This window comes from Styela clava, chromosome 7 (genome assembly GCF_964204865.1).
Source record: "Styela clava chromosome 7, kaStyClav1.hap1.2, whole genome shotgun sequence".
Classification (NCBI taxonomy): domain Eukaryota; kingdom Metazoa; phylum Chordata; class Ascidiacea; order Stolidobranchia; family Styelidae; genus Styela; species Styela clava.
Window position 1 is genome coordinate 12407559 of NC_135256.1, and position 119355 is coordinate 12526913.

The 119355-nt window shown below is 34.8% G+C and overlaps 11 protein-coding genes and 2 pseudogenes across 14 annotated transcripts; 3 read left to right on the plus strand and 10 right to left on the minus strand.

Annotated features, from left to right (window-relative positions):
- Positions 1 to 1243: 1243 nt before the first annotated feature.
- Positions 1244 to 13647, minus strand: LOC120327505 (gap junction beta-2 protein-like). 2 transcript variants are annotated; one of them, XM_039393812.2, is made up of 10 exons: positions 13472 to 13647; positions 13158 to 13248; positions 12481 to 12593; positions 10955 to 11080; positions 9978 to 10082; positions 9591 to 9698; positions 6276 to 6437; positions 5623 to 5747; positions 5246 to 5373; positions 1244 to 3391 (listed from the first exon to the last, which is right to left on the minus strand). In XM_039393812.2, the coding sequence occupies exons 1-10, from the start codon at positions 13502 to 13504 to the stop codon at positions 3267 to 3269; spliced, it is 1116 nt and encodes a 371-aa protein (XP_039249746.1). In that variant the 5' UTR covers positions 13505 to 13647; the 3' UTR covers positions 1244 to 3266. The 2 variants fall into 2 exon arrangements, with proteins under 2 accessions (XP_039249746.1, XP_039249747.1); XM_039393813.2 differs by having other exon boundaries at positions 5242 to 5373; positions 13472 to 13646.
- A 6742-nt stretch (positions 13648 to 20389) lies between these two features.
- Positions 20390 to 31659, minus strand: LOC120328220 (glutamate receptor 1-like). Its single transcript, XM_039394651.2, has 20 exons — positions 31427 to 31659; positions 29992 to 30110; positions 29785 to 29914; positions 29423 to 29529; positions 29152 to 29280; positions 27837 to 27981; positions 27416 to 27555; positions 26988 to 27104; positions 25998 to 26096; positions 25715 to 25921; positions 24940 to 25243; positions 24522 to 24730; positions 23870 to 24110; positions 23388 to 23520; positions 22935 to 23058; positions 22441 to 22610; positions 21870 to 21979; positions 21675 to 21770; positions 21520 to 21606; positions 20390 to 21429 (listed from the first exon to the last, which is right to left on the minus strand). Exons 1-20 carry the CDS (start codon positions 31629 to 31631, stop codon positions 21209 to 21211), a joined length of 3093 nt encoding a protein of 1030 aa, XP_039250585.2. The 5' UTR covers positions 31632 to 31659; the 3' UTR covers positions 20390 to 21208.
- A 5124-nt stretch (positions 31660 to 36783) lies between these two features.
- On the plus strand, positions 36784 to 49368 carry LOC120328762 (gap junction beta-2 protein-like). Its single transcript, XM_039395296.2, has 10 exons — positions 36784 to 36917; positions 37199 to 37289; positions 37365 to 37477; positions 37753 to 37908; positions 38175 to 38273; positions 38508 to 38615; positions 47203 to 47364; positions 47724 to 47851; positions 48122 to 48231; positions 48308 to 49368. Exons 1-10 carry the CDS (start codon positions 36885 to 36887, stop codon positions 48367 to 48369), a joined length of 1062 nt encoding a protein of 353 aa, XP_039251230.2. The 5' UTR covers positions 36784 to 36884; the 3' UTR covers positions 48370 to 49368.
- LOC120335473 (uncharacterized) lies at positions 39027 to 41895 on the minus strand. The gene is made up of 2 exons (XM_078114409.1): positions 39485 to 41895; positions 39027 to 39272 (listed from the first exon to the last, which is right to left on the minus strand). Exon 1 carries the CDS (start codon positions 41701 to 41703, stop codon positions 40573 to 40575), a length of 1131 nt encoding a protein of 376 aa, XP_077970535.1. The 5' UTR covers positions 41704 to 41895; the 3' UTR covers positions 39027 to 39272; positions 39485 to 40572.
- Positions 45392 to 46934, minus strand: LOC120335791 (uncharacterized). The gene is made up of 2 exons (XM_078114411.1): positions 46641 to 46934; positions 45392 to 46428 (listed from the first exon to the last, which is right to left on the minus strand). The coding sequence occupies exon 2, from the start codon at positions 45894 to 45896 to the stop codon at positions 45414 to 45416; it is 483 nt and encodes a 160-aa protein (XP_077970537.1). The 5' UTR covers positions 45897 to 46428; positions 46641 to 46934; the 3' UTR covers positions 45392 to 45413.
- LOC120328761 (NXPE family member 3-like) lies at positions 49220 to 51277 on the minus strand. Its single transcript, XM_039395295.2, has 2 exons — positions 50522 to 51277; positions 49220 to 50309 (listed from the first exon to the last, which is right to left on the minus strand). The coding sequence occupies exons 1-2, from the start codon at positions 51220 to 51222 to the stop codon at positions 49343 to 49345; spliced, it is 1668 nt and encodes a 555-aa protein (XP_039251229.2). The 5' UTR covers positions 51223 to 51277; the 3' UTR covers positions 49220 to 49342.
- A 1834-nt stretch (positions 51278 to 53111) lies between these two features.
- On the plus strand, positions 53112 to 61885 carry LOC120328218 (cilia- and flagella-associated protein 100-like). The gene is made up of 12 exons (XM_039394649.2): positions 53112 to 53355; positions 54341 to 54519; positions 54669 to 54852; positions 55858 to 56089; positions 56507 to 56618; positions 57216 to 57320; positions 57625 to 57694; positions 58091 to 58275; positions 58622 to 58773; positions 58876 to 59058; positions 60085 to 60334; positions 61194 to 61885. Exons 1-12 carry the CDS (start codon positions 53310 to 53312, stop codon positions 61305 to 61307), a joined length of 1812 nt encoding a protein of 603 aa, XP_039250583.1. The 5' UTR covers positions 53112 to 53309; the 3' UTR covers positions 61308 to 61885.
- Positions 61886 to 63499: 1614 nt separating this feature from the next.
- LOC120328752 (uncharacterized) lies at positions 63500 to 68132 on the minus strand. Its single transcript, XM_039395283.2, has 5 exons — positions 67738 to 68132; positions 67125 to 67252; positions 65114 to 65231; positions 64855 to 64982; positions 63500 to 64342 (listed from the first exon to the last, which is right to left on the minus strand). The coding sequence occupies exons 1-5, from the start codon at positions 67764 to 67766 to the stop codon at positions 64278 to 64280; spliced, it is 468 nt and encodes a 155-aa protein (XP_039251217.1). The 5' UTR covers positions 67767 to 68132; the 3' UTR covers positions 63500 to 64277.
- Positions 68133 to 69725: 1593 nt separating this feature from the next.
- On the minus strand, positions 69726 to 75130 carry LOC120328004 (transmembrane protein 26-like). Its single transcript, XM_039394376.2, has 9 exons — positions 74965 to 75130; positions 74632 to 74797; positions 74295 to 74418; positions 74026 to 74163; positions 73734 to 73844; positions 73464 to 73658; positions 73252 to 73350; positions 72988 to 73075; positions 69726 to 72746 (listed from the first exon to the last, which is right to left on the minus strand). The coding sequence occupies exons 1-9, from the start codon at positions 74981 to 74983 to the stop codon at positions 72238 to 72240; spliced, it is 1449 nt and encodes a 482-aa protein (XP_039250310.1). The 5' UTR covers positions 74984 to 75130; the 3' UTR covers positions 69726 to 72237.
- A 13495-nt stretch (positions 75131 to 88625) lies between these two features.
- On the plus strand, positions 88626 to 94115 carry LOC120328557 (uncharacterized). 3 transcript variants are annotated; one of them, XM_078114676.1, is made up of 8 exons: positions 88626 to 89511; positions 90598 to 90854; positions 91034 to 91148; positions 91248 to 91715; positions 92036 to 92180; positions 92538 to 92660; positions 93010 to 93168; positions 93646 to 94115. In XM_078114676.1, the coding sequence occupies exons 1-8, from the start codon at positions 88659 to 88661 to the stop codon at positions 93944 to 93946; spliced, it is 2421 nt and encodes an 806-aa protein (XP_077970802.1). In that variant the 5' UTR covers positions 88626 to 88658; the 3' UTR covers positions 93947 to 94115. The 3 variants fall into 3 exon arrangements, with proteins under 3 accessions (XP_077970802.1, XP_077970800.1, XP_077970801.1); XM_078114674.1 differs by having other exon boundaries at positions 88626 to 89510; positions 90594 to 90854; XM_078114675.1 differs by having other exon boundaries at positions 88627 to 89510; positions 90594 to 90854; positions 91251 to 91715; positions 93646 to 94114.
- A 59-nt stretch (positions 94116 to 94174) lies between these two features.
- LOC120328558 (uncharacterized) lies at positions 94175 to 98482 on the minus strand. The gene is made up of 4 exons (XM_039395079.2): positions 98314 to 98482; positions 96597 to 96710; positions 95647 to 95772; positions 94175 to 95456 (listed from the first exon to the last, which is right to left on the minus strand). Exons 1-4 carry the CDS (start codon positions 98351 to 98353, stop codon positions 94576 to 94578), a joined length of 1161 nt encoding a protein of 386 aa, XP_039251013.2. The 5' UTR covers positions 98354 to 98482; the 3' UTR covers positions 94175 to 94575.
- A 1930-nt stretch (positions 98483 to 100412) lies between these two features.
- LOC120327476 (copine-3 pseudogene) lies at positions 100413 to 104264 on the minus strand (annotated as a pseudogene).
- Positions 103003 to 107639, minus strand: LOC120327477 (copine-3 pseudogene; annotated as a pseudogene).
- Between the last annotated feature and the right edge of the window lie 11716 nt (positions 107640 to 119355).

Sequence of the window (119355 nt, forward strand, 5' to 3'; positions counted from 1 at the left end):
TAAATCTGGACTGTAAAGTAGAAGTTTCATCGGGTCCATCATATCAATTCCTCTGCAGTTGATCGACCCACCGACAAAAGAATTTATATTACAATAATAAAGTCGTTGCTAACTTGGCATCAGGTTCAAAATCCTGCTTTGCATTACGCGGAATATATCTCAGCGGCCCCCGTTTTTGTTGCGCGTCTCGTGACCACCTGCGGGGTCGCAACAAGTTCATATCTCGCTGGTTGTCATGGTGAAGCTTTGTAATATTATACTGTTCTTGACAGTTTTCTGGTTTAAACAAAAAAATATTCATAACTTTTCATTTGGATGGTAATAAAAGCATGCAGAACGGAAAACGCATGCCGATTTTCAGGTTTCTGAATCTTGCGACATTTGACGGAGCGCTTTCGGGGTGAATCGGAACCGAAAAGTGTGATTACTCGGCGCCAAGGAGTCGCTAGGCCAACCGCACTTACTAAACACCAATATGACAACGGAAGAGAAATTGCGTAATAAACCAACGTAACTTCGCCTTCGGTAAAGCGATTGAGACCTATTAAACAAGAAAGCATGCGGAACGGAAAAAGCATGCATGCTGATTTGCAGGTTTTTGAATCTTGCGAGATTTCACGGAGCGCCTTGGCGATGAATCGGAACCAAAAAAGCGAAAAATGTGATTACCTGCTGCCAAGACGTCGCCAGGCCATACCACACCCATCAAACAGCAATATGACGGCGGAAGAGAAATTGCGTAATAAGCCTACGACCTACGACAGAAAAATAACAAAATGTAATTACCCGCATCTTTTGGAAACGCGGCCCTTGGAACCTGGGCTGTGAAATAGGAGAATATTTTCAACCGACTCCAAATAAAGAACCATTTTGAGACGGACTTCGAGTTCTACAAAAACTTCCAACTCGAGACTCCCCAACTCCGAGAAAATACAATTTTGACAAAACGTTGGCGTGTGCAACCTTTCTTTTAACGTTATAGGAAAGATAATATACTTTATGCTTTTAAGCTGTAGAAAATGTAGATTCTTTTTTTCGCCATCGAATGTTTGCAATTCAGACTCTGGCTAGATCCACGGGAATTCAGAAGTTCGACTCTCTCCACCAGACTCCGGAAAGTTTGAAAACGTGCTTAACTCCACATTCCAGACTAATCAGCTCTGCTTAGGATACGTTCGTTTAACGACATCTTTAATGAAACAAACCCCCACAGAAGATAAGCATAAATAAGCAACCATAGTCATAAGCGGTATTGATTAGTTTATTATGTATACAAGGTAGGCAAATTGGCATCATTGGGAATGTGATAAAACTGCATGCAATAAGGCTTATATACATTCAAGAAATCAACTAATAGCAGCAACTTAAAAATTCATCATATTTAGAAGGCTGGACCGCAACTGCGATAGAAACACTGCAAATAGGTCCATATGTATGCCGAAACAAATCTATTCACAAAAGGTAAATTTTCATCAGAAACTGATTTTACCAATCAGCAGAAAGATAAAATTATCTCGCATTTCCAAGCAACTAATTTAGCATTGCGAAGACAGTGAAAGGACCACATAAATGGTCTATATGCAAACGTAGCAAATGAAAGAAAGTCTTATTTAGCATAATATTTGATACTTTAAAAACAACTTGCACTTGATCTGAATGGTTAGCAAATCTGTGGACGCCGTAACACAATGTACACATTAATAACGGAAATGATATGAAAATGAAATAAATATAAAATTTACAAAACAAGGTTCTGTGAAAAAAATACAACTTCTTGAAGTCCGAAATATGCCGGCTTGGAGATCTAAAATGTCCAAACAGGCGTGACAAAAAAGTAGTTTGAATGTCACCAATTCGATAAAGTACCTCACATTCGGCAAGATATAGCCAATATAATGTTATATGGCAGTGTTTGCTACTATTCAGCAGCGCATACACAACTATCAACAGCAAACGATACATTTTAGTTTAGCTATATTAATTTTGCTAAACCGAATGTTTTCATTTAGACATTTTAAACACATTACTTCTATGCGTTTATGTATTTAACGAGATAGTATAAGAAAACTGTATGGGGAAACTCCCAAGTTAAAACATTATTAAAAAACAAGTTGCCACGTAAACGTTGAATACGCTACAAACGCGGCAGTCGTAGGCAACATTGTCATATTTTACCAATTGTACGTTTTCTCCGCAATATTGTTAAGGCGTCCCATATCTAGAGTATGGTGTCGTAGTCTCGTAAACAACTATTAGATTTAATTGAAACATTAACACAAGGTATGATTGTTGCAATTATCATAGTAAATAAAAATTGCTGGAATGAATTCCACAATTGCGATACCCCGTTTAAATTCAACATTACGTTAAAATTGAGATGTAAAAAAGGGGCGCTACCGAAGAATGTGCACCAAGATGGCGCACAACCTGAACCCTAACCGGGTACACATACTATGTTCAGGTTGTGCGCCATCTTAGTGCACACACTTCTGGGAGGTCCAAAAAAAGGTATATTTACAGTTCTTGATCAAGGTGTTTATTAACAATGCAAACTTACGGTACTGAAAAAATAATCGAGTATTAAGCTTGGCCAAGTGTAAACTCAAATATATACAAATCATTCCAGACCAAGCTTAAGATACTAAGTCATATTCATTGACAAATTTTTTTTATGAATTTTATATAAAAAAGGCAAAAATGTGAGTGTGGTGAAGTTTGGCACTCGAAAATGCCCAAAATAATAATGAAAAATAAATTTGAGCTCCATTTGGTCACCTTATGCGCACTTACATTCATTAAAAAAATTTGGTTTGCATTTTGATTTTTGAAAAAACTTCAATATTTTCAAAACTTGTGGAATGTGTTGTAATCTTAAATTTTGAATAAAACTTACAGAAGTATTTTTTGTAACAATAATTAGTGATTACACTTTGGTTAACGAGTATAAAAAAAATTTTGATCTTGGTAACATTTGAAGAATTATTTTTTATACATATTACGTACTAATTTAATTAGAAATAAATTATTTTATTCACTGTGATATGATATACCTACAGAACAATAAACTCGTTCAAAACAGCCAATCTTTCAATATTTCATTCATTTAAAAACTACCAACAAAATGCCATAATTTACGTCTTCGAAATTTATGCACACAGATTATCGTAAATATAATCATACTGAACTACATGTCAGTTAATGCTAATGCAAAAAAGTAGAATAAATTCACAGAAAATATCAAAAAAACTGTAAAAAATATTAAAAATCTAGCCGTTCTTCGAGCTTTTAACACTAGCAGTCGATCCCAAATCGGTGTCTTCAATGATGCCATCTTCGTCACTTATTCTCACTTTCTTTTCCGTGATGGGCTTGGTGGTATTTTCTAGGTATTCTGAAAATAAAACATATAAGTAAAAAAGTGCCTGTAACGTTTTTCGAGTGATGCGTTAATTAATGAACGTTCATACAAATCATGAAATCAAGAGTGTAAAAACGGTGCTAAAAAAATAAAAATAAAGTCTGACGAAAACATTCACGACAATGAAAGATTGTGCATTCTGGCTTGATTGAATATAAGCATTGATATTACAGACAATACTTAGTTGAAAGGTCGTAGTGAAAGGTTCAAGTCGATATCATGTTAGCGAATTACACACAATACTTTTGACTATTGTTTTTGCGTCGCATCGGAGCAAGTCTATTGCGTCTAGGCGTGACTTCTTCGTGCACATGAGCGTTGTAGTTCTGACTCGGCACGAACCAACCCAATTTATTGCATCGTAAAAGCAGTATTCAGAGCTTACTAAATAAACTAAGATGGCGGAATAAAGAACACACCGACATGCCCGGTCTCTACAAATACAGGATGTAAACCATTTTTCTTCCAAATTACATTTACATACAGCCATACAGGGGAGCCTGGCGTTTGTGGCCCAAGGTAGAGGCTGCCAATTTTCTTATAGACTTATGTCAAATTGAGGACGAGTGGGTTATAATAATTCTCATAATCTGCCTCCACTCATTGCCACGGTCACGATGATCACGCAAAACGTATCATGAAATAATTTCGACAACTCCGCAAATTTTAATCGCGATGATAATCCGTGGGAGCTAATTATATTATTGATCTGCCAAATATGACCCACAAGTACAAAAAACGATGTTTATGTGAGGTCGTTGCTTGATATAATGTGAAATAATATTGCAATGGATGAGGGAGTTAATTCGCTCCTCAAAGCGGTCAAACAAAACCGCATTCGCACCGATATGGACTATTTAACAAACCGTCTTTGATATCTCAACACGATATTGGCACCTCGACCTTGATAATCATGTAAAAACAATTGTTTTAATCAGAATTACGAAATCGAGCGATTGAATTTTTAATTTTAATTCACTCAATGCAATGCGTTCGACATAATAGCGTTAAATACTCCCATGACCAACCATACAAAATGCAGCCAATCGACGCCAAATTTATACTAAATTTCAAGATGCCCAAACAGGATGGAGTCGTAAGCACTGTTTTCAACCACCGGGAATTGCATTGCGATTTGCTAAGTACTTCAATTCTCATGAATGCACATCAAGTACACTATTCTTAATGAGCGGAAAGGGGAACTCAATTTTGTGATATAGAAAAAATAAGCTATTAAATTTATACGTATATAATTTAATAGCAATGAAAAAGCCATGCAGTGAATTTCACACATCATTGAATCAAGCAACTTGCTAAAGATATCGCCGCAACGAATAAAATCACGATTTTAACAAGTTAGCTTGAATATAAAACAGAACTTTCTTTGCAACTACGATTTTGATGTACTTGTGCGAGATAAAATATTTTGCAACACATCACAAGAATATAATTTTACTAGATTTTTGCTACTACATCTTTGAGTCAATTAGTAGTGTTTTTTACCAGGTTATTCTTAGTAAGCGGGTAATGAGGAAACAAACTTTTCTTAAGATTCGAATTAGGCTTATTCTTTAAGCCCATATGTTACACATTCGAGACGATGGCATCGTTTGCGTCTCTTAACCGCCGGGAATTTAATCGCTAAGTTTTGCTTTTTCGTGTGAAGTGAAACGTTCCAAGTTTAAAATTTTTGGGCAAAATTAAGCAACTAATGCGAAACATGGAGTGAAATTTACATCCCGTATTCAAACCTAAATATTATATTAAATACAACTTGATTCAATGATAAGTTAAAACAAAAGAATGAAAAGTATTGCACATACTCACTGCTGCTGAGCCTAACTGGCACTGCAAGTGTTGGGTAAAAATTTTCGTGTTCTCTCATATGATGGCCGTTAGGTGCGGTAGCGTAGAATACAGAATCTTGACGTGGGTGTGGTCTTTGGCTGAAAAATCTGTGAGAAAAATGCAGGGTTATTTAACAGGCCTTTTCTGTTATTTCTGAATAAGCAATATTGTCTTTTGAAAGAGCAAAGCAAAACTTGTATCGGGTAAACTATTTGTTTCTTCACATATTCGACTTCTTCGCTAAATTGGCTATACAGAGGTATGTCCTGTTAGACATATAGTTGACTGTGATCTGACGCTCCAGCATAGCGCTGCTATTGGGCTACAGTGTATGGACTAAATTGCGTAACACAAACCTTGGTCTGTGGTGTCGTCGTTTTCCAAGAATTCCTTTCAATGTCAGATAAACCAATTCAACTGCACTTAATAAGAAGCAGATTGCACTCAAGACATTCATATATCTAATGAAGATTGTCTTTTCCTGAAATTTGAAAAATGTTCAAATTCCTTCTAATTGCATTAAAGACAAAGGCAAATATAATCTGAGCATTTTTCATCCTCGAAACATAATTGGGCACGATGGTAACTTGAAGGGTACCAATCATATCGACTCGCCAACTTTTAACAAAGAAATATCGCGAACGATAAGTAATATATTATTAGCGACCATTTACATCCATTTTAAATCAGTATTATACTGTCCCCTCCCGAAGGAATAAAATAAAAGCTGTCCCAATAAACCTATCTGACCCGCGCTTTGTTCATAATAGAATTCCGAGGGGTTTATTCGATACATATTAGCATAAATGGCGAATAAAGTACCAATTTGTAGGAAATGAAAAGCAGACTGAGCACGCCGGGTAGCGAGTAAGAAGCGCGCGAGATCTAAAGCAAAAAATATTCGCCGATAAGAGCATCACAGACACGTTCCCCGAAAACAGAGTAAAATTTTTTTTAGGTGATTTTATTATTTCATAAATATTAAATATATGGAATTAATATTACTCACCCATGGCCTGGAAACCCAGCAAGGTACATGTCCCACTCCATGACCCAAATGTTGGTTGCATGCCGCCATGACTTCTGGATGTGGCCCAACACATTTGAACATAGCAGGTACTTTAAACCATAGGAAATCCAAAACTGCCATATCTTCGGCATATGTTGGGTCCTGAAAAATAATTTTCATATTAGAAACGATAAAATTTATATTGAACAAAATTGGAAGATGTCGGGTCAAACGTGGTGTCGGCTAGTAGGGTACACAAAACAACATGAGCCAGCATGTGGCGTCCTGCTCATTTCATTTGCCATCAAAACGATAAGACAGTGAAAACGTTTGAGTCACAACTTCAGTAAGGAAATGCGAAAGTGTAAAACTATTTAAAGTGACCTCAGGGAATGTACAAAACAACGAAATGCGTTAATTATCCATTTGGCCGTAGATAAAACGTCCACAGCACAAAGTTAATTCCTTATGAGTCAATGGAAACGCAATACTAATCCACCCAAGCAGCGACAACTGGTATCATAGATTCATAGAATATAGACGAGATATTCAGTACCGGTACATAAAATGTTTTTTCAGAAGTGTTTTGGAACATTTCTGAATATGTTTTCTGAATTTTGTTTCATTATTTGCCTTATTGTTGTACTTCGTCCAGAGAGATATTTCTCCATTACATTAATCACTTTGTCGCGGTCTAGCATCATTTGATTTTATCCTTGGTATTGCATTATGAATAAAAATGAACCATCTGAAATGTGATTCGAAAATAATTGAGCCTTTATTGACAAGGTCATTTGTAATAAAGCTATCTGGCAAGTACACATACTATTGTGTATCTTATATATATTACAATGCGGTCAATACAAATTCTATTATAATTATAACCGCAAAAATGTGCAGATCGATATAGGAAGATACGAGTGATATGCGAAGGTATTTTCACGTCAGGATTTGTATTTCATCAAAAAATTTCTGATTTAGTCTCAACTTTGACTATTATTTTCGACTGTAATAAATGATTTCACGGTGTTAAAGACAAACAAAATTGGCCGTATGAAACGGTTATATCTGAAGCAGAATGTGAAGTCGCCCTGACATCCACCACAAATTGAACTTTCATAGCGATAAAAATTTGCGAATTATTCATCTGTTTAATTAACTGTATCAGAAAACTACCAATGATGCAGATATAAAACATTGTAATAATATTGCCTCAGAATTTTTTTTCAAAACCTATGTATGCTCCCATATGATACCGAATCGTTATTGATCGCTTTTAATCTTTCGTTAAGGTTACAATATGAAATTAACTTATTGAATGTGTTTGCTGCTTATCCCATACTGTAATAATTATTTCGCCAGAACCAGTCATGCGAGACCGCCATGATGACATCGTTTCCTTCATAATACACGTCGTCTTGTCGTCGTCTAACCATTACGTGGTAATTATGACGTGGTATCGAATTACGAGAAGGTTGGCGATTAGAAAAACAAAAGAATTAGTTAGTACAATACACCGCAATACGCAATCTCGAGTCTAATTTTTTTCGTCGGCAAATAGCAAACAACTATATGATAATTAACGACGACAACTTAATGATGGAATTACAAAAATGATTCGGCACTGGGATTACGAAGCAAACCATTCATGACGATGTGTCTATGTCACGTGACTACGCCAGTGATGACTCATAAGATTACTTGACCCACTTTTTATTGACGAACAAAGAATACTAAATACTCGTGTGGATGTGAAATCCAGGGCCGTTGAAGGATTCTTTGGTAATCTAAATATTGTAAAGCAGTAGCGCGAAAAAGGCGTTTTCCTATTATTTTTGAAATCTTACGATTGTCCAACTTAAAATTTTGATTGTTGACCATCCACTACTCAGCGGGATATCCCCTATGAGAACTCGAAACGACTCGGCTCTTATAAGCAACATTTGCTATCAACATTAATTTCACCTCCGACATGATTTTGAATTACTGTATCATTGAGTCAATTATCAAGTCAAAGTAATTTTAAATCAATTGATTAGTTATCTTAGTGATTGACAGTCTTGCAGACTAGAAGAGATTCAGAAAGTTGAACATTACAATTCGTGCGAATAATTCGTGATTTACCAAGCCTTGTTTAACACGTGATCTTTATACGAAACGAATCACCTCTACTACGCTTTTACGCTACTTTTACGCTACTACTACTTTTGAGGTCCAATATTGAACAATAGTTAATTTGAGTTGACCAAATATGCTTCATGTTTGTTAGGTAATCGAAAGATATTACGAAATTATTTTTAGATTTTTTTAGAATAACAGTCTGAATAAGCACCAGTAATTGGCACTGACATTCCCAGTAAACCGGAAGCAGACGTGAATAGGTGTTTACTAATCTAAATCCAATGATTTCGAACGTAATAAACATTGAAATGGAACGTAATAAACATTGAAATGCAATTTAAATTAGTTGTATTAAACCATGTATATTCTCCAATTTAAGAATTGATAATATCTGTTCAAAAATTATCATTTACATCATGTAAAATCGAAGTGAAATCGCAGGTTTTCATTTTCGAAATAGTAACACCAACCATAGATTATTAAACAATTTCGCAATACTAAATTCAAAATTTTCGAAGATACATTGAATTACGCGTTTCTCCAAAGAACATGACGTATTCCATATTCAAATTTGTTTCAAAGATCATTGGTAATAGAAATTATTCATGGTCGGCCATCTCTGTCTTAACTCAAGATATCATAAGGTTGTAGCTTCGGCTACATAATAATAATTAAAATTACCGGTGATAATATTGCAACGTTGACGTTAATTTTTAAAAGACAGTTAATCACAATAATAATTTAACGTTCTTGTGTAAGACATCGCAAACTGAATAAGTTCGTAGTTTTCAATATTTTGGCAAGTAAAACAAGGAAATGCGATCTTTTGCGTAGACAAAAATTGTGGTCGTTTACCACGGAATACCATTACTACATTCCAAAAAAGGCAATGATCTCACATTTGTGGAGAATAGTCAGATACATACAATGAGAAGTTTCAAATATTACGCAATATCGTCAAATATCGCGCAATATAAATAGAGCGATAATAGCGAGTGATTGCTACTAGGATTATTTATAGTAATACATAAACTGGTAATAAGCAAAACGATGTAGTTTATGAGGTCTATACAGATATTTCATTCATTGCCCCGATTATGATTGTATTCTGTATAGACTGGCTGAATCGCTTGCTTTTTACCTACCAGTTGTGTTGATCTGGCATTGTTGATTAACAACAAAAATTGAACTTACCATGAAATGGAAGAGACCGTAAGCCAAGTAAATAAAAACTGCCTCCAGCGCTAATCGAACGATCACACTCAAATAATATGCGTAGTGGATTTTCATGGTGTATGGAATCTAGAATAAAATTAACGAAGGATTAATTCATTTCAACAACTGAGCTTGGGGATAAACTCCAACAAACGCTAACTCGCTTAACTCTTTTCGACATTTGATTGCGCAACAGGCATATTAGCACCTTAATGTCAAATCAATGCTAACAAAGAAATATGTGTACAAAGTATAGGATATAGACGTGCACGTGAGACAAAGCTCTGGTATGTCTGAACCAATGGCCAAATTGACATACAAAATGCACGACCCATGTCAATCGAAAATGAGGTTCGATTTTTTCACCTCTTTTAAATCTCCACCGGAATAGACTTTCTTGAGTTTGACATTTCCAATACTCTTCTTCCGCCTGGACATCTTTTTAAAATCTTTTTCCATTTTTGGATTGTCCTAAAAGAGAGTTGTGAAAATATGAAGTCAAGTTCAGGTCCTTAACTAGAACGGAACGCATTGCATTTTACTTTTAATGGTTATCATCAATCCATGAAGTTAAACTTTTTATAATCGGCTGAATAGATGTATCTTCTAATCTACATGGATATGGAATTTTTAAATTGAACACAAGCTTAATATTCGCCGTGTGGGTAACGACTAACGAGCCGTAGTTATCGGCAAAGTGATGAACGTTTGAACTACTGTAACGGAAAAAGGTGTCTGGTGTTACATGTCATCTATAAATTTGTTTTTTTTTCAAAAAAAATAGAAATTAGTATCGAAAATTTGTCGAATACGTGGGAAATTATATAAGGCCAAATAAACTATGTCTGGTCTAATGAAGTAAATTGGAACTAAAAAATCACGAATAAGTCATTTATTATACTGTTGTCAACAGCTTTTATCCAAATTAACCGGAAGCACTAATCGATGAATAAGTTCAGGGTAATAGCTTTGAGGTTACATTGCAATCATATAATAACTTGGGAAATAAGTTATGACCATGTAGAACGATCGAATCAAGAACCTGCTGAAATCCCGGTTATTTTATTGTAAGCAATCAGGATTGACAGCGGGCTGCGTTAATCGCAGGATGCTGGTCTGACATATTATAAGATCAAATTTATCAACCTTCGGTACACATGATAGACGAAGATTGATAGTCTGTGGCATTTTACATGACATTATTGAAACAGAATTATAGTGGCTTACTAACAAAGGCAACACACCAGGTTTGGATCAGAAAGGCAACATTTTCATTTTCGATACTTTTCGCGGAGTCTGTGATATACAAAAAAAAAAGAGAATATTCCATATATTTGACTTACAATTGGTTCAAGGTCACCTTCCTCCAATTTTAATGCTTCTTCCGCCTTTTTTAATTTTTCGATCTGCCCCGTGACACTCATAGAATAAAAATGGAAAAACACTGTGGGCGTCGCTACTGCCAACAACTGTAAATATATATGTGAAAATAAAGATTTGAATATGGTTTGTATATAATACTTAGCGATGAATTAGACGGTTAACAAAATCCAATCCAAAATCCAGAACTTGGTCACACAAAAAACCCAGCCAATATATTCTTGATACTGATTAATTCGGTGATTTCATAATCGGTCATGTGAAATACCAAAATCCGTGCCTAACGACACATTTTATAATTGTGATATAGAGGAGGGAATTAATTCGGGTGAATTCTGTAGCATTGCTAATCGTGCAACATAGATAAAACACGCTATATTTGGACGTTCTCCCGTTTCCCGTGCTTGGCGATAATATGAATCCTTGCGTATGCGACTTCGTAATCCAGCTGATGTAAAAAGTAGGTCATCTCGAACAATAGTCTCAGTCGGCACTTCCGCAGAGTCGCAATAGCACCCCGAACAGATTTCATAATTTTGTCGTTTCTTTATTGTAATTGGAGACTTGATACAGGGAACAGGATGAAATATTCCCGGCTCAGTATACAACTGGATCTTATGTATACTGGTTAAAGCTAAGCGCTATTTCGTCGATACGTCATTAATGACATCATCAAAAGTTGCGTGTGTCAAACAAGTTAGGAAACGTTGAAAACAGCCCGCGACTTAATTTGAATACGATGGCAATATTGCGTCATGATTTGCAATTTGTAGTAATTTGACTCATTTCGATGTAATCAAGGACAAGGCGGTCACTGCATGAATTATTCCAAAATAACATGCTATAACTGGCATTGACATGAAATGAATGTCTGATAAGACGCACCATGCTGAAGGCGTATTGTTTGCTTGTTTACAAAGAGAAAATGCGTAACGTTCAGCAACAATCATTAATTAGGGTCAATCAGCGAGTTTTGAGCACAGCAAACATCCGAAATTAATCAGATAGGAAAATTAATCACATACAATATAAAATGGGTTGATAACAGGATAATCCGGGAAATGTGTCAACGTGAAGAGGAGTAAACCAGTTTTACATCTGGTAACAGACAACCGACTGATGACACCCAAAGTGGCTCACTTTTGTCTCATGAAATATAAATCATTCAACAACGAAACGGGTCTTGACTATATACTACGAAGCGAAGTTTAAAACGAGCGCAACGTGAATGTTTTGCATATACTTTCAAACACACGCGCATTGGAAGCGGTGCGAATATTCGCGACAGTCGTGCATAGCATTATTAAAAAATCACCATCCGAAAATTCGTGATCGACCACTGTTCCAGAAGATGCATTGGACGGTGACAGCGCAAAAATAGTTATTGACTGGACAATAGCATAGCGAAATTCCATTATTTCATCATGTGGAGCATTTGTCACATTGCTGCAAATGAGGCTTTTGGACAATACATACTCAATATGCTCACCTGAAACGCCCAAAAACGTATGTGAGAAATTTTTGAAAATACATTGAAGCACATATTCGTGCAACCAATTTCTTGTGTACTGCATTTGAAGGCCGACTGTTCATCACCGTATACTGAAATTTAAAATAAGTATTATTATTATTTAAAAATCTTATTTACTACGAATCCTGCAAACTTCAGGCCCATTGAAACTTTCTTTTCCTATCCTTCAAAAACCCTCTTAATCGGATGAAGTAGCTGAAGACCAATTGTACAACTTCGGTTTTGTATCACCGAGTACTTTTTCGCAAATTAAAATATTTCTTCTAACTCACAAAGCACTTGTCATGTATAGCGAATACATAAAATAGACATGGTTGATGTATGGGAAACATCCTCAAATGGCCATTTCGATCCAAAAGTCAATACCTATTCAAAAAGCGACGATTGCTTTGTTTACCCCACGTGTCGAATTTAAATGGAGATTTGTAACCTAGCGGGCTGCCGGAAACTTCCTAATTTCAGAAAACGCCTTTTGACTAGCGCCCTTCGAAGACGGCGGCCTCTGCTGCTCGTAAACACCCAGAGGAGTCTATAGCTCATATACAATTACACACCCAAATGTAGCCAGGTTTTTTGTACTATCTTGTAGATACCCAACCATGCCAGCTTTCTGCAAATAATTGAAAAATAATTACCTGCTCCGCCTATCGTCACAACGACGATTAATCTGAATACAAAGACGCAAATATACCAAAGTTGACCCAGCCATGTACTATATTTCGTCACCTGAAATTCAAACATAAAATAATCAGTCCATGAGCCAACGACACACATCCGTCCAATGTATAATGGACGTATTCGGATTTTTAAATTAATCAACTGAGACTAATGTACAGCGTTTTACTCGATGATTAACTTTGACTGGTGATTCGACTTACTTCCGCACTTACAGCCAAAATAGTCGATGTAATATAGGCTGATTATCGTATTTAAATATTCATTCACTGACCTGTTCGGATATCTTTTCCAATAAATGCCACATTGTACGGCCGTACCTTTACTCCTGTGATTTATTCCCAGTTTGTTCAGTTTCCTCGTGCTATCGGTCGTAATGCTAGGCAAAGATTCAGCAATAACCAAATTAACTACAAACAACGCAGTATAGGATATCAAATTCTAAAACAAAGTGGATACAGTTAGGCTTATATAGTGCTCGTCTCTTATTTTCGCTGCGGTATAATCGTATAATACTGACATCACAATGATGACAATACAAAGATAGATACAATGGTAGAAAGCAGTTACACACGCGATCATTCATAAAAAGAGCTTGGCGCGCACGAAGAACGGAGTGTGAAAACGTAGACTACTGAGTCGTGTTCTCCCAACAGCGAACGCGTCTCTCTCCCTTTCAGAGATTGTTGATCCGCCGCCTGATTACCTCCTAATAAATACGTAATTTATTGCACATTGTTATCGTAAACAAATTTACATGACGACAACCAAACAAATCTGCGCTTTGTGCAGTAATAATTTTTAGCAATTAACATTCAGAATGTTTTATGATACCCATCTGTAATTTGCAGCGACGCCGCTTCTCGAATGTGACTTCAATTGAAAATGACCATAGCAATTTCTCTATAGCTGATTAAACTCAACTAAAATATAATCGCTGATAAGCAGGCTTCCAGTCGAAAGTACTCCCGTCTGCTCGGGAGTCTTCGTATATGTAAATGATCTGCCTTCTTCTCTCGCTCTTTTTTCGCTCGACGGGATCTCAACTATCGCGGATTTCACTCGCAAGGCTCGAGCATATTGTCTGATAACAATAATCGGTGCTAGAATCGCCGACATCGCACGTCGCATAACGAAAGGCTGAAACGCAAATAACGACGCACAATAGGTGAAAGTCTTTGTACGAAATTTTAACTTCCCTTCCTGATGACAAAATTTTGATACATTCACAATCAAAGTTACTGAAAGGTAATCAACCCCCATCAAATTTTTTGAAACTTGCGCCCAAATAAACCAGGGGAACACTATATTCCAGAGGCAACAAGCACAACTACCCCATTTCTGCAGAGTGCTTTTAAAAATTATCCAAAGTCGAACTGTTTTGCCCAATATCCGCGGATCCTAAAAATTATTCTGAAATATTCCACTGCGATTTTATAAAAAATCCAAACTTAAAAAATATAACCGTTTCAACAAATTATATATACAATATAAACTTATAATAACTTTACTAGGTAACTTATGCCTAGATAAATTAAACGGTATTTTATAATCAACATTCACATGTATATTGTCGATCAATGAAGCGCGAAATATAAATGTTTTGAGAAGTTACCAAATCTAGGAAATCACCTGATCACATGAGGTAAGAATGCGGTCGGTGTTTACCAGACCCAAAGAATCCGATAAATTATTGTCCTAGGTAATTACCCTTGTAAAGTTTGAAAATGTTACTATACAAAACGGTTCTTTCCAACATAATATAATTTTATGGCTACTGGACCATATATAACACCCAAGGGTTACTGCCAATGTCAACGAAACCATATACTTCTTAACCTCACTAGTCTGGATTTCCCCGACTTTTCCGCACTGAAGTATCGGTCTTGCTTGTTTCGAATAGAACCATAATTTCTGAAATGTACCGTATTTCTTTATTGAATTCTCGAAAAATTGCCTTTGAGCAAATGGAAGCTGAAAGTTACAATTTCAGTTGCGCGGCGATATTCCACCATAGACGGAAAGGAATCCAATATTCAAATAGGACCTTATTTCTATCAAATATAAAAAGTAATCTGGATAAATAACGTACGCCAGTTATTGAATAAAAAAGCTTATTTTTCAACTTGTTAATATTCCAACAAAAAATTAAATTTTCCGTAAACATGGTTCCATTCGAAATCCTCTGTTTCGTTACTAATAAATCGTATGTATCTGACACAAGGCCATATTAACTGAAGCATCTATAAATATATATGATCATAATTGCATTATGCTTCGTTTACACTTACAGCATGTACTTCCGGTTCATGAATGACAGTTACTTAGACTTAGAACATGAACTAATGGAAAAAATAAGCCAATTTACCACAGTTTTATTATGTTAGTCAATGTAATATTTTCGCCAATACTTTTATATCTTTAAAGGTAAGTACAAACAGAATGAATACCAGGTTTAGACATCGATAGATTTGGTCTAATAAGACATGGCCAACGAGCATTCATCTAGATTAGGAAACTTTTGAAAAAATCGGGTACGATTGCTCTCCAAATATTATATTCTGTCTCCTAAATATTTTGTAAAAGTGCTTTTTGAACAATCACCTTTGATTTTTTATGTGTTGGTTTCGAGATACACAATACCGCGTATGTACACATTTGCGTGTGTCAATATCACGATTGTTATTTTAAGTACTGATAGTATATTCGTATTTCAATCCCATATGTATTAATAAGTTCTATTCGGGAAATTTTGGGTGTTCCCTTTCGTCCACTCGAAAAAGGGACAACACTATCCGAAAAATAATTTTTGGGGGAACCTATTCATATCATCTTTAAACTTTTATATATTATTTTCTCTGTGATTACTAGAAGCAATAAATGTTTATCAACTGTTACGTTACTACTGAGCTAAATCTGGTACTTTTATAATGTGAGTACTATTAATAGACTACAGTAAACTATATCTCTGACGCATGATGACTGAGAAATTAAAACTGTCTAATGAACATACATACCCTGGTTTATTATTCATAATATTCAATTAGGCTTAAGTACAATATACCTAAAAGAAAGACCAACATATCACAACAGTTTTGCGTAGGTTTCATCTTCTATAAAAACCTTTTGAATTTAGATGTTAATTTTTAATGTTACAAAATAAATCAACTATTAGCTTGCTGTATGCAAATTTGTTTTGAAATTTAAGATTCTTTTACTAAATTTCTTTTTTATTCAAGTTTTCCTGGTGAAATTTATTTCCCATTTCTCTCTGAAGTTATATCTTATATCTTTATACCTCAAACCCGTTCAAAAAAGTCTAATTTCACGAATAACCATAATAATATATCTCTTTTTTTACTTTTAATAAATTACTATCACCGAACAAATTGTTTTTAATAAAAACAACATGAGTATTACGCAATTCAGCTACATTATTACACTATTGCGTTCAACTAAAGACTGAAACCGCTCATTCATTCTGACGCAACTCAGTGGACAAGCAATGGACTTTAGAGCATATTGTAGCCAAAAATGGACGGATCAATCTAATTTTAAACAAGCATGAGTCGTTTAGAAATCTAGCATATTCACTCAACTTTTCTCTGGGCCATACAGAACAGCAAATCAATTCTCATTAGCTGCGAAAGGGTAGTTTAGAAATAGTTGCACGTATGTGTCATTCATTTCTGATTGATCCGCAGTTCTTCTATATATTGTATAAATTCATATATTCATTCAAACGCTGACTTTGGGAAAATGTCGTGAGCTCCAGATATGACATTTGCATTTGTTCACATTTACACGTCACGTCTACATTCGTAACGAATAGAATTCATAAAGTGAAGTTATCGACCAGTTTAATGTATTATATATAATAAGTGAATGACCGAGAAATAAAGAATCAATCAACGCTGTTTTTTTTATCCTTTTTCTTGGAATAATAGCACAAAAATGCATACTCCATTTTTTGGCTTGATGATCATTTTTCATCCTGATCAAGGTAAGAATAGCCAATGCAAAAAACACTAATCCAATTCTATAAAATAATCTAAATTCAAAAAAATCAGTATGGTCAATTGTTGGTTTGGCTGATTCAAAATCTTCCGAGAAGAATTTAACCAAATTCATATTTTAAAAGCGAGGCAGCCAACTTTATTGGTACTCCTTGTCTGTAAAGAGCACTTTTTTGAAAATTTCTTCAATTCAATTTAAATTGTGTTCACATTCTTTGTGAGAATACGGAAGATGTGAAAATGTCTCAGCGATTGAAACTTGAATGTACGAAAATCCGTCTTGATAATAAACTTGATTGCATAGCCTTATTAAAATGGGATTTATTCCGGAGATGACGAGATTTAGGAGCATTAGTTTAATGATCTTAACTAATTAATCTGCTGTGAATATTCGATTTTAGAACCATTCACAGAGGCGATATGAGAGGTTTGATAACAACACCCTAAAAAACATGGTACAAGTGACGACATAAATGTGGGTATTGGGTACTCCCGTTAGTATGTGTACCAGGTTGGGTTAGGCCATAAGCTTATTCCGATTTTCCTCATTTTAGTCATATTACGAGTTCGGGGACTGTCTGTGTAAGCCAATTGAATACCCCTTGCCCATAGTATTCAGGCACTGTACACAACTTGATGTAAAGCGAACAAAATTAGTTATCTCCGTATTGGTACACAACACACTACACACACTTCTGGGGCGTCGGGTATTGGACATATAAAGACCGACTTGACATATCTCTCCCCCTTTTACAAACAAATTCTGGATGAACGAATCATGAACAATATTAAACGAGGTAAGTTACATCAAACATAAAGATTTTTTTCAGATGTAAATGCTCAACTTGATCTATTATTTGTTTTTACAAATTAATTTGTCTGATACACAAATCAAATAAGGCTTATAACAAAATGGTCTCTGGATTAGAATAGCACGTAACATTTGCAGCAAAATCCTCCAACAGACTTATTTAATCATATGACCAGACTTACAAAAAATCACGTGGGAATAATAATACTGATTAACTTTATGTATTTATTATTCTTTAACGTTTATTGAATATCATTGATCGTATAATTGGGTGCATTTTTATTTGTTAATCGATTCTGTATTGTCGAGCTATAACATAATAATTGTTATATCTGAGGATAAAAATTATCAATATATGGAGTAATCTCATTTTTTAATTTTACCAAATATGGAGTTATCCACGTTAAATTTATTCTCTTTGTAACAACTTTATTTAGGGCATGATCGATTTTAATAAATTATGCGATTATCCAAGGAAAATGTTATTAAAAGTAAAGTCGATTAATTTTATTTCCTGCGCTAATGTCTTTATGAGCGACGCCATTTTAATAAACCATTCTCATCTCAAATCTGGTAACGCTATTTTATTAAGCCTACTTTCATACTAAATCTGGCGTGACGTATAATGATAATAGCAAAATGTGATTGAACAAGAACAAATTTACAAATGTAACAAATGTAATATTCTCCCGTTGTATGTTTCCACTTTATTGGTATTTGTAAGATCTTTTTAATGTTAATTATGTTTTATTCATTTTTTAAAATCGCGAGATAAATCGACTGGCATTAAATTGCAGAAAAAACACTGAAAATGTAGCATTTCAATGAGCTTAATATACTGTCAAGGAGGGCCGAATATGTCTCTAACAAAAGGAGACGACATTATTACCAAAATTAACGTCATTTGAGCAATAATGTACAGTGTACATCAAAATAGCACATGATGTAGTTCAAATATTCGATTCTTCTTACAAAGCAATGCTTTTAACAACAGATTTGCACCATTAGATTGAACCCTGAACGGAGATCCAATTAATTCTCACGAAAATAGTTAACCACGATAAATAGTTATAAAACTCGTAATAAATTTACTTCCCGTGTCTAATTATTGAATCAATTGTTCAAGTCAGTGGGAGATCGTTACCCGTCAACATACATAATTTCCTTGTCTTACATTGAGATTAGTAATTAAATTTGTCATAAGTCACGCATAGGCCAACTGTATGTATCAACATTCACTGTCGGCCCAAGCTAGAAGAGGATACATAATTCAAAATAAGCAAATTTAAAGAATGACCGTATGACCGCATATTTTTCGGCATGAATGAGCGATAATAACTTGTTTATTGTAAACAAGTTTTGTACATCATTCGCATCGTAAACAAGGAATTTATGTTTGTGGGACATTGGTAATTGTAAATTATGTTATTTATTGGAGCGTTGTATATGGTAGTAAGGATATTTTGTGAACAACGCTTTTATTGCCGTATAAATATTGCATAATTCGATCGTATCTGTAAACAATTGAACATATCCACTTCAGAAAGCGATAGTTAATTTCAATATCGTAATAACATCTACATCTTCTATTGGTACAATTTTTAATTTAGCGTGAGAATAATCCGAACGGACTGTCATTTTGCATTTGTCACGTGATGTAAACTCTATTGTGTAAAAACCAAAACATAAAAGCTTGAATTTTAAATTGTATCCCCATGAAACCATTAAAAGTATGTCCCTTGATTAATTTGCCCCAGAGTGTGCAAGATCCATGCCCACTCATTGATTTAACAGTAATCACTAAGCGTTTTAAGATTATAGCCGGTTTGTCAAATAAAATTTAAGAACATTAAACAGAGTCAGTCATAAATACAGTCGAAAACTTCCCTCGGAAAAGGTTATGATAAATATGATCAAGTAACCATTGTACCATGATGATTGATGACACATTTCCTAGTACTGTGACCTAAAAATTAGCAAACAATCTGCTCAACAACCAAACTGAAGACACCAGATATAGATTAGGCATCGATGTGAAATAAAATTCTGTTTAGCAAAAAAATATAACCCAAATAATTTGACAAAAATGTATGGTGTGTATTGAGACTAAGTCTAGCGCTTCCCAGCGAATTTTGTCCAACACCAATGTCTTCTAATCTCATATAGACAATATGAAAATACGTGCATATTTAAGAAAAGAATGTGGCTTCACGGTTCCAATCTTCATTATAGTGACCTTTTTAAGAGAGAGTTTTGGGGCGGCCTATTACATTATCCTGATGGAATTAGAGTTCCCTTTTCGTTGAACTGTGACAATGATCAGCGTGAAACATTTTTTTTGTTTGTATTCTTCCGGATATTTACTCTCCGTAGAAAATAGTACATTGTAACTATATTGTAAAGAGATACGAAACCGTTACACTAATTGTAAATATGGTTCAACAGAGTAGCCTCAATCTATAAACTGGTTTATGCATATTTATTGTGATTCATTATGAGGTAGGTGTGCCACTTCATTTTGGACCTTACTCTAGCGTAAATCTCAGACGCAGTTATAAAATGTTGATTTAGCCATTGAGCTTTCATTGATTCTATTCACTTGAAGTGATATACACATAGCCATTAACCTACTTTCTGATTCGCTGGATTTTGGGCTGTTTACTCTATGTTTAAAACTGGCCGGAAAAAGGTCGAACAGTCACCAGACATTTTTACTAGGAACTGTCTCGCCGAGAAAAAAGTCGCCAATGCTTCACATAGAATTGATTAACAAACTTTTGATTCAACATGAATGTGTTCATTGCTTTATATAACCAAATAAAATTGAAACTTTGAGCTATTCACTATATTGTGTATTCGTACACATGTGGAATGAAAATGGACGATTTTTAAGTTATGGTTCAAAAATAGATCAAGTTTTGCACAATAAATGATTATTATGGATTAACATTTGTGACCGTGAAACTAGGCGAGGGCATCATTCTAGTGTATATTGAAAATATAAGAAGATATATGTAGAAAGTGAAGCAAACTAAATATCCGTCAAGTGTAGGTATATTGACGAAACGCGAATAAAAAATCATAATGATGCATACCAGCACTCATATTCAAAATAGCACGAAAGAATACACGATATCTTTAATTTTACAAATTGTATTGCTACACAATATACTACGGAAACTTATTAATATCTTTGATATTTTTTGGCCTTTTTACGTTGAGAAAAACTCAACATTTTCTTGATTTTCTTCGCTTTAACTTCACTAGGAGTAGGTGTGTCTGTGAACGCACTGGGAGGCGGAGTCTGTAACGTTGAACTCTCTTCATCAAAAAACTGTTCGGGTACAGGGATGGGAAGGTCGTTTTCTGCGAATTCTTGTTGCAGTCTGTTCTCATCTTTTATTCCTTCGAAAGAATAATATTTAATAAAGAGAAATGCAACACCCGGTACAATGTATATTGGTATTAAAAAGTACTTTGTGTGCTCAGATATACCTGTTCCAATATCGCTGTAAGTGTTCCGTTTGTTAACAGATTCAGGTGTCTCTTCATCGTCGTTAGCAACTTTTTCCGGTGGATACCCTGAGAAAAAAGTCAAAATTACATTTATTTTTCTGCGCACCTCGCAAATACAGGACAAACCGATTTACCTGCATTTTCTTGCTCTGAGGCGCCATCTGTTGACTGGTCCGCTGGCGCTATCCCAAATGCCGTTTGGAACGCTTTCGTCCACCAAGAAAAGTTTTCTGAAAATCATGTATGTTTTGAGGTCTTGAAAATTTACACAAACAAAAAACATTATAAAATGATTTTCCAATTCTGACTCGTAAATTTTCGAAAATCACCTGCTACATTTTCCTCGTCCGAATCAAACACATGTTCTCCACGAATTTGCCTCACGTGTCGTTTATTTTGATCGTCAATGCTTTTGAGAGTTTTGTTTATGTGGTCCATTCTAAAAATAGTATGAAGTACGAGTGAAATAACAAGAGAGCAGGGTTCAAATATATATATAGACACCAAGGTCGCGCATTAATCAGTCTTTGGATGAGCGCATTTTTGCTTTGAAAAAACGATAGGCGGACGAGCGAGAGGTAATAAAGTGTTCCAGCAGGTGATAAAAACGACAACACGAACTAAAATAAAACAGCAAAATTTATGGTCTTATATACCTCAGTGGAAGTTTGAGAAAAAAAGTAATAGTCTGCTAGCGATTTCTTTCATCTTTGGGTGGTGAAAATTTAGAATTAATTGGTATATTAGATGCATATACCCAACATCAAATAAAATAATCCTAACAACAATCGGGCAAAACAATCGTAAGTTCATTTGTGTCCAACAATATTATTCCAACACTTATTAATACACAAATTTAAGTTATATATAAAACGAATACCAACGAAATTTTCGGATTACCTGTTCATCCAGTAATCAAAACCTCCTTCCCATTCTTCTATTTTATCATCAAGTTCTTTTCTATCTCTCTCTCGTTGTCTCTTCATTTCACTGACAGGATCTTCTTTCTTTTCCTTCTTTTCACTTCTGTCTCGGAAATGACGTATCCTATATCGTTTTGACCACAAAATCTGAATATATAGAAATAGACAGAATTTTAGGAAATTCTATGAGCTATCAGAATGTTTATAAATATAATATTAATCCCATCAATTATATATCAAAGATTTATAATTTACTGATAAATATAGCAAAACCGTAACTCATTGAAAGCAATGAGAATTTAATGTCTGCAAGGTTTTGATTCAAATGGTCTGATGTCTGTTTATCAAGTAGATTGTTTTGAAAGCAATGAGAATTTAATATCTGCAAGGTTTTGATTCAAATGGTCTGATGTCTGTTTATCAAGTAGATTGTTTTAAGAAGTTTCGAGCATTGAAAATAATGATTCTCGCCTCTCCGATGTGCACCAGTATCGAGATAAGGGATCCCATAACAAGAAATATAAACATTCCTCCTAGATTTCCAATTCCAAGTCGATTTGCTTCAATATCAAATGTCGCTTCTTTGCATTCTCCCCTGCAAAGTGAAAATAATAAAGAGAAACATTTCAAATACTCATTTTTGTTGTTCTCAATTGTCAGTATAGAATTACCACCTGACCAGTTCATGTTATGTTATTTCTGGTAAAATTTCTATGAACGCTTCAGTAAACCACGAGCTTATCAGTGATAAGCTCGTGGTTTACTGAAGCGTTCATAGAAATTTTACCAGAAATAACATAACATGAACTGGTAACCTAACGAGAGGTCGTGGTTCAATACATGATAAAAACGCATTATCGGTTTCCTCTCGTTGAATATGAAATCCAATTCTGTTTTATTTCCTGTGGTAATTAATTCACTAACCTGAAATTGAACCACTTTGATTCCAGTTCTTGTAGAGTTCCATCGTCTCTGAGCGAAGCAATAGCGTCATTGAAAACTGGGGTATATTTTGATAGCAATTGAAATGGAAGACCATACTGATATTCCCAGAAACCTTACAGAATGAAAAATATCTGGACATAGTATGAAAAATAACAGGAAAGGCGAATCATTCAAACGCGGGTAATAAAGTAACCAACACGTTGACCCAGCACTCTCGCAAAATTACACAGCATTTTAAATTAAAACTTGCGAAAAGATGCAACAACAAGCTTCTCATTGACTAAATATTTATGGCTCACATTCTTCTTTTCCGTAATAAAAATATACTTCTTGATCCAACTGTTGAAATGTATAACTTAAAGCTCACTGACGAACGCAAACGAAAACCACTCTAGTAGACTACCATAGATAGCTCGCATCATAAACACAAATTATCGACGCAATTTTTAGTTACTAGTTACCTTCTCCGACTCTAGCGTAATCGCAACCGCTTTGTTCCACGTTCGCCACTTCGCCAAAAGGAGCAAGGAAATAAAATCCTTTTTCAGATACTCGCTTTAGTATTTCTTCTGTGGAATTGAAAACATTTTCAGGATTTTCTTGCAAGTAATTCCATACCGTTGTATACGGTTCTGACGTGGCATGGGGCAGGAAGTATTGGTTTATGTCAGAATCTGCTAAAACTCCGTACGAGTAATGCACCTGTTAAATGTGATATTTACAAATTTTAGTTAATATATTACGACGTGTACAAAAGAAAATTACGATGATTTCTATATCTATATATATTATGGGGCAATTGGTTAAGGTTAACATATGAAGTGGGATTTATGTCGTGGGTTAGGATATACCTTTGACCTAGGATAATCACTTTGACAAAATGTTAGACTTTTCATAGCAAGTGAGAATACAAGTGTGAGGCACGAGGAACAGGCGGGGAATGTGACGCCAAGTGTGGGGCACGACATGTGAGGCACCGATTAAAATCAGCAGGCTCTACGATTCTAGCAGCGAATGCGTGTCATATTTCGTGCGATACAACATTTAGCAGAGATTAGTTTTGCATACAGTACACTGATAATTGAAATGCCCTTTGGAGCAACTGGTGATTACCTGTTCAAGAAGGTTCTCAAGGTTACTGATATCTCCTGCAAATTCCTGTGTTAGAAAAGCCGTTAGATTCGCAGTGTAAGCAGCAATTACCAACATTGTGAAATACCACCACGTTCCAGTGATTATTCTACCGGCATACGATAATGGCTCAACGTCCACTCCTTGGCCAACAATACCTGCGTATGCCATCCAAATGCTATTCCCAATGCCTGCGAATGATATACAGTAAAACTAAAAATAATTCAAACTATCAGTATAGTTTACAACACTAATCTTGTGGTCATAAGGATCACATGTGACAGATGCATAAAAAGAAAGTGTTCGATATGAATGGTTAGCCTGCTCTTTGTTAATCTCATGCATAAGCGCAAAGTAAAAACAATTCATCTCATTGCATTTAAAAAAGAAATGCGACAACCTAATTTGTTGAAGTTCTCCACATCAACATCTTCGTTGGTTTCATCAAGTGCTTGCTTTCTCCATTCAAACGGATTAAACTGGTTTACGAGGGCCAATACCACACTAACGAAAACAAGTGATGCCCACAACACAATCCACGAGTCCAGTGTAAACGGCGCAAGAAACTGCCAGATGTTAACTGGTGCTTCGTTCCCTGACGATAGAGTCACCATGAAATGGTATACTTGCTGAAACGATACGGATAGTTCTTCTGTTTCTAGTTTTCCTCCATGAATTGGCCTCTTCTGAAGAAAAAAGTCAACCTGAAAAGAAATACAAAACTTGTTTTATGTGTTGACGACGTCTTCATGCCCGAGTACATTTGCAACGACCCATCCGCATATAAGTAAATTAGGAGTATTAGTATTTTGAAACCCGCGTATTCGCGCGCAATTTTATTGTAGTACTGAAGATTTTTGCATACCAGGGTATTTGCATTCACATATCTTTACATTCACAAATTGTTTTGGGTATTCTGAAAAAGCGGTAGGCTAAATTTGAAAGGCCACACTATGTGTTGAATGCTTATTGGTTTATGCTGTTGCATGTCCAGTTTATGCAACACTGTCACAGAGAGAGAGCTGTCAAATTTCTACTACCTCACAAAAGAAGATATGTATATATGATGTCTGCACATAGTGTTGATATAAAGCTTTTGAGGCTTTGCCATACGGAAAAATAATATTCGAGTGGAAAGGAACAGTATACATTAGTTTGGATCGACAGAATCTAACCTGCTTTTTCTTCAGCATTCTATTTACTTCGTCATCTACATTCGAGCCATTGGGTCTGTGTTCGGGTGAGTTCAATATATCGTTGTATTCCAGTCTATATTTGAAATTTAACTGCGAAGACAAAGTTACCAACAAATCCATGAGAAATCCTTCGTACGTAGTTTCATTGGTATTTTCGTTTACGTGCCATTTTACCCAAGGCGGATCCTGTTGTGAACATTTTATACTTTGGATAAACTTCTTTGGAACTTAACATGTTTCATAGCTGTTTTGTATTACTTACATAGACTATTCCAACAACGAGAGGTTCTTCCGGAAAAACAATCGCTGCTTGAACGAACGGAACATATTTAGGCTCGAATCCATACTTCCAGTATCCTACCTGCAAAATAAAATGAAAGATAGTGTAATGCGAATAAGTAATGAAATATGTTGAAAAATAATCACGCCTTCACCTTCAGTAGGCAGGCTACCGTTACGCTACACAGTAGCGAAAACATGCTAATTAATTGTTAATATTCGTGCATTATTCTGGCTGGCTGAGCGCCAAAACGGGACTTTTGACCAACCGGTCTCGACGCCGTGACAAGACGGTAAAAAGTGGGACGTATGGTAAGGTAACATTTAGGGCAGGGGTCGGCAACCTACGACCCACGGAGCACTATAATCCGGCCCGCGACGCTTCACTAAATTATAGTAACAAAACAACCGTTTTGACGAATATATTATTCTTTAGACTAAATTATATTATAACCTAACAATTATATATTCCACAATTACTCGTTTAATGGGCATATAATTTACAATCACTCGTTTAGACAAATGGCAACAAAACGCAGAAAAGTTGATGCTAAGTGCAGAGGATTCAATGGCGCTGAAAATATTCAAATGTAATTTTATGAGATGCAATTAGGGAATAAATCTATATTCTATTCCAGAGATGTATCACTGCTTGATTTTTATTATAAAAAGTACCATCCGTCCGGTTTTCCAACTTTCTAAAAATATGTGCGGCCCGCCAATGACTTGCAACCTTAATTTTGGCCCGCGAGTGACAAAAGGTTGCCGACCCCTGATTTAGGGTATGGTAACAATGTCCCTAGTCGATTTCTTGATGAATTCTGTTTGTCGACTTTAAAAGAATAGGCTAACTGAGAAAAAGTGACATTCCATTTTTAGCAAAACGAAAAAAAATCGTCAACATTTATAAATGAACCATTTTCAATGGAAATGTAACGAAAACTAATGCAATAACCTTTAACTTGACACTTACAAAGCTCACGTTGCCTTTCGGATTGCCGAGATGATGTTCAAAATATTGAATTCGTGTAGGTCCATGATCATGCAACCATCTCATATATATTTCGGTGCATGTTCCTATCGAATAAAACTGAAATGGATACAATGAGAAAGCAATGTAGAAAAATATAGCCCTGCTCTTAACGCTCGTATGCGCAGCGCTTTAATGGCCAAGAAATCCAAAGATGGAAGTTCGCTTGGTGGGGTATTTTTGTAATCAGCTAAATTTTGGTCAAAACTACGGTCTCCAGGAACCGAGAGGAGATGTGAAAAATTGGATGTAAGATGTTGTGTAGCGTTAAAAATCGATTTGGTTGGACGACGGACTTAAATGTGATGGAAATCGCTCGTAAAAAATTGAGAACAAAATCTCTATAAACTTATTTGTTAAAGGAAAATTACATTTTGAGAAATTTCGACGCTTTTTGCACCCTGGTCTATCCCACATTGTTTGTTGTCAGATAATGGAATTGCAAAGCAACCTTCAACAATTGCATTGTTACATGACCTTTTCATCAGATTTAGAGAATCCGTGGTAATAGCTGTGAAATATAAGATTGAATGTAATAATATTAGAAATTGAGCTTTCCGCTAATTTTCCCAGTAATGTTTATGAATATGTTGTTTCTGAAATATCATGAAAATCTGCATGTTAACGTCGTTTGCATCACGTTTGCGATACATTTCAGCTTGCATATATTTAAAATTTGCCCTGAAGTTATTAAACACCACTTTCTCGTGTTCAGTAACAGAACAAAGTAACATTTGCTGCTGTACTTTATATAACTTTTTCCCGAGATCACACCACCGAAGCTCATTTTACCTGTTATAACCGCATCTCTTGCAACTCTTTCCGGTGAACCAAGATTAAAATGATATTCAAGAACTTTTCGGATTGTTTGTGCACTAAGTAGAGTCAATCTGACACTAGATTCTAAGAAATCTTGCAGAAGAATCGGGTGTGTTTCCTGTTGAGTAAATGTACAAGATATTTGTAAATATTAGATATTTTTACAAAAAAAAAATTCCAATGCATTGTCGATCTATAATATTTTTTGTTACATTAATGAGCCGCTTATTTTAGAGAGTTGTAAACGTAGAATGCTTTTATTATCTTAACTAGAGATGCACTGATGTATCGATATATAGGCCATTTTATCGTTATTTGTATCGGTATCGGCTAAATGTAGACCGATATATATTTAATTTTTTGATCCAGAATGTTTTAAAAGATAAGCTATCATGCAATAAATATGAGGGATCATGTTCGCGGTATTTGCCTTGTTAACTCTGAGCCATGCTCACCCCACCCCGCGATTATAAACGGGAATCCGGATTCTGACCTGTTCTTAGCTATTTTATCAGCCAAACTAGCTCAACTAATTTGGCTATTTTCACGGCCGACTTTTTATATTGACATCTTTAATATTCCATGGTAATTAGGAAGTAATATATCAATCGAATATGAGTGGATTTTCAAATGTGTGAAATACAAAATACGACGGTATATTGGCACAAAATCCTGCGCACGCAACTTAATGTATTAGCTTGATATGATGAGTGAACATTTATTTATTTTACACCATCCATAGTAGCCAAACAGCTGTGCGTTTTCTAATCGACTAATCACCGAGATTACTAGAGTCGCTGCACAATGCATCTGAACCAGTTAATGCATCTGGTTCACAAACCGGAATTTCTTAATATTTAACATATCTACTTTTCAAGCTGAGATAATGTGTACTATTAATATTGCTTGTCTGCCCTGTACACTTAAGGTAATAATTACATAGTATCGGTATAAGAATATCAGCAATTTCGGCTTTTTAAAGTATCGGAGTATCGGTGGCAAAAGTGGTACCGGTACATCTCTAATACAAACGTTCATTTTTTTCAAATTGTCGCCTCAAATAGGTTTTTTTAATAAGCATTGATAAGTTGCACAAATTTTTTGAACACTGCTTTCTATTTTCAAATTGTATGCTATGTTCATCAAGCATTTTTGTCCAGAATTTCACAAAGCAGGCAACGCACCTTGACTTTAAAAACCTTTTACATCCTAACACACCGTTCCTCGCTGTACCGGCAGATTTTTGCCAATAAATATGCTAAAATATAGAAGACCAAGAAATATTTACCAAATTTGGAACAATCCAATGATTCACTTCACTGACCATAGAAAGAAAGACAGCTTTTGTCATGACTGACGCAGCCAGTTTGTAATCGCAAAGCAATATGTACGTTCTGTATCCAAGGAGTCGAACAGACTAAATGATAAAGTTGTCTTTGATTCAAAGCAAATTTCTATAGTCAATATCTAACTTTGTTAAAACTTCTGCAAATTACTCTTTAAGAGTTTCCGTCAATGATATTTTAAACATCGATTTAACTTAAACCAAGTTACCCCACCTTTAAAATATCCCACGTTGCATCTTCATCTTCTGGTATAACATACACTTGTAAGTTAAGTCCTCGTTGTCTTGCAACGTCCAGGTCTTGGTAACCAAATGCCAAATCTAAAATAACATTTGAATTTTCGTATCAATTATATTTATAAACTGATGAACGTGATACAACGCATTAGTGTGGTAGACAAGCAGAATCCATATTCAAATTAATATATAAATATTTGCATATTTACTTATGTAAATTACAGCCCCTACGAATGAAGTAAAAATTATCCATTATCTTATCCATTATCGTCATTTTTATCACATAGTGGAATATATTTGAAACTTGATGTTATAGAGATAGACCGAGGAACTCCATACCTTCGGAACCGTCATAGAAAACTGCTGCAGTTTTCCAGTCATATTGTGCAATTCCGTCATACATCGCTCTCATGACGTCATAATGAGATGGATACATGTACATCAAGTAGTCGTCCAATGGATCGCAGTGCTGCAAGAATAAGCAATTGCAAAATTTGGAATATTGTTATTATTTTATGATTAAAACTAAATCCTCTCATTATGTACATCACGCATCATTCCTATGAAAAAAACAGTGACAGCTTTCTTTAATTCAACCATCGCAGTGCAGTTGATTAGTTGAGTCATTATGAAGAGGCTTGAGACTTTTGCTTGATTTACTTCACCTGGAAATTTAAATATAAGACATATAAAATGATCGTGATATTCTTTCTGTTCTGACAACGACAGCAATCTGGCGAGCAACTAAGTTTGACCGAGTCAGTAGCGGTCATCTGTGTTTGTATAAATTGTGACTTTACGACATTACCGGATTTGTGGATCAAATCAGTGTTTAAGACCTCAGATACATTTCATCTAAAATTATGCGCCTCTTAAAACTACCAATCTAGGAAACCAAATATTTATTATCTGCGTGAACTTATTTTAACTGATCTTGTAGGATCAATCTAAAATGTTGTCAAATCTTTAACATATCGGTGCTGGGCCTCGCTAAATTGCCTAATTGACTGTAAACGATGTAAACATAATAATGAAAATAAGTTAGATTTGATTTTGTGCATTTCTGTTGTACAAATATAATCCAAAAACATTGTATCATATATGGCTATATGCTATTTCATAATGTTATGCGGACAATCTCAATTTTTTTAATCAGATCTGAAAAATTCAATATAAATTGATGACAATAAATTGTCCTTCTGATCTAAACCGATTTTGTGTGATTTTACGCGCAGTTGACTGTAATAACTGAACGGTCTGGGGGATGTGCCCGCAATCACAATGTGACGCACGTACGTTGAATTCCGGAGGAAATTCCTTGTGAAACTGATTTCAATGCCAAATATAATATATTAAACAACTTTTACATGGACTTATGGAAGCCAAAAAAGGCAGTTTAGGCAGGATTATTCGGAAAGTTGTCATGTAACCAACTGTAAAGCTTTAATATGACCAACTTATTTTATATATATATATGTTTTACTTGGAGGTGGCATATGAGAAAAAGAACAGTCATGAAAATTAAAACCGTAATTAGTTGGGCAATAAAAGCCAGGCAAATAATAAAATAGTTTATTGTATTTCTTGCGCTGCTATTAGCGTAACCTGTTTTGGTCTGCCCTCACGAGATTATGTATAAAGATAGGCGATATCTCGTTAGATGGAAATCATTAGATTATTCAGATATTTGTGGTATACTTTGTCACTTCTAAGACACCACTCAGAAACGCTCGTTTCAAATGACCTATTTCAAAATCTGTTGACAAAAACATTTGTACAGATACCCTGATCGAATACTAATTTAGTATTTCTATCAAACAAATAAGTGTTTTACTAGTTCATATGCAAACTATAACTACCAGTGAAAGCCTCATTTTATCTTTATAAGCTTTCAAATTATTTTTATCAAAATTTAATGATAAAATATCTCATGTATAACTCTTTCACAACGAATGGCAATTTACTGCAGGGAATGTCTTACCTACTATATTGGTCATCGTTCTCTGGTCAAACAGAATAAGATTAACTTCTAAATCCGAATTGTCGATCGCCTTCCTGAAACTTGGTAACGAACTTTCATAATATTGATCATATATTATTGCAGTGTCGATAAATATCGTTCCTCCAAGAACAGTTGAGTTTATGGTATTTAGCAGAATTGTTAAAATAATAAAAAATCCTTTCATATTGTAAGAAATTGTATTCCTAATTGATCACGACCTGTAAACAAGGAAGAAATTAAATGAACTGTAGAGCAGAGATAGATGTGTAAATCTTTAGATACCAAGAGACCAGGGCACAAATATTTGGTAAATATAAATATTTACGCGTAGCTCTCAGTCAACAAAATTAGGGGTAGCACAGCGAACACCAAGAAGTCCCTACTTTATTGGAATTTCGGAAACTGAATTTACTCCTCCCTTTATACCTCTACATTTCTAAGCTTAAGCATCTGAAGTGTTGTTAGTCCACTTATAACTGAAAGTGTTGACTAATTATGGTTTTAATTATAGTAAAATTTGTTTCCATGGTGGCAACGCTGATTAGGATTCTTGTTGCCTCAATCCTGCCGTTGCCCCGACAAAGTTTCATTGAGGCGTTGAGTACTTAATTGTTATTCAACGGACCAATTTTGTAGGGGTGTTGTATACGGAAACTTATATTCATACCAATCATAATAAAGATTTAGAAATCCATATTCGTTGTATTAATATACACATGGATTGACGTCAAAAGTCAAACGGGCATCCATTTGAATCGAAAATAATATGTTAATCGCCATGATATTGTAATAAATATAAATAATTAACTTCGTCCTAAAAATTTGCTCCAAACATATTTCTAAATTAATGAATTTGCAAGTGTCGATTTTGATATTTCGAAGTGGTTTATGATGTAAACATATTTGGGTTATATAACGATGAATGCTAAAACGGTTTCATTGTAACTAATATGTATTAATAGCAGATAGCGGAGTCTATTCCGTGAACAGCCACCATTCGGCACTACAATTTATTATGAGTGATTTCTTGTCATGCTTTTGTATTGGAATACCGGTGTTGGAGATATGTCTATTAATCTACATAGACATAGAGGCACTAAATGTATTGAGAATTGCCAACTCGATTCGCTCCTCATTTGATTCTGTGCTGTAAAAATCCGATATGAAATATTTTTATCTGTCGTAAATGGATTTCTGCGCAAACCGAAGTTGGTACTTCCACTGCAAAAAGCACACTGATATTATAGGGTTTTGTTTTTTATTAATTCTAAAAAAAAACATCGTGTTTTAAAACAAGGCCTTTTTTTCAACTCAATTTTTTTCTGTATTTTTCATTGGAATATCCCTTGCATCGCCGCGAAACTACGCCAAAACGTTGCATTCTGGCAGCTACACACGTAGCTGGAATTATAATTTCAAAAATGTAAGTACAAATTCTTATTTTGACGTTTACTTCTATTGCGTACATTTATCGCCACGTTTGTATCTCTGCCAAAGTCACAAGATTTTAACCGGAATGTTTACCCGAGATATCAGAGAGACATTTTGAGTAAGAAAAATCATGAAACCTAGCTCTCTTGGCTACTACAAAAGCAATTAGATCAAAGGCAGCCTTTGACAAAACGAGTGGGTTGCGATACTGAAGAATATGCTTAAATCTGCGACAGTCTACTGATATACGAGTAAACGATGAGACGCTCTAGCCTAGCCTATGCTAATTATAAGAGTACTCTGTTGCAAAGACGCCACAACTAATTTGTTATGACGCCATAATATTGATTTCGAGTTCATGTATTGACATTTTTCTCATAAAATGAAGGCATTATTACAGTTAATACTGTCCGGTTATGCTTAGCATACTATGTTTTGAAGGTTGAAGTGATAAAGTTTTTCAAGGTTATACAAACTCATTTATTCGATCGCATTTCTATTTTCGCAAGGTGGTTTCGTCGCAGGGCCGTTCACGTAATGGCTTATCGGTTGCGTCTTGCTGCGCCAACCACTGAACTACAGCTTGAGAAGGTGTGTATGAGCCTCCATCGATATTTGTGGCGCTTTAATGAATTTATTACAAATATGAAGCGCTTGGCAAGTTTTTACATCCATTTTTCTTCAACCTATTTAATACAAAAAAATCAAATAGTACAGCTATTTTGAACAAAACAGGCAAAAAAAAACTTGATATAAAACAATTGTTTTAAAACATTTTTTTCTGAACAAATCCGTACCGATATAAGACTATCGGGAGGGAGAGTACACGTAATTAAATATACCATTGAATTATTATAATCTGGAGAGGAAAGGGTAAAATATTTTCATTATCTAATACAGTAATAGATATTTTATTTTACCAATCACATATTTATAACTAATTATTGATTGCGCTGAGCCTTTTATGGGTTAATATACATGAGGGAGTCAATTTTTAAGCACAAAATAGATTATGATAAAAATGACGTGCAATCGTTGTCGAATCCCGAGTCCCAGAATACGTAGATTCAACTCGATTTTCAATTCCGATTCAAATCTCGTCCCATCCCTACCGAGAAGTCAAACTGAGTACGTAATACATATAAATATGCAATGTTTGGTTTCTCAAATTGATATTTTGCAATTCAATTATTAAGAACAGAACAATTACACAAATATATATGTGAATTGTATCAATATCACACAGAATGTGCGTGGGTATGAGCAATTTTTCTTGCTATTTGCGGTTGTGCAATAGTAAGTGTTTTATTAAATTACTCCAAATACTACAATATTAGAAATTTTATTACATGCTGGTAAGGTTATATAGATTGAACACGCATCACATAAACGTAAGAATCGCTGTTTGCTGAAAGTTGACTTTTAGATACTGATTTTCGGTGAAAATGGCGGAACAAATGTCGAGGAATTTTTAATGATAACGAAAGTAAATTGAATGATTTATTTCCGAACACAAATCATTTTGGTTCGTGAAAAACAACTATAATATGAAGCAATCAACGTAGTAGAAAAGTGAAAGTTTTTTTATTTATGAGTACACAAGCATAATTTTATTTCGTGCTGTGGAAGATTTTGATTTACGTCAGATAGTCATTCAAAATGAGCAATATATACATATGAATAAACTACACCGCGAGGTTCAAGATCACGTTTCGTTGGTCGTGCAAAGACTAATAAAAAGTTAGTGAGACGCAAAGAATGATGGAAACGTTTCTGATCTTTCAGAAATCTTTTTAATTTGTTGACGCAGTAATTGTGGTTTAAAAGTTCTGGAGACTGGCAACCGTGTCGATGTGTGGTTCCAGACATATATATCAAAATGCGATGTCACTTTTGCAAGGCAGACAAATTCAATATTCAGAAAAAATGTAAGAATTATGAATATTCACAAAAAGCTATTATGTTGTAATATGTTGAATTGTTGTAATACTAATTCAATACAAGGAATAAAACCTAATTTCAAAGACATATAGTTTTAACTTTACTTAAAATACGTGAATATTTGTCAAATGACAGGTTCTTGATCACAAGAGTCGTTTGCAATGATAAATATCCAATAGAGCATAAACCAATGTCGCCGCAAAGGAACATTCATAAAATGGTTGAACACCTTTCATCTCATTCAAAGAAGTCTAATTCTTTATTACCGTTGCACTGTATAATATGTTTCTCGAATTTACTAGTTTTAAGCAGCGATTGATGCACGCTGGGCCATAGTTAGACAGCACTTATTATGCTGTTATCTGAGTGCGGGTTACGGCCACCACGCGTTGTCAAAGGTTGCCGAGACAACATATTTATATTTTTTCATTTTTGATAGTAATATTTACAATATAATAGTCTGGGAGTCTGGGAGTAATTGTAAATGAATGCTGATTAGGAATAATATTAGTAGATTGCACGAACATTGCGATGAGTGTCGTTGACTCCTTTACACATTCCAACGGTATTTTTGGAATCTTTGATTGTTTAAACGCAACTTGCTTTTGTTACCAAAGCGTTTTTAATTAATGAAGCTAATGCCGTGCTCTCAGCCAATGTGTATTATAGATCTATAAGAGAAAGTTGATATTGACTCTTTGATATTAGTTGATTTCCACGATGTAAGCAAATTCCAATTGTTTTTTTCGAAGTAACATTGTCATTATAAGTTTTAGTTGCAAGGATAACGTTGTAGTATTATGCAAATTATGTTTTTGAAACTACAAAAGTTGGGTTGTGGAGGATATCTGCAATGATGTGATGACAAGATTAGTAATGTGCAATTGATAAAAACGTCTATAACATGACCAAACACAAGTCTGCCAGCAGATGTCTTGTACGGGTTGAAAGAGTAGAAAAAATTACGATAACTAGATAAAGAATGTGGACTTTACGTAGGCTGAATGGCTGTCAAACACCATTCTTTCAATGTTCCATTTAATTCAAGAGTCTTGCTGCACGTGCACACTATTTCTGTAACGTTTCGTCTGACCGTCTTATACTTTCAATGTTTTGCAAAAAATTATAAATTCACAAATTTGGAAATTTAAACGAACAAACGTAGGTTATTTTCTTTGAGTGCCATTCTAGATTCGGTTCTTCATCTCTCTTATGAACAACGAATTCGAATCTAATCCAAGTACAATTCGAGATTAAATTTTAGGTCGCAGTTTCAATCCACGGGTAATGGAAAATTGCTTCCCTAATAAGCTCATGCTCGATCACAGTTAAGGTAATGTAACATTTCTTCAGACTAATCTGGCAAATCAATCAAGGTAGAGCATAGATAAAAGCGAGCAGAAATGGTTTGGTGTATAATACAATATAAGCTAAACACACTTTTAAGTATTGTATTAGCCAGTAGCCATATTTAACCAAGCATGGATTCAATTCGAACATATATCTCTTTTTTTGACATTCTGACATCCACTTTCCCTTTTTATCGACGGCTGACGAAGCACTCGTATTTGTCCTCAATCCTCTCAAGAACAAAAGCCGCTTTAGAATGGTTAACAGGATTTCTATTCATTACCGAATAACATGATTATTGTAGTTAGTTAAATGAAGAAAACGGGAGAAACACTAAGACAGAAGTATGGGGTGAGATGCTAGCGACGGCGGCGGTGTCAATGAGTCTAACTTTTGTTTGAAAACCCAATATCAAATAGTGGGGTCTGCTATTTGATATACGACAGGCGTGCGTGGTGGGTGATGACCAAAATCTTTGACAAGTTAGGGTAACAGATAAAGTGTGAAATGGGATAAATTACTAAAAAAAAGTATTATATGTGGAAAGGAACACGAATAAAACCGAATATTTCGGTTAATTTTGCTCGCTCATAATGATTATTCTTCGAAATGTATTTTTTATGGAAACGCAAAAGGTTTCATAAAACTTTCTGTGTTTTAGATATAGCTAATGGATAGATTATCGAACTATTCACTGAGATAAATATTAATCAAAATGCTTGATATTATAAAAGGATTTACTGAACAAGTAAGTAGAAATTTTGTGAATAATTTTAACTACGCAATATTTGAGACAGTGTCGAATAAGATTTCCTTATGGTATATCCGTGGCGAGCATTGACTAAATTCGAGTACCATTTTAGTGGCTATTATAGTTCAAGATGGTTTTGGTATATTTTATATTTTTTTTATATTTTGGTACTAGTTCGATTATAAAAATGACATGGGAAGAAGCATTAAATGAAGGCATAATATTTTCTCCAATATACCAACAATAGCCAATATCATGATTATTTTGTGTGCTTCTAGGTAACTGAATATAGCACAGTATTTGGACAAATATGGTATTTGGTTGTGTTTCTTTTCCGAGGAATGGTTGTCGTTACAATTGGAGATGAAGGTTAGTAACATTTCTCTTAAAAATTTATTCTGAATTATTGGATTTCACCGAATTTTAAAATAATAATTGTCTTAGTTTACAGCGACGAACAGTCTGAATTCAAATGCAGTACATTAGAAATTGGTTGCGACAATGTTTGCTTCAGTAAATTTTCGAAGATTGCTCACATAAGATTCTGGGCCTTTCAGGTATGTATAATTTTCCTAATTATTGCGAAAAGTGTGTTACCGGCTCGAATAATTTCAGGATAAAATTTAGTTTCATGTGGCGAAATCTGTGAAAAACGAACCTTGATTTTAAGCGTGTATGAGTAGGCCGCGTAAGACTAACAGGAAAACTGATATGGGATGCTCTTTCAGCAAAAATTACGAGGATTGTCTACTGGACCAAACGTCCACTTTCTGGGTCAAAGTATTCGGTGGACTATATGTGATATTAACTTATAAAATTATGTACTTTTCAGCTATTGGCTGTCACAACACCTACTATTCTATTTCACTTCTTTGTTACTGGAATCAAATCGAAAGTTGAAAAAATGAAAAGCACGAATGCAATCGCGGCTGCAGCCGATGAGCATGTAGAGGATGACAACTGGTCAGAAAACAGAGGTACTTTTAAGGTACGAGAAACAGGTCATTTTGAAAAAATATTATATATCTAGATATTGAAGATCTGGCAAAATCATTGGTTCTTCTACGTGCCCGCTACCGATAATGAAACGTTTTGTTCTTGTGATTGTTTCATGTTCATCTCAATTATGATCAATATTCGTATATTAACATTTATAACTGATAAAGACAATCACCACTTCTGAAAAGTTTTACTAAACAGCAGTAATCAGGTGAAAAAAAGCTAAACCGTATTTCTGAAATATTATTGTTTCAGAGTGGAGATAATACACTCTTGAAAAAGAAAGGCAACAGAAAGCCTACAAAGGTTCGATTCAAAAGTGTTTATGACGCAAATGCAGACAACATGAAAGAGGTAAATTCTAACATATATGTAACACAAATATTCTTTGATCTATGTGCTTGACATTTTTAATATATTGATTTCTATTTTGGAATCAAATGTTTAAAAAAATCCGTCATTTCTGTTTGATCTTACATCAGCAATGAATAATGATTCGTTTCCATCCAAAGTCCAGCGATTTATTATTAGTTGAATCTTGTTGAGTAAGACGTTTTTAAAGAGTGAGTGCTTTAATATTGTTTGCAGATCGCTGTGACAGATAGTATTTCCTGGGCATATTACCTGAACGTGATAACAAGAGGGGTGGTGGAAGGAGTCTTCATTTATCTATCATATGAACTTTTTAAATTCATGGTGAGTTAAAACTCTAACCCTTTGGTAGATCAGACTTTGTCAATAGAGGATTTAGATGTAAGAGATCTGAGCAGCATCAATTAACATAAAAAATCATCTTCAAAAACAACAATAAAAAGTCGGAAAACATCATCTACCCTATTAAGCTACAGTGAAAAATTATTGTTTTACGCGTGGGACTCCAGTTTACCAAATTACCAGTTATTGTATTTAATACATACGTTATCAATATGTAATATTGAATACATACGTATTATACCTGTTGCGCTCGATTCTATGTAGCCTGGTTACTTCTCACGCACATTAAGTGATTGGAGACTTCAAAACCGCGTCCCAATACCCCTGTCCTGACCCCAACCTATATCGGTTAATTGTTACAACTAGTCCGTGCTTTCAAGCAATTAAAGTCTGTAAACAGCGGTTAAAGTGCCGCCAGATTCTTCTGTGCCTTTCAAATGCTGCCCCAATATAATTCAACTTGAAATCGGTGAATATCTTTAATAACAATCAACAGACACTTCAAATCAAATCTCGTACATGAATCAGGAAAATAGAACTTGTCGGGTACCGGAAACGGAACGTTGTTAATGGAACGTAACGTAACTCTTGATACCGGGTATGAGGAACGTAAAGGAACGTTGTTAATGGAACGGTTTTCTGCCAAAATAATAGATAAAACTAAATAGCTTATATGGCACAATTAATCAAATATAACAGCATTACCATTTTTACAAGCAATAACAATTCACATCAATTAGCAGATAACCATATGTCACAATTATGTACAGATTAAATCACATAGGATAAAATAGTATTCACAATAATAAAATACAGAATGAATCATACAAGATAAAACAATATTTACATACCGAATGTTTAGGATCTCCAGGCAACTCGATTCAACAAATTATAATCCAAAGTAAATACAACTTAACTTATGTGACTAAATATAAAGAACAACATTTATCATTCTATTTGGACTATATTACAACCCTAACCTGTATCCCTACATTATATTACAACTCCAGTATGAACCGTTGATTTTAAACCCAATTAATAACTTCAATTCGAATCGTTTATCCTAACCGCGAATAGTAAACCCAATATTAAACACGATAAACAACTACTAGCGCAATAGATTACACTGAATACAAGACAGAAGGTGCCAACTCATCGAAGCAGCGTGGCGATAATTTAGAATTCCCGGGATTAATCGAGAAACAGGACTATGTCGCAATAAGGCTGCGTCGATACGTTTGCAACGTCTGCGTAACAACGTAAAACGTCATCAAATTAGAAACACGTTATGATTCTCGCTAACATTCCCCGCCCCAGATGTAGGAACGAAGAGAATACATCTTACAATTCAAAAAGAAAAAGTGAGAATCATCACAAATAAGTAATACAACTAACAATGAATTACTCATCAGCTCTCTGAATCATACAAAGTTTTGCTATTGGTCTTCTTAAAAACCCATGAGAAGTTTTGACAGTCACTTGTCTGACAGCTCCAAATTTGTCTGGTATAACTTCCATAATTCTGCCAGTCAGCCACTTCCCTCTTGGTATTGTGTTGTCAACCAGTAACACAAGATCATTGACTTTGAAATTGTCTTCCTTCTTCAACCATTTATGTCGAGCTTGTAGATTGACAAGTACTTCTCTGGACCATCTTATCCAGAATTGGTCAGCCAAATATTGTATTTGACGCCATCTTCTTCTCGCATAACAATCTTTTCTTGTCAAATATTCCTGGTGGTAAATTTGCTTTATGCTTCAGCAACAATAAATGATTTGGTGAAAGTGGTTCTTCATCCAAAGGATCCATACTAATAGGTGTAAGTGGTCTTGAATTCAATTGACTTTCAACTTCACAAAATATAGTAGACAATGCTTCATCAGTAACTAATTGATCATGCAATAACGCAGTCAGTATCTTTCTTGCTGATCTGATGAGTTATTCATAGAAACCTCCAAAGTGTGAAGCTGTGGGAGGATTGAACTTGAATATGATATCACTTTGTCTGCAAAATTCTCCCATTTTACTGGAATTCCAAATTTGAATTTCTTTCTTCAACACTTTATTTCCAGCTGTAAAATTGCTCCCATTATCACAAATAATGGTTGAAATCTTGCCTCTTCTGGCTATGAATCTTCTTAACCCATTAATAAATGAATTGACATCCATACTATGCACAATTTCCAAATGCACTGCTCTAGTTGTTGCACAGGTTATTATCAAGCCCCATCTCTTCACAGAACTTCTTCCTTGCTTCACCAACAACGGTCCGAAGTTGTCAACTCCAACACATGTGAATGGTGGTTGATCTGGTGTCACACGCTCTTTAGGTAGGTCAGCCATAAATTGCTTACCCATCGAAGCATTTCTCTTTTTGCAAAAAATGCAATTACGAATATTTCGCTTTACAACAACAGCTCCATTGATAATCCAGAACTTCTGTCTCAGCAAATTCCATGTATGACTTGCTCCACAATGATGTGAACTTTTATGGTATTCTCTGACAATCAACTGTGTGATATGATGGTTACTTGGCAGTATTATTGGATGTTTCAAATCAAATTCTATGGGTGCGTTTTGCAATCTTCCACCCACTCTCAATATTCCATTAATTAAAACAGGATTCAACTTTTGCATTGAAGGTGCAATTTTCAAATTTCTAAGCACACTTTTTCCTTGTACATCAGAATTTTGTAACTTTGCAATAACTTTATTCAACTCACGATTTTGTAAATACTTTATCAGCTCATTTTCGGATCTTCTCAACTCTTCTGTTTGCAATTCACCCTTTTGAACAGTTGGTTTAGCTTGTAAATAAATTTTGAATCTGATAATCCATGCCGTAGCTTTCTTCAACTTATACCATGAAGAATAATAGTTGATAAACTTGTCCAAAGGTTCATTCTCTGTCACTAGATTCACTAGAACGTTAATTGGCTTCTTCAGAATAAATTCCAATGGTAAATCTGGTAATTTAACTGGCATTTGTGGCCAGTTCTCTTCATTCTGGTAGAGAAATTCTGGTCCTTGTAACCATGATTTCTTTGCAATCAATTTCTTTGCTGTCATTCCACGGGATGCATAATCCGCTGGGTTCAATTCACTTGGAACATAACGCCATTGATGTGGCTCTGAACCTTCTTCAATTTTTGCTAATCGGTTAGCTATGAAAGTAGGAAATCTTTTCGACGAATTGTAAATTGATTGGATAGTAGCTGTGCTATCACTCCAGAATATAGATTTGACATTCGTCTCAAATTTCAATCGACGTCTTAAAAATATATCCACCCGCACACAAAGCGCAGCAGCTGTAATCTCCAGCCGTGGAAGTGAACATATTGTCTTGATAGGACACAATCTTGATTTTCCAAGTAAAAATGAACGAGTATTTGACCGTTTTCATCTGATAACCTCAAATATGAAACTGATCCATAGGCAACTTGTGATGCATCGCCAAAATGATGTAATTCTTGTGAAACAATAACCCCAAATGAATTCGGTTTAATGTATCTTGGTAATTTGACTTCTGATAAGTCTGGAATTGCTCTAGTCCAGCTTTCCCATGCTATTTGTTCATTTGCTCCAATAGTTTCATCCCATCCCAATTGTTGACGACATAACTCTTGGAATATAAGTCTTGCTTGCAATATCACAGGTGATACAATACCCATGGGATCGAATATGGAACCTAAAATTGCTAGAACTCCTCTTTTCGTATCAGGTTTTTGCTTCAGCTTTGTATTAAATCCAAAGCAATCTTCTATCACGAACCACACAACTCCCAAAACTCGTTCAACACGATTTGGGTCTAAATTTACGTTTGCTTGAATTTGTGCTCTATCCTTTTCTGGAACACAAGAAATAATTTCTTCTGAATTACTCCTCCATTTGTTTAAATGAAAACCTCCACATTCAGTAAGTTCTGAGGTTTACTTGACAATTCTCCTCCCTTCAGATATACTATCTGCTCCAAGTAGGAAGTCATCTATATATGAATTATCTTTGATATTGTCACTTATATCTGATGGAAAGTCTTTTCCAAAATCTTCTGCAGTTCTCCTTAAACAGTAATTTGCACAAAATGGACTTGATGTATTTCCAAAACAATGCACTAACATCTGATGATCGACAGGAGTTTTTGTCAAATCTCCATCAGGCCAAAATAGGAATCTCAATGCATCAACATCCCTAGGCGTTACACGAGCTTGTAAGAACATAGCTTCTATATCTGCAGTTATACCATATTTGTACATTCTGAAACGTAGCAAAACAGATAACAATCCATTTGCCATATCTGGACCTTGCAGTAATTGATCATTCAGTGATGTGTTCAAATATCTTGCACCTGCATCAAATACCAGGCGTACTTTACCAGGTTTCTGTTCTGATGTAACGGGTTGATGAGGAAGATACCACGCTTTACCAATGGATGCTTCAAATTCAGCAGCAGGAATTTTCCTTGCCCATCCTTTCTTTATAAATTCAGCCATGGTACTGCAATATTTGTCCCTTAAAACTTCATTCTTCAACAAGCGTTTTCCCAAATTGTTGGTTCTTCTCATAACTGCATCACGATTATTAGGAAATTCAGGACATCCTGGTTTCCATGGTAACGGAGATTGGTAATGTCCATCCACCATCTTTATATTATCTTCCATCAGTTGTAATGCATACTTATCTTCTCTTGACAATGTTGGTGTGGGAGTCAATGATATATCTTTGAAATCCGTTTCCCACATCTCTCGAATTTGTTGTTGAAGATCTTCACTTTTCACTTCAACATGATTAACATGTACATGAAAACTTTCATTCCCAGAAGCTTTATTAAAGGCAGGCCCGACCAGTGACCAACCAAGAATACTTCTTTTTGCAACTGGTTCATTTGTAGTACCACGTCTTTCATCTTTCACCCAGAATACTTCAGGTACATTCACGCCAATCATGAGCATCACTCTTTCATCTGGTAATTTTGGAAATTCAATACCCTCGAGATATTCATGCCTTTGTAATTCAATCCTTTTAGGTAATTTATTCGGTACTGTCGGAATTTCATCCACCGTGAGCACACGATGTAATGTCACACAACCTTCCCCTTTCAGTGGTTTAACAGTTAAGTCAAGAGCGAATCCATCTTGTTTCTGTGGATTCGGTGTGTTTACAGTAGTAATGGAATAACTCATTGGTTCACCATCCATCTCTAAAAGTTCCATCAATCTTTTATCACATAGACAAGAGGTGCTTCCCTCGTCTAGGAAACAGTATACTTCAATTTCTCTACCTTGAGGTGAGGATACTTTCACTGGAACTATATTCAAGTATACTCCAGCTGAATTTCTGGTATAGTTCGTTAAGGTCGATCCCGATGTAGCAGTTTGAGTAGCGGAACTTGTACTTTGCTCTTTTCGCTTAGTATCTGCAACATTTCGATGAAGCATTCTATGATGTCTGCCACCACATCCTCTCTCAGTACATGCAGGATTCTTACGACATTGCCGTGCCATATGACCAATGTATAAACAGTTTCTGCAAATATGAAATTCACGAATTGTAGCCTCGCGTTCACTTGCAGATTTTCTTTCAAACTCTGGACAATGAATAAGAAAATGATCTTTTGAACAGATAACACATCTGTATCTATTTCTCACAAATGTACCTTTTCTCTCGGTAGATTGTTCAGGTTTGCCATCACCACTTGTTGAAGTGGAATTTGCATAAATTCTCTTCTTTTGAGGGTGTTTAGCCTTTTCCCTCTCTTTATGAGCTCTCATAGCTTTGCCCATCGATGATTGTGCCGTAATTGCTGCTTTCTTGACAAACTTTAAAAGATGTTCAAATTTTAGTTCAATGTTTCTATTCTCATAATCTGCTGCCTCCTCTTCCCATTTATTATGGTACTTCAGGGGTAATCTACATGAAAGTTGAGCAATATTGTCAAAATTATTTAGATCTGAATATTGCTTCCAATGCGACAGCGTTAGGTAACATTCTTCCATTTTATGAGAAAGATCCAGAAGACTATCTCGATCATCTGGTTTCAACATTGGACCATGTACCAACTCTTCCATATAAGTTCTGGCAATCAACAATGGTCTTCCGTAAGCTTCTCTTAGAAGTCTCTTTGCTAAAGTCAATCCTTCTGTAGGAGGATATACAGAACATTGACGAATCAATTCTCTTGCTTTACCTTTGCAAAACTGTTGCAAGTAAGTCAATCTTAGATTGTCATCTGAAATCTTGTTCTCAATATTTATCTTGAAACTATTCATGAATCTTGTATATTCTTCATGAGAACCATGAAACGAAAGTAATTCGGGTTTAGGTAGATCTACCATGTCACGCATTGTAGATGTCATAGTAGCAAGAATTGAGCCAACATCTTGTGATGGCATATTAGGTACTTCTACAGGACTCACCAAATTAGCCTGTCTCGTTCCACCTTGTCTAGTTCGAAATTCTTGATTAACGGGATTCATCACTTCCGCAACCACTTCCTGGACCGGATCCAGGGATAATCTAACTTGTGGCTCTCTAGGAGGCACAATACAATTGGTTTGACCCACTTGAGGTGTGTTTACTTCAGCCCGTGCTGCTTCACATTCTACCAATTGTGCTATCGGTGGTCCAGAATCCATTTCTTGAAACTGAACCCTTTCATTGCGATTAGAGCCTATTTCCCACATTTCCGCCTCTACACATGCGGCTTGATATTCGTGTATAGCTTGTAATCGCCTTATTTCTCTCTCTGATGCTGATTTTAATTCTTCAGCTTGTTCCAACTCTTACAGTTGCTTCATTTTCAATTTTGCAAGTTCTCTGACAGCTATTGCCTCAGTTCTCTTGTAACTGGAACTTGTACTTTTGTAACTCGATGCTGTCCTTGCAGATCGAGGTCTTGACATATTAGATGATTTTCTACTAGCTATAGATTGTGGTTTTGATGGAGGATTCTCAACGATTTGTGTGCTTTCTTGTCTGGAAAGCCACTCTTCAACATGTGCTTTGAACTCTTCATATCCATAACTTTCTCTCTGGAAAGATTCTTTAGCTACTCTTTGAGCCTCTTCATCTACTGGCAGTTCTGCAACATGTATTTCATAAGCTTTAGAATACTCCACAAACATTGCATCTATTTCTTTTACTTGGGAGTGTAGAATCTCCTTATTTCTTGGATTCAACATCAATTCTTCTGCTGATCTATACTGACCATTCAGATCAGCCAATAAACGTTCCAGTTCTTCTTGTGAAACTGGTTTTGCCGCCATTTCGACTTTTAAGTGACTTTCTTCACTCACTCTAGGATCAATTGAAAAGTTTGATATCTTTCAATTGCTGCTTACAATACTCTGGTTTGATTTCGAAATAGAAAACTTCAGTTTTCCTTCATTCGAAAACTTTAATGTTGCGCTCGATTCTATGTAGCCTGGTTACTTCTCACGCACATTAAGTGATTGGAGACTTCAAAAACGCGTCCCAATACCCCTGTCCTGACCCCAACCTATATCGGTTAATTGTTACAACTAGTCCGTGCTTTCAAGCAATTAAAGTCTGTAAACAGCGGTTAAAGTGCCGCCAGATTCTTCTGTGCCTTTCAAATGCTGCCCCAATATAATTCAACTTGAAATCGGTGAATATCTTTAATAACAATCAACAGACACTTCAAATCAAATCTCGTACATGAATCAGGAAAATAGAACTTGTCGGGTACCGGAAACGGAACGTTGTTAATGGAACGTAACGTAACTCTTGATACCGGGTATGAGGAACGTAAAGGAACGTTGTTAATGGAACGGTTTTCTGCCAAAATAATAGATAAAACTAAATAGCTTATATGGCACAATTAATCAAATATAACAGCATTACCATTTTTACAAGCAATAACAATTCACATCAATTAGCAGATAACCATATGTCACAATTATGTACAGATTAAATCACATAGGATAAAATAGTATTCACAATAATAAAATACAGAATGAATCATACAAGATAAAACAATATTTACATACCGAATGTTTAGGATCTCCAGGCAACTCGATTCAACAAATTATAATCCAAAGTAAATACAACTTAACTTATGTGACTAAATATAAAGAACAACATTTATCATTCTATTTGGACTATATTACAACCCTAACCTGTATCCCTACATTATATTACAACTCCAGTATGAACCGTTGATTTTAAACCCAATTAATAACTTCAATTCGAATCGTTTATCCTAACCGCGAATAGTAAACCCAATATTAAACACGATAAACAACTACTAGCGCAATAGATTACACTGAATACAAGACAGAAGGTGCCAACTCATCGAACTGTCGAAGCAGCGTGGCGATAATTTAGAATTCCCGGGATTAATCGAGAAACAGGACTATGTCGCAATAAGGCTGCGTCGATACGTTTGCAACGTCTGCGTAACAACGTAAAACGTCATCAAATTAGAAACACGTTATGATTCTCGCTAACAATACCTCCCAGCAAATTAGTCATATGAAACCTATTTTGATATGTTAAATTATATCATATGTTTATACGTTTTCATAGTAACACGTGATTATAATTGTTCAGGATCACAGTCGGGAACCGGACAATTTCGGAGTTTTGGATTTTTTATGGTTCAGCGTGCCAGCTTCGTTCAAGTGTGAAGGGAAAGACATTGAAAGTGCATGTAACCAACATACTAGTTTTGGGAAGGGTGGATATGTACCATGTTGGGTATCCAGGCCATGGGTAAATAAACTAAATCACTGTTTCTATTTTTCTTCGTAAATAGGCATAGAATGTATTAGGACAAAACAGTTGCAGCAAATAGCATTATAAATATATATATATACATATAATTTCGAATATCCACAAATCGTATTCGTAAAATGAAATTAGGTTGATCATACTCATTGTTAAAAAAATTTCCGATGCATTTAAAAGAACATGACTACTTATGACGTCAACATCTCACAATATGACGCACGACATTTAACCTTTTATCGAAGTAATTAAAGATTTATATACGAATGTAATATTGATCTACCAATGCAATTGGAATTTGTTAATTCTTTCTCTTTAATCCTTACTTGTATCTATATATAAAGGAAAAAACAATATTTCTGCGATACATGAACGTCCTCAGTGCACTTTGTTTTATCCTGAGTATTGTTGAATTTTTCTATCTGACTGTGAGAGGGACAAGAACTGCAAATCGAAGAAGAGAAAGAAAAAGGTACTATCTATAAAATTTGTTAATCAAATTAAAGGTCTGTACCACCGTTGTGTATAAGTGCGAGCGCGTACATGTATCGTTTATATCAGCAAATTCCTAAAAATATGATAATTCTGTTGAACTGAAGAATATACCCATACAGAGCTAACCAAACTTGCGTTTGACAAAAGCTTTTATCTACAACTATTAGAAAAATCTAATTATGAGAAACGATTTTTTTTTTGTAAAATACTTTCTTCTTGGTTTACAACATGATTTATCATTTTACAGAAGTCGTTCTGATTCGTGGTTTTTTCGACCAGATTTATCAGCACCGCTGTCACCAACACTAGCAATACCGATTCGACTGAGCAGTGTCGATAAATTTGCCAACAGAAAAGGTATAAACATAACCTCATAGTTTTGAAGTGTAAATATTTTTGAAGCGAAATTTACAGTTTCTGTTTTATTTTGTAGATGTATTCATCGATGTGTCCGATGATGAGAAAGGAACAAAGCCTAATCACAAGAAATTTTGAGTTTCTTTGTCATAATACAACTTCTCAAAACAAAGGTCTTGATTTTAATTAATTTTCGAACCAATCCATGATTATCAAGTGTAAATAATATTAAATACAAAGAGCATGTGATTCCATGATGTTTTTCGCATCTTATGTATCTTCTTGTACAATATTTGTCGCTTGTATCCGCGTATATATTACCATGCAGTAGCCTATTTTTTTTTTCGAAGAAAATGCTATACACTAACACTCTTTGCTGGTTGATTTATTGTTAAAAATCGTTTTTTCTTGTGAAACATGAACTGAGGCTATTTTTTGAAATATTATTAAGTATCATGTCCCTTTAAAGACTTGTTAAAGTAAAGAGCTGAGCCCTCGCTCAAAATCAAGAGTATATAGAATTTTCCATCATGCACCGACATTTGAAGTCCCATCAAAATAAAAGTCAATAAGAAACAACAAACAATTTCAAATGAATATTTACTTTTTATACGTTCAGTAACTTGTGAATGTAGAACTCTTCCATTGCTTTTAAGTGAGAGTGTCTTGTAATATATTCCAGCCATCGGGTGCATTACAATTAATCAATATTGACATGCATTTGTTGATTCAGAGATGCACAAAAATTGGCTATTTTGTTTTAATATTGCAAGTAAAATTATTTAGATTTTTGTTGCCAAACACACACTGCATACGTGGCGATTAAGGTCGCTGCTTAATAGGTGTAAATCTTGTGCCGAATATGATAATATCCGGATTAAAAAACTGTGTTTGTATTCTTGTTTTGAAAACATAAATTTAGTCCAGATAATTGTAGGACTATTGATCTTATAAAAATATAAAAATCGTCATTTCTTTCTCAAGCAAATTAATTGGTGGTGCCTTTCCGCGGTTCATACTAAATTTTGACACATGTCGTCAAATCAAACGTCGGAAATTCTCTGCATTGTCCAAAGCTACTTGATATTTTTTCTGTTTCTTGCGAAATATTTTAGCAAATATAAGATAAAAACATTCCGATTTGTGTCGTGAATATGTCACCTTGTGGATGCAGATCTTTATTTGCTCTTAAGACAGAGAAATCCCACATGGGCAAAAACACGACTCCTTTCATGTTCACAAATTCAAGTCGCAGCATGACATCATACCTATAAGTGATCCAAGACGTTGGACACAGCGGAGTGTGCTCGTGATGATGAAGGCCTTTTACGAATACTTTTATACCGGGGTGGCGAGATAGTAACGATTTTATCCTTGTTTTAATCATTCTTATTCTCTCACCAAATATATCGGCGTCATAAAGCTCGAAATGTAATCCTATTGTAATTATCACATATGTACCACTGCCACCGTTTTTTATAGAGTCTAAAGTATCGGTTATGAATGGACGGACCCATACCGGGCCCGGATTATGCATCGGTGGACCGTGGGCTCTGTAATGAATAGATGTGTTTATATCTTCTTTGTAACCGTCTTGGGGTTGAGAATATAAAATTGGATTGGTTGGCGCTTCTTGTTTTATGTGTAATACTTGGGCAAAGTAACTATGCCACAGTCTTAAAGTGGAATCGCCTATAAAATAAAATTCTTTACCGGCCGCACATTGCCGAAGTCGTATTGTGTTAGAATTGTGAATTCCCCTTCCAAAAAAATTCCATCGTGAATTCAGGACCCACCCAGTAGGTGTCGACGGATCCACACCCACTCTACGATTTAAAATCGGAGGGTACATGGGAGGATTGACAGAGTCCTGTACACGAATAGCAGCACCTGAACCTTTGATTTCAATATAAGAATTATATCCATCTCGAAAGTACTTGTTATCCCAAAAGAGCAATTTACTTTCATTAGCAACCTTCTGCATCCATGTTATGTTTGAACATTCACCCGACGAAGGTTTCAGGCACGTCCATTTTTCTCCATGAGTTGGATTTGATAAGTCACATAATTCGTCGGACCTACAATAAATAATACATATATATCACGAAACGTGAATTTATTGTTACTGCCACAAAACCATGAATACTTATAATCAGGCAAGCTTAAATAAATAGATAGATGCAGGCAACGCCCATCAAAGAGATTATGGTAATCAATTTGAAAATATTAGACACAATTTCGCTGAGACCGTATCGATTGATTGTGTTTACAGTATATTTTAAATGCCAACCTCGTTTCCGGGAATCCAATCGAGCAGACGATACGTTCATTTTCTTGTTTGGAATTTAACATAATTGCTTCCATTCGAACACCCCATTCTGATTCCGATGAATACATCTTCATGAGTTCATATATACTTTCGCTGGGGTGAATAAGAACTACTCGTAGAACTGCGTTACCAGGCCACAGGAGAAAACAAGTCACGTGATATGATCCGTTTTTCTCGTCATAAACTTCGCACGACACTCCGTCATTTTTATAACTTTGACGTCCCAAAGTAACCATAAAGAAATCGCCTCCATATTTCTTCCGATAGCCGAGCTCATCGTAAGCGGTGATCGTTGCATTGAATAATTCTCCAGTTTTATACGTTTTCCTGTCAATCAGTTTTACCACAGTGTTAATAGGACTGGTAATTTTTTCTGCCGTCAATTTTGCCCTCGATTCGACCATATGTTCCAGATGAGGAAACAATTTAATCCAAGACGAACTGAGTAAGTTTGTTCTGAGTTTGTCTTCTAGCAAAATTCTTGAACCTTTTAGTGTCTTCTCAGAAGATATTTTGAATCGTATGTTTTCTTCAACCCCAGCATAATAATTCGCATATATAAGATACAACAAAACCATAAATACTAGAACAAATTTCGCCAGGTACTGATTTTGGCGATTTTTACTGAGCTGCCGCATTGAATGATTGATAGACGTTAACATGTTATCTAATAGTAACGTACTCGACTTGAAAATGATCCGCTGAAACTAATCTTATTTTAAACCAATGATATCCTCATCGTTTAAACTTATAAATGATCTTGAATTGAAGTAAATTCAAGCTATTAGCAGACAAGGGCTGCATAGGAAATAGAACGGAAGGAAGGAAAACATCATTATCCACTAATGCCGGAATTATGATACGCTGAGAGAAAAAAATTGTCGGTTATTTGCTAATTCAAGGCCGTAAAATACGAATATACCCTTTTTTTTGTTTATCTTTTTTTGTTTATTTTTTTTGTCACAAAATCGATACACTCGTCCACGTGATGAATTTATTGTGTCAATACTCATACGTATTGCGACTGATACAAAAGGAAATATAACAAATTCAATTCAAAATAAACGAAACCGGATGACAGAAAATGTTCAGTAGAGCGTACTGTTGGTCATTAATATACGCCATGGTACCACGCAAAGCAATTTTTGGCTTTGATTGAGCATAAATATACTCCGCATTTGGTACATCTGATTACCGGCTTGCTATCACACCCAGGGAAACGACATCGCTGTCTCTTAGCTTCTACCACAGGCCAATGGCCAGTGGCATCGGTTCTAACCTCATTGTTGGGATGGGGAGTAGCTGCGCTTCTGATTCGTCGTGGGGTAGTAGACTATGGCCTCCCTCGCTTAAGTGGAGTCGATGTTTTCCCAAGCTTGCAAAGAGATTCTGCCACAGAACTTCGAAACGATAAAAGATCTCGCTGCTTGCTACTCGCAACTCCCAGGAACTCACAATCTCTTCTGTATAAGATCCAGCTGTTTACAATAGCCAAATCAACCAGGTGGAAGAAGATCCTCAGTTAGTACTTTTTGACCGAATGCGTATTCTATAGTAGGCTATAAGCGCATCTAACAAGTCTACGCCTCCCATGCTACGGTTATAAAAATCTACCATAAAATGACGAATCACCATTATGTGCTGTTTCGTGACGTTGTCCCATCTTCGGACTTCTGATGTGGGCATGGCGCTGGCAAACGAACTAGCTCCTTCTCATCCATTTTTTACTATTTAAATAAATTACTTTTACCATTAAACAATTTGAAGAAATTCCTGCACATTACTTTAGCCAGTCAATATCAGAAGCAAAACTTGATCAAAATATCATCAGGTTTAGAGGAAAAGACATTTTTTAACTAATTAAACATCACTATATATAAATTTCGATAACAGAGTTACACATACTCAAAACATATTAGATTATTTTCCCATTTCTGCTCTTTAATTTCAAGTGTCATGGTTTATGGAAGACAACTTAAACTGGAAAACTTGGACGGATGGGACGATTTAGTGACAGTTGGGAAAACTGGCGTCAGCAGTGATCAACAAATTGTTAGGCTAAACTCTTTTTACCAAATGAAAGTAAAAAATGGGTAAAGCTTTATATATACTCAAAAAAAGACGACGAAATACCACTGCTACCGACACCACATTTTAACCGACATCAATGTAAAAATGATGACTGACCACAAGATATAAAACATTTTGTGGCGCTAAATAGGCTCAAACGAGGGGGCGGGTACAGGCGATTTCGGGACAATTGCCGCTTTCTCTCTAGCTATCTTGGTTCGTACTATGGGGTGCAATAAAGTCGGCCGAAAACGACCCCGTCGTCGTTAAGTGTCGGAATGTGATTGTTGATTATATTTATGAGTGAGTATGTTGATGTTTGTACAATTTAGTGACGTTAAAAATATACATATAAATAAGGGCATGTGCATTTGTTCCTGAATTCGCTTTTTTGGCCTTTATGCCCCATGAAACCATTGAATAAGAACGCTATCATTGACTCTCTGGCGACCTCAATAATATCGCCATTGGTTACCAAAGGCATCACTGCCATGTTTGCATTTTGCAATTGACTACACTCGTATTTGCTAAACAGATTTGTGACTGAAAAGCACATTCTATCGGTATTCCATTGAGATATACAGCTTATAATTGGGATTTTTGAATTACACTGATAACTCGAGACTCAGTGTTCAATGAAGAGTGATTTATCGTAGAAAGAAAGAAGGAGGATAACAAAATGTCTGAAGTGTCAACTGCACCATCTCCAAATTCTGCCTCATCAAGTGAGTGAAAATAAGCCTATGGTCGTTGAATTTTTAAACCTGTAAACTAACTAATCTCAAGTTATAATAAGAAGTTATATCCTACTAATCTAATATTAATTTTTTTTTTGAATGGGAATTTTCATTAGTAATGATAATAACAATGGGTTTATTTTGATTCCATAATCAGCATAAAATTTAAAAAAGGATAAAACAATTGAGAAAAACAAAATAAAGAAAACTGATTACAGAATTAGAAAAGCGAACAAAACCTTATATAAGGTTTAGAATGTACAGCTTTTAGATTGAAAGGTGTTGTCAAAAGAAGTGGTAACATTACGGGTTCACCCCCCCCCCCCCCAGAAAAAAAAAGTATTGAGTTAATTAAAACACTCTCGCACACACACACACATACAATCACGCAGCCAAAATGAAATCAGAAGAGAAAAAAAGAAACATAAGATATATTACTAGGTAAAAAGAAAAATATACAAACAAAATAAAAAATAGAAAATAATATTTTGCCACACCATATTATTAATTTTGCAAAGATTGCTAAATTGAATACCGAATTAGTTATCAAGAGGGAAATTTATAGAAAAATATTAATAAAAAGATATTGCCAAGCTGATTATAGGGGGAGTCCCCTATTATTCAATCGCTTTCACGTTTCCTACGTTCTGTCATCAGATGGTATTGGGAGATGAGATCGTATTGTGACAATATGCATTATACATATAATATATCAGTTTAGCAATGCAAAAAAACACAGCACATAGTCCGACACAGAAGATTTTATCATTGATACTAGATTCATAGTTTAGGGACTTACTCATCACTGTTTTACATCACCAGAATTTGTAAAATATATTAGTGTACACTGTCAAGTTTTATCTGTTGAGTTTTTTCCACAAAAACATATATCGATAACGCTTATTTGCTGACTCCCACTCATGATAAGAATTTTGTCACCAAAGGTGATGTTATATTTTATTTATAATGACAGGAGGGGTTATATCGAGGCAATCTGGCAGAGTAACGTTTCCACAATCTGCGAAATCAATGTCGTCTTCAAAATCTGTTGTTGCTGTCATAGAAAATTCTCCTGATGTAAATCCTTTCAAAGTTCCTCCAGATCAGGATATCTTTATGCTGAGAGATAAAGAAAGACAAAGGAAAAAAGAGGTGAAGTTATAATGTAATTTTCGTATCTTTCAAGCGATTTTAAAGCTGTTGAATAGGATCCATTATGGAACGTGTACCACAGATCATCTTAGATATATCCTAATTGTCATTCAAATAATATAATTTTATATATGATAATAAAATTTTAGGAAAGAGATCAACAACGCTCACTCAAAGTTCATGAGAAGACAACTTATGCTTCGAGAGTCAATGCTAAAACAGCAGCAATGAGAAAAGGAGTTCTCGGCACGGATGAAGATGAAACATTGGAGGAAGCTGTAAAGGGAATGGGTGTCAAAGATGATCCTGGTTGGACATTAGCTGTCACAAGAGGTAAACATAGCACAGTAGCATATTATTAATAATACCCCTTAATTATTAATGTGCTAGAATATTTAGAATAAGACAGGAATAGGATTTTCATTTTTATCATGGGAGAGGGGAAAAGCGATTAAATGGTTTAATTACATGGTGAACCATGTCCTCTTTTTTTGTTTACCAGTCTGTGTTGGATATGGGAATAGTTAACCAGTTATTTGTTTGGAATGCATAGACTTGAGGATGGAGCAAGCTGTAGGTGACCAGTGGTTATGTGAACCACCCTACAACATCAAAGAGTACAGCAATCCTTCCGTTTGTTAATATCCCCCGCAAATCTGCACTGGGTAATCAAAGATGTGAGGGCAAAAGTGTTTCTAACACTTAGTGTGGTGCTCCAACTACCAATCTTTACATCATGTATTGGCTGAAACATGATTTATATGTTAATAATGTAGCTTAATAAATGAAATTTAGTATATATTTCTTATTAAGTCATCAAGGAATAAAATAGAGAATTTTGGAAACACATTATGAAATAAAATTGGAAATTTTCAAAAATTATATTCAATGACAGATTTCAATTTGTAAACTATATTTTTCAATTCGAATAATTATAACATCATTGTTGAAAATTCATATCAAATATGATTTATTTAAATAAGATATATTGGGAAATTGCAATGCAGTATTGTATTAAGTTTGGAACAAAAAATTCTGCTAAATGTAAAATCACAAATTCTAAAATTGGAGTAGGTTTGCCTATTATATACCCTTATCACTTATTACTCAGTGATATGATATTCAATGTTATGTTGATTAGTTAACTTGCTTTACCCTTCACATTTGACAGGCTGTCCTATATTGGAAATGTTTTCGTTAATATTGTGTAGATGCAAGTTTAATATGAATAATTGTTGCTCCACTAAGCATCCCTTTGCATCTAAAGACTGTCTTGGTTTATTATGTACAATTTTTTTCTTCCAAATATTTCATTTATCAATTATGTATGTCACTCAGATCGCAATGTGGAGAAAGAAGACCTTGCAGACTATGTGTCAAAAAAACGGCAAATGTTCCTTGTTCAATATTCACTTGCTGTGAAACGAGATGAAATGAGAAAGCTGGAAGAACTAGCTGCTGCCGAAGAACGAAAATTAGAACGAGCTGAGAAATTTTTGGAAGAAGACGCTGCTATGTTCGATGAATTTTTGAAAGAAAACGACAGAAATTCAGTAGAAGCCATAAAAGTGTGAGTTTTTGTATCCACTATATATTTCTATATTGCTCATTGTTGAATAACATAGAATTCTGGAATGTTGGTTTATCGGGTCCAGTTATAGCTCTTGCTCAATCATTTACAAAACCAAAATAGGAATGGAAGGTTATTCACCAGTACAAGTATTTGGCAAAGTTTTTAGGGATACATTCAATCAAATTCATGCATTTGTGGTCTAGTCATTATCATACTAGCCTAATTGTTGTTATAGAGCTTTAGTTATACCTAGGCTTGCTTTGACTTGTAGTCCTTATCCCCTAATTTTATATAGCTCATCGGCCATCACCTCACCCAGGTTTTTTAGAATCCAAGCTTTGCTGAACTGAACAATTACCAACCTGGATTAAAGGTTCCTAAATTGAATAATTTATTAATGATATTCATTATTAGTGCCGAATCAGAAACGAAAGCCAAGTTGGAAAAAGTTGCAGAGATCAAGAAGAACACAGCAATGATGATGGCAATAAGAAGCGAAATATCAAAACATGAAGAAACTTTAAAGGTTTTTTAAACAGTTCAAACCTATGCTAATTGGATGTTTAATTTTAATAAGATTGCACTTGTATAATCTGACATCAATAATTAAACATTATATATCATTGCTGCAGGTGATGTAGACTTTTCCAATTTTTTTGAAAGCATCTCTCTACAGTTTCAATGATATTTAATTTACTGAATCAAAAGTGTTATTTTTTACCATGCAATGCTTCATATAAAATAATCACAATATATTTGAAGTAGGATGGGATTTTCATATTTATCCCTTCGTCGAAGAAAGATGATAAAACGACTAATCATTTTGTGAACCATGGTCTGTTGTCTGGTTACCGGTCCATGGACTTGACGGTAGAGAAATTGTAACCGACCAGTGGTTAGTGAACCACCCAATATAAAAATCGTTCCACACATACAGTCTTATCAGAGGTTCCATGGCAAGCGTGTTCGTAGCACGATATGCTAATGCATCTAGTGAAAGTGGATGTTAGAAACGTTAAGACATTAAATGCAAAATATAAAATATGTAAATAAATGATGATACATCACTATGATAATAAATAAATATACACTATTTACAATAATAATAATAATAATATTTCAGGAATACATGTTGTACAAAAACTTTTTAAGTAAATTGACACCGAATGAATGGAAGGAAGAGAAATCAGCCATCAAAACCGAAAAAAGAAAAGCAAGAGTGAAAGAGGTTTGTAATTATACCAAAGGTTTACTTGTTATTTGCTCCGTTCATCTTATGAATTGACAGTATAGCAATGACAGTTCAATTTAAACAGTTAATCAAAGTTTCTTGGTTCAGTGATATGTTTGGTTAAGAATCCGGGTAGAATAAAGGGTATAGGCTTTTGTTCATTTTATATTTGATAAAGATTTGACTAAGAATTGATATATGAATGCCGTCTGTGTGGGCCAGTGGGTACTGTTATATTAGACCAACTTCAAATGATCAGATATGATTAAGACTAATACATTATAATTGCTCAATTTAACAGCAATCTTCCAGTCAGCATCATCCAACTCCAATTGAAAGACGTTCCCAAATGTCTTCTGCTAGGAAGAGAGGTATGTAGCTTATTTTGCATTAAATGGATAAATTAACAACATTTACTAAAGGAGGCCTCTTTTTTTATATACTTTTCAAATCTCTCACTCAAGGCCTTGTATAAGCACCACTGATATCTCACAATACGTGAGGAATTATCATATATGTTGAAAGGATTTCTGGCTTAGCATTGCCTGCGCATTTTATTACACCCTTGAGTCAGAGAGTGGGAATGGGATTTGAACTTATTAATATGAAGTACTGATTTGATATAAAAACAGTATGTTTTAATGTTTCGATTAAATTTGATTTTGGCCTATATCTATAATATGAATGGAACAAAGTGACACATAAATGACAATTCTCCAACATGGAGGAAATTTGCGTAGACATTGAATATATCTTTATATAAACAGGAGACACAGAAAGTCGTAGCTCAAGTCGTGGACAATCTAGAGATTCTGCTCATCATAAAAGAAGTATTTTACGAGGATCTGCTGTGAGTCGAGGTACAAGGAATTTATCTACTCCAAAGAGTGTAACTGATTCTGAAAGTATTCGATCTGTTGAGGCAACATTCTCAGAAGATGATAGTGATGACGTAAGTTATCGTATTTTACATATTTTTCAAAAGTACTGAAATTACAGAACAACAGAAACATTTTTTTCAATTTTTTAAACAAAGCATAATATTTTAATTTAGTCATTCATAAAATGACTTATGATTCATCAGCAGGTACATTGAGATCATGTTAACGTTCCCCTACTATATATTTCAATTAGATCCATTTTCAGTTAAAGTGCATACCGATTTTGCCACTTTTCATATTCACAAACTCAGCATACTTACTGAGTATTCGAGATTATTGAATCATATCATTTGTATACTGTGTATTTATAATAATTGTAGAACTTAATAAACTAAATTTTTTGTATTCATCATCCAGGAACCTGATCTATATTTCGCTGACCCTAAACAACTTCTTGCGATATTTCAAGAACTAGAAGAACAGAATTTATCATTGATCACAAACAGCCAAGAAACAGAAGAGGCAATGGAAGAATTGAAACAAACAATTCAACTCACAAAAGAAAAATTGTTAGAGTTTTATTATTTTTATGGTTATTCTACCCATAGATTGGACGTTCTTATCTCACTCAATCATGAGTTTCTATTAATTTCTTTTTCTGCGTCTTCCAGAGATCGTGAAACAGGGATATTGAAGTCTCAGATCAGTATTTTGAAAGCAACTATTAAAAGAGAAGAAGAAAAAGCTGATGATTTGGAATTGAAATCAAAAATGTTTTCTTATGGCGAATTTAAAGCTGAAGACCAAGAAAAGATGTTGAGACAACTTCATAGGAAAGTTGAAGAAGTGTTCAAGTATGTTTGAAAGAATTACAAATATAAATTAATCCCTACATTACAAAACGCTGGGCAGTAAACCACTGAGTTCTAATATTCACTATTCAGCAAATCAGCATTAAATTCCCAGAAATTAGTAATTTATGTACAAAACAGTGCACTTGCATGTAGGGCTGGGCATTTTTGAAACATTGGTGTTTCGAAATTGAAATGAAATTTTGTTTTCGAAACAAAATCAAAACGAAACATAAGTTCCTACAAGTTTGTCACAAACAATAAAACATGGCACCATTATTAGGCATTGAATTTAAGGATTAAGTCCATGAAAGGCTGCACATGAAGCTAATTCTAGAATATGAAATGATAATGCAAGGCACCTCATGCAAGTTATTCTTTTCAAAAAGGTTTCTGCTTGATTACGAAATAGTGACCAAAACACAGCACAAGAATAATAAGATAACAGTACAAGCTTGTACATGTAAATGAAACAAACAAAACTAGTGAACAATTAGAAAAGGGTTAGAGGAAGGTAGCCACTTCCCCTAATTAATTATGTCATACAGTCATAAATTAGTAAAGTTGAAACAGCGCCGTTAAAGCTGCAGACTTGGCTGTATCGGCACGGCATCGGAGGTTACAAATTTTGGATTCAAATCCCATTCCCACCACCTCACCCTGGGTGTATTAAATTGAATCAGCAAAGCTGAAATGGAAAGATTTTGGTTCTTTCAAATACAGTAGCTCATCAAATATGGTTTCATATCAAGGGCTACTTGTAGTGGGCATTGTTTGGAGCGTAAGACATGAAAAAGCGACATAAAAAGTAACAGGACTGAATTAAATAATACTGATGTCAGTATTTATTATCAATAAAAAAGTCAAGTACTTCTTTATTATGATGCTACTTTTGGACAATTATGAATGTATTTTATCATGTTACGAGACAAGAATTTACTCTGTAAATTTCTCCCCAATTCTTCATTCATTCAACTGTCATTGCTCTAACTTTGAATCTTAGTTAAAATGAAATGTTTTCATGTTTAGAGCATGTATTGGTGAAAATGAGGCAAACATAAGTACATTACAAATGCTAACGACAATTGAAAACAAATTGGAAGAATTATTCGAAAGTATTGAAATTATGCCACCAGAACTTGTTGAGGCTGCGGAAAAAGCAAAGGAAAAAGAACGTAGGATGCGACTGAGAGAAGAAAAACTCGCAGCTCAGCGTGCACATCAAGAAGAAAGAGTGAGAAAGGCACTCGAAAGAGCAAAAGCTGACCCTAAAAAGAAGGTATGATTCTGAAATTCTTTCTAAATTTAGATTGTGGCAGTAGTTTATTGCCACTCAATTTAACTCATAAAATTGAGGCAGCAAACATGATACTTCTGGAATGTTAAATTTAAAAAACTCCTAAATTTTGATTACTCTGCGTGGGTTTGTTTGCAGGTTCGAATCCCATGCAGTATTAGTTATGTGCGAGAGGATTGCTGGGCTTCTCGCCGCCGTAGGGTGGTTCACGTAACCGCTGGTCAGTTACGGCTTCCTCCATCACCAAGTCTATGCTACCGAAAACAAATAACTAACTAATTCCATACACGACATGGAATGGTAACCGGACGAGAGGCTGTGGTTCGCCATATGGTTAAGCCGTCCTAATGGTTTTCCTCTCCCGCGGGATAAATATGTAAATTCTATCCGATCCATATTTAGGCAATTTGACCTACAATGGCTTTGTTAGATGAGATAGATTACTATATAATTTCACACGATTTACCCTTCAAGCAATAGTTGAGTGAGGAATACCAAATACCTAGTAGAGCTCTTCCCTTTGAAAATTGAGGACAGAGTAACTTACTTATTATTGAATGTTTAAGGTATTTCTCGAAGGGTACTCCTGTGATGTGTGTACCAGGTTGGGGTTAGGCCATAATTTTATTCTGATTTTCGTTATTTTAGTTCTATTATGACTTCAGGGACTGTCTGTGTTAGCTAAGTGACTATACCCCTTGCCTATTTCAGCCCCTTCACACAACTTGATGTAAAAAAGGCGAACAAAATTAGATACCTCCATACCCTTCTTGAGTGCCTCTCTATGCATACTTATTTGTTGGTACCATAACAGAATTCATGTGGCAATATTAACTTACAGGGTGGTAAAAGATTGGTATACAGATCAGAACCTCCTCAAAGAAAACAGAAGGAAAGCAAAAAGAAAGATGCAAGAGATAAGGAAGAAGAAGAATTACAATATTATTTTACATAGTGTTTGTTCTTTAATAATCGATGATGGACTAAATCAGATGTTCATTATACTATTTACTTATCTGTTTATAATGGTGCTCTTAGGACGCTAAATCCTACCTAGTTGGTAACTCATAAAAAGATTTATGTACCGTAATATTTTTTCATACTGTTGCCAGTATACAAGTGATTTTTTTCTGTGTGGCATAATGTCTTCAGAATTATTGTTTTCTTCTATTTGTTTTGAGAATGCTTGCATTATAGAAAAAAAATTGCAGTTGAGACTTTTGCCGCAGAGTAGTCCTCTGATGCTATTAATGAGCATTTCATGTATATGTTCAAACCACTGAATATTTTGTTCTGAAAATTTTTAATCGTCAAGACTTGCTTTTTTTCTTGATTGACTACTGTTTTTCCACTAAACATCGGTTAGAAAAATTGGTATAATAATTTCATTTCATAATAACCGTCTCATTACTAAAAGTTTGTATAGTATTATCTTTTCATGCCATTTTTTGTTTTGTCGATTGTTTTTCAATTTATACCCTTTCCTCTAATGCGTAGTTTATTGGATTCTGAAACGCTTTCATTAAATATAATTTTCATTGATATGTTCTGTATTTGAATTTTAAAATATGGTAATCTTATCACCAGGTTATTAATATATCCAAATATAATGGTAATTTCATAACGGTATAAGATAACATTTGTATGCCTACTATGAATCCTCCCAAGCACCACTAATCAGCATGACAGGGCAGAAAATAGGCAGGTGATCTTCTCAGCGTCTCAGAAGGACGCCGCGAGCAAAACACGGGCCCAAAGCGGTGCTGAGGTCACTTCGTAGGGGCGACGGGAAATTTATATTATTCTTAAATAAGTATGCTAATATTTGTGGTAAAAATACATTTGGGTTATTCACTGATAAAAGACAGCAATGATTGGGGCTATTGGTTATGATTGTGTATGAAAAGTAAATAATGATTATACAGAGCTACTTGGTTGATTTTTATTTACTTGAATTACACGACATATCATACTTACTCGGGGACAGGCATGCTAAGCTGAAAATGGGGATTACAAATTCTCTTGTCGCCAAATGTACCAATGGAGGCATAGAAAAGCAGTATATTTACCCGATGTGTCAAGTGTACGTGTTCTAGTTACGATATTGATATGAATTGGATGGGCCAGTCGGTTGGTGTCTATATTTCCCACTATAGCCGAAAAATATATGAGATAGTTAATTCAGGTTATTTAGGATTAAATTGGCATACTGCATTTCTGATTCACCTTTCCGAGTTTAGAAATGAAATTTTCTGTAATGTAAATGTAACGAATATTATTTATTTTCTTCGATTTATATATATACATGTAAATCACGTCATCCTATTTTTACTTATTGACTCCAATGTTGTGTACTTCTCTAAAACTTAGTACAAACAATATCTAGTTGAAATTGTGTGATCGATCGCAAAAGGTCTAAGAAACACACATGGGTGATGTATCACCGGGTCCTAATAAAAACATTTCATCCCTTTCCATGTTAGCGATCGCATCGTGAAAGGATAGCCAAACTACAGTAATTTAATATTATATACATTGCTCTGATAATAAAACATAATACGATTTTCAGTACATAAATCAAAAACACGTGTTTAAGTTTTTGCTTCGCGCAGAAGTAAGACATGCTCTACCTGTCTACCACTATTAAGTATATCTGATCATGCAGAATAAATAGGCACATTTATTCACACAAACACGACAGAAGAACAATATCTCGAATGGTTGGCGACAAATTCTCTGACGCCGAAAAATTATAATGTCCTATACTGCTTTACAAACCAAAGTGGAAGAACGGGTTGTACTAATAGTAGGCGACGAGCATTCCATGAAACATCATACTGATAATGGTGAATGCAGTCTTAATGGTGAGAGCGGATCCTGCAATCGGATTTCTAAATGCGTGGCCATCTTACCAAAAGAAAAAAGTCATAGGCCTACTTCGGATTTGAACATTTCTAGTAATGTAGCGATTGGTAAATACATTGCTACGAATCATTATTCTGATTCGAAATTGGTGATTGATAACAGTAATTGTGAAGAAGAGATTTAGTTGGAATCACCAAGACGAACAGACATAATCGCCAGCAGGCGGCACGGACGAAGAAAAAAAATTCCCAAGGAAGATTTCTTCCCCTTTCAGACTAATATTTTGTTGTTTGACTGAAAAGTGATTATCACATGTGTATTCCACACTGCTTTATTTAATTTTTATCTTCATTCTTAAATATCAAAATATAAATTAATACAGCTACTGCTAATGTGCTGAATATAGGGTAGGTGAAATTGTGATAACGTCCATAACAGTGGCCTACAATATCGTACCGGATTTCACTGACAACAAAAACACCACTATTCTTCACTTATGTACCGCCGATATAAAATGGGAAATTCGGAATATATTTGAATGAAATCACATCATTAAACTACCATGCAGATAAAATTTTTATATATTTTTGTAAAACACTGAAATATTAAAAAATGTCCGACAAAGACAAAAATAGATAAATTGAGTAAAAGTAAAAGCTATATAAAGACACTAGGAAAAACTATATATATCAAAAATTTGATAGTGCAGTGATAACAAGTTAGGCCGATATAGTGTTTAAATAAGTAGAAAAATATAAATACATTTTTCAGTATGATAATCTTCTTGACATGTATTAGAAAAATCTACATTGAGATAAAAGATAATGTAAGAAAAGTAGCACTTCAACCATTTAATCGTCTGAATTCACTGGGCTGGAATATTGGTATAAAGTTAAGGTGATAAAACACGCATTTCGAAAAGGAAAGTTATTTTACAGACTTCCGCCAATATTGGTTAATGTATCATAAATTATTTGAACAATTTCTAGCCCACCTAATATATTTACATTATGTACACGATTGTCGCCGATTGGTAACATTTTTGCATTTATTTTGCGTATCACGTTCTCACAGCATCACCGAGTCCAAGTACAGATTTGTAGCATCCCATTCCGTATTTTCCATCTGTAATGGATGTAATGTAAGATTAATAACGTTAGTTTCTAGACTGCAGATAGCTTTCTGCAGGGGTCGGCAACCTTTTGTCGCTCGCGGGCCAAAATTAAGGGTTGCAAGTCATTGCCGGGCCGGACATATTTTTAGAAATTTAAAACCGAAAGATTATTCTTTTTATTATAGAAATCAGGCATTGATACATCTCTCTAACAGAATATAGATTTATTTCTTTCCTGAATATTTTCTACGTCTATATATTTCTATAATAAATTTATAGGCTCGTTAAACGTAAGTTATTGTGAGTTATATACTCATTATGTTATAATATAATTTAGTCCACACGTGTCTCAAAATAAATTATGCCACGCAAAGAATATAATCGCCTAAACAGCTGTTTTGTTACTATAATTCGATGGAGCGTCGCGGGCCGGATTATACTACTCCGCGGGCCGGGGTCTCTGAACTGGCTCATGATGATGAGAATTTTACAATGAATTCTCGAACAGATAGATAAAACTTACATAACGTAGGTCTCGGTCGAGTCATGGGCCAGTATTGAAATCCTTCTCTTGCTCTATCGTTAAAAGGGTTTCGATATTGTTGCATGTTCGGTACCGAAACTCTTCGTCGTGGCCGTGACCTCTGATAACTGAAAAATTTTAACGTATTACTGAAATGAATAAGTTAATGAGGCAATGAAAAAAGTAAAATATGCAGAAAGGGTTGACGGAAAGAAGAAAGTTAGTAAGAAATAGAGAAACACAAGTAGTAAGTAACCACCTTCCAGGCCGCTCTTCACTGAAGCTTCTTTCCACTTTATGCTCAAAAGCAGATCCACGAAGCGGGATAATTGAACCATCTTCGGTCACTCGAAATTGTTGCGTGTTTTGCGGAATCTCTGTAATAGCAAATGCTTGTAACCGCGATATGAATACCGTGTATAATGAAGGGAGATGTTTATGTATCTTCAATCCTGTTTGATTTGCTAAAATTCCACTTATACTCTATATAAGAGCGAATATTATGAAGGCCCGGACCTAAGCGCTGATTAAATGTCCGCTCACGATTTATGGAACTGCATAACATCACTTCGGCAAACTTCGTTACAGGTTATTAGATTTTTTTTAAATTAAGAAGTGTAAAGCTGTTGTAATATCATAACATATAAGATATTTGGAATTTATGCTCAATCCAGGAGGTCGAAACAATTCTGCTATCAACACGATATCATTACACAATTTTTGACCCTTGTAATGAAATTTGATACAGGAGTTTCAAATTGGAATATAATGGGTGACAATTAAATAGGCGTGGTGAGCGTTCAAACAATTAACGACCTTTTAAACGCTTTTATGCTTCTCCAGTTGTGACAATAGGTCTGGGTTGTAGCATTTCCAAGAGTTATTTATGTACATAATTATTTACAATGCGCACGCGACGTTGTATACCCCAAAACAGGTGTAGAGGGCCGCCGATTAAATTTATTCCAGACTGCATATTAACTATGATGGATCGCATTTCACTTATATTATCCCTCCTGAAAGTTCCAGTTTGTATACACATTGTATACACATTTAAAGCAAAAAATAATTATTGGTGCATTGTAAATCTGGAATCAAGGCTGAGTGGAAGGGATGGCGACCCAATGACCCGCGACTCACAAAGTGACCCATCGTGTTTTTTAGGTGATCCGCCAAGTCACCAATTAATACAAAATCATGGCATTATTTGAGTGATAAAAATTGATATCAGACTTGCCTTAATTCATTCAATCTAATGATATGTGAACTACTGGCAACGATGCTGTTACAAGGTTTATGACATACTAATAAAATTGATCCGTTTATTTCTCGCAACTTTTTTTTTCATAACAGCGGCTCCATTTCGGAGGTGCATGGTCCAGAGAGGGCGCAGAATGGTTTTGGCGGTATATGAGAACTAGATGCCTGCTTTTTCGCAGTTTATTTTTTCTGACATGCTGTTTAGAAAATAAAATCGTACTGAACCAAATTAACGACCACAGAAATAACAATGGAACAGGATGGTAGTGACTTAGTGAGCGGTTGAAGTCGATTGAATATATATCGATATAATAATCTCAGAGTGAAATTCAACCTTTCAACCTTTTTGAGGCCAAGAAATAAATAGACGTAGTATTATAAATGTTTACCGGTTTTCTGATGCATCGAAATTAGAAATTTTCTCATCTCAAACCCTGATTAAAAATATAATTTTTGACCTATTCATTAAAAATAGTTTTACTTCCGATTAAAGGAAATACATTTTATAATAATTTATTGTAATTTATTAGTTTTACAATATGTCTGCTCGAGTGATACACTATCACTGCTTGAGCAGAGTTGAGCTTTTTGTATCTCATCAATTGTTACTTGGTTACAAATGATAAATCAAATATTTGTAATATCGATATATTACGCTTTTGTTTGCTCTCACATAACGTGTCAAAAACGTGCTTGTTTCATCATACCGCACTCTTATCATACATAATAGACGTATATAAATATATTATCAATTTTTTAAAAAAATACTAAAATACATTGAAAGTTCACCTGCAACAAAAGCAATAAATCGTGCGGGCCATCTTACTATAAAACATCAATATCGTATTTATAAAGGGGCCAAATATCAATTTGGAATCAGACTTCAATAATATTTTTTAAGCATTAATAATTGATGGCTTTCTCACAACTATTCATCCTTTTTATTCCATGAGTCTTGAAGTTGCAATGCATTTATAACATGGTTAAAATGGATGTGATTATAAACTCACGTTTAGCAATAACTCTGGCTTCTGGCATTTTCACAGTAAAAGTTGTCGCCTTATGTTTCATCTTTGACCAATGATCTGTTCTTTGATTTTTTCTCATAACGGGGTCATTTTTTGACCAAACTGTTGAACTGTAATTGCAATGTTTGCCAGTATTAAAGTAAGGTAAGTTTTGTCGTCAGTGCATGTAATAAAATTAACGCATTGTATTGAATGTGAAACATTAATGGAAATTTTATTATGTTCATTGAAGTATTACAAAAGAGCAAAATCTTCAACTGAAATTCAATTCCTAAAAATAATTTGCATGATAAAAATAATATTTTAAGCTTTATAAAAACTCGTCTAAAGGGCTGACTCTGTGCATAGCTGACAGTTAGAAGCACAAATTTTGATTAGGATGTAAGCTTTTTTGTAGTCAAATTCTAAAGCCAGATGCGCTTGTCCACATCATCTACTATGTAAACATCTAATTGTCTAAGTCTAATCTAGTTTTTCATTTTGAAGTAGAAAACGGTATATATTCATAATAATAGTATTGTAACTAAGCTGCACTGTATCAAAATTTTATAAAAGCATGATGACAATGCTATAAAAGCAATACTATTTTACTCACGTTCGAGCACCAGGTAGCATTGTCGACATGTTTGCTGCTTCTATACAACAACAAGCGGCTAAATTAAAAAATATATAACCAAACTACTATATTACAATCATTAAAATAAACACACTTATTTAGTGAAAGAACACTCAACAATTAAAGAAAAAATCGCAACTCTCTGCTTTTAAGGAATTCGTAAAACTAGCAATATTGACGATAATAGTATGTTTACTCGATTGATCTTGTTCAATTAATGATAGGTTAGACAAAAAAATATGATATATATATATATATGTTCTTATCAGTAAATAATTTAAGATTTTTGCTAATCTCAAGCAGCAGTCAAATAAACACACATAATAAGATTGAGAGCCAAAACTCCATTGTTGGATTTTTCTATCACAAAATCGAAAAGAGCTCTTTATTCCAAAACCTTAACAAAATATCTGCCCATAACAATATAACATTACAATTTCATCTTTCAGTAATGTGCCGGTGTTTTATGATCAACATTTGTTTAAATACGTGCCTGGTATTGTTGGATGTATTATAATTTTAAAAGAATGGCCTTTGATAAATATAGCACCCATTGTTATCAAAACAGCTGCCGTGGAAGTGTGTATGTGGCAGGGAGTATTCAATGAGCATATTTGTTCTAACAACTCGCTGGAGGTAGTGCGCCTCGCTTGGCCGCAAATGGGAACGTTTTTACAATACCTAAAACACATCGAGACAGTTTCGAGTTACCGCAAAAACCTTTCAAGCCGATTGACCTCGCGACCTGACGCTCGGCTGAAAGTGCTCACTGCAACACAAACGGAGTTAGATCGGTTGTTGAGATAACCTTTTTCCATTGGAGAATTACAATCTAATTTCTTCGGGTTTTGTTCTTCAAAAAAAATATTCGAAAAATGACAGGTTCATACATATATATAAGTCAACAACTAATATTTTATTTGATTCCTCGCTATTCACGGATACATTGCACCGATATACAATTATTATCTGCCTTTGAACTTTGGCGAGAATTTGTGATTGGGTTCACTATTAAGAATAATGTAAGACCCGTAGGTTTTTATATTACAAGTATTATGGTTCATAAGTTGGGATAACGTCCGGCCGAGGGTCTTTCCCGATGAGAGGTTCAGTTGCAGGTGAGTTCTGGGATCTTTTGTAGAAAGCTCCCGCCACTAATGCAAAAAAACTGAGATTTGAGCAAAACACCGCCGCCACGTTTTAAAATAAAAAGTTAAAAATTATCCAGTTCGGGTTAAAAATGATTCAAAAATTTGAATTTCCAACGTAATCTGTATTCCTTACAAAAGTTGCCAGTTTTGTAGTAATGTTTTGAAATTGAGAGAATTTCGTAAACTCCATATTGCCATCACTTTTTTAGTAAGCGTATATATATATATATATATATATATATATATACTTTACAATACATCATCATGTGCCTCCGTTAAAACATGATTTACTGCTTGGTGCGAATTCTCGTATACATACTTTTATATTATATAAGTAAAAGTCTTCTTCATATGAGTGGTACAGATAAAGTTGACACAAATGTTCAGGTTTTAATTCTGAGTCCCTGTCGCGTAGTATATACCCAAGTTGGCTATCGGTGCAGAAGCAATGTCGAGCAATATTGAATATAAAAGTGTACCCCTCAAATAAAAATAAAACAGAGATATCTGGTTACATTACACTTACACAAAATTTGAAAAAAAAAATTAGAATAAAAATAGCCTTATAGCGACACCTTCTATCTTCAATACCGAATTTTTAAATCGATTGACCCATTACTTGCGGAGAAAAGCAACTTCCTCAACAATGATTATGAATAACGACGACAAGAATTTAGCAAAACGTTTTATCTGTGCATTTTGTGTCCAATAACCTGACGAAATCATCATTATTGGCACTGATCACGTAAATCAAACCGAACAGCTTCGTCACCGAATAAAATACCATTTTCACTACATACTAGCATTATTATTGTCCTATTTTGTTTTTTATAAATAAACTCAAATAAAAAGAAAAATGTACTTTATTTTACATCTCAAAAACAATAAATATAAAACACAAATTCGCGTCATCTGTTTAACATATTAAGACCATAATACCTAATACTGCGCCAAAAATCAAGGGTGAAAAAATAAACATTTGAAAATTTTCTGTACATACAGTACAGGTTAAAAGCACGATACAGTTCAATAGAAAAGGGGATCTCCATATAAGACTATGACGAGCACTGTAAAGATGTTGCAATCCTTCCTAACATTCATAACATTGATTATATATAATTGAGAATAAATTAAAAATAGCAATTATTTCCTATATCAGGTAGTTTCTGATTTGTATGCGTTGTGTATATAGCCTATCTTGCTTGGCCCAAACTCACTGTGCAGAACTATTTCATGATACTCGGCCATACCAGTAAACTGGTTAACGTGTGTATTACTTTAGCATAAATATTTTAACAGTAGAATATTTTGATTTAAATGGTATAAAATAGCCGTTGTGGGAACTTCGGTTTATTGTTACAACCGAAACACCGGAACTTTCTAAATGGGTGGGAGAAATTTCATGGAATGAAATATTAAACATTTTATATTTGAAAAGTCAACAAAAAATGGCTCAATGCCTATTTATATATTTCTATTTGTGTTACTTAAAAAAAATAGTAACTGAATCAATGAGATGATTTATAAAGTATTTTAGACAATATCCTACGATCGAACTATTTTGTCAAACTTGATCTAAATCCCTTGATATTTCAACATATGTTTAAATTTTCCTGTCAAAGTTAAACTTTTTACTAATTTGATAGATTTTGACGTCATACAAAAGAGCATATGACGTCAAAAGCACGGATATCCCATAACATGCTTACGGTACTTGTTTACTCCATTTGCCATTTCAGTACAACTATAAAAAATATATATGACTTGAAATTGTAATCGAGAACTAGGTATGTAAGCACATATAATATATTGTAAAGTTAGGGTATATTTATCTATAATATCCAACAATTCTATGTCACGTGTTTTTTCTTCAAATTAAATAACACTGTTCCCTTTTTCGATCGCACAAATCAATATGGAATTAGAGATGTACCGATACCACTTTTGTCGCCGATACCGATACCGATCCGATACCAGCCAAAAACGCCGATACCGATACCGATACGCCGATACTACAAAAAGGCCGATATTACCGATATTCCGATACCGATACTATGTAATTATTACTTAATTAGGTGTGCTGTGTAGGGCAGACGGGTTAAAACAATGGTCTTTGAGCGTTGTTCATAGTACACATTATTTCAGATCGAAAAAAAAGATATATCACATAATATGAAATTAATGTTTGGTGTTTGCTTCAACTGATTAAGATACATTATACAGTAACGCTAGTAATCTCGGTGTTCAATTAGAAAACTCATTATGCCCGGATGTCCCATTTAAACTTAATATGAATATCGCGACCTTCGAATATCGTTATTCGTGTTTAAAAGAATATCGAATATCACCGACACATTCTAGCGCCGCCGTCCTACGTTCAGATTAAAAGCATTTTACAAATATTTTATTTCGTGGCTAATCGTAATCGTCGACGCAATAAGTCAAAGCCAAAATGAAAGAATATCAATCAGCACCGACAAAAAGAAGGCCTACCTATAACCGTCGAGGATGTTTTTTCACTTTACTATTTTATAATATAAAATATTTTACAATTGCTATCATATATTTTGAATTTCGGAATTTAGTTTATCGATGTCGACGGACTAAATGACACTCGTACTTGACGACAAACAGTCAGAACTTATACCCGTGCCAAAAGTCCATGTGCCGTTGATAAGGACCCCAATTCCACTGTATGATTTGAAACTGGGCGCCTAGTTGCTTTTTGTTATGTGCTGTGTTGATATATTTCTTCATAATTACTATGTAATATTAAAAATGTCAATATTAAAATTTGACAGCGAAAATAGCCAAATTAGTTGAGCTAGTTTGGCTGATGAATAGCTAAAAACACGTGAATCCTATTCTCTCGCGGGGGTGGGGACATGTATGGCTCATAGCTCACGATCTCTCCAGACAAAAAATAAATTAAAAAGTAGTATTCCAACTTATCTTTTAAAATATTCTGGACCATATCAAAAAGATAAATATATCGGAAATATCGGCCTTGATTTAACCGATACCGATACATGGCCGATACCGAAAAAATGACCGATATTGCCGATACCGATACCCGATACCGATACATCGGTACATCTCTATATGGAATATTGTCGTATATGTGATAAATTGAGGTTTTGCGGAAACGGCCTGATTCGCAGTTTTTGATACTTGATGGTTTAGCCTACATCGTAGTCTTTTTATCAGCAAATTTAAATCTTGAATTATACGTATAAAAATGCTTAGCTGCATGCTTCAAGAAAATAAAGAAATTTTGCCTCTGATTATTATTGTAGAGGTAAATTTCAATTGAGTTATTTAGGCAAAGTCAATTGTATTTCACATCCGGTAGTTTGACGAAGGCAATACCGCGATGAATATTACTATTGTTTTCGTTTACTCCATTAAGTTGAATTTCTTCTTCTTTGTCATCAGTTGGCGTCGTAGTTTCTTTCACTTCATAAACTTCGGTAGGAGCGAAGGTTTTTTCTTCCAATTCCGAAGATGCACCAAACAAATTAGCACCGTTTGCGTCTATTCCTCCAGATTTCAATCCTCCCAGCATTGCACCCTGGAGAGCACCGAGTGCCGTGACGTTAAGATCGTCTTCATCTTCCTCTTCCTCTTTGGGTTTGTGGAAAGCGATGATAGAGAGTCGGTACAGCTGTAGAATAACAACTAAGGCGTTTTTTGTAGTGAAAAATACAATCATTTGATGCACGACTCCTCTGCCGACCATTATGTAAAGTCGGGTTCCTAAAAACGGTCCGTCCTGAAGTATGAGCGTTGAAAAAATTCCCCATACTTCCATGTTCTTTAAAAACGCCACACAAGCACCTAGTAAATAATGAAATCAAATATTGGTAAAATTAAGTTTAATTTCGAGTCATATGCCAGAGACTAGAGTGAATTTAAACTGAAATATAAATGAAAATATGGTGGTAATTCCGACCAATCATGGTCTTTAAAATAGTTATATTTGTACAATAAGATGGGTGATGAAAGTGTGATTATGGTTTAAACATGCTTGAAAACCAGTAGGAAAATTTCAAAATATAATTTCAAATTGTTATCATACTTGGTCTGTCTGCTTCTTCCACGACAACAACGGGTGAATCATTTTCATCTTCTCCTTCATATATTCCAACTGCTCTTGTACGGCGTGCCTAAATATTTTTTGCTCATGTTGAATGAAATGTGTGTTTTCTGTTCTTATCATATTTTACATTTCTCCACAATATTTTATTTGCTACTCATATTTATTGTGTGAATTTATGTTTGGTGAATTAGAAAACAATTTTGATAGTGTCCTATACTTATCTAGCTATATGAAATTATTTACCTTGGTAGCTGTTAGTACGAGTGAAAACTGCAATGTACTCCAAGACCAGAAAGCCATAATTACAATCAACAACGTACGGTCACATCGAACTTCAATTTCCTGCGAAAAAAACAAACATATTTATTGTTGTCTCTAGGAAAATTTCATTTTCATTTGGATAGAAAAATAAGATTTGGAAATATGGGGAAAAGATAAAACAACACGTTTTATACCTTTATTGTTTCTGTTACAAACTCCAATATATCAGCTCCCACACCAATGAATACAAGTAGTAGTTGAGAGAGCTGATCTTTAGATATTCCTTCCCCAGTTGGAAGAAGCCATCGACCGACAATTAAAAAGAACAGCAAAAGTTGATGAAGAACTAAAATCCATGTTTGTTCATTGAAAAAGTTTATGTTTTCCAGCTGAACACAAAAATTTAAGAGATAAGTAGTGTTAAAACTAAACAATTTTGTATAAAAATTGTACAAACTTCTCACCAAACTGTCTACAACTTTTTTGGCTTCGTCTAGTGTTTGAACGACATTTCCAACAGCGCCTTCAAGTGCTTCTTTTGTCGTAACTTCTGCCAGCATGGTCGTTGTCACAATCTAAAAACGGCGGGAAAGTTTTACTTGTTGCGACTTTTTTTTGCTTTGTTGCGAGTGGCGGAAGCTGATCAATAAGGGGGCGGGTTTGCACCTCATCTAAGTTAGACTCTTGCTTGATCTACCGAATAATGTATAGGGTAGCAACAACGCAACGCAACAACACAATAGTAAGAATACTTACTGTTAAATTTTCTTGTGCCGTTTGCTTTTTTGAATACTCAATCTCGCATGCCGCTTTTCTTAACGTGACATTGCTTAAGACATAGTTTACATCATCAACCTCTGCATAACGGAATACTTTGAGACAACCCGGTAGGCTCTGAAAAGTAAGTAAATAGCTATATCGAATAAACTACCGTACCACATTTTGTTTGTATGTATAGATAATGTATCTGGAGATTATTGTAGGTAGCATTAGTTTCACATTCTAGTTTCTCATTATGTTCTTACCGTTAAACCCCAGTGCAGATCATTACAAATATGCCTGAATTGTCTTCTGTCGAAATTCTTCATTTCCAGAAACCAGACTGACGGCAATACACTCGCAAGATAAAGAATTACGCATGGACTAACCCTGAAGTTCAAACATATAACAGTAAGCATTCGCTGTTACTTTAAATAATTTATGTACTTAATTAACAATAATTACTAAAAACATTTATTGTTTCGACTATTTTTGTTGCAATTGTTTTGAAACGCAACATATATCATTTCGGCGAAGCCTGAAGCATATTGTGCTTTCATATCCATCATTAGCATAGTAAAACACGAGTATTACATAAATTACCATTTGTATTCTTCGCCACCTCTAGCACCCACTGTAAAAAGTGTTTCCAGGATTAACGCACCAACTGGTACCAATAAAAGCCACATGGTTACTTCATTGTACTCGGTGTAAGCTCGCCAAATTGCAATAAGTGCATGGGCACCAAACATCACTCGCGTGAAAAGAGCTGTAATAGGTAATAACAAGATAAAAATCAAGAAGCCTAAAAGTTTAGGTAATTCGTTTGTATACACATGACTAATAATAAGGAATAATGAAATAAATACATTATTATTCAGTTCACGTATACAAAATACAGTAAACGTAACTATTTAATTCGAAAGGGGGTCTTACCCAACAATATGTCCTTCATATTTCCGAGTTGTCGTCTTTCCTTTGTCCGGTTCAGTTGAGAGAAAAAAGAAATAGATGCATATGTTTATGCAAAACTGTCAGTCCAATCATATGTTGCTATTTGTGCAGTAAATACTCAACTTGTTAGGTTAGATTAGGGTACACTCTGAAATGCAAACAGTGTCATTTTTCAAAAAGAATTTTTTACAGTGCTTTGTAAAAAGCTGTAATATGCTTAAACTGACTTTTCTAAAAACATAACTAGATTGTTCGCCAATTTTCTCGATTAATCATCAGGTTTGATCAGTGCATAAATTTGTTATATTTTCAGAACATGAACGACTGATAATTGCGCTGCAACATTTGCCTGTAGTGTGGGAATAAACTTGTTATCAGTAGGATTGAGCATAATTGTAAAAAACAAACATCTTACAAATCAAATCATCGTCTTTGAATCAAAGTTTTATTGCCATTCCTCTCGAATATCTATTTGGGATCCGATTGCGATAAATTCGTATTGTCGAACTTGTCTTAATTAGATAAAGCGGTGAAGTTGTTGGAACGAATACTAACTTTTTGTAATACCACTGTGACTATGGTTATAGTATGAATCTCATTCGAAGATGTGTTCCAAACTGTAATGTGTTTAACCTATCTCCACCGCGTATAATTCCATACTGAACGCCCAAATCAATTCTTTTATTCGAAACGTTTTAAAAATGATTACTTTGCACTAGGCCGCGGTGGACATGGTGACAATATGTATGTAAGTAAATAATAACAATGAAAATAGCGGAAACTAGATTTTTGTATTCGTCGTCAATAGGTGACGTTTAAAGATTTACTTTCATTTTGCCCCATACTCGAACCCAGCAACATTAATTTTCTAAATGTTCAACAAATATTTGTGACCCTGACACTCTTGTGGAGAAATTACGCAAAGACGTACTGAAAACAGGAAAAGCATTATACTCCTAATCTAACTGTCATTTGGACTCATAATTTCAATCCCGAATCAGATAACAAATATTTAAAAATTGTAACTCGTGAAATATAATACCTTTTTATATCAACTATAAACACAATAAAGGATTACATTTTATCTACAACTCAATGAATAAGTAACATCACAAAATTGAGACGTTCATAATCAAGTTAAAGGGAAAATAGCTTTTCTTGCTGCAAATCGGGTTTTTGCTATGACGCCATATATCATGTATGTGAAACACAGCACGCGTGCATACGTGAATCTGTAGCTGAAACCTTTAACTAATATCCGGTGATAATACGACTTATTTTTTATAAGTGTAGTTAGTCAATCACACAATTCAGTGAGCTGCAGGTGGCTATTTTTCAAGACGTTAACTGAATCTTGTAATAATAGACTAACTAACTTCATTTCGGGTGATCTTGATATCGGATTATTATAAATTCCAGAATTAGATAATTTCTTAGGTAATGGTAAAATAACCTTGATCTATTCAATCTGAACTTTACTTAAATTTACATAGAAATGAACGAGGTTCGAAAATACACATAATATAAAAACATTCTATATTAGACGAAAAGAATCTTCATTGCCTATAATTCAGGTTTGTCGTAAACCTCGCAGGCTGTTAATGATTTTTTCGGACTTCTCTTTGATTCAATTCGCGCAATATTAATCATTTAAAACGTGTTCCGGGGGTAATTATAGCGACGTGCTATCCTCTTCAATGAATATGCAAGAGATACAACCAGTGGTGGGATTCAATTTTTTTTGTCAGCCGGTTCCATCACAAAAGTCATATTTTTCACCCGGTTCTGTTACAAAAAGTCATTGACAGTAACCAGTAATGCTAACCGGTTCGCTAATCTCATATAATTCCGTGAGAGGGTTCTATAGCACCGGTGCGAACCGACTGAATCCCACCATTCAATACAACATTTCCATAGTGTCTCCAAAGGATTTTGTTCCGCTCGTGGCTTACTACAATCAGCACGATGATCATCAAAACAATTGTCACAAAAAATAATTCAGTACAAAGCGTTAGTTTTTAAAACGAACCGTTAAACTTCTAGCAATGATTCAATGATATGATACAAGCACGTCAATGTCAATCACTGATTAACAAGTTGTGTATTCGAGCGAGTTGTAGATACTCATTAATGTGGAACCTCCCTCTGCAATCCTACTTCTCTCTATCATCATGGATGCCAGGCTACCTCTTTTATGTGTTAATTATCACAATTTGCAATTTCGAAAACTAGCAAACTATACACTAATCACAAGTAAAAACTGCATAATACACAAATAGAATTACAATTCGAAACTATGCCTTTGATCATTACATTTCCTTATTAATCCAGTTGAGCAACTGACACAATGCCAACTGGCATGCTGATATTAATTTGTACAACACAAGAACAAGGATAACCTACGCTCTATAGATTAACGTTTACGCTATCAGCAATAGAATATATTTTGAAATCAGATACACGACCTTTTTGCACGGCGTTTTTTATAATTCGGAACATGGAAATCCTTACTGGATATCTAGTGGATGGTCAATAATTTTAAATCACGTATTTTGAGAACTACTTGAAAACATTTAGCAGTGATCATATTTAATCATACTTTAACATTGCCTTAATTTTCTGAGTTTAAGTTGATAGATATTACATAATGCCCAAAAATAGGCCATCAAGTCTATTTTTAGATATTAATTTTGTCGTTTTTCAGAAATTTCAAGTTTACTGTATTTCGAGAACATATTTACATCGATATATTTATATCGAAAATGGTTTTAAGTTTTTAGTATCTCGAACACTTTTTAAGTCTTTGTTTTAAAGATCTCCAAGTTCAAAGTTCATGGCAAATGTAATCATATCTTAGTCTCGCCTATGCGTTTAAGTTGCTTCACTTCATGCATAATATACATGCACTATAGCCACTGACTGTATGATTTCAAAGGGGGATAAAGTATTGTAAGCACGAATCTCGCCTATGAACTCTATTCTGCCTAAATTGGAACCACCTAAACATAAGCAGATCTAATTAGAGCATTGTCCCAAGAAGTAAAGTGTTCAATGTAAAAATCGAACATACATGCAATTAATAGCGTGCGTCTCCCGGCAAACATGAATAATTGAGTAAAATGTTATGTTTTTAAATCATAACAATATCCAATTTAGAAAAGACAATAATTTAAACTGTATTTTCCATCATTTCAGAATAATCCACTGGTCTCAGTAATATCAGTGACAATGAAAATACAAAATGACAACTAAATTGCAATTCATTATATATTATATAGCGGAAAATAATAATGAGTCGTTAGGAAATTGATAACTATATCATTTTCAGCTGTTCTGAAGAAATTGTCTCCTTTCTGCGAACACGAGTCTGTCGTATTTCTGTGCGTGCCATCTTTTGCTACACTTGTTTTTTTTATATGCACAAACAGTCTTAATAGTATATAAAAAATTTTTTTAAGAAATTTGACGTCATTTCTTTGTGATTAATGGAGAAAGAAACCCTCTCGCAGTTCAATCTAATAAGTTTCTAATTAATTAGGGAAAATCGACACCAACGAATCAATTAATCAAAGTAAAAGAAATAGCGTATGAACAAGATAAGATGCTAAGTATATACATTGATTTTTTTGTTTTGTATTAAATGTTTAGGAGTCACAATAGTTTCCGATCAAATTAATCAAAATTCATATAATGCACGATTGAATAACATATAGATAAATAGGCATTCATTCGTGACAACATATTCGACGAAATCGAAATGCGGTAATCAGTCATTACGTGACGTGATTTATGAATCGAGGTCGCATCAATTCGTTTGTTGAATCAATATGCAATTTGGAAGTTACAAGTTGTGCTGCTCATAAACAGTGCAAGAGAATAAAAATAGAATTTTACCTTTTTACACCACCATTTTATTTTGATATAAACTACAGAACAAAATTGTTCTGTGCCAAGCAGGTGACAATAATTGTACATTCTATATTACGTAATAGTTCCCAGTCTTAGTTGCCACAATCTGGGCTTGAAGAATATACTGCGCTCAAACGTCAATGCTCATTAAAGTTTCAACTTATAAGCTCCTACTTTTCGTTGGTTACACAACGACCTTCCGCACATGCATTAAATATGAGCAATAGGCTACATAGTGTTGTTGAACAAGTTAATTCACGTGCCTCAAACGTAAAGTATTTAACTATACTTAGACTTTGACTATACTATTTGGATATACTTTACTAAATACTTTGTTTTGGTAATTGGTATATATCTCTGTCATTCTATTTAAATCTAAGAAGCTGTTATTGGTAATGTAATCGGGACCTCCATGTAGATAAAAACAAGAAAACTAGATGAACATATTTCGTAGAATTTCATGTACTTCTATTCAAAAAGTACCCAATCATAATTTAAAAAGACGGGAGTTTTCATTCTGATTTAACGGCGAAAGTCAATAGAAATAATTCTTGTGAATTCATAAGAAAGGAAAATTTATTTGAAAAGACAATTATTCAAAGTTCGGAAACTCCGAAGAGGAATTTTTATGACTTTTACTTTATGACCCTTGGAATAAAATTATTATTTTATTACCTTTGCTCGTGTGTGTTCATTTCAAAGAGTTCTTAGTTACATTAATTACATCGCCCTTCCATATACATCGATGGACATTTTCCAATAACAAAGAACTTCATCAATATCATCGTGGCACACTATGATATGCAACCGGGAAATGAAATATTAATCAATTTGGCAAAAAAGCATTGACATATTCACAACCACCGCGATATTCAAAAATATATAATGCAACAATGCGGTTACCAACGACATTGATGTTGCAGATTCAATAAATGTAGTTTTATTATATTCTGAAGAACTGCTGACTACTTTGCAACCATGTACGACAAATATGACAAACCTATATCGTTAGAACCTACGAAATATTCAGACATATTGATATATTTTGTTTCTCTTTGGCTTTAAAACATCTCATGTTGTGACTATAAGTTTGATGATGGCAATTGTCTGGCGACAAATTGGTCGGTCGAAGCGTGGGGGTTCTGGATGAATAGAATAGGTAGAAATGTTTCAAAGATGTTAATATTAAGATAGATAGATGATATATATATATAGAATAAAAGGTTAGTGTGAGAATAAAAAGTATAACAAATGACACTAAATTTAAATGCGTGCCATAATATATATATCAAACTAATTGTGCACAAAAAATTCCAAATAACGTTTTTGTTCCAAGTTCTTGCAATATTGTAATGCGGTAGTTTGTAAGCGAATATTTTATTCAGCAATATAGGTTGGCAACTGGTTGTTAAAACTATTGCTCAGTGTGATTTTAAAATCCGTCGACATTTGCTACTAAATTTTTTATGCAGTTGATCTACTCTATCTGCTACGTGCTATCTCTACTATTTCAAATTGTGATTGATACTTTTCAATTAAATCTTACGCCAACATTCTACCTGATGGCGTTTTTAACCTGATAGGCCTACTGTGCAACTCATCTTGCTATAACAATCGTACAGCACTCTAGACTGAAATTATTGTCTTATACTGAAGTCTGTGCCTTTCTTCTGTGACACAAACTAAAATAAATCTTAAACTGTGCGACTCGGAAAGCTCCGTTGTCGTTATTCATAATTAATTAGTGTCTTATTTTTTCGGCGAGGGGAGTATGCTACGAGAAAATGAGGTGTTCGAATGGCCTATATACTTTGGTATAATCGCTAAAGTAGTGCTTTCCAGTACTTAGCACAGTCACCAAACTACTGAATAAAGCTAGTTATGCGATCACTTTTTATTTTGTTTATTTATAATTTCTAGGCACCAGTAATGTGGCTGGCGCCGGACCATCCTTCCTCTAACGGAAACGTATGAATTTTGCAGAAGCACAGAGGAGTCACCGCGACGCAAACTCGAATCGACTAAAATGTCAAACATAATAAAGAAAAAGAGATTTCGTTTCATTTTATATTTTAAAAGGGCGAAAGATTTCATATATCAGGAGATTGTCGGTTTAGAAATTTCCATGCCTCACATGAAATATTAACCATTCCAGACCGCCTGTATTAAACCCACGACCATAAATAAGCTACCATTGTCCTACACTTTTTTGTCAAATGAAATTTTTTTGTAAATTGAAACTCGACTTCAGAAACTAAATTAAAGTATTTTGATGTATGCATTTATTATGTGACAACAATTAGGCCAAGTCGCACTATGCACAAATATTGTGCTGTGGATATACATTGTCATTGTACCAATAATGATGAATGACCACGTATTTTCTATTAAAGCTCAGCTGGCCAAATACACTTAATGATGAAAAAGAACGACATTGAACTGCACTGACCAATCTTGGTGTTATTATCTTCTGTTTTATTTGATTATTAATGAACCTTCAAAAGGAAGAAGACTCCTAAAAGATTTACTAAAATTAGTATTTTAAATAACACTTGTTGAAATTCAAGCACGTGCTTTAATGTACCTTATTTATTGAATCAAATACTGCCTTAAAAAAGCTAACTAAAGGTAATAACCACAAATATATATTTCACGAAGAGATAGAATTCGTGAAATATATATCTGGTGCAAATGAAAACAACCTGCTCTGCTATCTTTTTGATCTAGGAAATCTATATAAAGAACGGTATTTTGAATTTTCAAATTCTTCCAAGCATTCTCAAAAAAGACGTTACGCATTCGCACACGACATCAACTATAGCCTTTAACTGGAAATCTAAATAAGGCCGAGACTTAAAAACCGAAAAAAGTAGTAAATTTACCTGAAGAAAAAGAAGAATTATTAATAGGCGACAGAAGGGCCGTAAAGTTATGGACGTTCCTGGACTGTCAGTATGGCGTGGCGTAATTGATTATTTCTTGGTTATCGACACGATATTCGTCACCGCGGGACTGGGATCACAAATTCATAACGAATAAGCACAAAAGTGGATCGTTATTTTCAGACACTGAATTTAATAAAACAATGTTTTTTCACTATACATTGAATGTTTTTAATTTTGCTTTCACAGCTATCTTTACGATCTCAGAGCAAACCTTCTTAGCACATCTATGGTCTTTCCTTGTGGAAACGATTCAAATTATTCATATAGAATGTATAAAATAAAGTGCTTGCTTTGAGTTGACAATAAAAATGTGAGACATGCTTGTCATTTTAAAAAAATCTCAGTGATTAGTTGAAAAAAATGCGCTTGTTTTACCCTGACGAAGTACCAGTTTGGTCGTAGTACTTGTGATATTAAAAATGGTTCTGATGTTTATTCCATGACCCTAACTCCGTACAAAAGAAATTACAAAACATACGAATTCGTATAAAATTTCTAATTCGAATGCAGGTTTGCATGTCTATGAATAAAAATTATTTGTGATTATACCAGGCCCCTATTTCTCCCAATTTATAGAGTTACGTAAATAACTTTTTAAGCTGAAGCATGATCTGATTCGTCTAAATCCTATCGCTGTCATACCCAACCCTTTTGCTCTATCTAATACTTGTTTACTTGTTTATTCCAGTGCATTCTCTTAAAAGTTTTCAACGTTTCACACGTAATGATGAGAAATTACTTTTAGAGCCAGATGGAAATTAATATTCTTTCTGCTAATTATTCCAAGGAGAGTCGTATGGTGGCCGTAAATATTTTTATTGTTCTGTCACTGACGCTTATGAGTTAGTTAATTATACGAGAATTACGTCATCTGCCCTTGGTGTCCAAACCAAGTTTATTGATGAACTTCAATACTATTTCCATTTAATGCAGAGTTGTGAAAACAGAAGCTGTGGAAAGGAAAAAAACGCGAAATATACCAATGATTTGAAAAAATATAGGTTTATGTTTACGAAGTGTGGTTTTAAGTTCCGAAAAAACTATACAATTAAATAAAACCAAGGTGTAAGTAGAATGTTTTCTGTGGATTTGTAAACTGTTAATGCTTTTTATATTAAGAGTAAATAGGAACAGATTTCTGACTAAATATATTGTTAACAGTATATTCCTTAATAGGTGTTTTATTTAAATAACACTGATGCAAAATTACACAATTTTACTGACTCTTGATTTATTCATGGGAAAATTATTAAACGTAATGGAAAATGTTCCCATCTAAACACTGCGCGTCACACGCGCTAATACTAAAATGCCATTTCAAAACCGTTGTTGTTGGTGCAAATCTGTTGCCATAAAAACACTGCAAATGGCATTTTCTGTATTAGAGACAGCAGCAAAAATCCATTTGGAATCATAAATATGAAATGAGACATGCACGCGTTGCGCAGTTCTAATTTTTGTGACGAAAATTTGGGGAGACAAGTCACCGCGAAAGGTCCCAGATATGTATAATTTATCTTTGAATCACCATTTATAAATTCGAAGCAATCCTACCACCCATAAGACCCAATTTGGAATCTGGCGTTGGCAGAAATATTGTTTTTGTTGTAACCTTATCTAGAGTAATCTATCTCTAACTTGTCAAGGTGTCGACTTTCGACGCGCGCGAAGACTCATCCCCGTGGTTAAAAATTGATGTGATGATATCTCATGATGAAGCATGACCCGTCGAAAAAAAGCTAGAATTTTAAAATACGTTGGCTTGGTCAGAACTGAATCGCTGAAAGCCCTAGTTCAATTTTCTTCGGTTATTTCTTAAACTTGACATTTTTTAAGAATTACTCGGAAATTGTTCGTTTCATCAACTCCGAGTGAAGATTGGTGGTTTTACGGGCATGACCCGATAAATAATTAACAGCAAAAGTAACGAGTTTGCGTTAGCAGAAGATTGTTGGATTTGTAGAGAAATAATTGTGCTCAAGGTCACAACATGACTGACGATATATATAAGGTTTTTCATTTTTCCATGCAAGTCGGGAAATTGAATTCAGAAAGCTAAATAATCCATCGAAGACGAAAGGTCTCCTCCATTATAAACTTTGAAAGTATACCTTCGGTGTCTGACACTGCACTGCTATAACTGCACTGACCTTTGAAATATGTTTTGTGTTAAGTACGAAAGGAAGATATTTTGAATAACGAACACTCAGAGTAATCTATTATTTTCAGTGAGTTTGTTACATTACTTTTATTATATAAGCTAATCCCAACGTTAGCTATAACTAAATAAGGCGACTGTATTCAGAAAAAAATGGAATACCCAAAAGTCCATTGTCGGGTTTAATAATTTCTGCAATAATGAATATAAATTTTATCTAAGCATCACCAAGGTTGGTGTACATTGGTTAGACGTGATACCCTTCTTCTAAAATACCCAGAATATCATGTGTAATTTTTTGATGCATTGCCATCGGAAACCACGAAATCAAGATAACCGACACGTAACAAAATGGTGCAAGAGGTAGTTTCACGCGGCTCAACGAACTACGAGATTTACACTTGTTTTCTCAAAAATACTCAAAATAATCAATTAAGAATTATTTTTTTCTTTCTTATATAAATATCTCACCAAGTTATAGCGCATTTATTCACATTACAGTGTATACTATTTTAACATTACGACATCAGTATGAGTCGCATTTTATGAAATGGAATTGCCCATCGTATTAGTAATACTACAAATATCTGCCCAGTTAGGGCAAAACAACAATTGAATCCAACATTAATAATATTATCATTTTGCTGTTTATAATTAAACTTTAAATTTAATATATTTCTACATATCAATATATTCGACCAGACCCAGAGTGTAATAAGTTAGGTTGGGAATGCGGAACCGAAAAGATTCTTCTTTCCGTGAGTTATCAGTAGATATTTTTACCGGGCTTTGATGCGCGAGTTTGTGCCTTTAAAAAATATATTCTTTTTATATATTCAGAAAAATGTTATTGTCATTGCTCGTGACTTCAACTGTCCCGATAGAAATATTGACTTTCCACACGTTTTTCACTCACTACCTCCATCGTTCGGTGACTGATATAACAGATGATAGCCATTTTAAAACTGTATCCGTTTATTTCCAACGAGTGGCGAACCGATTTGATAATTTATAGAGAAACAATAAAACTTTATTTTCAATATCACGGCTTTAATTAAATTCGCAATGTCTACAATCTGAAACTTGTCAACAATCCTGAGTATGAACGTGAATGATTTCCAATCAAGTATTTCACACCAAAGATCCAAACAAATAACTAACAACATATCGTGTTGACTTTTCTGTTTTGTTTGATTTCCCAGTGTGAGAACTACTGTATTACAATTTGACACCAAACAACTAAATTATGTGACACTTCGATTAGATTTGTTTTCTTTTTGGAACAGCATGAAATTTATCCTTCGATCCTTGCCATCAATGGCAGTTGGTAATATCACAGTGATTTTGTATAATTTTATACTGCTATTGTAACCAAATATAGAGCTAACAGCGCATATATATTTCAATATCATGTCAGCAAATGAAGATCAAATTGTAAGATTTTGAACCATTGTTCGGTAACGACTACCTCATTAAAGTACATTCACACATAGAAAAAAATTCAACTAGTTGAACTAAAAAAGCCTGCTTTTAATTGCACTACAGGTCCTGATTTTATTAAAGGATTCTACTCATAAGATAAATAGAAAATGTACACCTGATATAGGAAAAATTTGAACTAGTTTAACAAAGATTCCTTTTAAAATTGCACCACAGATCCTGATTTTATCAATGGTTTATACCCATAAGATAAATAGAAAATGTATACCTTATTCGAGCAATGTGTCACAATACTTTTGACCCTAACAAGTATCGATCAAAATGTATATAATACCAAATGATTATTCTGAATATTCCCAAAACATGATTCGATAGTTTCACAAATTCACAATTTAAAACACGTGTGCAATGCAAATAATTACAAATATCAAAGCATTAAGCTTTATATACTCATATATATACACCCATCTAAGTTTGGGACGATTTATCGGTTCAGTTAAGGTAGTATGTTTTTAATTGTCTACCATGATGTGGAATTACCGTGAAATAACAGTTAATATGTACATCGAAAAGATAAATGACGAATGGTCGCTACCTTATCAAATCAAGCACGATTTGTTATTTGTTCGATTTTTTCCTGTAACACATTGTGATTTAATTAAAAATATTCGAATTTAGTGTAGAATTTCTCACAAGTTTTATAAACGTTTGTGAACAGCGGGAGATCTCAGTTTAAACATTTTCTTCCGTGAGTCCATTAGTTGATGACGACATGATATGTTGGACGGATGGCGACTGGCTGAAGAATTTCACTTCAAAATCTTAAATCTCGTCGGATTACTCTGGTTTATTTGCTTTGCTCGTAATCTCCCTAGGGATTTTTATTAAGAATTCAGTACAGGTAGAAATTAAGGTATCGTACTTTTCAAGTTTATTAGATTAGACAAAGAATTGTTATTAGAATGGAAGTTGAGAGTTGTGCCTTGCTTCATAGCTCAGTATATTGCTTGCAGATTAGTTATTATCGTGTACTGAGTAGAGGTTGAGCTTTAAGGTAAAGAAAATTATTCCACATACATTTAAATTTAAAAATTAAGCGTTTTATTAATGTCAAGTCTCGTGAACGCCATGTTTATTAGCGCTAGCGCACGTATACATAATATATAAAGACTACAAATGGTAATGTTTGAAAATTAACTATTATTCAGAAATATTCGCTATAATTGAATAATCTTATTGATGTAAAGTGTAGTCACGGAAATTGTCTTCCCCGAGTCAAAGAGTTTCAATTTTATAACACTGATTACATATTAAACCCTTCGGTGATCCGACTTGATCTTTTACTATGACCAGAAAAACGAATAATGATCTAATTTCAACTCCAAAGTTCATTCTGTTGAATGGAAGTCGACCGAATACAAGCGCTCCCTCCATCTTGGCCATTGTAGAATAATCACGGGGTTACAAAATATAGAACCGCAGAAGTTTGCGAGTTTACTTCTGCAGAACCTCATTAGAATTTAAGTTGTGAGCAATGCTTTCACAAATGCAAAAATATATAAACGAATCGAAGAAGCAATCGAACGCAAAATTTACTAATTTGCAGGTTCAGCATCGCAGCATATAAATAAAATGCATTAATAAACGATAAAATAATTTTTATGACAACTTGGGAGTTTAAAATCAAATCATGCATTTTTGACACTGGTGAACCATAAAAAACGGTCGATAGCGTGAATCTCAGAGGAATTGGTGTGGCATAGGATTGAAATACTAATCCATGTTATAAGATGCGAATCATGTCTATAACCTCTTGTCTCACGGCGGTGTTTTGCTTTTGCTCATAATATGAATTAGCTAATATCACAGAATAAACAGAAACATAAAAGGATAGTAAGCAGCTAATGTATTTGGTGCATAATGTAATTACCGCAGTAATCTAAAAATATTCACATAATGCACTAATCCAAACGATTGCGCTAAACCTCACACTTTGGAATCAAATCAGCGTACAATTATAATAATAAATTTAGCTCAGAAATCGACTTCATGTCCAATTGATGCTCGCATTACGTTTTTGTGCATTATTAGAAGTGGCAACAACAGTTTTAGATATTGCAGGCGCGAGGCTATCTGTCAATATGAATGTGTTATTGTTTCAAAATTAATATATTTACGTCAAGTAATATTTCGTGATAATAACATGCACTTGCACCCTAGACCAAGTAGGTAGTTGTAATCGATTTTAATCTTCAGGGATGGTTATTGCGTTTAAATACGTTTATCACACGGCATATCACAGACTGCAAACAGTATACTAAAGAGACATCGTGACATTAGGATTTCGGCTAATCTGGCTCAATATACGAAAACATCCGAACCATATCATTGAATTATTGAGCTACGTTTTTAATGAGTACGAATAATAGCAAAAGATTCGGTATGAATGAAGTAAATTGAGATGCGTAAACCAGTACAAAAATGTGGGTTGAACCTTTCGGTGATGACACCTAAATTATGGTAAATGTCAGTTAGTTCATTGTGTAAATATCCGTCATAACAAGACAGTAAGTTTAAAACGCCAAATGCAAATGAAACACTCGAAAAAATAACTGCTCACCATTTTACATTTGAACAAAACGCATTTCATTTAGCATTCAAATTTACAGGCAGTTCGCTCGCATCTAAGATTAATCGTTATCCATGCTTGATTTGGCAGTGACTCGTTTCGAGCCAGACTAACCAAAATCAGCATGATACGACACTGAAACGACAAAAGGCATTACGAAATTTCTTCGCGTTTCTCTTCGGAATGTATTCAGAATGATCTATACAGTGTGCAAGACCCGCAAACCACAAGGGAGTTGAGAATCAAAATTATCAATTCTTGTCTGACAGCAGAAAAAGGGAAAGAAATTATAAGAGACGGCGTGGGGCTTATGTAACTTATTAGTTTAGTTAGTGATTTAATATACACTGCAGAATAGGGTGAAATGAATTTGATTTGCCATGATATATATTACCAAAATGGGTAGAATGAAATAGATTAGGATGACAAGAGCTGATTCTAGTTATAAATATTATAAAAATGAAAAATTAGATTTTTTACACTTTACGAGGGAAATTATTAATGAGACTTTGTGTAAAACAACATGTTTATTGCACGAAGCAGCATTTTTCATTTTGACGAAATACAAAACTTCTTTTAACAGTGAATATTCAAGATGAAAAATCTATTATTTTTAATGATATATTTGTGTCTATATGACATAACTCTTGCATCTTCGGAATATCCGAAAAGTTTTACGGGGGCGTCCGGTGATGACTCTGGTTCTGGAGAATATGGGAGTGCTGGATACAGCTCAGGGACACCGACATCAGATACTATACTACATGAAATAACAGTAACAAGTGGCAACAAAAAAGAAGTAGCAACCACGCAAGCAACGATTCCTGATGAAAATGATCCCAACTGCATTTCTGGTGAACTGTGTGGCATCACACTATCCCCTTTTCCAACCAAAGTGTTAGATATTGATTTGGATGAAGACTCAAGTACATTCGAAGAAAATACTGTAACAGAAGCAAATAATTGCAAAATCTCCAATATCCTGATAAATAAACGATTGCGACAAATTGAAATTGAGCAAAAATTGCAGATCTCACGAAGTCAATTTTATTTTACGAAAATATTAGAAAAACTAGAAAAGATTGAAATGAGAAGCATATCAGATGGCCTAACAAAGGAAAAATATGATCAAAAAATGTCCACGTTTGAGAATCAAGTTGAAAACATTTACAAAGTTCAGGGTGAAAGTAAATCAAATTTGCAAAAGATAATATCATCGATAAATGATTTGAAAGAAAGAGATGAAAAATATAGAAAGGAAAATGAGGAAACACAGAATTCTGAATTTACAAGTGATGAACAATATTCGACAATTGCTAACAAGAGCTACATTGATGTAAAATTTCTTGAAATGAAAAGATTTATCAACGAAAGCAGTGATGTCATAGAACGGAAACTTGATAAAAAATTAGAGTCGACAGTGGGAGTTTTTCGCAAAAGTGTCGAAGGTAACGAGCTTAAAGTCTTTTTTTATTTTACCAACTTGCATAAAAAGTTTGAACTTTCATTTGCGCTTTCTAAGTTTTTAAGTTTATTACGCAAACGGACCTTTACAATGTGGACCAAGTACCTTTTTCCTCCACCTAACTATTTTTTTTTTCAATACAGGCCTAAATAAGTAGAAATTTATCACACCAAATCGATATGATCTCCAGTGGGCAAATAGATTCCATCGGATATGACAATAATTTCGATTTTTGGAATTGTTCTGAATAGTGTGCTTTTATGCCGAAATACATACATAATAGTTGCATAGTATATAAATCATTCAAGACCAGTATTTTTATCACAAAAATGGCATTCTCATCCAATTTTAAGAGCATTGAAGTGAACGCGGATCAATGTATCGCATCCCTGGCATACCTTACATTGCAATATGTCATTGACAAATTGTATTCCTTGCATTGTCATTGCTGTCCACTTAATCACATGTTATCATTGGAATATGTCGCCGCCGTTGATTACGGCGTCTCTTGTCGCATATTAAAAGAATTTGTAATGTGTAAAGTCGACTGTCAATTACCGGACTGAAAGTCAGATTTCTCGTCCGTATATGAACATTCGTCACGTGACCGCCAATTTTTACTCATTTCATTATACTACTTTCAGCTATTTTCATGTACATATTTCACGCCAAAGCTTTTTAAATCTCGTTTTCACACTTTCTGGGGTCCGGTCGACGTCAAGCCTAGTAAACAACAGCTGATATTTCCCAGGTCTGACATTCAGTGTTGCCAAAGAGTCACTTGATATCTACTTGATTAGTGGTGAATATTGTGGTCAATGACAATGAATTTTCTATATATGTTGATTGCATCATTCAGTTGTGAACTATTTCTGGAATGTCAGTTTAAACAACACATGACACATGTCGCATCGTGTCTAGTTTGTAGTTGATAATATTCATTAAACGTTTTAAAAAGAGTCTTTCCATAATAAAGTTGTCTTTACCCCATGCACTTAGCCTACTTTAGAATAATCTAAGTGCGCATTCTTGGTTTATTGACAAAATTTCCTTATTCGTTTAATTGAAGCAAAGGCGCTACAAGAAAATGCCCCGAATGAAGCCCGAACCATAAACGAAAATGGCAGTTTCGAATTAGAAAATTCGACAGACGAAACACCGATGAACGACAATGAAAATCAAAAGAATGACGAATTGGACTCAAAAAGATCCGATTATGCTAAAGTAACACTGTGCAAAACTTGTTGCCAAGAAGTTCCATTATCTGAATTTCTGGAGTCGCAGAATAATCAGGACCAATTTGGATACGTAAATAATGCTCATAATGTAAGTTTGTATATTCAGCAAATCATTATTTTTTCCGTCAGTTTTTACATCAAATCGAATACTTTTACTTCATACATGTATACTGGTAGCTAATTTCATCTTAATACTCAAATGTTATACTCTTATTCGTGCAATTCCAGTAAAATATTGAATCCATATTCAGTTATTTTTGTTTCTAGGGTCGATACCCCGGACAGATCGCGTACGCTAGTTTGTCAGAAATACGTCAACAACCGGTTGACGACAGAGACAGATTTCAAGATGAATTTGATATTGACTCCAATCTAGAACAAGGTGAGAAGTTTTTCAAGGGTATTATACATAAGATATCATTTTCAAGATCGGTCGCGAAGTTTGAAAATTTGTTTTTTTATATTTAAAATATTTTGAAAGCAGATGCAACAGAGATGACTCCAACAACTGCCAGAATTCCGCTAGATTCCGGAATCGTGCTCACAACAGGGCAAACTACGACAGAATATACACATCTAACGACTATAACATCTCGTCCAACCGTTGAATTTGAAAAGACGGTGGCACCAGCATTACTGCATCAAACTACATCTATATCTCAAATCGAAGCACAACAAAGTTTACAAAACAAATCAAGTAACACGAGACCGACTACTACATTATTTACATTTTTATCCTCCTTGTATAGCAAAATCGCTCAAGAAGGCAAAAACTCGACTGAGAATCATGAAATAATTGCCAGACGTAAATACGAGGAAAATAGAATGGAATATCAGGATGTTCCGGAAGGAAAACAAATTTCAGTGACAACTTTTGACACGACATTAGCTGCAGAAACTCTCACAACGCCAACAACAAAAATGCCAACTCCAAAGCCTGAAAAGCACGGTATATATTATTGGATCAATTTGTTTACGATGTTACCCTGTGCTTGGAAAGACATAAATTTCATAACTTATTGGGGACTGCCCAAACTAGAGCCATTCGCGGAATGAATGTACACTAAGTTAATAAACCACGTTCTCAGGTTTAAATATGTTTTCTCAGATGCTATTTTTTTAAACAATGTAGAGCAGTAATTGATAACCAAGAAATCAAGACCAAGAAATCAAAATTATTTCAATTTAATATATTTTTATTCTACTAGAGGGACTTGTAAGTGCTACAGTTTTACGTGAATATACCAAATTTGTTCATTTCTGTTCTAGTGATCCCAACCACATGCGCAGAAATTTATCGCCGCGGTCAGCGAAGAAGCGGAGTTTACAAAATCGGTCCTCCGTCCGGACAATCTTTCAATGTTTTTTGCGATATGGAAACTGATGGTGGCGGATGGACTGTAATACAGAGAAGGTTCGATTTGTTTCAATATCGTCAAAAATCACATTCACATATCATGCCGGATAAGCGGATTTGAAATTAGTTAAAAGCACCACTAAATCATATTCTGTTTGCATTAATTGTTATGAATTCATGCTACTTATGATATTCATGGTATATAAATTGTATGCTGCCAAACGCTTGAAACATAAACCTGTGGGGCTCTTTCACACATGATGACCCTGTTCTAACTTAACGTCCAAGTAATAAAAACTGAAATTTAGAACACGGTGCTTATATCCAAACTACTCTTGCACGCACAATTTATTTATAGATATAAATTACTGCATTTTTATACGGTTATACATATATTGCCGTTTTCAATTTTAGACTTGTTGGTGATGTAAACTTTACTCGTGGCTGGGAAGATTATAAAAACGGTTTTGGTTTTGTCAATGGTGATTACTGGATTGGATTAGAACAAATGCATTTGCTCACAACGGGCAGTAACAGGTATTTCCTGCATAGAATCAGAACATATATATATTAATTTATCATTGAACAAATATCTGTAATTCGACATTTTCTAAATCGCAGTGGATCAGTTGAATTATCATACAAAACACACTGAATTATTTTGGCATTACAGATAGAACACCATAATTGTTTTACTCTCAATGATTATTTTAGCTGATGTATTACCAAAATTAAATGAAAAAGAGCTTTCATTCAAAATTAAACATTCTCTGATTTATAATAAGTAATAATATTAACCTTTGAACGCATTGATATATTGTAAATTCAGCCAATATATACACCGTTGCTATATATTATATTATTGACCGTACCATTTCTTTATCAGGCAAAAAACGAAAATGTCACTCCGTGTCGATTTGAAAGATTGGTCTGACGTCTCACAGTTTGCTTATTATAAAGTATTCCGTGTTTCAAATGAAGAGAAAAGTTATCGACTCTTTGTAAAAAATTATCATGGAAATGCTGGAAACGCACTGCAATATGGGTAATTTTGTTATTTCAATGGTATAACTCGTTAATTGTGTATTGTTTAGGATTTACCAGATATTCAACTGTAGCATAAGTATTTCGGTCAGCGCAATGTGGCCCATGAGTGACTCGTACTTGACTAAAAATTATAGCTTCTTAGATGTTACAGAAAATGTTCTTATAGGAGTCAATCGCCAAATTGGAAATATTCTACATCCAGAATTTTTAAACATTACAAACTGTTGTTAGTACCGCCTACCCCGAAAAATACAGTCTTTTTTTTTCTAGCAGCTCGTATATTTCAAATTATCCATATATATATATCGTAGATTTGTGTCACAATTTGTTATTTCTCGTCGTCCTTTTACTCTCTCATTTCCAGATAAGCCGCAGTTTCTTATACTAAACAGAACTTATGTTACCATAATTTCCATGACCAGTATTGATACAGTATTGATATTATGGTTAATCTAATTGTAGTAATATTTTACAGTGAGAGCTATAATCACAATGGGCAAGGTTTCACAACCAATGATCGAGACAATGACGGTTATACTCATGGTAACTGCGGCCAATATTACAGTTCGGGATGGTGGTACAATGCTTGTTTTGCTGCCAATTTGAATGGAAAATATTACAAAGGAAATTATCGTGGAATTCAGGACGGAATATATTGGGGAACATGGTATAGACTTAACGACGCAGCGACAGACTCGAGACATTCATTTAAATATGTCGACATGAAAATTAGACCGAGCAACTTTCTTTCGTCCACCCGCAGAAAAAATAAATGACATTAACCCACATTTTCTATGTTATTCTCATTTATATATTTAGGATGTTTCTAAAACGTTATCATAAGACTTGTATTCAACAGATACAAAAATATATTTGATTTTGTTATTATTTTACTTTTGGTTTGGTATATTTTGGTATATGTTTAGTATTATCATGGTTTATCAGCATTATTTACATGTGAAACTATTGCTACAAATAAGCTAAATTTCCAAAATATACAAACTCATTATAGAGATATAAAACTCATAATGTGATTTGAAACGCCTATATGATGTTATACATTTACTAAGAATTCAAATATGGAATTGAACACACACTTATAATTTTATTTATTCAGTATTACATACTGCTATATATTTATTCAATCTTGTGATGTAAGACATGAAAATAATACAAATTAGAAAGTAAGTAGCTTCCAATTTTATGCAATTCTTGACATTCCTGTTTCTACAATTTAAATTATTGTTTATTGCTACTGCTACTTGTAATACGGAGTTTATAAAACATAATACCATTTATTGAAATAAATGTTCTTGTCAACAAAATTTGATTGAGAAAACTCGAACTAAGACATTGAACCTAATTTCTAAATGCGGGCTAATATGAAACTTTACTACAATTTGAATCACTTTTTATTCAGCCATTTTCCAATCTTCTGGGCTACTGATAGCTTTTTCTTCGTTGTGTTATTTTCCAGTTCCCACAAGCTTTCTCTCGTATCCGCGATTGTTTTGTTTTTCTCATCACATTTTTTCCAATCTGTAGCTTTCTGAAAAGCATGTATTGCCGCATTGAACTTTTCTATTGCGACTTCTTTCTTTCCTATTTCTGCGTATAAAGTTGCTAAAAGTTTAATACATCCACCGTACAGTCGGAAGTTTTCACATTTGTTGTTCATCTCCGTGTTCATCAAACAAAGTGCAGATTCGAGAACCGCAATGCTTTCGTTGTATGATTCGCAGTGGGTATAGCAGAGACCAACATAAAACAAGCACTCCGAGTGCCAAAGAACGATTTCATTCTGATTTTCGGCTGTAATTTTTGTCAAATCGTGAATAAGTTCTTGAAAATATGGGATGATGTGATGTAAAGTAATTCTATGAATATACCCGCATCGTTCAACGACTCCTGCCTCAACTATATCAGTTATCTGATTCACTTGTGACGTCATGAAAGCCACTAAATCGCTGACGTTAGCAGTCATCTGACAAAGTTTTGCTGCCGCGGAATGTACGACGACTGCACGGACGTACTGTTTTTCGTGATTGCAGGTGACTCCAAACTTTTCAACCTCCGATGCAGACAAATGCTGAGAATTCAGGAGTTCGGCGATAGTCTTTATATTGCTACATGCCAGGTAATAATCACCGCACATTATGTTACACTCAGTAAGTAAGATCATATTGTAAATCTCAGCAGATTGGTTTGGTTTCAAGTTTTCCAGCTTTCGAAAGTATTTACTAGCTTCTGTGTATTCATTGTGTTCGACCAAAGCAAGCGCACAACCTAGAAAATAGAGGATTTACGCGAGTTAGAAAAAAAATAGTCCATGACCGATGGTAATTTTATTTGAGAGCGCAGTGAAAGTTAATACGCGAATGGAGATTACGAATACAATAAATGCGGGTTTGTACAATATTAGTAACTGTTGTATATTTTTTTCGCATTGAATACGCAATGAGACAAACTAATTCACCTTGCAAATTCAATATCTTCATCTCTTTAATAAAATCCCTGACATCGGTTTGTTCAACATCGGCTTCCTTTGGAATTGTCGTGCAATTGGGAATTTCTTCATAGTCATCTACTTTCAAGACGATTACTTTAATGAAAATAAATATATCTTGGTTGATTCTATTCCCAACAATTTTATGCGCTCTATTATAAAAAGTTTACTGTAAAGCCGAATCATTTAGTAACGTAAAACTTAGACCTGGATCCCTAATATTAATTTAGTTCTTTTATTCCCTCATACTCATCTACATAAAACAGGTTGTTACCCAATGAATACCACGGACAGTGTTTTGTACCTGATATCGTATCCCGCTACCTACATTGCCAGAAATATAACCACGAAAGTAATGTCATATATAAAGTCAGAAAACTGACTTTGAAGGAGCTGCTGAGAAACACTGGCATAATAGAAACTGTTATTGAATTTGTTTTGTCTATGGGCAGAATTATTTATGATTGTTACCTTATTATAAAGTATTCATTTGTGTGTCAATTGTAATTTAACATAGAGGTGGTTGTTAAAGGTTTTATTTCCTATCAGTTAATGGCGCTGAATAGCGATATAAGAACATCAACAACAACTATTTTGCGTTTCGAAGCAAGAGTTTCTGATAAATTTATTCGACAAACAGTTAATAAAACTCCGAAATTGACATTTTTGGTTATAAATTATAGTTATAAATTTACGCACACTAAATCACTGTTAATAATGAACACAGCAAACAATATAAATTGTGCGGATAAAAATATATATGTTATTAATACAAACATATTTTAAAATATTTTGACTTCTTTTTCAAAGCGAGTTGTATTTTATAGTAAGCTATAGTCTGGATATTTAGACAATGTATAGCCTATGAGACAAACACATTATCAACACCACTGCAATGAAATACAGACGAATAAATATACCTTCATCTTGTAGTTTCATAGTATTCGTGTATCGGACGACTTCTTCAGGTTTGATTTTCTCATCTTGGCATTGTTCTGTTGGTGTAGTGCTATGCGCTATTTCTTCATCAAAACCTATCAAATAAAAACAGACTGTTTTTTGCGCTATTTTATCTTGCGGTATATAACCTTATGACGTTTGGACATTTTTCATTTGGTTATTATGTTTCTCGCAAAAGTTTTCGGCGCTACTATTTGGACATTATTTGTAATGAAATTCCATGTATATCATTTGGATACTAAAAGTACGTTGAAGGCAACACAATGGGATAAGAATTAAAAGCACGAAAAATAAAAGCAGCGAATAATTCAATACTGGATTTGATACACTACCATTGTATTATTCACCATGAATTGCATTGTTCCCAATATAGATGATGAAATTGTAATAAAGTGTGTGGATTTTATTTTAAAATATAAATAAGCGATCGCCAATGTCGAACATTTCGCGAAGAGTGTAACACAGAGATGTTTGCAATGCCTGAGCAAAGTGGCGACTCTGATGCAATCATTATTTAATTCAAAATGGAGTTTCTGAATTCATGAATATATATCAAGAAATCCATGAACCTATAAATATTATTTAATGGCTATAATATTTGTTTTAGCTATTATATGAGTCATTTTAACTAGTTAAATTTATATTTCCAAGGAGCTGGCAAAATTGTCTCTGTGACCATGGGATAGATTGGAATTGCTGAAAAGCAACTGAAAAGAAAACAATCCCACCCTCACTACATAGCAAGTCTAATTAACAATTAAGGTAAGGTTAATTAAACAAGGTCGGAACATAGCGAGCCGTTGAAGTGACTGCGTTTTGTGAAATACACCAGGATCGAGAATACTGAACAAATATTTGAGCAAGATTCTGTGACTTCCACTAAAATAAACCAGTCTATATGTTTTTTTCCGATGCCCTTCATTGCGACCCACAAAGAAAACCTATAAAAATGCAACTAAGCTTTTTGTACTGCAAGAAAGTTCCAATTAAAATCATCCTTCTGAAATCTGACTTTGAACAAGTGATAGTCTTTAATGAAGTATTTACGTTAAAGAGAACATTTTCATCCATTAAGTTTAATCAATCAAGTGAAGTCCAGCACTTTTCAACGAACATCTTGAATCTATCCTTCAAAGTACCACAGTACATCCCAAGATAATAAAAAAAAACTTATTGGGGAACAGATGCATCACACCAGATACGCTGGTGTGTAACAACTAAACTTATTTTGTTAATTTTAATTGCAGGCAACGACAGTTTTTGAATTTTTTATAACTTTGCCATACGTAGCTTAGAACTACATGGGACTACTTTGGCTACATGGGATAGTTTTCTATTCCGTGATCTGATAGGACGCGCTGTTTCAATAAGTAATTTTCAGGCGTGATGTTCTCGCACGCAAATATTATAAAAGTCATGATGGCGACGACAAATTTCATTATCACTCTTGTGATTTCTACGGATAACATCTATTTTAAGTTATTCGATAAAACTAGCTACATTCTTATCTGAAGACAGTGAGGATAAAATAATATATGCAGAGTCGGGTTTCCATACTTATAAAACAAACTCAAGTCATTTTGTGAAATTGCTATTGAATCTCCAGTACAACTTGATTCGCGTTTTTATACGGTAAAATATAAAGGATGTTAGTATGCGATCAAAACAAATACTCACTCGTTTGGCATTCCAAACCTTTGCTTTGATACGAACTCATGGTATATTTTACCAGTCATATTTTAAAAATACCTTGATGAATAATCAGCTTACTTTAGGCCTATATTTTAAACCAATAGCTCAATGACTTCTATCAACCATTTCAACGACTAAGAACTAGTAAGACGAAGTTAAGTATACAGCAGTTATAAAGTTATGAGAAGTCGATAAAATATATTTATACCCGGCGAACCAATATACTTGTTGGCATGCTTGACTTGACATCTTTCAGGGTTACAAAGGTGTATCCCAGAAATTAAAGAGTCCTATTTATAAATGTTTATAACCATAACCTCGTTATTAAAGTTGATTAGCCTTTTATGCATTGATTTATAGAAATTTTAATTCAAAGAAGGTATATAATGTTCAAAATAACCACACATAAAAACGAAAAGTTCAGCCATTTGAAGTAGTTTGAATGTCTTCCAACACGATTAAGATTTCGCTGCGGCTGAACGGTTGTAGTTGCGATTTCATCTCTTTAGCTCTCGCCATTCGGCGGAAGAGGGTACAAACAGTAGGGTGTTTGACGGCGTCATAGACTCATAATGTATGAGAAGATTCTACTCATAAGACAAATGGAACATAACTGTAATAACAATAAATTTGCTTTGACTAGTATTCATTTTCCCCATCCACAATTTGTAATATATCAAGGAAGAAATCCAGAATATAGATGGAGTATACAGTTGTTGGTATATATTAAGACTGTATACGTGGAATTTATTATCAATGATATATACAACAAATTTACCCATTATTTTTATTTTTTTAATTCTAGTTTGTAAAATTTTTTTCAACTTTTCCCTAAGTTATGCCAGTCTTCCGGGTATGTCTGCATTTTGTTTTGTCCGTTTATTGTTGTTTTGTTTTATGCCAGAGCGACCAAATTTAAATTGATTGGACTAACGCTTTTTGACTCCAAGCATCGACAGTAACAATATGCTTACTTAAAACTACCCGGAAATAACGACGTCGGAATTGTCGGCCAGTCATTGGAATATATCGGATCTCATTTAGGGGCTGCAGTCATCATATTTTCGTCGATGCTGCTTATTTTTGTACGCGCGTTTCGGTTAGGGACGTGCTTGTGCGCGCGACAGAACCATCTGTTGAAAGTTGAGCCCTGGGAAAACGCAAGAATGAAATGCTCATTCGCTATAGCCTATAGGTGAATTATCTCAGTATTGAAATTCGATGACAAAGGAAGTCATGTTATAGATTCAAGTGGACCGAGATGCGTTGACTAAAACAACGCAAACGTTTTGCTTGGGCTGTTCGCCTGCCTCGGGACCGCAACAATTCTGATGTATGACTAATTTTGATTCCGTGAAACGGTAAATTAATGTTCTAAGAGACTGCCCTTTGCTTTGTTATGAATAATTGAAAGCTTTTAGATGGCATCGAAAACAAATATTTTACGTCTGCAAATCTTGTCACCTCCGACCACATCGGCTCAAAACATTCGTGATTGCACAGTTTCGGCGCGCATCCAGCGGTGTGAAAAAAATTCTGAAAATCAAAAAACTCAAATTTAGTAAACTGGTTCCTTGTCGCGGACGTGGATAGTCCACGTCGTGGCCGAGATTCCCGCGTGTGGTTACGAATATTTTACTATGCCAAGCGTAAGAAACACACTTGCCATTGTACCTCTCATGGTTGACGTAGCCGTTTGCTGGCTTCCTCTATTTCTATGTTATTGTCGGTAAGTAGCGTAAGGTTTTGTCGAAATTTCAAACAGACATCTCTTATTTGAGATGGATAATTCTTAGAGACTGTAATTTAAGTCCACCAAAAGTACGAGGTATTCTCCACTTCAACTGCATTACTTAAAGAAAATGTGCTTATGTCGTGTTTGAGAGTTTTGAAGGCGAAATGACCACCATGTGGTTACACTGAAGATCCTATCCTACCTTACTTGATTGTAAAATCAACTTTTATACTGTCAATTTGAATTGACATCGATGGCACCGAAACAGTCAACAACGGCGTGTAACGCAAATGCAAAAGTTAGGAATTACAAACTTCAAAGATACATGTCAATTATTTCAAAAGAAACATTGATCAGCTTCACATTTCAGCTATTTATTCAGATTAATATTTCAAAGATAAGCACATAAAATGGAATACTTATAAAACATTACAAAACGAGTAATATATAAGAACATCTCAAGCAATTCGCCATAACATATAGGCACATGTTTACTACTGCATCCAAATAAATAAATAAAACATAGTAATGCGTTGAAAAATTACAGTCTATAAATATGATTAATTGCGGGTAAAATGTTGCAGCTATTAGGTTGGTAGTGTAAATGAATAATGTAAATAAAAAAAATCGATCCCAGACATTAATTAACCATCTCATGTATAATTGAGAGGTTTCACGTATGGCTTCATGTGTTGTAAATATACATGATCCCCATTGTATGTTCTAAGATAATTATAAAACTTCAGGCAAAGAGTTCCGGAGTAAGAATCGTAATGCAGGTGGCTTTTTTTTTTCAAGAAATAGAAGACAAGATATCTGATAAGATCTTATTGACTTATTTTCTTCCAGATAAATTGGAGATACAATGAATAATTACTGATGAGATTCAATATAATAAACAAAAAATATAAGAAAAAAGTTCGGAACTCTTTCGTACTGAGATTCAAGCATTATAAAACTAATACACAACTTTGGAATAAGTTGACTATATCACAATGAAATAAATGAAGGGCAAAGCCTAATAAACAAGACCAAACTAAGCATTATAAAGTTTAATAACATTATAACAAGTTTCAATTAGTTAAGAGCTTTAGGTTGAAGAGTTGCATTCAAAAACTTGAATCTGAAGAAACATGATGTTCATACAAGCACAATTATAGGATCTAAAGTAGGACTTGCATACTTTACAAATAAAAATATTATTTTAAAAACAAGAAAGTGACTGATATACAGCGACATAAAATACATATCATGAATGTGTAGACATCAGATTGGATATTGCGACATATATCAAGTAAGGAAACTGCTAATTACATCACTACTTTTGTTGAAGTCGTGAAGAAGGACCTGGTTCCATTCCCTTTTGTTTGAAGTAGCGAGTAACTTGAGCAGGAACTTCAGCCAAAACCGCTTTTGCCAATCCAGTTGGTCCATTCATTTTTACTTCATGGAATGGAACAAATTGTACAATATCCCGAATAGCCTTGTGACCTTGGGGTGATTTCAAGACACCTCCGTCTCCATCGAGCATTTCCATAGCAGTAAAATCCGCAGTACCCACCCCAACAATTATAATAGACATAGGAAGGTGTGATGCGTTAACAATTGCTGTCAAGGTTTCCGCTATATCAGTAATCACACCATCTGTAATGATCAGCAGAACAAAATAATTTTGAGGACTTGTTTGTGCGTTTTGAGCTTCGAGAGCAAATTTAGCAACATGTGATATAATGGGTGATATATTTGTTGGGCCCCACAACTTCACCTGTCTTATAGCTTGTTGGTAGGCCTGTACAATTCCAAGTACACCTTTACAGTAGGGGTTTGTTGGATTAAAATTCAAGGGAAATTCATGTTCAACACGATTTCCAGGAGGCACTTTTGCTCCAAATCCAAAGGCAGGAAATAACTTGTCAGTATCATAGTCTTGTATGACACTTCCAACAGCGAGTAATGCCTGCATATATTCATTGAGGTAATTATTGTCTTGGTAATGAAGAGAATGTGCATCTGAAGGATCTCCATTTGACCCTGTGAAGTCGACTCCTACAGTAAAATTGATTTGCAATCCGCCAAAAATATAATTCAAAAAACTAAAAGTCTTTTGAATTCTTGATGCCTGAAAAATAATCGTGCCAGAACCTTTGTATGATGATTTTTTTGCTTTCTTCTTTTCGTTGATACATTTGAATTCTATCGGTTTCACAGCATTTTCTATCTCAGTTACAGAGGTATAAAATTCACCAATAACATCATGACCACCATCATCATCCCAATCACTACAAATGACTTTGATTTTGTTGGAATAATTACCTTTGCATAAACTGTGCATAGGTATTGTCATTGTCTTCCAAACTGGATCAAGGCTATTCTTAACAACCTCAGTTCTGTGAGCAAGAGACCAAGTTTTGTCATCATTTTCTCGCCAGAACTCTAAAAATGGATCAGATTTCCCCATAAAATCTTTGTTATCAAGTTTGCTGCCTTTTACTGTAAGAGCTAATTCATTATTATCAGAAATTTCTTCCGCTACAATCTTGATTAGACTTTTTCCAGCCTGTTTTTTGCCTTTCAGCATAAGTGCCTGCTGATATGTCTTTGCTGACACAATGTTTCCAAGCGTGCATTTCAATTTCCCTAAGAAATCATCATCTTTTAAGGTTGATGTTGAGTTATCAATATCAAAGACTTGGAATCGTAACTTTTGTATCTCCTCGAAGTAATAATCAATCGTGACTTTTTTACTGAAAACTGGATTCTCCGTGTTTCGAATATGTTCAGTGCGATCCAATTCGAACCAAGTTTTGGAAGATTCTTCAAAACATTGAATGACACAGATTGGATCTGATTTTGACAAGGCATCTTTGCTTAGTAGTTTAGTACATGATATAGTAAGCTCTACTTGTGTGACACATCCTGACGCCATTATTTCTATATCACTAAATAAAAATAGTAGTACAAGGTAGATTACATAGCGAAGCACAAATAGCATTCTATCAAACGAGTTGGACACATTCAAGAACATAGTGCATATGGTAAAACAGAGCATGAAACATCAAAACAGAAGATGAAATTTACAAGATTATGCTTTTATTGAGAATACTTGATACCAAAATACCTACTTTAAGCATAACATCAATATAAAAATATATTTAAGCAATATTTATGTGATAGAAGCACTGATAATTTAAATGACTTCAATATTAACAGGGCAGCTGATTGCTTCAGAAAGTTTGACATAACAATACATGTTTTCACATCCCTATATTCAGTATTAAAATTTTCAGTATAAATATCAATTAGTATGTCTCCTTGACTATTCATCAATACAATATTGGAAATGGCATTCTGTATACTACTTTATTTACCCTGGAACAATTACGAAAAAAGACACTAAATACGAAAGTATAAAATGAAAAAAATATTGTCTATCTTGAATCCAATTATAAACGATTCAGCTTAACGAAACATATATCTATGGAAGAACTCATCAGATAAGACTGAGGTAAGAAAGCCAGATGATGATCCAAGCTAGTAAGTCAAATAAAACTATAGGCCAGTAAAAAAAAACAATGCATCACATTATCTTTCCAAACTGAAAGTAAATAAGTTGAAACAACCAAATGACCTATTCAATGAACCAACGTCCGAAATAATGAGGTATGAGGAAAATGGGTACACATTCACTTCGAAACCGCCCAGAACAAGTGATCAAATTTTTTGATCAATGAATTTCGATAAACCTATTACTTGGTATTTGTACCCCAATCGAATAATATTTAAGAATTCTTTCACATGCAGTAACAAATTTTATCACTTAAAACTGTTTTTAAAACTCTTATCCTCAGTCCTCGAACAATTTCAAAATTTTGAATATTTTATCATAATTTAGAGCTAGCAATATTGTTCAGAGCTCGCAACCAAACAAGCTAGGCTAGTTTTTTATGCCTTGAAACTCCGAGTATTGAATGAAAATTTTGATGGCCAATTAATTATGAGCATAAACAGGCAATTGCTATTGTTGATATATAAGTCATAATGATGTTATAGACAATTAACTGAATCACAGTATATGGCACATCGAAATAAACACCTAAAAAGAAATATTTAGACAAAGGAGAAAGGTACTGAATTGTGTATAATCATCATTGGTATATGTGCTTTGAATTCTCGTAACAAAACTAAGTAAGTAAATCCGACCAAATTTAGAAACTAACAATCCTCTCACAAGTTGCAAATATTACAGTAGAGTTACTATGAAAAGAATGACATATCACACAGCAATGATTCATATTTTTTCAAGATAGCCTGTAATAGCTGTAACAAAATAAATATACATAAATTTGAAATGCAATTTTATCTAAATATGACATGGCTGAGATAAACGTAATAGATCGACACAATCAAATATTCAACTAAATTGGAAATATATTATGTATCAAAATAGAGTAACACCAAATTCATCTTACATAGCACACCTGAAGCAATAAAATGTCATAGTACATTGTATAATACGAGCTATCTCAAGAGTAACAAGTAGCCAGTGTAAAAGTTTATCGGACAGTGAGCATAAAATAAAACTATTGAAAAACTGCAATAATAATCCCTGTAATGGCAACTTCTACATACATCTAAGCCTTACAAATGATAAGGAAGTCAACATGTGAATTAGTTCGAAGATGAGCAATTTTGATCGCTCAATTTACTGATACAATGAAGTAAGATGATTTGAAATTTTTGTTAAAAACTGCATTTGTTCAACATAGTAATAAGCCGTTTTAGCAAAAGCTATTCAAAATGAAACTGACCATTCACACACGATCAAAACAATCCAATTACCAAATTTGATTTTTTACTATAATCTTCAAAAATATGCAGAGAATGAGAAACGGTATCATTCACCCATGAAATTATGTTTAATGAATCAAAGACAGCTCAGTATAGGAGGGAAACATAAATGATTCATGGGCGGAAAAATAAAATACATCACCGAACTGACAACACAAGACAATAACATTTTTCATTAAGTTTGCCCAGATCCATGTCAATTGTAAGTTAACTGCAGAGGCTCTGAGGTAAAGCTATAATTTTAACAGGAAATAACGCTAATGTATATGGTAAAGATATGATATGTCGTGAATATAAACAACTTTTGTTTTGATTAAACTGATACAGAGTAGAGAAAATTATTACATACCATAATGAAATATTACAGTGAATACTCTTATTATACAGATTTTTAAGTGTTTCCATCAGATGCATGTAGAGAGCCTAAATTGTAGTTTTATATTTTATGCACATTTTGCGAAATATATTCAAATTTAAGAATTTAACCTCACAATTACACAGATAAATAAGAAACTTAGTATAGCCTATATAAAAACATATTCTGCAATATATTTACAGTATTTATAAAAAATGAGATTCATCTGGAACATGATTAAATTTTTGACTGCATTTTTCATGTAGCCTACATGAAACAATTCTTGTTGTATCTTTTGCTTCAAACGATTTATATATCTGTTGAATTCACTTATAACGTATAACACTTGTCAAAATTGAAACAGTATAATGAGTACAAGATGAAAACAATAGTACGGATCATGGCAGAAATACGTAGCACATTAATATTTATAGCAATGAGCATCTGCAAACCAAAAGCATCTACACTGCAATAATTAAATGAAAGCACAGGTATTTGCCACATATACGCAGTGATTGGGAGGGCATATAGGTTTACAAAAATGAGAAAGAAACAAATATGATGATTTAATGAAAACTGTCGATGACTACTCGGTGCATGTACTGTGCTATTGCACGCAACCAATAGGAAGTCAGGCATCCTCGCAAGCAATATTCCAGCCATTTTTAAAAGCATTGAGTACAATGGAACGAAAGCGATTGTCTCATTACAGGTTTTGAATTAAATCACTTCTTAGCTTGAACCTGCTGCTGCAACCCTTGTCCTGGGTTCATTTTCTTTTGTTTAAAATATGCTGTAACTTGAGTTGGAACTTCAGCGAGAACTGCTTTCGCTAATCCAGCTGGTCCTGACTTTTTCACACTATGAAAAGGTACAAATTGAACAATGTCACGTGCAACTGGTTGACCAGTTGGTGATTTCAACACTCCATCATCACCATCCAACATTTCCATTGCAGAGAAGTCTGCTTTACCAACACCAACAATAATAATTGACATAGGCAGATGAGAAGCATTTACAATTGCTGTACGAGTTTCATCCATGTCTGTGATCACTCCATCTGTGATAAGCAGCAATATGAAATAATTTTGTGGAGTAGTTTGGGTACTTTGTGCCTGGTATGCAAAACTCGCAACATGATTTATAATAGGGGATATATTAGTCGGCCCCCATAATTTTACCTGGTTGACAGCATGATAATATGCTTGTAATACACCTTCTACCCCAGCACAATATGGATTCTGATCATTGAAATTAAGGGCAAATTCATGGGATACTGTTGCATAGGGTGGAAGTTTGGCGCCAAATCCGAAAGCAGGAAATAACTTATCTGAGTCATAATCCTGAACAACATTTCCAACTGCTATCAAAGCTTGTACATATTCGTTCTGGACATTTGGGTTTATAAAATGCAGAGAGTCAGGAGATGCTGGGTCACCATTAGATCCAGTGAAATCAATTCCAACAGTGAAATTAATTTGTAAACCTCCCATGACATATTCAACAAAACTGTATTGCTTTTCAATTCTTGATGACAGAAATGAAACTACTCCAGAATTTTTATATGATTTCTTCTTCTGTTTCTTAGGGTTAATGCATGGAAATTCTTTGGGCTTCTGAGCTTTCTCAATTTCATCAACAGTGGTGTAAAATTCACCTATCAAATCATGACTACCATCACTATCCCAATCATTGCAGATAACCTTTAACTTCTTATGAACATCAGCACCACAAAGAGTGTGAAGTGAAATCTGCATAGGTTTCCATGCAGGATTGAGACTGTTTTTTACAACTTCTGTTCTGTGAGCAATGGTCCATGTCCCATCACTATTCTGCTTCCAGAACTCAAGATAAGGATCAGATTTCCCCATGAAATCTTTATTATCCAATTTGGTAGCTTTGGCCGAAAGCATTAAAATTCGATTATCAGTGACTTCCTCAGCAACAATCTTTATACTTCCTTTACCTGCATGCTTTTTGTTTTTTCCCAACAATGCTTGCTCCAAAGTTTTCTTTGAGACTATATTTGCAAGAGTACATTCCAATTCTCCAAGGAAATCATCATCACTCAGAGTTGTTGATGCATTATCAATATCAAACATCCGGAACCTCAACTTTTGAACAATTTCAAAATAATAGTCGATTGAGATTTTCTTGCTAAAATCGGGATCCAAACTATTCACAACCTGCTCAGTGCGAGCGTACTCATACCAAGAATGAGAAGATTCATCAAATGTCTCCAAAAGACATATTGGATCAGATTTCGACGTCAGATCCCGATTCAGTAAATTCCGACATGATATTGAGAGTTCAACTTTTGTCATACACGCCATACTGATTCTCAAGTACTATCTATTTGAAACAGAAAGCGTAAAGGTAATTGAAATACTAGGCTACTATTCTTATCAATTTCATGGCAAAAGAAAAAGATCAAGGCTACTAATTACTTAATTAAAAACTTGTAAATTTACAAATTGATATGAAAATTGGAAATATTTGTTTTATCACTAAATTCATAAACTAGTGAAGTTGAGGACAAAAATTCAATACATAAGCCTATATATGAAACCATATACAAAATTACAGAATTATATATATCTGTATAGTATCATAGTATAGAGACATACTACACAGTCAGCAAGTATTATGCTTCAAAATCAGAAATACCTGAATACTGAATTGTACTGTCACCTGATACCACTGCTGTGCTCTACCAGACATGTCTACTATTTTGGTTGCCCACTACTACTGATCTTTCTTGTCTCATGCCTGTGATAATTTTGATAGTCTACTTATAACAGTATAAACTTAGATTTGTATTAATCTCATGACCGAGTTCGATATAGAAGTACTATCAAATCTTTCTGGAGTTCTGTCCTAGCTTGTTATGAAAACTACCTCTGTACCTTGAGCTTGAGTTATTCCAGTATTTTTTAAATTTTAAACATAACGAAATCTATTCAGCTACTAATAACTTCATTATCTTATTTTGAAAATAGTTGCAAACTTTTTTTTTTTTTTTGTTTCCTGCCTGGGATATTCTGATATTAATGCAGAACAACTCTTGTGTCAATAAAGTCCATTGCGTGGGCAAATTACTAATGCATTGCAGCATTGTCATAACAAACTACTGAACTAATACCGTAATACTGTAATAAAAACTTAAATACTGTAAATAATTTATTCAAAAATTGGGCCTTGCTGCAGTGCTGTGAGGAGGCAATTACAGAGTTAGTAGCCTACCTCTATAATTAAGTTTATACGGATTTCCTATAAAAATGTCACAACAAAATAACTTAATACTGGTCTTACTACTTACTGAATACAGCGCGAAACACCGCAAAACAGAGGGAAACAGCGCAAAACAGTGGGGAAACAGCGCAAAAGAGCGCAAAACAGAGGGTTAGATCAAAAGGGACCTCCAGAAGTATGTGCACCAAGATGGCGCACAACCTGAAAATAGTGTGTGTGTGTGTGGGTAGCGGATTCAGGTTGTGCGACATATTGCTGCACATACTTCTGGAGCACCAAAAAGGTAGATAAAATTTCGCCTGATGACCTATAATAAGATAAAGATAAGAGGATAAGATTTACATATTTATCCCGGGGGAGAGGAAAGCCGATAAGACGGCTTATCCATATGGCGAACCACGGCCTCTCGTCCGGTTACCATTCCAAGTCGGGTATGAGATTAGTTTTTTTATTGTATGTTTTCGGAAGCATGGACTTGGTGGTGGAGGAAGCCGTAACCGACCAGCGGTTACGTGAACCACCCAACGACGGCGAGGAGTCCAGCAATCCTCTCGCACATAACCATCCCTGCTTGGGATTCGAACCTGCGAACCCACGCAGAGTAATTAGAGGTGCGGTGGCGAGCGTATTCCTAACGCTTAGCCCGTTGAGCCACACCGCCGCGCCAACCGGTACATAACCTTGTAAATATACCGGAAATAGCGCCATAAAACCATGGCGAGAGGCGCCGTGGTTCTTTCGTGGCAGGAGGTGGTGTAGCGAATGTGCATTGTGTAACTATGAATTATAATGTTTTAACCCTTTCATTTTAATAGTGTGTTCCATTCCCCACAATAGGTCATTTTATTGTAGCAACACTGATTACTGATTACATGTACTGCCTTTCTCGTATCGACCAATTTGATGACGTATCGTCCCGGCTTGCCGAGAGGGCTGCATAATATTGTGTTTAGATCCACTTCTGTTTTACTGCGTTAAGTGTGATGTGTTTTGATTCACTCCTGATTTACTGTGTTAAGAGTTAAGTGTGTCTCAATTTTATCTGTTTTCGGAATTTGGATTGTGCATCTTCCTATAATATACAACAACGATTAGCATCAACACTGTGTGCTTATTATCGTCTGAAGGAGTCCAGATTGGAGTCACATTCCATAACGCGTGTCAAAACAATAACGCGGGAATCGAACTTAAACATATAGGGGGAAAGTCTTTATCCCATCATCAACATCTCATCTCTTTCTCCCTATATTTTGGTGACCTCCGACGTGTAAAGACACGCAACCGCTTGGAAATTTAATTCAACAAGTTGGAAAAATCAATTCAACAACTGGAAAATCAACTTCATGATGGCAATTCAGGAATTCAACAATGAAGACAGCAGCCTTTCCCAAGTAAATACCTTTTCATATTTATTCTCGAGACGTTTTCACGGACAAAGGATTCAAACGAACATTATATATTGTTTTTTTTACTGTAATGTGTAATTTTTATATAGGAATGCCAGATACACACTTTATGCGTTCGTTGCGTTCCGTCGCCGCTAGATTTTAGTGTTACGCATGTCGAGTACCAGACAGTCGCAACGCCTTAAACAAAAGCAAGATTCAGAAAGCAGACGCTCTGATTCAACCTCACTTAAAACTCAACCACAAAGGATAAGTGTAGCAATACAAACTACTAAAATTCGTCCACGCAAAACCACACAGTGCACAATGACATCTTCGCCTACAACTACAGAACATATCTCTTCTGAGAACACTACACCCGGATCATCAAGCTCTTCTACATCTTCAATAACTACAGAGAATGTCAGTTCTGAGAACCCTACACCGCGCTCATCCAGTTCTTCCACCTCTTCGAATACGGAGACGGTTATGTTGCCTGATAACTATATAAAATTTTTGACCTCGAACAAACGCGAGCCTATTTGGGAGCACGCTGTCAGGCAATGGATTGATAATATTACTGCTTCATTCACACATTTCGGAATCGTCGATCCTGATTTTAAACTCAAATATGTAATTCAGAGTTTCACGCCAGACCAGTATGCTAGAATGGAGGAGTTTATGCCAGATCGAGACACTAAAATAACGAAGGATGATTATGATAACTTTATTGACGCTATCAAACAAATTTTCGAGTTGAATTTCATCGACCAAATCGAGGCGTTAGGCCTCGATTTGCAAGAATATGACACCTACCCAAATATACAGCTTAATTTGTCGTACACTAGATTTTCACGCTTCAAAAAACCCGATTCCGGAGCAAATATTACGGTTTTATTTTGTTCAACTTGTACCAGAACCAGTGGCGATTTTCGTAAGGCGACTTTTTGCAAAAAGTGGAACAAAACGCTCCATGAGTCGAATTGTAGACATGGCAGAAACATTCTGGGATACAAATTACGCATCAGGCTTTGCTACTATTTCTAAAACAACACCACAATCTGAAGCAAGAGCTTATTCAGAGTTGTTGGCAGAGATGAAACAGCTTAAAACTCAGTTAGACAAGGTTACACAGGAAAAACAGCAAACCTACCGCTCAAATTACAACCGTCAGCAGAGAGGCAATGATTACCAGGACAGACCACCTCAAAAATACACCAATTTGAGAGGACCGCCTAGACGCGATCGCCAATATCGTGGTCCACCCCCGGAACTTCACGGTCCGCCTTTTCGACACAATAATGGACCGCCAATGAACGTTTCTCAACAAAACACGGACCCCAATCTCTGTTACTATCACGCGACTTTTGGCGACAAAGCTTACAAATGCAAAGGTGTAGGATGTGCCATGGCTCCTCAAAATTTTCACTAAGATCGGGTCAAAGTTGTCGAAAACCCGAAAGAATCTGTGCAACAGCAAACTCAGCATGGCAACAACCAACTTCTCTTATGTACATAATTGATGAATCGAGTCGACGTCGATTTCTTGTCGATTCTGGGTCATTTCTTTCAATTATTCCAGCTGATTTTATACCTATAAAGAAACCACTTAGTCATTCCCTTTATGCCATCAATGGTACGAAGATACCATGGTATGGGACTCGTTTGTTAACTCTTGATCTTGGAGATGGTCTTACCTACAACTTTGAATTTCAAATCGCGAAAGTGCGAACCCCTATCATTGGCATTGATTTCCTGACCAAATACAACTTATTACTCGATGTGGGTTCAGCTACATTGAAAAATCCACGCTCTCAACACTACATTAAAGGCAGGAGAACCTTTATGCCGACAATTGCTGCTTCATTCATTTCACCTAGCCACGATAGTCGAGTTACAAACTTACTACGGAAATATGAAGATATTACTATTCCTAAACATACATCTGTTCGCTTTAAACACAATACAGTACATCGAATACAAACAAATGGACAAATTATTTCAGCCAAACCAAGAAGAGTACCCTTTCACTTACAAGCTTCTGTGGAACAAGAAATTAAAACTTTATTAGCCTTAGGAGATATAATTCCATGTAATTCAGTTTATAATTCTCCAGTTACCATCGTTCCAAAGCGGGGTTCTAATGCTATCAGGCTGTGCCTCGATTTTCGACTTTTGAATTCAATCACGATCAAGGAAAAACACCCCGTGCCCCACTTGTACGATTTTGTCAATAAATTGCATGGCTGTCGACATTTCACTACACTTGATCTCACAAAAGCTTATAATCATATTCCTATCTTGGAATCGGATCAACCAAAAACAGCCTTTTCCTGCAACAATAAAATGTACATGTTTAAAACTCTTTGTTTTGGGCTAGCATCTGCCCCAGCGACGTTCAATTATTTCATGACCGAAGTTTTAGCGAACATCGACAATATATTTGTATTCTTCGACGATATTCTCATTGCAACCAAAAGAGAGGAAGAACATTTCAGAACACTAGATCAAGTTCTAGAACGCTTACACATTTATGGACTTACTATAAATCCAGATAAATGCCATTTCAACAAATCAGAAATTAAATTCTTAGGCCATCAGGTTACGCCCGAAGGAATACAACCCTTAGCCGACAAGGTGGAAGTATTGCAGAAATATCCTCAACCGAACACATTGAGAGAATTAAGATCTTTTATTGGTCTTTGTACATATTATAATCGTTTTGTAAAGAACTTTGCTACCATTATACGACCTTTAAATGAGATGACAGTTGGGAAGCCTAGTAAACGTTCTCGAATCAAATGGAATGATGAATCTTTGAAAGCTTTTGATGACATTAAACATGCTTTAGCCAATGCTACTTTGTTGGTTCATCCACATCATCAAGCACCCATTTCTTTAATTACTGATGCATCTGACATTGGAATATCAGGTGTTTTGCAAATGTTTGAAAATAATCAATGGAGACCTCTGGGCATGTTTTCGAGAGCTCTTCGTGGCCCCCAGAAAACTTATTCTACTTTTGGCAAGGAACTTTTGGCTATTTTTGAATCTATCAAATATTTTCGGCATGAATTGACAGGAAGAAAATTTCAATTAATCTCAGACTCGAAAAGCCTGGTACAGGCTATTCAAAGTCCGAAAGAGCGATTAATCCAACGGGAGGCCCGTCAGCTTGAATACATATCAACTTTCGATTCCACAGTAAAACACATTGCCGGTGCATTGAATATCGCAGCGGACACATTGAGCCGAATAGAAATTCACCCCGCAGAGCATGGTGGAATAAATGCCATTGTACCTCAACAGGAAATTATCCCGTTAACTGACATCTATAACGCACAGCAAAACGACCACGAGCTGAAGTAACTTTTAACGAACGCAAGCAAGCATTCTCTACAGTTAGTACAATTTCCAGTCCCAGGATTGGCGGGGAACATTATTTGTGACGTCAGCCTCGCTGGCAAACCTCGAACATATATTCCAACTTCATTACGATATCGCATTATCAACCTAACTCATAATTTGTGTCATCCAGGAATATCAGGAACTCAACAACTTATAAAAGACAGTTATGTCTGGCCGAATATGAGTAAAGACATCCGTAAGTTTGTTCGTGAGTGCATACGATGCCAGAAAGCAAAAGTTCAACGACACATACGCACAGAATTGAAAAACATCAAAGTTCCAGATGAACGTTTTAGCACTATCAACGTAGATTTACTTGGACTACTCCCCCAATCTCATGGTTATGTTTATTTGCTCATGATAATTGACAGATATACAAGATATCCAATCTGTGTTCCATTGAAGGACAGTTTGACTAATACAATCGTACACGCTTTCACTAATAATTATATAAGCCATTTTGGTGCTCCTAGTACCGTTATTACAGATAATGGACCGCAATTTACATCAGCAACTTGGAAAGATTTCATGACATTCCTTGGTTCAAAACATATATTGACAGCGCCATATCGTCCTCAAGAAAATTCTTTAGTTGAGCGTCTTAATCGAACTGTTAAAGCTTCTCTTAGAGCTTGTGAACATCCATCTGACTGGTTTCCGAATTTGGGTTTTGTATTACTTGGTATTCGATCAGTTGTTAAAGAAGATTTGGGTTTCAGTCCGGCTGAGTTAGTTTACGGATCAACATTACGCCTTCCAGGACAGTTTGTGGAACCGCAACCAGACGCGACAAATACCGACCCTCATACATATGTAAATAAACTTAAGAGATTTTTCAGAAATCTCTGTTCAAATCCAACACGCAAACAGCCTTCAAGGAAAACTTATATACCAAAGGACTTGAGAAATTGTAGCCATGTTTTTATCAAAATCAGTCGATCAAGAAAAGGACTGGAAAACTTCTATGAAGGACCCTTCCAGGTCTTAAAACGTGGAAGTAAGCATTTTATCGTCGACCGGAACTCAAAGCCGTATGAATGTTCAATTGACAACTTAAAAGTTGCACACCTACCAACTTCTGACCTATGGCATGCAGATATTGAGGATAGGAATCTTGGCGCCAAATCATATGAACGACCGGCGAGCGATGTCACTGTTTCGCGCCCACGGACTTTCAATTTCAATATTTCAAATAATAATGATACGATATCCGATACAAGCACAAAACGATCAAATTGCGATGCAGAAATTCATTTTACAGATTCAGCACATCGACTGGGGCCGTCTCCGGAAATGTCAAATCAGCAACAATCAAATCGGCCGCGAAGGCTGAGAAAACGCCCACGCCATTTAAGCAAAGACTTTATTCTATCAAGCGAATTTCAGATGAATATCTGATGACCATATTTTACTACACAATACTTTGCTTTGTCATGCTTTGTATGAGTACGCAAGCCGTTGAGGGACCACTGAAATTATGTCACAAATCGTTACATGGACAGACTTACGACATACGCAAATTTGTAACCGACACAAACTTCATACAATGAAGAATTGTTCAGCAAACATCTACGAGACATCTGCCCTTCTTACAAATGTTGATACCAAGATTTGTAAACGTACAACGACCTACTGGCGAACCATTTAATGGCTGTTCTTCGTCAAGCGCAACCAAAAACACGTTCAAATACCTCAGCCAATGCGCACCCAATTCTGGTTTTTGCCGGAAAGGTGTGTTTACATTTGTTTGGAATGTTGAAGATACGAAAGCTTGTAGAGCTCGCAACTTTCCGAAATTCAACACTACCGAATTCTTGTTATATTACAATGCATCGGGCAATCTTACCGATTGGAAATACCGATCATTGCAAACTAACGAAATCTTGCATTGAATCAAACGAAGTCTATTGTGCATACAATGGCTTTGTTTTAAACGTAAATGACAACTGCCAAGACATTGTCAGATTACGTCATAAAGGCGTGGCCGCTATTTGGCCTCATTTACGCTTTATTCGTTGTACCCCTGCTTTACATAGGTTATTTCATCTATCGAAGCTTGCCAAACTGCCGAATGTCCGTTCGCCGTAACAAATGGATTGCTGCAACCAATACAACGACTTCTCAGCATACCACGACAAACCGTAGTACAATTCAACGAACAACAAGAAATACACCAGTTATCCGATGTCGAAATTGACGATGAATCGATGGAAAATGCTAGCAACTTCTCAGGTGCGAGCACCCAAGCTCAAATTGAGTCGAAAGTTTGACTGTAACAACCTTTTAATTTATCCCCACCCTATTAAGTCAACTCGATTCCGGCGGTCGTTGCGAGTTGTATATGGTGTGTATCTCGCAATGTGTCGCCTCGTTATTAATCATCTTGTATTTTATCACTTTAATCGTTTTGTATTTTATTACTTTTCTCTTACTTTAAATATAACAACAACAAAAAAAACATACAAATAAAATAATTGTGCAGTGTCAGTTTTCTTTTCTGTGTAATTACTTGTTATTAATCAATGCCTTGTTTTTTAGATATCACGAGTTCTTTTACGTCATACAGAATTTGATTCAGGTTCAATTTCAGGGATTCAATGGTTCAATAATCTGTCAAATTACTCATTATTCAATTTACAGGATTTTTTCTTACTTATTATTTTATTTCAAATAACCTCTAACGCCAATTTTACAATCTTAAACACCAAACCAATTTCGATGTAATTCTCAAGTACTAAATCCGCCATTTTTTTCTTCTCAGGTCCTTCCTTTAAACATCAAAGTGTTTTACATTCTTTTAGGTCCTTTCTTTCAAGTATTGTCGCCATTTTGTTTACTATTTCGTTACAATTCCATTTTAAAATGTTAAGCATTTCTAAGCAACATAGAGACCCTTTGAATTTTTTTTCTCGTATTTTGTTTTCTCTCGAACGGCGTATATTCTCTTGTATACCTTAACCATTACTCATCATATCGTACCAATATCTTTTATTAATTCGTGTTATTTTGTTTTCTTTCACCTCATCTCTCGGCGGCCGGACTCCAAAATTTAAAAAATTATCAAGTTAATTTTTTTTACTGTCGAGGGGGAATTGTGTAGCGAATGTGCATTGTGTAACTATGAATTATAATGTTTTTAACCCTTTCATTTTAATAGTGTGTTCCATTCCCCACAATAGGTCATTTTATTGTAGCAACACTGATTACTGATTACATGTACTGCCTTTCTCGTATCGACCAATTTGATGACGTATCGTCCCGGCTTGCCGAGAGGGCTGCATAATATTGTGTTTAGATCCACTTCTGTTTTACTGCGTTAAGTGTGATGTGTTTTGATTCACTCCTGATTTACTGTGTTAAGAGTTAAGTGTGTCTCAATTTTATCTGTTTTCGGAATTTGGATTGTGCATCTTCCTATAATATACAACAACGATTAGCATCAACACTGTGTGCTTATTATCGTCTGAAGGAGTCCAGATTGGAGTCACATTCCATAACGCGTGTCAAAACAATAACGCGGGAATCGAACTTAAACATAGGGGGAAAGTCTTTATCCCATCATCAACATCTCATCTCTTTCTCCCTATAGTGGTAATGACTGCGTCTCCTGTTTTCCGCTGTTTTGCGCTGGTTTCCTTCTGTTTCGCGCTGTTTCGCGCTCTTTTGTGCTCTTTGCGGTGTTTCGCGCTGTATTCAGTAAGTAGTAAGACCCCTTAATACTGTAATAGAACAGAAATGTAGGAAACCCTTACTCCAGCTCTCTACGATGTCTACCATGGTTATTGGTATTGTTCCTCCCCACTTCTTTTTTTAATGGATCCACAAGCTGACAAGGTGGTTTATTCAATAATTAATTAAAATAATACGGTAATGAATAAAGACATATGTCAGTACAGCAGTACCGGTGGCGGTTAGACCACGCTTTCTTTTTTTCAGACAATGGTCCCAAAACTTATAAGTCTGTAGTGAGAGCTGATATATATTCAGCATATAGCAGTTGGTATGTTATTGGTTTGTTTGACTTATGGGTTCAACGTTATACATACCGTGTTTCCCCGAGAAAAAGACCTAGCCTAAAATACGGCCTAGTCTAAATTTTTAATCTGATTTTAATATTGGCCCTCCCCTAAAAACAAGACCTGGTCGACAGCGAGAAATTTGATTGAAAAAATAAGATTTGGTCAGACGTCCCTGCTTGTATTGATGAAATACTACATATGTAAAGATAACGACACACTTTAAAACACACACAACAGTCTTAACACCTGTTTTTGTCAAAGATTCATTTTGCTATTTAAATTGAAACTATTGAGAGTAATCTAATGTCACAATTTAGCGTACGTCCCAGCACAGCATTGTAAAACCACCTATTAGAACAGTGATTTTTAAATTTGTTGACGTTACCACACAAAACGTCAAATAGAAAAACGAGTCCTACAGAGGGTTAGGAGGTTAGGATTAGGATTTACATATTTATCCCGGGGGAGAGGAAAACCGATAAAACGGCTTACCCATATGGCGAACCACGGCCCCTCGTCCGGTTACCATTCCAAGTCGGGTATGGGATTAGTTATATTGTTTGTTTTCGGAAGCATGGACTTGGTGGACCAGCGGTTACGTGAACCACCCAACGACGGCGAGGAGTCCAGCAATCCTCTCGCACATAACCATCACTGCATGGGATTCGAACCTGCGAACCCACGCAGAGTAATTAGAGGTGCGGTGGGGAGCGTATTCCTAACGCTTAGCCCGTTGAGCCACACCGCCGCGCCGACAGAAAGTTTTGAAACAAATAAAAGATATAGCCTTTCAGCAACAACAACATCTTTCCCCAATAAAAATTCCAAAGCAGTTGGTCCAGTAGTTAAATAATTTTCACAACAACGAAAAGAAAAATACAAAATGACAAAACGATTCATGGGGCCATTTCGTGTCCGATAATTATGATTCATCTGGTACAATATAACATCATGTAGGTGAAAAATTACCTGTGATGCGGAGAGTGCTAAATCACAAGTCGTTCGAAATTTTTAATGACGCAAATGAACATATATATTTAAAATCAATCGGTAAGTTTATATTTTACGTAGTCAAATATATATCAAGTGTTTTTTATTCGATGGAATTTGCAAAGGATTAGAACAAGAGAGAAGAGTCAGGCCAACGAATACGGCCATGGAACTACTACCCCACCCCAGGGGAAATATTCGAAAATATATATTAAGCAGCTTCAGGTTCGGCAGCTTTGTCTCTTGATCTGGTTTTTGGTTCGAGTTCGGGGTTGATGACAGCAGCATTCGTAGGCGGAAGTGGCAGTTGCGGTCGAGGGACCTCGTTAAGTGTTTGAATAGCTTTGCACCGTAACTTCAATGCTGTTAAAAAGAGTCAGTCGTTAAATGTTAAGTAGCATTTCGCGTGAATCAATACTTTTAAAAAGTGTTACCCGGTTGTGGTTAACGGTTACAAACAATTTTGACCGCTAACTCTGAGCACAGAAAAGATATAATGTCAGATTTAGGCACGCGAATGTTCCATGCCATACGCGTTTATTGCATAGAACAATTGCCAGTAAATACAAAAGAGCAATACTTTAATATTTGGACACGAAAGCCAAAACAAATTGGTATTTTTGTATAATGTGGTAATACGACGCTCCGTCGTGCCTTTTGGTCAGAACGAATTCAGATAAAAGTAGCCACTGATATCTAACAATATCTTAAATAATCGCTGTACAGACGTACTTCGCTGCCGAAGTTAACAAAGGCATATGAGCGCGCATTTTCGTGTATCTCGTTTGGTTCATTTCGTGAAAGGATTATGGATGGCAAGCCCGGAAAAGTCCGATTATCAGTTGATCGTTCAAGAATAGAGCTAAATGGTGTTGGAAAAGGCGTATGATTTATGTCTTACTGCATGCAAATGCCGCAAAATTGCATTTAAAAAATATACTAAAAAAATCGCTGTGTTGCGGACAAATTGAGAATCGGAAGTAAGTGCCCATGAATGAATATTAAATCAGATCATGTTTTAAGTTTACTGAATTA

What these genes read in the sequence shown, in the direction of transcription:
- LOC120328558 (XM_039395079.2), bottom strand. Translation starts at nt 98,353, where the DNA reads ATGAGTTCGTATCAAAGCAAAGGTTTGGAATGCCAAACGA. An exon ending in TATGAAACTACAAGATGAAG is followed by an intron (nt 95,773 to 96,596) that starts GTATATTTATTC and finishes TTTTCATTAAAG; the next exon opens with TAATCGTCTTGAAAGTAGAT. An exon ending in GAAGATATTGAATTTGCAAG is followed by an intron (nt 95,457 to 95,646) that starts GTGAATTAGTTT and finishes TCTATTTTCTAG; the next exon opens with GTTGTGCGCTTGCTTTGGTC.
- LOC120328220 (XM_039394651.2), bottom strand. Translation starts at nt 31,631, where the DNA reads ATGAAAGGATTTTTTATTATTTTAACAATTCTGCTAAATACCATAAAC. An exon ending in GGAGAACTTCAACAAATTAG is followed by an intron (nt 24,731 to 24,939) that starts GTTGTCGCATTT and finishes TATCATTCGCAG; the next exon opens with GCATTGGGAATAGCATTTGG. An exon ending in TACTGGTGCACATCGGAGAG is followed by an intron (nt 22,611 to 22,934) that starts GCGAGAATCATT and finishes CTATATATTCAG; the next exon opens with ATTTTGTGGTCAAAACGATA.
- LOC120328218 (XM_039394649.2), top strand. Translation starts at nt 53,310, where the DNA reads ATGTCTGAAGTGTCAACTGCACCATCTCCAAATTCTGCCTCATCAA. An exon ending in TCCAAATTCTGCCTCATCAA is followed by an intron (nt 53,356 to 54,340) that starts GTGAGTGAAAAT and finishes TTATAATGACAG; the next exon opens with GAGGGGTTATATCGAGGCAA. An exon ending in GAAAAGCAAGAGTGAAAGAG is followed by an intron (nt 57,321 to 57,624) that starts GTTTGTAATTAT and finishes TCAATTTAACAG; the next exon opens with CAATCTTCCAGTCAGCATCA.
- LOC120328761 (XM_039395295.2), bottom strand. Translation starts at nt 51,222, where the DNA reads ATGTTAACGTCTATCAATCATTCAATGCGGCAGCTCAGTAAAAATCGC. An exon ending in ATTGGATTCCCGGAAACGAG is followed by an intron (nt 50,310 to 50,521) that starts GTTGGCATTTAA and finishes TATTTATTGTAG; the next exon opens with GTCCGACGAATTATGTGACT.
- LOC120328762 (XM_039395296.2), top strand. Translation starts at nt 36,885, where the DNA reads ATGCTTGATATTATAAAAGGATTTACTGAACAA. An exon ending in AAAACAGAGGTACTTTTAAG is followed by an intron (nt 37,909 to 38,174) that starts GTACGAGAAACA and finishes TTATTGTTTCAG; the next exon opens with AGTGGAGATAATACACTCTT. An exon ending in CGAAGAAGAGAAAGAAAAAG is followed by an intron (nt 47,852 to 48,121) that starts GTACTATCTATA and finishes ATCATTTTACAG; the next exon opens with AAGTCGTTCTGATTCGTGGT.
- LOC120327505 (XM_039393812.2), bottom strand. Translation starts at nt 13,504, where the DNA reads ATGTGGCATTTATTGGAAAAGATATCCGAACAG. An exon ending in TACGTTTTTGGGCGTTTCAG is followed by an intron (nt 11,081 to 12,480) that starts GTGAGCATATTG and finishes ATATATTTACAG; the next exon opens with TTGTTGGCAGTAGCGACGCC. An exon ending in GCCAGTTAGGCTCAGCAGCA is followed by an intron (nt 3,392 to 5,245) that starts GTGAGTATGTGC and finishes TTTTATTTTCAG; the next exon opens with AATACCTAGAAAATACCACC.
- LOC120335473 (XM_078114409.1), bottom strand. Translation starts at nt 41,703, where the DNA reads ATGACAGCAAAGAAATTGATTGCAAAGAAATCATGGTTACAAGGACCA.
- LOC120328752 (XM_039395283.2), bottom strand. Translation starts at nt 67,766, where the DNA reads ATGTCGACAATGCTACCTGGTGCTCGAAC. An exon ending in AGTGAAGAGCGGCCTGGAAG is followed by an intron (nt 64,983 to 65,113) that starts GTGGTTACTTAC and finishes AAAATTTTTCAG; the next exon opens with TTATCAGAGGTCACGGCCAC. An exon ending in TCGACCGAGACCTACGTTAT is followed by an intron (nt 64,343 to 64,854) that starts GTAAGTTTTATC and finishes CATCCATTACAG; the next exon opens with ATGGAAAATACGGAATGGGA.
- LOC120328004 (XM_039394376.2), bottom strand. An exon ending in ATCTGCACTGGGGTTTAACG is followed by an intron (nt 74,164 to 74,294) that starts GTAAGAACATAA and finishes CTTACTTTTCAG; the next exon opens with AGCCTACCGGGTTGTCTCAA. An exon ending in CGGCACAAGAAAATTTAACA is followed by an intron (nt 73,845 to 74,025) that starts GTAAGTATTCTT and finishes CGCCGTTTTTAG; the next exon opens with ATTGTGACAACGACCATGCT.
- LOC120328557 (XM_078114674.1), top strand. Translation starts at nt 88,659, where the DNA reads ATGAAAAATCTATTATTTTTAATGATATATTTGTGTCTATATGACATA. An exon ending in TGGACTGTAATACAGAGAAG is followed by an intron (nt 92,181 to 92,537) that starts GTTCGATTTGTT and finishes TTTCAATTTTAG; the next exon opens with ACTTGTTGGTGATGTAAACT. An exon ending in CTCACAACGGGCAGTAACAG is followed by an intron (nt 92,661 to 93,009) that starts GTATTTCCTGCA and finishes TTTCTTTATCAG; the next exon opens with GCAAAAAACGAAAATGTCAC.
- LOC120335791 (XM_078114411.1), bottom strand. Translation starts at nt 45,896, where the DNA reads ATGGCGGCAAAACCAGTTTCACAAGAAGAACTGGAACGTTTATTGGCT.